The sequence below is a fragment of the Muntiacus reevesi genome, chromosome 15 (assembly GCF_963930625.1).
Source record: "Muntiacus reevesi chromosome 15, mMunRee1.1, whole genome shotgun sequence".
Classification (NCBI taxonomy): Eukaryota; Metazoa; Chordata; class Mammalia; order Artiodactyla; family Cervidae; genus Muntiacus; species Muntiacus reevesi.
The window spans coordinates 33,665,781-33,809,959 of NC_089263.1; positions in this window are offsets into that span (position 1 = coordinate 33,665,781).

The window sequence follows — 144,179 nt, forward strand, 5'->3', positions numbered from 1 at the left end:
GTGAGTGATTCTGGGGGTCAGGCAGGCTGCCCTGTCATATTCTGGAAGGTCCATCCATCAGAACCATGCATATGCCAGGACCAAGGGATGTAGGAAACAGGATTCAGTTTCTTAGGGAGGGGCTTGCAGATATTAGACAAAGCATCCCAGATAAGCAGACCAGTCAGCTGTGCTAACGAGGACCTGGATTCTGGGCAGGACCCCTGCATAGGCAGACTGGGCCACCAGCTGCGTTTAGAGGTAGACACACCTGGCTCAGTGTGCCCAGAGCTCATCACAGGGAGCAAGTCATTTCCTGGCCTTCGGAGGCACCCAGGAAAGTGTGCCACATGCTCACCTCGTTAAGATTCAGTGTCCTTCTCTATTAATTAGGGAACTTAGTGCCTGCCTTGGAGTGTTGTTGTTGGAACAATTGAATGAGATTTATATATATATATATATAATGTGTCTTTTTTAACACCAGGCACATAGTAGGCCCTCAAGAAATGGATAGTAGGTCCTTTATCCATTCCAATGCAATGTCTGGAGCTCCTTTTGCGATCAGGATTAGCTCAGAAAATGGGTAGACAGAGCCTGTAGGTGAATCCATCACTAACAACAAGGCCTGGTGAAGCTGGGGGCAGGCAAGGAAGACAGCTAGCCAGATATCAAGCCTGGACTTAGCATGATCATGATCTTTGGGGGCCAAAAGTGAAAAAGAGTATGCTGAAAGAGCAACCAGAGGAGAGTAATAATAAATGAGACAAATAACGAGCATTTTAGTGCTTATTAAGTGGCAGCTACTGCTCTAAGCACTTTACTCTGCCCAGCAAATCTACAGGCTAAGTACTGTCATAACCCCATTTATTCATGTGAAACTGAGATGTTCCAAGGCTGGGTTATGCAGCTAATAAGCAGCAGAGCATGAACTTGGGCCAGAAAGAAGTCCCTGATGATTTGGGATTTTGGACACTAGAATGGATGACTGGAATAGATATTGAAAGCTTCTAGAATCAGGAAGAAAGCTTGCAGAGTTGGGGAAGTGGAAGCACTAAAGATGGAAGAATGGGCTAATTCTCTGGGTTCCCACAAGGCGGCCTTGGGACGAGGTGAGACTGACTGCATCAGAATCATCCAGCAATCTTTTTTATTAATAGAAATAACCATTGCTCAAGCCTCATCCCTGGAGACTGTAACTCCAGAGGCCTTGGTGGTCTCAGGGATCAGCATTGCAAAGGCTGCAGGGCTGTTCTCAAGGGCCCTTTGGCCAGTGGCTTTTCAAGTTAGCATCCAGGGCCCTGCGTGAGGATACTTTATTATCCTTGTTTGCCAGTTGAGACAAGTAGGCTGTGTAGTTGAGATGTGCTCAGATCAGAATAATGACGTCTTTAGGTCCCATTTACCTTCTAGATTCAGAACCTGAAAATTGTATTCTAGAGCTTCCGGTGACAAATTTGAGGATGCTGTGGATCACACAGACAGCAAGGCAGCCGGCTGACCACTGGATGGCATCCCTCTCCTTCCTTTTCCAGGCAGATAGTTGCTGAGCGTTCACGGCTCATGTTAGGGTCCTCCTGCAGCTTCTTGCCAGTGTCTCTCCCTACATTGATGACACACAGCCCCTGGTGCCCACCAAACCCCTCAACCCACAGGGGTGGGATTGCAGACCTAAGCAGACCGTGGGCGAATAGACAGAATGGGTGCTTTTGAAGGTGAAGGAAGGTCTCTTTCATTTTCTTAAAATAGCCTTCCCTATTTTATCCCAGGGTATGTTTACAGGCCATGCTCTCAGTGACAGAATGAGGATGCTAAACAGAAGGCCAGGAGCCATCAAATAGTCATTTTCAGCACTGATCACCTCTGAGCCTATCATGCAGGTTAACAGGAAAATAAAACTTTGTTTCCATCCACATATTTAGAAGATGTGTTCAATGAATAGGTTGTTTGTTTTTTATTTACTGCCCTCTGGTGGAAACACATTAGAAATTTAATTTACTTAAGATAATCCAAGATGAAAGGGAGTGAAGGTTGACGTGGTATTTCTAAGATGAACAGGAGTCTGGGAAAGTTCATCAAGTTTCTTATCTGAAAAGATACTTTTGAGAAGGGTCAGTTGCTTTGCTGAGACAAACATTAAGCAGAATCTGTCATTTGGCTGAGATTTTCACACCATTCAGCTAATCAGAGGTCACACAAAAAAGCTTGATTTTTTAGAAAAACTGGAAACCGAAACGTATTAGAATCATGTGTTCTTGCTTTCCAGGTTTTTCTTTTATTATGTGACATAAATATGCACTTAGTGAAAATGTAAGGTTTCAAATCATTTTGTATTCCTGACCTTTTGTTTTTTCTCCCCTCTCTTATTTCATTACATTGTTGGCTTTGTTTCAGATTCAAAAATATCATTTCCAGGACGGCTTGGCTTTTCTGGAAGATACTGTGGCCATACTGATCTTTCCTTGAGTTTGTCTTGCTGACAGCCTGTAGTTCTTTCTAGAGTCTTGTTAATGCACTAGGACGAAGGCCAAACTTCATTCCTGGAATTGAACCTCAGGTTCACCATGGAGACACATGGCCAAATCCTGGATTTAGAGGAAATCTCAGCTCTGGGAACTGTATGGGATTTGGTGGGAACGGCGAGAGAGCTGGACAGTTCCCAAACCTGCTCTCTGTGCAGCGTTTTATAGTCTGCAGTTTCTTTGCTTGGTATTTTCAGCTCCAGAATAGTAACAGAGAGAACATCCGGCAACCAAGGGGAAATATTTATTCCCTCATCTTTCCCCTACTTTAAAAATACTACATTTCCTTGTCTTTCCTCTCCCCTCTCTTTCAATACCTGGAAAGTTTACTTATTGCATTAGGCTGCATACGCATGCATGCTATAGAACTGACTTTATTTCCTGCTCCTTAAAAAAAATTAATCTACAACACCTTGGCAATACCCAGCAGAATGAAATCACAATCCATCTCCTAGAGATTACAGAGGGTGAACAGTCATCGGTTGCTTTGTGTATATTTCCCTACTGTATATTGGGAGCTCCTTGAAACTAGAGAAGGTCTCATTTCACCTTTGTGAGAGAAATTGCTCACCTGTATAAAGTTTAGAGATGGTCACTTGTGCATCTCTGCAGTCTTTATGCTTTGTGACTTGATTTGTGACTATGATTTGTGACTTGATTTGTGGCTGTCAGAAAACTGGAGGAAAGACCAGAACACACTTCTTGTTGTGATGTGTGTCATCCACGTGCCCTTTATTTGAGGTCTCAGAAACTAGAATAGCAGTAAGTAGAATGCTTTTGAGGTTCTTGTGCCCTTTAAGGTGTAACAGAGGAGACCTCACGTAAGATGATAGCCAAGAATTACTGACCATTCGCTTTGAGCGGGATTACTGTTCCGATGCAATTCTCATTACAGCTCTGTGAGGTGAGTGTGTTGAAAGTTTCTGGCTTTTTCTTGTTTGATTTTGTGGTGGTTCAAGAAGGCATAAGGAAGCAAACCTATCTTGCACCTAGGAAGACGCCTAGCCTCTCAGCCAGATGCCCATGGGCGTCCTTTATCATACAGAATCTGCTAGGGTTCAGGCTCTGCTCCTCAGATGCAGGACTCAGCATTTTGAAGAAGAAATGCATTGAAACAAGAGCTGATGCTGACTCACATTAACAAGATTTGGGTACACCACATACACTCACACACATAATGGGCCAGGATCATTCATTTCAGCCTTATCCACCTAGCACCTTTAAACTATGCAAGAAACTGGTGTGGCGAGTCTGACATCAGATCCAGTGTGAGTTTGATGTCAGAATTTTAAGAACTCAAAATCTTTGGGTCCTCTCATCTCCCTGGTGGCTCAGATGGTAAAGAATCTGCCTGCAATGCGGAGACCTGGGTTTGATCGCTGGGTTGGGAAGATCCCCTGGTGGAGGGCATGACAACCCAGTCCAGTATTCTTGCCTGGAGAATCCCATGGACAAAAGAGTCTGGCAGGCTACAGTCCATGGGGTCACAAAGAGTCAGACATGACTGAGCAACTTTCACTTCACTTCATCTCCCATGCAGTGGGTCTGGCCATTCTGACTCTCTCAGATGATGCCTGGGTGAGTGCTCCCAATGTCTGTTCCTGTGACTCTCCTTTGAATTTCTGTTATTTCCTGTAAAACTTCTGCTATTTACATGGTTGCTCATCAAACATGGTTTAATGGAATTGCTTGGATTTGTGCTGAACTGAGTTACAATCTCTTTTCAGCCTCACTCTGCCTCCTTGAGGTTCTTCCCAGTTGCCTGAGTTGGAGTTTGAGACACTCCTGGCTCACTGCAGTGTGTTTAGGGAATTTCCAAGTCTGTTCCCCCAGATGGCTGCTCTCTATCCTGGCAGGGGATTATGCGACCTTTAACTTTCAGGGCACAACTGAATTTTAATGGTTTTGGAGACAACTCACGGTATTCCCCATGAACAGACAATGGTGTCACCATGCTATATGTCCTCTTCTGTTTTTATGAAAAGGCAATGGCCCCTTTAAAAAAGAACAGTCTGTATTCAGAGCAGGATAATACTGCTATGTTCTGGAAAACTGGCAGAATCATTAATAAGGAAGCCAGTTGTGTGTAGATTTAAATTAATCAGCAAGCATCCAGCAGCTAGAAACCTAAGGGGAGGGGAGATTCTCTCTCCTTGAAAAGAGAAAATATACTCCCCTCTCATTGGGAAAACACACACACATACACACACACACACATACGCATGCACACATACAGAGTCATGGAGAAGCAGACATATGGCGTGGCCATAATCTTGTCTCTCTTGTGGCTTCTGTCAAGCTGCATGCAAAAAACAGTTTAAATCTCTGAAAGATGAGCTGTACCCCTAGGAGGATGTTTTCAGACTCTAAAGGATGGAGAGACTGAGGTGGATTATGTTCACCATTGTGAAGAGAGCTGCTTGGACTTCAATATCAAGAGGACAGGAAGCCACGTTCAAGGTTCCTTATCAAATTAGCTGAGAGTAGATTTGCAGAGGGCTTCCCAGATGGCGCGAGTGGTAAGGAACCCACCTGCCAATTCAGGAGGCATAAGAGATGCAGGTTTGATCCCTGGGTGGGGAAGATCCCCTGGAGAAGGGACTGGCAACCCACTCCGGTTTTCTTGCCTGGAGAATCCCATGGACAGAGAAGCTTGGTGGGCTATGGTCCATCGGGTCACAAAGAGTTGAATATGACTAAAGCAACTTAGCACACAAACACACAGACTTGCTGGAGGAAGGAAAAGAGAATGAAGCAGCCTGTCAGGAAATTGGGGTTTTCTGTCCCCAACATTCTTGGCCAGTTCCTTTCTAGAAATGCAGAGTGATGATAGCTGGTGACAGCTGAGATTAATTCTCACTCAGTACTTTTGTTTTCTCTCTTTAGTTTAGGCGTATAGAAACCAAGAGCAATGAAAAACTGTGAGTTTGACACTGGAAAAAGTTGTTTAGGACCTTGGATATCTGAGTAAATTGCAAACAAAAGATTCAAGATAAATTAGCTGTTCATTTCAAACTAATCTGTGATTGAGATTTGCCAAGATATCCAGTTTACCTCTTTGCATTGTCATATATTGTTTAATGCTAGGACTCCTTACTGTTAATGCTTATGTATTAATATTAATTACTCATATTTTTATTTTAAAGACATAAGTTAGTTGAAAATCAAGTGGTAGCCTCTTTGACTTATTTTGATATTTATGGAAAAAATTTCCATGTGAATCATGAGCTCGTTCATTGCACAGTGGATAAAAGTTTGAGCAGTGTGCCAGAGGACTGGCCATTCTGACCCCACCTCCACCCTTTACAAGGAAGTTCATTTGGGACAAATCCTTTACCTCTCTGAGCCTCAATTTCACATGTATGAGCCTGGAATAAGAAAAAAAAAAAAAATTACCATGCCTGGGTCACAGACCCATTGTATTAGTCAAATGAAAAGTCAAAGCAATTTAGAAATTGTCAGGAACTTAGAAATTACTGTAAAAATGCAACTTAAAAAAATAGATTCACAGATATGTCACCATCTCTGTGGTCTTGGAGAAGTTGCATCACTTCCAAGGATCTCAGTTCCTTCATTAAGTTTATAACAAGAGAGGACACTCCAGTGGTCCCCACGCCCTTGTCTATGGATCCGTCAGATCCCCAGCCTGTTTGGAATGGGGTTACACAGCAGGAGGTGAAAGGTGGATGAGCCAAGCTTCTTCTGTTGCTCCTTTATCTTTGTCATTAACACTTGAGCCATCATCACCCTTGCCCCCCATCCATGGAAAGCTTCCATGAAACTGGTCCCTGGTACTGAAAAGGCTGGGGATCACTGGGGCACGCCAGCCCTTCAGTAAGCCCTGGCCTGAGGCAGGGGGTGGTGTGAGCTGGGGGGTCTACACTGTCCTCCACTGCAGCCCTGACCCGGGGCATCCTGGCAAAGACATCAGTCCCTCAGTTCACCAGAGGAGCGCTACCCTTTTCTGATTTAATTAATCTTCTGAATAAATGTTTATTGAGAGGACTCTTCAGCTAAATAGGAGCATGATTTGGAAACCACTGGATTAGGTCATTTATGATTTCCCTTTAAAAGTTCACAGCTGTGTTTTGCTGATGGTTTTTGCCATCGCGGTTATTGTTCATATCACAGGTGAGGTACCACCCTTGCTGGCAGCAGCACACTTAAAGGGCAGGCATAGAACTTGAGAGAAAATGGCAGTCCTTGGGAAATTGACTTGCTCTGCAAATCTAAGTGAGCACAGTGGTGGAAAACATAGTAAGCCTTTATTTGGGTCAGGCTCACTGGTTAGTGAAAGGACCTCCCTGGTGGCTCAGACTGTAAAGCATCTGTGCCTACAATGCGGGAGACCCAGGTTAGATCTCTGGGTCAGGAAGATCCCCTGGAGAAGGAAATGGCAACCCACTCCAGTACTCTTGCCTGGAAAATCCCATGGACGGAGGAGCATGGTGGGCTACAGTCCACGGGGTCACAGAGAGTCGGACATGACAACTGGTTAGTGAAGGTGGGCCAGTGCTCGGGTAAGAAAGTATTAGTTAATCTCTGACCAGTGTGCTGCATCACCAGGAGTCTGCAGGGCCATCATCACATTCAAGGAAACAGTGTTTCCATCCGGGCGTTTCCTTCCAGAGGTGGCACCAGCACGCGTTCTCTGAAGCCCAGTCCTCTCCTGGACTCTGCTGGATGCCAGGCTCCCAGCGCTTCATCTCTTAAACTAACAAGACATGTTCTAATCTTTTAAAAAGATACTGACTTTACTTACATTTGCTCATTTTATAAAGTCGAGAAAAGCTAAGTGTGGATAAAAGACTCCACAAATAAATGACAAGTCTGGGTGGTAAGAGTAAGTGGAAATGTGACAAGAGGAATATTTCTATCAGGCCCTAAGTAATGTACATGATCAATCTCATACAAACATTCTTATCTAAAAATCTGAACCGAGATAAGAGGCCTCAGATAAACCTCTGTCATCTATCAATTTATGGATCAGTCAATCAAAACAGATAGTTTGGATTAAAATAGCAGCGAACAGGAGTAGACATCTATCTGCATATATAAGAAGAAGGTAGTATAAGTTTAAACAGAAAAATTGAATACATTATTATCAATCTTAGCCCTATAGTGCCAATTACAGATTAGTTAATATACAGACATGGAATTTACTATTAGGGTACCTCACCAAATTAAATGAGTTGGTACTATTGATTTAATAGAGTCTTCAGAGTCTTAAAAAATCCTCCAAGAAATTTCTAATATTTTCTCTTATAAAAAGAATTTACCCACAAATGATACAACTTGTATTTTTTTTTTTTTTTCTTCAGATTATACTTCTCCATCATATCTACTACTTCTGGTCTTCTAATTCCCCAGTTTCCTTAGGCTGTTGTAAACAAAAATGACATGGTTGATGCTAATATTATTTGGAAATGGCTTAGAGATTGTGTTAATCTGAACCACAATGTACGTAAAAACTATAAACACTTTAAACATACTTGATATTTTCTTTAACATTATTCAAATCACAAAACCTCACTGAAAATCTCTAATGCAGTTTTTATACACAAGGATGTTAAACATTTGGATTGAAAGAGTGGCGAAGCAGTTAGGAGTTGAAATTTTCTTGTTTATTAATATTATATTCTTATCTCTTTCTTCCAGTCCAACACAACCTATAAGGCTGATGGTTGTTATTTTAAATTGCTTCTTAGTGGCTCTTGCTCTAAGACTTGCAGTATCTATTAAAAATCTTAATGAGGAGGATTACAAACCTTCTTGGCAAAGATAAAGAACATAAATGTTTCGATTAAAATGGATAAACTGAAATGGGATTTGAAGCTGGGATAACAGCAGTCAGTGGGAGAGATTTATTTCCTCTTGAGGACAAACTTCTACCATTGCAGTATGGAGTCTGGAAGTCTGGCCCTGAACTCTTAGAAAAAATGGGCCAGTTTAATTGCACAGAGGTGGTTATTGGCATATCTATCCCTTTAAAAAAAATCATGTCTTCTGTGCTCTGAGCACAAGGACATTTCAACATTAAAATTTTGTTGTTTCTTCTGTTGCTGAAGTTTTGAGATTTAATGCGCTCTTTTAATTCTGGCACTGAGAGATCATATAAAGAAAGCTAATTAATGCTCAACCATTTAATTTTCTTGTTGATGTTAAGAAATGATGTTGAGCTACATAACATGAGAAATAGGGTAGGTACAAGGAAAGAGCCCCTAAAAGGAACTAGTTAAGCTGTAATGTGTCTGTGTGAACATGTACACGAATGTAATATACATATGTGAATAATTTAATAAAAGCAATTTTTATATGCTGTTTTATAATCTGACTTTTATCATTGTTTTATGGAATCTTCATGTATCAGTAGAGTATTACATCCACTTTGCCTATTACATAGTAGATACTCAGTGAATGTTTTTACTATGAGAGGCAGGATATGTATTCAGTGGACTGCATGATGTAGGCATTGTTATTCCTTGAAAGCAAGGAGGGGAATGGAGTATATGATATCCAATATTCTAGATGCAGGTTTCTAAAAACTGACATGTATAATAGTGAAGTGAAAGTTGCTCAGTTCTGTCCTACTCTTTACAACCCTATGGACAAAATTCTGGACTGAATTCTCCAGAATACTGGAGTGGGTAGCTCTTCCCTTCTCCAGGGGATCTTCCCAACCCAGGGATTGAACCCATGTCTCCTGCATTGCAGGTAGATTCTTTACCAGCTGAGCCACAAGGGAAGCCCATATATATCAGAAGAGCCTTCAAAATTTTTGAAGCACCTGTCAGCCTTCTTTCATATTGATGACTATCTGGAATGTATTTTCTTCTGCACATCTTGTTGGTTAAGTAATTGCAGGGACAACAGAAGATCCAGGATAGATGTCTAGTGGTATTTGTGACAATTAGTCAGCCAGTCAACTAAACTGCAAAATATTCTGACCTCAGCACTTATTAAGTATTGAAGGAGATACGGAAGTGATAAAAGATGTGATTGGAAATCTCTTGGTTGTTCTGTTCATGGTTCTCATTTTCCAGGGCTTAGTTTAGATCATATGTATTGGCCCCACTGATCCTGTTTCTTCTTCTGGAACTTCAAAATATTTTTTTTTTCTCACAAACCTCTTCTCCCTGACTTCATAGTATGGCTCCTGACTCATCAACTTCATACAACCTCTGCTTCAACCATTCAAATCTACACACAGTCTTCTAAAACACAGTGTTTTCTCTAAGTATATATATATTTTTCTCTTTAATGACTTTCCTAACTCCTTTCTCTTTTTGTTGAATCTCAGTAATTTTTCAAAGGTTGGTTCAAACATTATCTCTTCTGCAAAGCCTTCTCAAGACCTCCCTAGGGAAAATCAATTATTCCCTCAGTGTTTCCATATCACTGATATATGCCTATATTTTTCAAACACTTAAAATCAGTTAAAAAAACAAAACAAAACATAGTATTATGATATTGCTTGTTTGTGTTTGTCTCCCAAAGTAGAATTCATCTTTTTCTGTCTGTAGTTCTGATTGTAGTCTGACAACTATGAAACCCTTAATATAACCAGTCAATGACTGGGCCTCCCTGAGAACCTCTTCTCTTGGTCTGGTTTCAGGCTTTGAGGACAAACTATTCATGGAATCTTCAAAAAACAAATCTGACTCCAGAAAGCATTTGAAGTAATATAAATTTTATTAAAGATTTTGAGGAAGAAAGAGAACTAAGGTTTTACCAAATCACTAGCAACTTGATTAAAAATCTTTAGTTTTTTCCTTCTTATTTCTTTCTGTTAGACTTCTCTTCTGCCTCTTCTAAGGAGAGGGGACATATCAGAGTCTTCATGTGGGTATATAATGGTGTTGGTGTGGGTGGCTGCTGGATGTGGGTTTTATATCAAATGGGCGCAGAATTGAAAAACTTAAAACTATTTATATGTGACCTCTTGATAATTATGGTTAGGTGTGCAAGATCCCCCGTGACCTGGCCCCCCAACTCTCCAGCGCCATCTTTTATAGTTCCCTCCTTTTCCTGTTAAGCTTATAGTTCATAGCACATGAAAGTGAAAGTGAAATTTGCTCAGTCATGTCTGACTCTCTGCGACCCCGTGGACTGTAGCCTGCCAAGCTCCTCTGTCTATGGAATTCTCCAGGCATGAATACTGGAATGGGTTGCCATTCCCTTCTCCAGGGGATCTTCCCAACTCAGGGATCGAACCAGGGTCTTCTGTACTGTAGGCAGATTCTTCACCAGCTGAGCTACCAGGGAAGCCCAGGAGAGGATGCTTCATGACTCTGTTTCCTTGCTCATGTGCTTTCCTTTCTCAGTAGTGCAGTGTCTATGATCTGTATGGTCAAGCCACTCAAGATGGCTGTTCTTTTGCTCTTTGCTCATCCCCTAATGGATAAGAACTTGCTTCACCGACACCCTACATATATGACTGACCTTCCTACATATTTGCCCCAGGTCCCATCTAAGGATTGTTTTAGCTTTATATCATAACATCTCCACTATGTGGGCTTCCCCGGTGATGCTAGTGGTAAAGAACCCATCTGCCAATGCAGGTTAGACGTAAGAGACCCCGGTTCGATCTCAGTGTTGGGAAGACCCCTGGAGGAGGGCATGACAACCCACGCTAGCATTCTTGCCTGGAGAATCCAATGGACAGAGGAGCCTGCTGGGTTGCAGTTCATAGGATCTCACAGAGTTGGACACGACTGAAGCATCAAAGTGCATGTGCACGTGCATAGACACACACACACACACATCTCCACTACATAGCTTATCAAAGGGGCCATGAAGGGCATCCCTTCAGCTGGTTTCCCTGGTAACCAAGGGGCCAACCTGACATCAATTCCCTCTAAAACCTCCCCCCGCCCCTAGGAGCCAAGATTGCCACCATGTCCTGCCCCACTATCCACTGCCTACCACGGGTGTCTCTGTAGGACGTCGCTTCATATATGAGAGCCTGCCCCCCTCCCTGCAACTATTAAACCATGGGTGTCTCTGTCACTGACTCCAGGCTCTTTTTTTCAGCCTTGAAGCTGGGCAAGTACATGCCTCATAGACCTGGGGGATACAGCCCAACACCATTTTTGCCTGAATAATTTCTACTCATCCTTCAAGTTCTCCTAAGAATCCTATCTGAAATTTGCAAGTGCTCCTTCTCTGTGCACTTACATACAACGTACATTAGCGGGAGCAACTGCTCTATAGAAAAAGAAAAGCGTGATTGGAAACTCAGATGATGAACATGTTTTGTGAGAGAGAAAAACATGTGGGTGGGGAGAGGTGCATGCTTTGCATCACAGTCTCACAGTCCTGCTGGTCTGTGAGCTTCTCAAAGGAGACAGTATCTTGTGTATTTTGCCTGGTATATAATAACTCCTCCTAATTGTGTGTTGAAATGAACCACCATCTATCTCAAGTAGAATGAAAACTTTTCAGAGATCAGAGCTGCTATGACTCTAAAAGCTTCCTACTTGCCATACTGGTTAAAGGTTCATTATTCAACAAATGCTGTTTGATTGATTTTACAGTTTCTCCCTCTTTGCTTTTGTTTTTTTTTCCTACTCCAAATCGCAAACTGCATCAACGGAGAGAAATCTCTGAATTGAGTTTTCATAATGCAAAATTAATTTGAATAGTCCAGAAGAAATTTACCTGTAATGGGTCAATTTCGGATGGGCTACTTTTTAATGGCAGTCTTTGGCCTTAGTTGGACCAATTCAAACCTATCGTTTAGATGAAATCCATTTCGTCTTGATCTATTTTTAGATGATTATGTGGGGGATTTGTAGGTGATCAGGATATTCAATTTGATACACTTAAAAAAGTCATAGTCATTGTTTAAACAAATAGAGCTGTTTATTTTGTGTGACTGAGGGAAAATTCTTTAATCACTTTGAAACTCTGTTCTATTATATTCAAAACTGGAGATTATACCTTTATACCTTCCTGAAACATATGACTCACTTAGGTTCCATTTAGTTCTAAATATTTGATTCAACTACCTTGATTATCTATGTTAGGGATAAGTAAAGTGCAGCCAGTAGACTAAATATGGACCACTACTTGGTTTTGAAGATTCAGTTTGATTATAAAACAGACCCTCTCCTTTATGTATTGCCTATGGCTCCTTTCAATGGCAGAGTTCAGTGATTGCCATAGATACTCAGAGACTGTGTGGATCTCTGACCATTTCCAGAAAAAAAGTTGGCAACTTATGATTGCATCCCATTTTTATTAATCTGTACTGATCAAATACATAGATCAAATAGCTGCTATTATAGATTAAATGTCTGTGCCATTTCCCCCTCTCATCCCCCAAATATTAAAATCTAACCCCCAATGTGATGACACTTATACTAGGACCTTTGGAAAATGATTAGATCATGAGGGCTCGGCCCTTATAAAAGGATTAGGCCCCTTATAAAAGACCTCAGGACCTCCGCTGACTCTTCTGCCCTGTGAAGACATGGCAAAAACACAGTTGTCAATGAACCAGCAAGCAAACTTGCATCAGACAACTGCCTGGTCAAAATCTGCCAGCACCTTGATCTTGGCCTTCTCAGCCTTCAGAAGTGTGAGAAATACATATCTTTGTAAATCATCCAGCCTGTGGTATTTTCTTATAATATCCCAAAGAGTTGCCAAATACCCATTTGAGTTTTTAATACCTTTTCTTTCTAGCCCACAACTAAAATTAACTGTAGTAAAGCAAAATAGAATTACTTTTAAAAATGGTTGATCTATAAAATACTTGAGTAGCTCAAAATTTTTGAGGTGGGACTTTTTATTTCTAGCTGGACATGGGTGCACAGATGGTTCTGGGGTGCCATGGCTTGTTTGCTTTTTGTAAAATTTAAGGATCCAGTAATAATGTTCCATTTGCATTAAAAGAGAACTTAAAGGTCTTCTTGTGTTTTCTCTCAAACAAGAGTGATTACTTTACAACATTCCTGACCTCTGTTGACATCTCAGTTACTCTAGTTTTAAGCATTGACTATGCTATAGCTAAGGGGCTTTCCTGGTGGCTCAGTAGCAAAGAATCCACCTGCCAACACAAGAGAGGATGCCTGGGTTGGGAAGATCCCCTAAAGAAGGAAATGGCAACCCACTCCAGTATTCTTGCCTGGGAAATCACCTGGACAGAGGAGCCTGGCAGGCTACAGCACATGGGGTCACAAAGAGACATGACTGAGTGATTGAATAACGATGACAATAACATAGCTAAACCAACACAACTGGTAGATCCTTTCCTATGATTTCTTAGAGATTAGGTACCGAGAATATCAACCTTGCTTCTCCCTCAAATTAAGTATAAATAATATAGAGGAAACAGTAAGAAAAATCAAATTCTAGGAAAATAGGTGATACAGTTCCCATCAATGGTATCGGTCAACTAAAATTACAAATTCATAGTTAAACAACAAATGTCTGCTATGAGGTCTCTCTCTTGGAAGAAACATTAAGAGCGATTTAAGAACTTTTGCTCAGATGCATAATTTGTATATCTTTGATAAAGTATGGTATTTATTTTTCATTCTGTTCTGACAACCTACCCATATGATTATGCATTATGATGGTTCTGTTTTTCAGAGCCCTTTTCACACTTTACAAAATTAATGCAGATTTTTTCCCTCCATTTACTAAAAATTGAACATTTTCAATCAGTGTATCTAACCGAAACAAATAGCCTATATACTTTGCCTGTTTTTTTCTATGTTGGCAGAATTGAGTGTTTTATTTTTTCCTTTTGATTTAAACAAACAACACAGAAAAAGGAAAAGAAAATGGGGGAAAAACCAATTTGTCAACAGAAGTAAGTAGGATGTCAAAAATAAAAGCTTTCTGATATTCATAACCATTATGGCAACACAGGGGCGTTTAATTTAGAAGTCGGGTATTTTGAAATAGAAAGCCTCAGCATTTTGTGGAGGTCACATTTGCCTAGTTATTTTCCATTCTCATTCACCTTTGTGTTTGAGTCAAGGAAGAACTCTGTGCTATCATGCATTCCCTTCTGTGACTCCCCTCCCCGTCCCATTCCCAGTAATTGATTTGCTCTCTTGTTTGGGGCAAATGGGTCTGAGAAAAGAACTATTAAATCCAAGAAAAAAAATTGTTAAAAATGAAATTACTATTTGAAATGTATTGAAAGTACAGTTCGTAATTGGTCTTAATCCCCCAGTTGCTTCCTATTCAGCTCTACCTCAGCAGGTTGGCCCTTGTTTGTTTAGAGGCTAGTGTGATGGATGAGCTGGTGCCAGGCCAATGTGTTTAAGTGAAACCTAGGAGGTCCTGGGTTAGTCGAATGCTATTCGCATAAAGCCTTGGGAATATCTAACGGTTGTGTTACTATTTGTACCATCAATGGACATGGTGGTGGGCTCAAATCACACCCAACTTTAATTTTCAAGAGAGAAAAGGAAATAATTTGAAAGAGCGTTCCCAAACTTTGGATCCAGTTCTGATTCAAGGAGAAAACTTTGAATCTCCTTCTGAAAAACAGCAACAGGAAAACACATGGAGAATTTATAGTAAAGAATACTCTAGGCTCCAGATTCATTACATATGTTCCCATCTGGCCTAAGATGGCAAAAAGAATTACCTTCATTTCACAAGCAAGACAACAGAGATAGAGGGAAAATAAATGATTTCGGCAAATTGGAAGGGGAGGAAATTGAGCTTTAATCTCCTAGCATTCATTCATCTGTCCTCGGATTGCATACTTACAGCATGGGAAGGTTTGGTTTTGTTGTTGTATTCTAGTTATTTTTTGTTTACACAGTCCAGATGTCCTTGATTGAAAACCTACAGTGGGGCAACCCATTCAATCTTTGCCTACTTTTAATTATTAGAAATTCACCTTCAGATTAACCAAACTTTCTGTTTTATCATCCTTCCAGTAGTTCAATAGTTTTACTCCTTGGAGCCATATGTAACAAACTTAATATATATGTGACATCCAAGCCATGAGAATATTGGAAGATGGTAATCATGTTCTCCTTTAGTTAAAATGTCCTATGTTCTTCAATGTTTCCTCCATCAATTTGGGCTGAAGGCTTATCCTTACTGTTTTATCTTTCCAAGTGATATTCTTTTTAACTAAACTCTGTTAAAAAATGCAAAGTCCAAAAAAATGGAACTCTCTAGGAACTGTCTGAACTTGGAAGGGTAGGTTTTAAAATTTCTCTGTTCTAGAGTGTGTGCTTCTGTGAACATCATCTTGAAGACCTCAGTCATCCTTATGTTTTTCTTTTACTCTCATACTGCTACCACACTCATAACACTTCTGACAACAGCTGTATATGCCCCCTCCCCCCATATACCAAACAGTTCTTTGTCTGGGTATCCTTTCAATTTAACTCAGTTCTGACACTGTCTACCTAGAGATAGCATCAGAGCCCACATCAGATCCCACAAGTTAAGTGTTCAGTTCCATGAGACTGCCCCTCATTCACAGGCTGATTACAATTAGTAGGTCCCCAGTTTACCTACAACGTCTGTCTGACATGGCTACAAATCAGAGGGTCCCATGCCTCCTCCATCCTTGGACTTGACTAGTTTGCTAGAACTGCTCACATAATTTACAGAAACATGTATGCTTACCAGTTTATTAAAGGAAATTATCAAGGATACAGATGAACAGCCAGATGACGAGGTACATAGATGAGGTCTGGGAGGGTCCTGAGTGCAGTAACTTCTGTTCTTGTGGAATTGGGGTACATCACTCTCTTGATATATGATTGTATTCATCAGTTTGGAAGCTCCTCAAACTCAGTGCTTTTGGGGTTTTTATGGAGGCTTTGTATGTCAGTCATTAACTCAATTTCTATCTCTTCTCCCCTCTCCAGAGGATGGGGTTGGGACTAAAAATTCTAAGCTTCTTATCATGGCTTGATCTTTCTGGTGACCAGTCACCATCCAGAATATATCCAAGAGGCTACCAGAGTTGCCTGGTCAGAACAAAGTTTGCTATTAATGCTCTTACTTAGGAATTTACAATGATTATAGGAGTTCAGGGCCAGTAATAGGGGGGCAGAGACCAAATGTATATTTCTCATTATAAATCGCAGTATCAACACACCTGGTCATTCTTTTTCTGTTTTTCTCTTTCTCCTTTCTCTCTCTCTCTCTCTCCTTTTTTTTGGAGGGGTCACATTCTACTCAAATTCAGTTTATTGCCAACTAACATCCTTAAGACCTCGTCAGGTGCCATGCTGCTGTGTCTATCACTACCTCATCTTTTCAGGCTTGGTTGCTTTTCCAGTCTGAAATGCACACACATTTATCTCTGTTGAACTTCATCTTATCAAGACCAGTTTCTTGATCCAGCCTAACAAACACTTTGGATGTTGATTATCCAGCTTGAGCTTTATGTTACCTGAAAGTGTGATGAGTTACCATCCAAGGCAATTTTAATAACTAATGCCACAACTAAAGAGAAGAAAGACTTCTTCTTTGTCTGTGTCCATTACTCAGTACAATTTGGATCTGGATAGTTGAAAAATAAAAGGTTCTTATTTCCAATTCAGTACACCAGGCTTTTGTTCAGATCATGGTGGCTGACCTCATTAAACCCCTCACTAACTTCCAGGCATACCATGGCCCTGTTTGCTATGCTTCCTGCATGCTAAGGCGATCTAATCTAATAATCCTTTCATATGAAGAAATTAGATCCAGTGACTGTAACTTGTTGATAATGAACCTAAACTGAGTCTAGAAGCTCTAACTCAAGTGAAACTTTATGGAGAGTGACGTGCAGTAAAGACTGAGTAACATTTCTTAATTATGGATTGATAATTATCTGAAGTTTTGGATTTTTAAGGATTTCACCAGCTGCTGAAATTTTTTATTTTATGTGCTTTGATTCAGGAGAAAATTAAGCACATAGGAAGCTGATATTGCAACTACTTTTAAGTAATTCCTGTGAAATGTTCACAAATTTTCTGGATATTGAAAAGCTGTATCTCCAACAGCTAGATGTATAAACATCTTGATCACAACTTCTGTGTACTGAGAAAACAGATGAAATCTATGAAATATATCTGACCCATGGAAAATTTGTCAAAGAATTTTTAGGAAGGAATAGAGGAAATGCTTTCAGTTAGCCCAGGAAAGATTCTTGTTAGTCTTTACAATTCAAAGGGAGTAGAGGGGATTACCAGCTTTATTTAATTTTTCTCTGCTCATTTCCCCTGGCTCAGCAGATGACTGCTATGTTCTAGTGGATGTGAGACTGTGAAGAACAAAAACCAAAGAGCCACATAATCTCTGAAAGGTTCCTTAGATGTCTCGAAGTCCAAATTTCAAACAAGGTCATAACTCTCTATGATAACCCTGACAGTTGGCCATCTCTTCTTGACCTCATGTATCTCATGTAAGCAGGAGCTCATTATTAATAAAGGGACCATGCTATTTTTAGGAAGTTCTAAGCATTAAAAGGTCTTTTTTTAATGATGAATGGAAATTTGCCTCCTTGTAACTTTCACCCTCTACTCTTGGTTCTTTTGTGTGAAGATAGAGTAAGCATAACGTTTCCTTTACCTGACAGCTCTTTAGAATTCAGCGGTGACAATCTGAGTTTTTTAAGTTGGGTATTTCAGTATGGACCCTTTACCTGGGTCCAGAAAAGGGATGGGGGAGGGCATGCAACGTCTGTAGAGAAAGCATCTTTGTATAACAGTTGGACTTGAGATCATTCAACTTGCAGTCTCCTGTCAGTTCTTCCATTAAATGTGATTTGGAAGTCATCTAAAGCCTCACCTTCACCACCTGTAAAATTCAGGGTACCTCTGCTAATTGCTTCAGAAGACTGTTATTGGGATGTGATAAGAGAATGAATGCCAAATATCTTTCTGAAAGTTATATGCTTTGTAAATATATACACTTAAGACTTCAGAGAAAAAAGCAAAAGAAGCAACACCTATGCCTCTGACCAATGATCTGCATTCTTTGTCTGGGGACACTTTCCTTATGCCTGATACAGTGGGATTGCTTCCTCTAGTCTGGTGCTGATAAAGAATGATAAAGCTGATAAAAAATCTGCCTGCAGTGCAGGAGACCCAGGCCCAGTCTCTGGGTTGGGAAGATCCCCTGGAGAACCAAATGGCTACCCACTCAAATGGCCTGGAGAATCCCTCGGATGGACGAGCCTGGGAAGTGACAGTCCATGAGATCACAGAGTCGGACACGACTGAACGACTAACACTTTGACTTTCTTTTCATTTTCACAGGCTCACTCTGTCCTAACTACATCTCTTTTACATTCTTTCTGTCTACAAGTCTCCCTCACTTTTTTTTGTCCTAGCATCTCAGCCAGGAGACCTGAAGCCCCTCTTTTAATTGTATTAACCTTCCTTTTCATCCCTAACCAGCTGTCACATTTGTAGTAAGGAAAAAAAAAAAAAAAAACTTTTAAAATTTCAAATCATAGCTCCTGTTCTGCTAGATCCATCTGGCTTCATCATAATTTCAGTGTCCACAAATATATTTAATCCCTAATTAAAATGAAGTTAAATACAAGCTTCTTTGTGGGTTGGCCACATATCACCTTATTATTTCTTCTCCTCCTCAAACTGCTTACTCCTGCTCTATAATCCTTGCTCTAAATCCTGCTTTTATATTACAAAAAAACCCCCCAATACTTAGGCCTTCTCCTGCTAAGACCTTATTTCTCATTTTTTAGCCTCTATAACTACTTGACACTAGTTCCATTTCCAATTTAAATCAGTCTTTCTGTAAGAATAATGCTGGACTAGTCTTTTAATCTGCATGCTGTGAATATAACCAAAGGGGTCTAAAAAAAATAAAACCCAAGAGATTTTACAATTGAAGAGAAGTGACTGTACATTGAGGATTCTGAAGCTTTTTGTTTAAAAAATACCAAATCTGGGCACCAGGGTGAAATGTTTGGGATGAACCTAAGTTGTCCAGGTCTTACTTACCATGATCACTTCAAAGGAAGGAAGAAGGCCCAGGCAAAAAAGGAAATTGTGTGTCCTAAAAGATGGTATGTTTTTCCTCCCGTAATATCATTACTAGTGATGGTAATCACATTGCTCTGAAAAGAAAAGAGATTTCCATTTCATTTCATGGTCCTAATGAATAGATCTCCATTTATGCTACTACAAAGTTGTTTCAGAGTATGGGCTTTTTGCATTTAGAGTAGTTAGAATAATGGATGATCTTTTCTGCAATTACTTGGGTATAATTAAATCTGTGGATTTTGCTGACGACTGTAACAGTCGGGCACTCAAGCTTGTTCTTGGAGGTCTATTATATCAATCGAATGGCAGCTCTTCTGCCTAACTCTGCTCTTAAAGATGGGTTTATGAAATTATGGTATATGGTGCCCCTTTTCAGGACATTTCTGGGTACAGCTGTAACAGAAGGGAGGAAAAAAGGGAGGAAAGGGGAAGAATGATTTCACTAGGATGTATTTGAGTTGTATGTATGTCTGAGGAAGGTGTAGAGCTAAAGAGGTTTCATATGTGATGAATCTGCTTAGCTAGGCAGTAGACATCTAAGGGGAAATAGAAAGTCCGGGCTTAATCACTAGACTGACCAAAAGCAACTTGAGGGCAGGGGTTTTGTCCTATTTATTTTTCTGTCACTGATACCTAGCTTGGTGATTGGTATAAGGAAGATCCTTGATGAGCAATTACTGAACTGAGCACTTCATGTCTGGCGAAATTACACTGAAACCAGGCACCTCGGTTCAATGTTCAATTTCTATTTTCATAGCATTGAAGGGTTAGAGGATTTTTTAACCCTCTCTGTTTGGATATTAATATTCCTACATGAACAGAGATCAAGTTATACATACTTCAAGCAGCAAAGATTTCTAATAGTTTGACAGTCATTCGAAATACCTAACCCAAATATGCCAATATACATCAGAGTTACTCTCTTTTTCTCCTTCCCTCAGTGAAAAATCTTTTCCTTCAAATATAACACTATAAAATTCCTTTACTAGAAAAGAACCTACTGTCCAAAAGCCTTCTCATTTCTCTCCTTAACTTCTTGAATAAATAACAACAATCTAAAAGTCGAAGAGGGGATAATTAGAATATAGAAAAGAGAAAGAGGAGAAATCTTGGCTTCCAGAGAACTTTTTCTCCCTTAGAAGGAAAGGAAAAGGAACTCCTGACATAGTCAGCATGTGGTGCGTTTGTCTGTGATTTCTTATTCTGGCTATGTGCTTCTTGTTAAGAATGCTGTCTATCAGTGCCCAGTCTCTGTTCCAGAGGCAACAGAATATCAATTCCTTCCTCACATCCCATCACTATCTTTCCTTTTATCTTCACCAATGCTGATCTGTGCACATCTTACCTAAATAATCTAAAATAGGACAGAGTCTGCTAGGAGTGTACTTCTGCATCTTTGTGACATATCTGTTTTGACCCACTGACTTATCTCCACCTATTATTAATACCCCACCAATTCCAATCACATTACTGAGTTTTTATTAGAGAATGAAGCTCGGTAGTCAAAGGTGACTCTTCTTCAATGTGATTCAGAAAACTAATTTTTCACTTCCTTCCATCTTTTTGCCATGGTGATCTCAAAATTTCAGGCAAATGAAAAACAGTGTTTACTCACTCCAAAGCTGGATTCCCAGGAGAAAACCAACATTTTCTTCTTCTGTCTGGACTTGATATATATGTGTAGATCACAGTTATAGGAAGGAAGGAAAGTAAAAAGTCTGGGTGAGGGTCTTCATTGGCTATAGTAAGGTTTTATATTTGAATAAGGTGGGAATCACATGAAAAGATTTATGTAAAAAGAAAGACTTAAGCTTTGGGTAAAGAAATCTCTTGATATCAATTAACTGGGTTGTCTTGTTTCCTTTTATAAGGCATGAGCTTGAACTATTATTTGGTAAGATCATTCTTGTAGTTCAAAATTTAAAGAAGTAATCTTAAATATCACAGTGGGAATATGAAAAGTTACAGCAATGGAGTGCCACAATATTAACAATGAAACAGCAAAGTTAAGATATCCTAGACTACTTGAAGACAGTGTTATGATTATAAATGTTCCTGGTGGAACAAGTCTGGTCTCTGGGGTGAAAGTGAAGTCACTCAGTTGTGTCTGACTCTTTGCGACCCCATAGACTGTAGCCTCGATTGTAGCCTACAGGTTTCTCCATCCACAAGATTTTCCAGGCAAGAGTACCAGAGTGGGTTGCCATTAAGAGGTTCTCAAACTGTAGTTCTTGGGTCAGCAGCATCAGTGACTCAGGGGAGATTGTTCAGAATGCAAATCTTTGTCCCCACTCCAGACCTACTGAGTCAGAAGCTCTGAGGGTAGAAGTGTTTCTGATGTGAACTCAAGTTTGAGAACCACTGGTCTAGTTAGTGCAAGAATTTTTGCCTCATGTAGAACTGGACTGAAATAACACCTCGATCGCTTGCAGTCTCCAGACTTTGTGGAGATTATAAGTACTTCCTGGAGTCTTAATTTTCTTATCAGTAAGAGATGATAGGATCTCAATGGAGGTTCAAATTAATACTTCAGTATGTTATTGCTGAACATTTGAGGAAGCTGGTATAAAAACCCTAACCTTGACCATTTCTCTCTCCCTTCTCTGTGCTTTAGGAGTTGAATATGGAAGAATTAATTGGAAGCTAGGACAGTGTTTTCAAACTCTTTGATTCCAGGTCCTCTTACAGTATCACAAATTATTGAAAATCTTATGGAACTTTTGTTTATATGGGTTTTATCAATCAGTGTTTACTATATTAGAAATTAAAATGGAAATTGTTAAAATGTTTATTTCATTTACTTAGAAACAACAGTCACCTATTAACATAAGTAACATATTTAAATGAAAATAGCCATATTTCCAAAAGAATAAAACATTAAGGAAAAGAGTGGAATTTTTCAAATCTACTACTGCTCTCTTTAATGTTTGGCATAACAGAAGACAACTAGATTCTCATATCTGCTTCTGCATTCAATTTGTTAAAGTATCACATGTCAGGTAACCTGTGGAAAAATTCCTCTGTATACTTATAAGCTAAATAATTTCTTAGTATTTTCACAAATTACTAAGTAGTTTCTTATAGTTTCTTAGTATTATTATAAAATAATTTCTTAGGAAATAGTTTCTTAGCATTATTATAGAGAATACATTATTGTTATAAAATAATTTTCTTAATAATCTTATCATTTCTTAGTATTATTACAAAAATAGTTGTGACCTCACTGGTCCCCTGAAAGGACCTTGGGGACTGTCAAGTGTTGGTTATCGGATCATACTTTGAGAACCTTCTGGGCTATTTGGTTAGTTGGATGAAAGTGCAGTTAATCCAGAATACTCGTAATATAAATCTTTTTCCCCCCCCCTCATTGTAACAATTTTGGACACTGGTTTATCAGCTAAGAATTAACAAAAGTGGGTTCATTTACATGAAACTGTATCAGGAACTTCAAATAAGTACACAATAACCGAGCACAATTGTAAAATATGAACACACTTTGTTTAGCTTATCATTATTAACTTTGAAAGCTGAATAAAACCACTGCAGTATCAATGGAAACAAAGCAGAAATAAGATAGTGAGAAAGAGGATAGGTGAGTTTCCATGACAAAAAATAGGACTGTGTGTATGTGTATGTGTGTGCACGTACTCACTGCTCATAAATGTTTCAGAATGCCTGAAAAATACAGTGCTACAACATCTACTCATGTGAAGGGATATGCAGAAGTTTAGTATTTCTCTCTTATTAAAATGTTTATTTCAGGTTGAGTTTAAAGAGTACCTGAAGTTTACTAGTAGTAACGTAGATCTATTCTAACAAGTATTTTGGGGCTGCCAATCTTTGTGCAAGAAAATGAATAGACAGCTCCCCTCAATTTTCTGGAAGCTTATTTTTCATCAACAGGAAGGGTATGATGTGAGGGTGACATGATCCAGGCAGTCCACAGATAGATTTAAGGTAGCAATTGTTTATTATTTCACTAACTGCCTCAAACAACTGAGAATTGCATTCATGTCAGGAAAAAATTCTAAATAAATTTATCATAGCATCTTTGCTATTTCATGTGCTGAGTTTCTTCAACTTCATACTTAACATGGGAATATAACATACTTATCAACCACAGTTTTGATGTTAAGACAGATAGAATGCAGTTGCTATATAAGCACAGAAAAAGTTCAAGTACTTTGTACTATATCTATATATGACATTATATGACATCCCAATTCAATTTCAGTGTCACTGTTGAGTCTGGTAAGATTACAGTAGATTAAGGAGGATGACTCGAGCTATAATAATGCACAGTTTAGCCAGACGTGGTGCATAAAATATATACAATGAACATAATGTTTAGTATAGTATAGATTATGTTTAGCATGTTTGGTAGGTATATTATAAGCACATCTGAAATTTTATATCATCTTCAACAGATGGGAAATAAACAGTAGCAGAAGCTATTAATTTTTTTATTATTCATTGGGAAAAAAGGAGTAATAATGTTAGGAAAAAACATATTGAGGCTAAAAACTATATAAAATCTTTTTAAAACCCATTTTAAAATGTTGAGGAAAAAAGAAATAAAAAGTAACTTGAAATGTTCCAACATCTGTTATCAGGACTGGCAGCCCTGAAAAAGCAGTTGCTGTTAGGTAAGAAAAATATTTTCTAGTTAAAATACAGACAGCTGGTTTTTGAGATGCTGGGAGCAAGTATTTGCTGAGTGGATAAAGTGGAAGAAAGCTTAAAAAAAAACTCAAATGGCAAACAAATTAAGACAAAGTTCAAGTTTCAAATACTGGTGTAGATTTGAATACAATTGGGAAAGTTTGGGACTTTAAGGGGAAGAAGGCAGTTCTCATGGAGATGGGAAAATCACACACACACCCTCCATTGTCTTTTGTCAGAAGGGCATTTTGAGGTAGCTTCGGGGGCTGCCTTGAGCCCTGACTGAACCACCGGAGGACAGCTTGCTTAGCAATAAAACCCTTGACAGAAGTATGAGATATGCCCTCAGACAAGAAAACAGCAGTAGCAGGAGACCCACATCCTGCCCCGAGAGCTCAGTAAGCTCATGACCCCTAGGACAGGGCTCTCTGTATGTATAAAAACAATAATTTGTGGACCTAGCTTGACCCATGTACAGACAAGAAAGCTCCTCTGCTCAACCTGGAGGAGAAATTGATGATGGAAGCATCATGCCTACTCAAGAAAGACAAAGAAGTTCTTTTCCCTTTTCCCACTTTTCCTTTGATTATAAAACTATAGCCCAATAAGTTCTCAGGGAGTGACATCTCTGGCCCACCCGCTTGTAAGCCTACAAGTGTCCTATTTTAATAAAGCGCTTCTTATCTATCACTTAGCCTCTCACTAAATTCCGCACTGAAGCATAAAGGACTATGATATCAGAGCTCTTTGAAGCCCCCGAAATGACACCAACCAGTTTTACAGCCAGGCAGCACTGAAACAGAAGCGGTTAGGGGTTCTTCACCTTTAGGAACTGGGGAGAGACGTTATAGGGGAAAGGCAGATGCAAAGTCAGGAAATTACTGACTGGCTATAGTTTAGAGCCTAGTTGGCTATTTTGATTGGTTGTCCTTAGCTTTCAATTTTGTGACTTTGAGACATATACAGGCATAGATTTTGGGTTGCTGATACAGGCTGCCCCACATTGCAACCACCTCAAGTCTGATGGGCTCCTTGGTAATAAACAGTTTTCCTGGATTACAGGCTCCTTCTGGATGGAATCTTGGGTGTTCATCTCTGTAGCCCTAAAAAAAAAGCACTTTCATGGTGATCAAAAAATATCTGTTGCTTGAACAATTAACTGGTGAAAATCTCTGAAGTGCCTTTAACAGTCTTAGAAACCTGTCACTCCATAATTAGATATGAGGCTACAAATGTAAACCTCCATGAAAGAGTGATTGAGGTGGTGGTAGTGGATGGATTAAATTGAAAACAGAGACCCAATGCCCTTCTCCTAAGAATGTGAGACAGAAAGGCAGAGGGATCTATGAGAAAGGAAGACAGCAGAGTCAGGGAGAGTCCACGGTAAAGGGAGGCTAAGGACAAGCAAAGGATGAGAAGGGCCTCTTTATGCTAAAGTTCCTTCTCTGAAGGACGATCTGATAGAGGCCTTTAGAAATAGAGGGAGAACATTTCATTTGTAAATTGTGCTTAAAATTGCTAAGTGCTTTGTTTTGTAAAAGGTGATAGACCTGGCAATGAGTTGATGCCATTTTAGAGAAAGGTGATAAGGACAGATAACTCTAAAGTGATTTTTCATCCAAAGAACAAAGCCCAGGGAGGGTTATGGGAGGACGCTTGTGCCCCCTCTGCAATGCTCCAGTTGTTCGTGCCTGGCCCATCTGCCTTCTGTGGTCAAAGGCAATGTCTACTAGCTGTTTGGGACCACTAAAAAGCAAAGGGCCTGCACTGTAGTTTGGGATTTGAAAAGGCCTGGCCATGTCTCACTTTCAGGGCTGGCTAGTCAAATCCTTGGGTTACCCACAGGCAGTGTCTTCGGTCTCCTCCAGACTCGCCAGCCCACTCTCCTCACCTTTGACCTTCAGCCTCTGTTGGTCACTCTCTGCTTCCCGGGTTAGAAAGCCCCTGAGCAAGCCCAGAAATGACACTGTTAACAACAGAGTCTGCTAAGCCTCTTTTTCTTCAAACTGGGCAATCTTCTCAAAGAAGATACCTGGGAAGGAAACTGTTAGCCGAGAGAAGCGGAGTACTCCATAATGGACTTTCAGGCCTTAATTGATGGTAGGATTTGCCCTCTAATTATGCAACGTGGCTACTGGCTTAGTTTGTCTACGCATAAGGCTGACCTTGCCCATTATCCTTCCATTATCTCTGTGCAGAGTACATATGGGGACTGAAAAGAATAAAAAATACATTCACATGTGGGGAAAATACTGAACAGATCGAGTCCACATAAAATGTAATCCAGTCTTATTTATCCAGCTAATGAAATTCTACTTAACCAGGGTGAAAAGTGGGAACATGCCACCGGCTCAGTCAACACTGGGGTGAAGGAAGGAGTCTGACCTTTGCATATGTGAGAGGCTCCCGGAGCAGTCAGGGGGATAGACAGGCTTCTGCCCGCAGCCCTCCTCTTTCTTGGCCATAATGAAGCTCAGAGGAGCTCATCTCTGTACCACCAATTGAGTTGTGCCTCTCCTACCGCTAATACCCACGAATCTAGAAAAGGTGGCTGGGGAAGCAATTAGAGAAGAGAATTTTTTTTTTTTTCCAGACTCTAACTGCCTTTTGTACAATATCAGGGTTTTGTTGCTTCAGTTGTTGTTTTTCCAGCACGGAGACAAAGGAAATAAAGCAATCCAAGACCTTAACATCAAATTTCTGCCTTCAAATTGCTGGAAGACGAAAGAAAGGATAGATGAAAGAGCCTTCACACACATACCCCAAACACATATGTTTCCAATGATAAATCTTCATACCTGTGCATCTTGGTTGCTTTCATGTCATATTAATGCATGTTAATTTAACTGATGCAGACCATGTTCTATTTGTAAAACACTGAGTAATGATGTGGAAAGAAGAAACACAGTTCACCCCGAGTTCTTGGAGCAAATCTGATGGAGCAGGACCATAGATAAGAATCTTAAACACAAGGATTTAGCAAAACTGCCTAATGATAATAACAATAAAGTTTGTCACATGCCTTTTGAGCTCATCTTATATCTTCTCAGCTTCACTGCTTCCCAGCCACTTTTGCAGGGACCAGTTCTGTACTGGCTTTAATCTGCTTTGTACCAGGACAGTCAGACAGTGCATCACCTTGGCCTGTGACCCCTGCTTCTTGTCCTAGGTCTTATCTGAAGCAGTAGCATAGGACATCTGCAAGACTGGAGGCCCATACTTTCATGACCTGAAAATGTGGGGAAGTTAAGATGAGGGGCAGAGGGTGAAGAGCATCTTTGATCCATCAGGAGCAGCTGATAGGGAAAGGCTCCCCCCTGATCCTTTTGTCATGTAGGAGGCACAGTTCAAAAGATTCTCCCTGGGGTTCTGTGCAGTTCATCCCACCACTTGCAACAGTAACCACTTCCGATATTGGCTTCTATCCTTTCTGTATTCCCACTTCCTGGGCTTACATCCCAAACCAGTGTGCACGTGGGCTTTTGCTTCAAGCTATACTTTCAGGGGGGCTTCCCCCGTGGCAGCAGTGGTAAAGAATCCGCCTGCCAATGCAGGGGATGTAAGAGATGCAGGTTTGATTCCTGGGTCGGGAAGATCCCCTAGAGGAGGGTATGCTGACCCACTCCAGTATTCTTACCTGGAGAATCCCATGGACAGAGGAGCCTGGAGGGCTACAGTCCATAGGGTCACAAAGAGTCAGTCGTGACTGAAGTGATTTAGCACAGTGCAGTGCACATACTTTCAGGGAAACTCAGGCTAAGAAAAAGAATAATATTTAATATTTTTGCACATTTACTATGTATCAAGCATTTCATTGAGCATGGTATATGTCATAGCTGAGTTGATTGTTTCTAGATAGTTCTTAATGTATCAAGAAATATTATTGTCATTTTACAAATAAGTAGGATTTATAGCATATGTATGGAATCTAGAAAAAATGGTAAAGATGATCTTATTTACAAAGCAGAAATGGAGACACAGATGTAGAGAACAAACATATAGATACCCCGGGGAAAGGGAGGGAATGGGATGAAATGGGAAATTGCAATTAACACGTATAGCGTCACTGACTCAGTGGACGTGAATCTGAGCAAACTCTGGGAGACAGTTAAGGATAGGGAAGTCAGGCATGCTGCAGTCCGTGGGGTCGCAAAGAGTCGAACATGACTTAGCGACTGATCGACAATAACAAATATATATAATTGGTAACTGATGAGAACCTACTGCAGAGCACCGGGAACTCTCCTTGGTGCTCTGTGGGGACCTAAATGAGAAGGAAATCCAAAACAAGGGGGATACATGTTTACATACGGTTATTCACTTTGCCATGCAGCAGAAACAGACACAGCAGTGCGGGGTACATTAAAAAATAAACATTCACGTAGTAAAAGCAAAAAGAAACAGGTTTTTAACAGTTCAGTAATTTGCCCAATGTCATATCATACACTTGGTAACAGTGCCAAATTGAAATTTTGTTTAATGTCTAAACTCTTAAACAAAATTTCAGGTGACCACATTTAGTCTCATGGCTTTCAGTACCACTTAGACACCAAAACCCCCCAAATGTGTGTCTTGCCCAGATCTCTAGAGTTAATTTGTATATCAATTGCCTCTTAAACATATCCACTCAGGTATCTAGTAGCCACACACGACTTAACAGGTCCCAAAGGAAGTGCCAAGTCTCCTTCTTTCTCATCTCAGTTCAGTTGCTCAGTTGTGTCTGACTCTTTGTGACCTCATGGGATTGAGGCATGCCAGGCTTTCCCTGTCCATCACCAACTCCCGGAGCTTGCTCAAACTCAAGTCCATCGAGTTAGTGATGCCATCCAACCATCTCATCCTCTGTTGTCCCTTCTTTTCCTGCCTTCAGTCTTTCCCAGCATCAGGGTCTTTTCCAATGAGTCAGCTCTTTGCATCAGATGGCCAAAGTGTTGGAGTTTCAACTTCAGCATCAGTCCTTCTAATGAATACTCAGGACTGATTTCCTTTAGGATTGACTGGTTTGATCTTCTTGCAGTCCAAGTGACTCTCAAGAGTCTTCTCCAACCCCACAGTTCAAAAGCATCAATTCTTGAGCACTCAGCTCTCTTTATGGTTCAGCTTTATTTCTCATCTCAGTTAATGCCAATTCCAACCTTCCAGTTGCTCAGGCCAAAACTTTGGAGGTATCCTGACTTCCCTTTTGCTCACATGTACAATTCATCAGCAAATGATTGGCTTTACATTTCTTTATTTATTTTTAAATTACTTATTTATTTATCTATGCTTGCTTGCTCTTCGTTGCTGTGTGCAGACTTCCCCGAGCTGCAGTGAGCAGGGCTGCTCTCTCGTTGCGGTGCACAGGCTTCTCATTGTGGGGGCTTCTCTTGCTGTGGAGCCCAGGCTCTAGGGCCACCGACTCGGTATTGCAGCGCATGGGCTACAGAGCCTGTAGGCTTCAGTAGTTGCTCCCTGGTATGTGGAACCTTTCTGGACCAGGGATCGAACCTGTGTCTCCTGCATTGGCAGGCAGATTCTTAACCACTGGGCCAACAGGAAGGCCCTGGCATTTAAAGTGTAAGTGTAATCTGTTGGTGACTGTGCACTGGGCTACCACTAGCCAGACCAAGTCTGTGCACCTTTTGCCTCGCTTCTTGTCCCCCCACTCCTCCGTACTTCCACAGCCTACCTCCTGCCTACTTCTACTGTAGCACTTCCCTGCTCCGACACTTTCATTTAACCTTTGAAAAATGCTTCCATCACTCATACAGAATTAAGTGGTTATGAATTCAAGTCTGGTGATGGATATACGTCTCAGGCCTTTGGGACAGTAATTTTTTGGTGAATGTTGAGATACCTGGAGACTTACGGAGTGATATTTTAAATAACATCTGTGACAGAGAAGGGGAAACTGTTGTTTTCCCGAACTGACTCAACCCCTGAGAGGTCAAATCACTGCTTAGGACAATTTTTATATATTCACCTGTAACTTGGATACCTTGGTAGAACAAAAGAGCCCCAGGACAGAAGTTAGGAGAGCTGATATTATAATAGTTCTACCAAATTAGCTATTTTTCCGTAGATAAGTCACTTACCTCTCTGAGTTATTTAATCTCCTTATGTGTAAAATGGAATAAATAATGGCTGCTTCCTTACCTCACAAAGCTGTTGTCTGTTTGAAATGATACAGTTTATAAATGACAAGTCTCTAACTGGTTCTCAGAAATTCTGCTGAAAGATGTAGAGGAATTCCCATATCCCCTGAATTGTGTATAAAATTGGGTCTGTATATATGCATAAGGCCTTTGTTTTTTTTTTTTCAGGAAATAGAGTCAATAGTTTTCAACACCTTCTCAAGATGATCCTAGAGAGATCAAGATTTTCTAGTAGAGGTGCTTTATAATCCATAAAATACTGTTCACATAAAAGTACCATCTACTGGACTCCTTAAATTATCCTGATGACCTTGTTGTATATGGGGGCAGGGTTCTTTACTAAGAAATTGTGATTTTGGCCTTTAAAAGCCAACAGTGAATCAATAAACTTTGCCCATCCATAGCTGGTTAGCGAGGTTGGTAAACATGGCTTCACAGAAAACTGTCCAGTGTATAGAGTTCAAATCTGATATGAATCTGCTTGCCAATGCAGGAGACCCAAGAGACTCGGGTTCTATCCCTGGGTTGGGAAGATCCCCTGAAGTAGGAAATGGCAATCTGCTTCAGTGTTCTTGCCTGGAAAATTCCGTGGACAGAGGAGACTGGTGGGCTACAGTCCATGGGGTTGCAAAGAGTCTGACATAACTGACAGCCCCCCGCCCCCAGCACGCACGCACACACACACACACACAACTCTAATCTAGACCTCACTGTCAGGTTCTAGAGAACATTGAGATCCCTGCCACTAAAGTATCTGAATAGCTCTCTTGCTATAATTCTCCTGATACAGAAGTGACTACATTGTTCATTTCCTTCCAGTTTAGTTCCTCCTTTTGCTTGCTCCTCCCTCCCTCTCTTCCTTCCTTCCCTTCTCTCTTCTTTTCTTCCCCAGACATTTATTGGATGCCCTCTAGAGCTTGAACGGCACCGCACTGGCATCGGTTCCTGGAGGGCTAGAGAAGCCCTGTCCTGTGGGTATGGGTAGGGTACACCTGATTTTTAGAAATAAGTGCAGGACTGGGAGGCTCAGGCTTGTCTGGGAGCCCAGCTGTACTATTCAAATCACTCTGTGACCCCCTGTTGGTCACTTAACCTGCTGTGTTGCTATTTGCTCATCTGTAAAATTGTTCTCCCTCTTGGGCTCCTTGTGAGGATAAAAGAAAATAATAGGTGGCAAAGTGCACTGAATGGTGGAAGTCTAATACTAAATCAAAGTATTATCATTTTAGAAGTTTATCCCTGAGTAGTGCTGACACCAACATACGGAAGTTAAAGCTGCAATTAGGGGCCTGCTTCATCTTTAATCCACCAATAATAAAACATTCTCCAAGCAGTGACCCAATTTCAGGTGCCCTATGATTATTTGCAACTTTTCTTCTTATTCTTGGTATAAGTATAGCGACTTAGAATTCTTGAGGACAATTTGGATATCAACTGGTCTGTAGTCTTGCTTCTTTAAATATGGATTCAGAGAATTTATCATTAAAGATTTTAGGAGCTTTATTAATGGATGTAGTCCTGTGTGATGGTTTTATTTAGTTCAACAAATCTTGACTGAAGCCCTGCTATGGGCCAAACCTTGAGGATACATCGATGGTAAATGTTCATCCTAGACCTGAAGATGATAACAGTCTTGTAAAAGGAGACATATTTTTAAAATTGTGTTCAGAGTGATACAAATATAACAGATCTCCTTCAGCGAACATATACTACATGCTAAGCATGGTGCTAAAGCTTTCCTTAAGTTACCAATATGAAGTCTCCCGACAGCATAATGATATAGGTAATTTTATGCCCATTTTCAGAAGGGGAACTTGAACCTCAGAAATATTATCTAACTTGGCCAGGATCACACAGCTAATAGTTTCAGCCAGGACTCAGTGTTTGGACTGTTTGATTTGTGGATGTTGTAAAGAAAGAGAAGAAACAGCTTCCAGAGAGGACCAGAAAAGCAACTAAAGGATTACACTGAAGACTAAATTGAGTCATGTACGTCTCTAGTGATGGAGGATGGGATATGTTCCCTTTAATACATGCAGTTGGATTACCTTTTGAGTTTGGAAGACTAGCTAAATGTTTATCAAAGAAGCCCTATACTCTCTTGGATCATTTCAAGACACAAACAGGTATGGATAACCCATTTATCATCCAAATCTCAGATTTCTAAAATAAAAAATAAAATGCCTTTTCTCCTAAAAGCTGTACATCTGACCAACAAAGCTAATCAAGTAATAGCTGCATTAGTGGTGTCTATTCTATACTGGACTTGGATAATAAAATTAACAAAGACCAGGTTAAGCCATGGTTTTTATTTGTGTCTTGCATATTCACAATATTCTTTGATAATGATGTTTCCTTATTCTCCTGATAATTACTCATTCCCAGAATTCCACTGTAAGGGCATCTCATTCCTTTAGCCTGAGAACTTTGAACTCAGATCATAAGTATACCCTGAGAATAGTAAGCTTTTAAATTAGAAATTGGGGAACTATGACCCACAGGCAAAATCTGAACTCATTTTTGGTATATCTTGGAAGAGTTAAGGGGCTTCCCAGATGACTCTAGTAAAGAAAATGCTTGCCAGTGCAGGAGACATAAGAGAAGTGGGTTTGATCCCTGGGTCAGGAGGATCCCCTGGAGGAGGGCGTGGCAACCTACTCCAGTATTCTTGTCTGGAGAATCCCATGGAGATGGGGTCGCAAAGAGTCGGACACAATTGAGCAAGTAAGCAGAGCACAGTACACTTATCAGTGGAGAAGGCAGGAACTTAAATCTGCACAACAAACCTTATTTTTTTAACTCTTTGATGTTTATATATAATTTTTATTTTCTTATTTTTAAATGTTTATATGTATTTTATTATTATTTTTACAGTAGGTCTGTCTTGGTTATCTGTTTTAGATATAGCAGCATGTACGTGTCAGTCCCAAACTCCCAATCTATCCCTCTTCTTGACCTTCCCCTCTCAATAGCCATAAGTTCATTCTCTAAGTCTGAGTCTGTTTCTGTTTTGCAGATAAGTTCATTTGTATCATTTTTTTTAGGTTCCACATTTAAGTGATAATCATGTGATATTTGTCTTCCTCTGTCTGACTTACTTTGCTTAGTATGATAATCTCCAAGTCCATACATGTTGTTGCAAATGGCATTATTTCATTCTTTTTAGTGGTTAAATAATATTCCATTGTGTATATGTACCACATCTTCTTTATCCATTTGTATGTCTATGTACATTTACGTTGCTTCTATGTCTTGGCTATTGTAAAGCCAAGGCTACAATGAATATTGCTGTGTATGTATCCTTTTTTCCAGGTATATGCCCAGGAGTGAGATTGCTGGATCATATGGTAGCTCTGTTTTTAATTTCTGAAGGAACCTCCATAATATTCTCCATAGTGGCAGTACCAGTTTACATTCTCACCAATAGTGTAGGAGGGTTCTCTTTTCTCCATGCTCTCTCCAGAATTTATTATTTATAGGTTTTTTGATGATAGCCATTCTGACTGGCATTAAGTGATATCCCAGCATACTTCTGATCTGCATTTTTCTAATAGTTAGTTGATGTTGAGCATCTTTTCATGTGTCTCTTGGCCATCTGTTTATCTTTGGAGAAATGTCTATTTAGGTCTTCTGTCCCTTTATTGATATGATTGGTTTTTGGATGTTGAGCCCATGAGCTGTTTGTAAATATTATAGATGAATCCCTAGTCAGTCACATCATTTGCCAATATCTTCTCCCATTCTGTGGGTTGTCTTTTTCTTTTGATAACAAACCTTATAAACAACAGTATTCACCATACTTTTCCTGGACACCTTCCTGTAACTTGCCTCCACACTCAGAAGCCCAGATGCCCTTTTCCTTTGATTAGCCTAATGTATATAAATTAAAGTTCTACCCACCTCTTTGGGTTACTCATCACTGGGTACTCCTGTGTGTACCTGTGTGATACACCTGTTAATAAACTTCTGTTTGTTTTTCTCTTGGTACTCTGTCTTTTGTCCATATGATTCATTGTAGGGCCCCAGCTGGAGAATTGAAGATGCGTAGAGAAAAAAGGTTTTTTCCCTCCCCTACAGCAGCTTCAGTCAATGTCTGAACATGACAGGTGTCAAATGGGTTATCGAGAGATAAACAGCTTTACTTACAATTTATCATTGGCCTGGACATAGGAGGTGAGCAAGAAAGGAAAGAAGATATTCAGATGAAATAATTTCAAGATAGGGAAACACACTTCTACTTGAACATTGTTTGAGAGTCAGTTGCGTAAGCCAAGGAGGTGATAACTAAGGTTGCCAGCTGATACTGTGCGTGTGCATTGGCTCCGCGGTGTCCCAATCTTTGCGGCCCCATGGACCGTAGCCCGCCAGGTTCCTCTGTCCTTGAATTCTCCAGGCAGGAATACTGGAGTGGGTTGCCGTTTCCTTCTCCAGGGGATCTTCCCGACCCAGGGATCAAACCCACGTCTCTTGTGTCTTATGCATTGGCAGACAGATTCTTCACCACTTGTGCCACCTGGGAGCAAATGAAAATATAGGATACCCAGTTGCATTTGCATTTCAGATACAAACAATAAATCTTTTAGTATGTGTATATTCCTTAAGACAAGCATTTCTCAAATGGGAGTGTTAGATAGATTGCCTGTTAGAGGGTAAAGGAAAAAAAATATATTTTAGTATTGAGTATGCCCCAAGTATTACGTGGGGTATATTGGAAAAAAAAACAAAAAACAAAACTCTTCACCATTTACTTGAAATTAAACTCTTAACTGTGTGTCCTTCATTTTGTCTGGGAGCTCTATTTATGATATTATCTGCTTAAAGAAAATCTGCTGAAGGACAAATCACCTCTTATTTCATCAAAAGACTAGTCTTTTAAGGTTAGATTGGAATTGGGGCTTCCTTTAGTTGAGAGGTGTTTATTTTTAGATGAAGTGTTGTGTTCTGGATCGCGGAGCCAGCAGTCTCGGGATCCCATCTCAGCCTCGAGCTCCCTGACTCCCTGTGTAGATCTCCTTCTACTCCATTACTCAGAATCCTTCCAAAGGAGATTCATTTCTGGTGCTTGTGATTCTGCATTGTTCTTTTGTGTTTCATTGGCCTCCTCTTCTTCTATCCCCTTTCTTACTAAGTAGGTCCTCATCACAAAATGGCTTCTTTATTTTTGTTGTTACACAATCTGAGCAGTTAGCAGACTTCTCAAAATATTAAACTTACCTGCCTAGGTCCATATATCTATACTTTCAAGATTAAAATAGTTAATGTAGAAAATTCAGGAAGCCTAAAACAGTTCTAAGAAGAAAATAAAAATTGCCCATAATTTTCCATGTTTGTGGATAGTTGCTATAAACATTTTGATGGGACCCTTATCTTTCTGTTAAAAAGTGAGGTACAAAATTATGTATTATTTATTAGTTATATACATAATTATAACCTATATATTTATATCTATTAATTACATAAAATATACATTATATATTTTATAATTTAATATTTATTTTAATGTACTTAAGTTTTTAACATATTAAATTGTAAAATACATTATATATTTATATATTCATATCATCTATTACATATATTAAATATTTTGAATATATCATAGCCACATATTTTATAACCTGCTTATATAGACAGACAATATTCATTTGTATTTTTCTTATCAATATTTTCTACAATAGGATACTTATTGGCTGGATAGGATTGTATTACATGGATATGCTATGTTTTATTCCATCACTTTCCTATTAAAATTTATTGAGTCTTTTTTTCCCCTGATAGTAACTGATGCTCTTAGGAACATTGTTATAGATAAAACTTTGCACACTTTACTGATTGTTTCTACATTTAAAGGGTGGACGTCAATTACTGAGTTGTAGAGGAAGCTCATTTTAAAGGTTATTGATTTGCATATACTACCGAAGTATTCTGCAGAAAGATTAGGCCTTATCTGCAGTAAGTAGCTGATAGGCAAGTTGTGAAAGGACATATTTCCTGCACCTATGGTTATCAGTAATTTTAAAATATCCCTAATAAGTGGTGCTAGTGGTAAAGAGCCTGCCTGACAATGCAGGTAAAAGAGATATGGGTTCGATCCCTGTGTCGGGACAATCCCCTGGAGGAGGGAATGGTGACCCACTCCAGTATTCTTGCCTGAAGAATCCCATGAACAGAGGAGCCTGGTGGGCTATGGTCCATGGTGTCGCAAAGAGCAGGACGCAACTGAAGCGGCTTAGCGCTCACACAAGAGAAGTCAAATTATGACAAAAGTTATCTGAGTTTTGTTTCACTGATAAGAAAAGGAGGGTTGAAGATTTTCCACATGCTTATGCATGCATGCGTGTGTGCCTTATTGTGTCCTGCTCGGCAACCCGATGGACTGTAGCCCACCAGGCTCCTTTGTCTGTGGGATTCTCCAGGCAAGATTACTGGGGTGGGTTGCCATTTCCTTCTCCAGGGGATCTTCCCCACCCAGGGATTGAACATGCATCTCCTGTGCCTCCTGAATTGGCAGGCGGATTCTTCACCACTGGGACACCTCGGAAGCCCTTCCACACATTTACAGACCACCATTTGTACTTTCTCTATAGTGACTTGTTTTTCTTTTTGCCTGAATGTGTTATTCTTCCATTGGAATATTCATTTTTTTCTAAGTGAAAATTTTTAAATACATGTTTAGATTCTTAATCTTTTTCTTTATTACATGCCATAAATAAATTTTAATGTATCATTACCTTTTAAGTTTTATTTGTGAATGTCTTTATTATGCAGAAGTTCTTAGTTTATATGTAATTAATTCTGTCAGTTTTTTCTCATAGTGTTTGAAGTTATGCTGAGAAAGACCCTCCCTTATTTGCAAAGTATATATATTTTTCTTCACAGGTATTTTTCTTCATTTCTTAATGAACAAATTAAGCTATTTGCATTTAACTCTTTAACCCAGGCTGACTTTTTTGGTGTGCAACTTTCTTCTTGATGTTTGCAATCTGGACAGTTTAAACACATTGCAAGAAAAAAAAAATCTGTAATGGAAGCACAATTGTTTCACTTGTAGTCCTGTCTCCCATTTCTGCATAGAAATAGTATATATGCAAAGAATGTGTGTTATGACCCCTAGGGAACTCTCAGGAGAGAGCACTTCTTTAATGTCTTAATGCTTCAAAGGACCTGCGAACAAAGAAGGTTTTTCTTTTTCTATTGACCTATTATATTTGCATAATCTTTTCTGATGTCACGTAGAAGAAGAGAGAAGACTTGTTATGGCATCTGAAAGCAGATCTAGGACAGAGGGGTGAAAGTTACACAGAGACAAGCACTCAGCTCAAAGTAGGGAAGACAGTGCTGCCTGGAAGTCACTGTTCTGACCGTCCACCCTAAGGCATCGCCCAGAGTGTCTTTCTTAGGATGCTTTATGATGCGAGTTAATGGGCAGGTACCCCATCACCAGGAGAAAAGTGCCTTTCAGTCAAACAGCTTAAACCTCATTGTTCTAGTTATTATTTATTTTCCCCAAACTAGTAGGCTTTTAAACCAACCATGTTATTAATACTTTTCTCATGATTTTGGGTGATTCATGATTTTGGGTGAATCAGGGGTAGTTGGCTTGGGATCTCTCAGGAGGTTGCAGTTAGTTGCTGTGTGGGTGCGTTAACCCAAGGCTCTGCAGGGTTGGGTGTTCCAGACGGTTCAGTTGCATGGCTGGCAGTGGATGCTGGGTGTTGGCTGAGAGCTCAGTGAGGACTGTTGGCCTGAGTTCTCAAGTGTGGTAGCCTCAGGGTAGTCAGACTTACATGGCACCTCCCTGACAGAGTTCCCCTAGGGCAGGTAGACCAAGGGAGCCAGGTGGAAGCTGAGTAGTCTTGGAAGTTCCATAGAGTCACTTCTGTTATAGTCTGTTAGTTGGAGTAGTCACAAGCCCAGTCACTTTTTAAGAAGAGGTGTATGTACTCCACTGCTCATTGCGAGGGTATGAAAAAATTTGAGGTGATTTTTAAAAACAACAGATCTACTGATGCATGCTTCCTATTACCTGCCTCCTCTTCACCCATGGTTTGTTTCATGGCTTCACTCTGCTTTCTTCCAATGCAGCAACATGGTTGGTGGTAGGAGTTTGCCAGAGGGGGACATCAGATCTCTGCCTGTTTACAGGACATCTCAAGCAAACCATCTGGAGATGTTTTAATTTCACTGTTGTACCGAGTTACTATCTTTAGATTTGCCAAATATCAAACACTTCCCCACACTCTAATTTCACTCTGTGTTCATTTATTTCTAGATAAACTCTAACTTAGGTAGGGAGAGATGGTGCCAATATGTTACACTGTCCCTGGGGCTCCATTTAAAATTTCTATGCCAGGGTTCTAAGGTTGACCTTGGTTGCTGGCCCATAACTCTCTGGCATGACAGGCTGACTCTGCTACCCCTTCATGAATTTCTGGGATTGACCATCTGACCCTGGTTAGTTGAACCTTTGTTCACACTCTGGTTAAGTAGGCTGCATGAATGTTATCTAGGACTTCTCTGGGCGGAATGTCCTTTAAAATTCCACGTTTGTTTGATACAAATCTTTTAGAGGCTAGATAGGTTAAAGAGGCCAAAGCCCCATCCTTCAAAGTGGAGGACACTGAGTTACAAATGAATTTATGTAATTTAGAAGCATCGCCAGAGCCGGGAAGCTAGAGGCAGACAGGTAGCCCCTGCGTTTGCTGTCTGGCTGTTTCTGCAGAGCTGCTGTGTCTGCTTAAATTAGGGCATGTTCATGGTTCCAAAAGGGTGTGAAGGCAGCGTCTATTTGTTGGTTTATGTCCCAATTACATTACAATGGCCTAGGGTTTACTTGCATCAACTGCTCAGGGTGTGGATGGCTTTCTGACTGTTAGCCTTGCTCAGTGCAGCCTGGCAGAGGAAGGAGCAAAGTTGTGTACGAGCAGCTGCAGTGCTGAGCTGTGCTATATCTTTTAAGGGGATGGCAACCAAGACCACAGGATTTGGTCTAATGAGACAGTGAAAACTCAGTGTGGTGAGTTGAATCCCTCTTTTGACCTACTTTAGAAGCCCTCTTGCAGTTCAAGTTTGGAGGAAAAAAAAAAAAAGAATAAATGGACTGGGCAGAAATCTCTAGCTATAAAATACACTGTGGATCCAATTAACCATTTTGAAGGTCCAGTTTTTCCTCAATGAAATATATGTTCACCAAATTTGTGTCCTAAGCTATGTGATCATCATCTAGGGATCAGACTTTGTAAGCAAGGTCTCTTCTGTTTACCTGTTTGCTTGCTAATCGGTTTTTTTTGTTGCTGTTGTTCTCACATAATATCATAGCTAGGCTCCAAGTTACCCATTGTTGTTGTTGAGTCACTAAGTCATATTTGACTCTTTGCGACTCCAGGGACTGCAGCATGCCAGGCTTTCCTGTACTTCACCATCTTCTGAAGTTTGCCCAAACTCATGTCCATTGATTTGGAGATGCCATCCACCCATCTCATTCTCTGTTGCCCCTTTCTCCTCCTGCCTCCAATTTTTCCTAGCAGCAGGGTCTTTTCCAAAGAGTTGACTTTTCTTATCAGGTGGTCAAAGTATTGGAGCTTCAGCTTCAGCTTCAGCATCAATCCTTCCAATGAACATTCAAGGTTGATTGCCTTTAGGATTGACTGATTTGATCTCCTTGCTGTCCAAGGTTACCCATGCTTGGAGATTGTTTTCTGTCCTAAAAAGAAAAGATCCCATTTCTCTGGCATTAGAAACTTTGGCCCAATATCAGGGTCCTTCTCTTGAGGATCTTTCATGTGTTCATGGATCACAGCTCCCCCACTTCCTCCTTAGTTTCAGATCCTGATCTTGCCTTGTCCTCTGAAGCCTGCCCAGGACTCCTGCCTTGGTCTTCTTCATCTCGAGTTTGTAGCCTGTGGCCTCTTATTTCTCAGCGTGACAGCCACAATGTTCAGTCACTGGACATGGTTCAGCTGTCACATGATATTTGTTTAGCATGAAGACATTCAGGAATACCTTCCCACCAAGGTATTGAAGATCAGAGTCAATGTATTTCTCCCTAGAAGCAGGGAATTGAGCAGGATGTGCTTTACAGACTGTTGGGATCTACAGTTCATTAATTCATTCAACACTTATTTACTGAGTGCTTAATGTGCACAAGGTGCTGGAATACAGCAAGAAAATTAGATGTCATAAAAAGTGCTGTGAAGAAAATTTAAGCAAGATAATATGATAGACAGAGTGAGCTCCAGGGGTTGAGAAGCATTATAAATTCGGTGGCCAGTAAAGTCGTCTCTAAGGAAACAGAGACCCAAATGACAAGAAAGCCTAGCCAGGCAAAGATCTGGGGGAAGACCATTCAGGCAGATATAATGTGTAAAAGTCCTAAGGAGGGAAAGATCCTAATGAGGGCACATGGGCAGAGGTGATGTGAAATGACGTACAGAAAGATCTTTAAAGGACAGGATGCGTTCAGACTGAGTCCTGAATAGTTATGAAAAGCTGTTGGAGGAATTTAAAGCAAGAAAATGATGATCTGATTTTCTGTTAGGGTCAAGACTAGAAGTACAGATGCCAACTAAAAGCCTAGAACCAATTTTCTGGTAAGAGATGATGGAGAAATGTATGAGGGTATAGTACCCCTACTAGACAGGGTTGGCCAAAGAGTGGCTAGGACTTGATGGATTTATATGGGGAATGAAAGAGAAACAGCAAGGTCAAGGATGACCTCTCAGTTTTCAGCTTGAGCGTCTGAATAAGGTGGGAAAAATGGATAACTGGAGTCCAGAGGAAAGGTCAGATTTGGGAAATGTCAGTTTAAACATGGTATCTAAATCCATTGGACAAGATGCAAGTAGTTCTTTAAGGTGTTACAAAGACAGGGGTAAAGGAATAATTTCTTAGCTTAAAAAAGAGACTAATGTGCCCAATGTGCCTATTATATTGAAGAGCCAGAAAAGGAATAATGGACTCCATCTCAAGCAGAAAGGATTTACTGGGGCTAAACAGACACACAACTCAAACTGAACACCTGAAGAGAATCTGGAATGAACTTTATATGATTTTTTTTATAACTGCATGTAAACGTATAGCTAAATGCACATACCATATGTATATAACTCATTGAGTTTTCACAAAATGAAAATACCTATGTTACCAGCACCTAGATCAAGAAACAATGTTACCAATACCACAAAAATATACTCAGGCTCTTTACTATCAGAAATATTGACTTCTGAAAGCATAGGTTAATTTTGCTTCCTTCAAAACTTTATGTGAATGGGCTCATACAGTGTATACTATTTTGTATCAGTTTTTACTCAACACCAGGTTTGTGAGATTTATTCCTATTGTGATGTCCCTCCACTCTGTGATGAACAGTATACTGAATGGGTTGAAAGATTTCTCTAAGACTGTTCTTAATTATTGTCTATGACACGTACCCATCTCTTTGAAAGCTTTTCAGACCTATTTTTGATCTCAATTATAATTTCATTAGTAGAAGAATACGTTTATTATCCTTCTCTACATATCTTTTTAAAAATTTAATTAAAGTATAGTTGATTTTTAATGTGGTAATTTCTGCTGTCCAGCAAAGTAATTCAGTTATACATACATTCTTTTCTATGTTTTTTTCCATTATGGTTTATCACAGGGTATTGAATATAGTTTTCTGTGCTATAGTGTAGGACCTTGTTGTTTATCCATTCTATATATGCTAGTTTGCATCTGCTAACCCCAACCTCCTCCTCCATCCCTACCCCACTCACCATCTCCCTTGGCAACCACGAGTCTGCTTTTTGTGAGTCTGTCTCACTTTCACAGATAAGTTAATTTGTGTCATATTTTAGATTCCACATATAAGTGATAGCATATGGAATCTGTGCTTTTCTCTCTGAGTTCACTTAGCATGATAGTCTCTAGGTCTATCTGTGTTGCTACAAATGGCATTATTTCATTCTTTTTTATGGTTGAGTAACATTCAATTGTATGTATGTGCATATGTATGTGTGTGTGTGAATGTATATATACATATCGCATTGTCTATGTGTCTTATTATTTAAGTGGGCACAGTCCTAGTCCTAGAACCACAGAGGTAGCGCCATGGTCCCAGGCTCTGTGGATTGTTGGTCTCTCCTTGGCAGCCTCTGTGTAACCCTTCACCTGCATGATCACCTCTTTCAGCTCCTGGAATGAGCCCTCACCCCAGGCGTGTCCCGGAGCTCCCCCCTTATAGGAGGAGACTTAGCAGATGTCCAGAAGAGGCCACATGACTTGTTGTCCAGTACTTCTTGGACACACATGGTAAGACGGGTGTATGCTGCATAGAGGCTGCTTTCTGAATTTAGATGAGATCTGGGAATTGCCTCCAAGATATGTCTAAACCTCCACTGATTAAAATAAGCAGAGAAAAGAGCAAAGAGAGGCTCTCCAGGCTTTTCAAACTAAGCTCAACTTCTGCTTCTCTGCTTGCTAGCCAATTGGTATTTTGCCACTCATCTGCCTTACTCTAAGGCTACATCTTCAGGGAGAGCAATCTAAGAAATATGTAAATCAAGTCATAAGGGTTGTTTCTCTCTGACTCCCTCTGTTCCAAGAATTTGGGGCAAGCATTCGAATTCTCTTGCTTTCTTTTACTGGATAGTAGATAATTCTTAAGTTTGGCTTTGTGGGGATATCTCATGATAAATGAGACAGTGTTTCTAAGACTGCAAATGAAAAGGAGATCCTAAACTCTCAGGTGTTATTAGTATTGTTGTTGTTAAATTTTACGTTCTTTTTGGAAATTGCCTTTTCCCATTTGCTTCTGTTCTAGTGCACTGGTTTTTCCTGACCTTCACTTTATCTGTTTGCAGAGTGCATAGAGCTGATGCTTCGCATTTAACATAGGACTTTTCTTCTTCAAAGAACTCTTCAAATAAGCTAATTGAAGAGAAGCTACAGAAGAGTACAAAGTTAGCAAAAAAACCCCTCTAAACGTGGACCTAGAAAGATGACGGTAAAAAGCAAGTCGATCAAAAACACATTCATAAGACTAAATTGAAGGTCTGGAGTAAAGTCTGGGGGTACCATCTGGCTAGAGGTCAGCTCGGCTTCCTGGGTAGCTCAGCTGTGTACAGAATCTGCCTGGAATGCAGGAGACCCTGGTTCAATTCCTGGGTTGGAAAGTTCCCTTGGAGAAGGGATAGGCTACCCACTCCAGGGTTCTTGGACCTCCCAGGTACCGCAGTGGTAAAGAATCCACCTGCCAATGTGGGAGACATAGGAGACAGGAGTTCAATCCCTGAGTTGAGAAGATCCCCTGGCGAAGGGCATGGCAACCCACTCCAGTATCCTTGCCTGGAAAATCCCCATGGACAGAGGAGCCTGGCGGGCTATAGTCCACAGGGTCACAAAGAGTCGGACACGACTGAGCGACTAAGCAGCTAAGCAGCGCAGCAAGAGGTCAGGTCCCAGTCCTCCCTGGGCACGCGTACCTGTGCTCTCTGGTGCCATTTATCAGTCGGGGTGTCCAAACTTCAAAAACTTGCCTATGCCAGTGATTCTCAATTGCAAGACCAACCCACTGGCATTTTCTCAACCTCTGGCTACTTGTAGCCACAGTTGTGTAAATGGAAGTTCATTTTAAGGTTAGAAGTAGATGAGCGAAGCCCCTTCAAACTCCACTCCCATGGAAAGCTGGGATTCCATTTGGGTGAGCAGTTGGTCTGGCTTTTGTCATTGTGCTTGGACCTTTTTATTTACTGGCTGGATTCTGTTGGCTCCATACATTGGTATTTTCCCAGCTCACAATGGAAGGAAATAGTATGTTTGAACTGGAGAACCCCAAGGATCTGTATACTGTGGGGCAAGGTACCTTTATGGCTCTACACCAGTATCTAACAGAATCGTTGGCCTGAGGAATACATTTGATAGACATTGGTAGTCAAGTGAATGAATGAGTTAATGAATCACTTTGGAAAACTTGGAAATCCCTTGGAAAACTCTTGGATGGCTAATGTGAGAGGCCACCTGAACATGACCTTCTGCCTGCTCAACCATCTCTTTTCATGGCTGATTCTTAGGAAATATAACCCATTCTGGAGCCAGATTTGTTCCTGGGTGACACAGTGGATATCATGAATAGTATCCATTCAGGTCGTTCATTTCCTTGAAGGTCTATGATATACACATACTATTTTTCTCCATCATGAGCTGAGAAGACGACTTGCTTATGTTCTCAGTCATTTACATCACACCAGCAAATAAAAGGCACCAAACAACATTTCAGAGTCTAGATGTGCTGCCAACCCCAAATATCAGTATTCTATGGGAATCTCATTTCTACCCCAAGCCGTGAGTGCTTCATATGATGAAAGTAACATTTTATTGTTAATGAAACCTAGACTCTTAATATATGGTAGTAGAGGGAAATGGGAAAGATCTTATATTAAATTAATTTTTATTGAAATATAGTAGCTTTACAGTGTTGGGCTACTTTCTACTGTTACAGCAAAATGGAAGGAAATAAAGAAGCTGTACATGTACATATATCCTCTCCCTTTTGGAGTTTCTTCCTGTTCAGGTCACCCCTGATAGCACAGGGAAAGACCTTTGAGGCTCTGTTTTTATCTCCTGAATTTCACCTGACTCTTGGGAATCTCAAGTCCCTATGCTTGCCATCTTCATGTAGCCCTTCCATATTTTTCCACCTCTGTACCATTTTGGCCAAAGATAGATACTGATTTGCTATTATTCCATAGCAGAGTTGAGACAAGACCAACAGAGAGAAGGTAGTTTATTTTGTTTGTTTGTTTTTTGAACAATGGGCTTCTCAGGTGGCAGAGTGGTAAAGAACCCACCTGCCAATTCAGGAGACACAGGAGACACGGGTTCAATCCTTGGGTCAGGGAGATTCCCTGGAGTAGGAAATGGCAACTCACTCCAGTATTCATGCCTGAGAAAACCCATGGGTGGAGGAGCCTGGTGGGCTACAGTCCATGGGGTTGCAAAGAGTTGGACAGAACGGAGCACACACATACACACAATAAGGCGAGTGGCTATGAGTGTCTCTGGCTTGGACAGACTTAGGTTCAAGTCCCTGTCAGCGAGTTGTCAACAGTCTGACTCTGAGCAGGTCACTTCCCCTTTGGGTCTCACTTTCTTCATATATGAAGTAGGGATGCATGTAATGCCCATTTCCTGGGACTAATGTGAGCATCACATGAGAGAATTCTGGGAAAATGTAGCATAGTCTCTGGCACATAGGATAATGTTCAGTAACTGTTAGATATTATTTTTATAACAAAAATGCTACTACATTCAGGAGATGGCAAAAGAGATCAACAAAGAAAGGAACAGAAATCCACATAGTTGGGTTTCCAAGGGAGGGATGGCTTCTTTCCTGGGCTTCCAGGATTTGACCCACTCTGACTACTCTTACGCCTCGGCGGTAGGTCTCCATCTTGGGACATAGCATCTTGGAGCCTGAGCCTAGACCCGAGGGTGTGGAACCAGTGTACGACTGGATTTTCTCCTCACTCTGCCTAAGACTCTCCTTCCCAGTTTCATTTCCCTGACTGAGAAACTGCCTCTTGCCAGAGCTGACTTGCCCTCTGAGGAAAGGGCCCTGCTGATGTGGGGGAGGAAAGGGTGACCTCAGCAGGGAAATAATGAAATAGAGTCAAACAAGCCCAACACACATCCAAGAGAGAGGCGCCAATAGCAGCAACGGGAATGTTCCATTATGTCTAAAACTTTTTCTCATTATTCTGTAACTTTCCCTATTACCTTCAAATGCGTTCTCCCACACACAGTTAAGAGTTATTTTGTGTTTCATTCTTTTCCTTATATTCCATCTGGGCAGCATTTTCCCTGGCAGAATAGCTCTTCATCCTCAAGCAGCAATATGAAACCCGGAGACAGGCATTGGTGACTAACAGCAAGGGGGATCTCCATTGCCTGCTGGATGGAGGAGGGTGACAGGATGCTACTGAGCGGTCCTGATGGGGAGGCTTTGATGCTCAGGTGCCCTAAAGAAGAGATAAGTTACTTCCCCCTGGTAGAATAGATCCTGTAAAGATCTCAAGAAATCCTCATGCCACTGTCCCATTCCAGGAAAGTTCAGGAAGATCAAAAGACTGATTTTTTTCTTGGAAATGTGTTGTGTGTTTATGTCAGGGAGGCCAATGGAGATAAGGAATTGAAAAAAATACATCCAAGACCTGTTGAGGGTTGCTCCGTACAGTCGGAGCCCACAGAACAGGAGAGTCTTTAGGGAGGCAGGTTTCATAAAGATTAAGACAGAGACAGACTTGCAGTGGTTTCACATACAAGCTGTCCCTCTTAGTAGCCTTGAGATGTCTGGAACTTTCCTTAACCTAGCTAAATTATAGTCTTTAAAAGGATGTTAGTAATGGCAGCTGGGCTTCCCTTGTGGCTCAGCTGGTAAAGAATCCACCTGCAATGCGGGAGACCTGAGTTCCTGGGTTGGGAAGATCCCCTGGAGAAGGGAACAGTTACCTGCTCCAGTATTCTGGCCTGGAGAATTTCATGGACAGAGAAGGCTTGTGGGCTACAGTCCATGGGGTCGCAGAGAGTCAGACACAACTGAGCAACTTTCACTTCACTTCACAATGACATCTACCTTACAGATACCTATTTTTAGCATAACAATATCTATTTTACAGTAAATACAATTAGGTAGTATTTAATGGTCTGTACCTCATAGGTTGATATAGATTAAATTAAATAGTATATATAAGGCACTTAGCACCTTACACTGCTCATTAATATTAGTAATTCCTCTTCATTTTCTGGGACCCAGAGGAGATCCTTGCAGGGAGCAAGAGTATTTTAAAGCTCAGGCAGATGTTGAGAGGATTAGGGAACAGTTTTAACTTGAAAGTAATAGCCCTAGCTGGGCTTTCCCAGTGGCTCAGTGGTAAAGAATTCCGCTCATAGTGCAGGAACCATAGGGGATGCAAATTTGATCTCAGGATTGGGAAGATCCCCTGGAGAAGGAAATGGCAACCCACTCCATTATTCTCGCCTGGGGAATCCCATGGACAGAGGAGACTGGTGGGCTATGGTCCATGGGGTCGCAAAGTGTCAGACACGACTGAGCGACTAAACAACAGACAATAGCACTAGCTAGTGGCAGATACTGTCCTCTAAATCCATCTCAGTGCTGGTGACAAGGGCATATGACTCTTTTCCTTTCCAGCGTGTCCCCTCTATAGTCATCATAGCCAAGTAACTTCATCTCAAAAGTGTATTTTAGGGACAAATCTATCACAGGTGGTATAACAGTTAATTTTGTGTCCATTTGACTGGGCTAAGAGATGACCAGATAGTTGGTAAAATGTCATTTCTGGGGGCTTCTGTGAGGGTGTTTCTAGTGGAGACTAGCATTTGGATTTACAGACTGAGTGAAGTGTATGGCCCTCCCCAGCGTAGGGAACCAGTGCATGACAGACTTTGATCCATCGAGGGTCTGAATAGAACAAAAATGCAAAAGTAAATCTTTCTGCTTGAGCCGGAAAGTCATCTTCTCCTACTCTCAGACCTTGGTGCTCCTGATTCTTGGGTCTTCCTTTAGATTTGGACCAAGACATATCATTGACCTTCCCCGACCTTCTTTGGAGTCAGATTGGGTCTTATATTGGTTCCTCTGGCTCTCAGGCCTTTCAGTTTGAACTGAAACTTCATTCTTGGCTTTCCTTGGCCTTCAATTTGCAGATGGTAGATAGTGGACCTTTGAGCCTCCATAATCACATGAGCAAGCCCCTTATAATAAATCTCTTTCTATATGTCTCTATATATCCTATCAGTTCTGTTTTTCCAGAGAAGCCTGGCTAATACAAATGGAATAAACAAACTCAAGCAGATCTAGCTGGTTCTGCCTAGGAATAATTTCTTTCATTTGCCCTGTTAATGGTCCTTATGGGATCAGCATGGCTTAAACCTGCCTATGAAATCAGGTAGACCGAAAAGAGCTGCTTCTCTAAGGTCAGAGCTCATTGCCTGTGTTTGTGACTCGGCCTGCCTGCCTGGATGGTGGAGCTTTCTATCCCTCCTGATTGGTCTGCTCTTTGTGTTGACTTGTGTCCTTAGATACTTCTCATCTTTGGCTTTATTTGTCTCTTGGCCTCCCTGCCTTCCCACAGAGCCCAATCCTCTGGTTGTTGTATCAGCCAGAATTCAGTTTGGGAAGCAGAAATCACACCAGATATTTTTAACCATGGTTATTTATCACAAGGAATGAGATGCTTCCCAAATCATCGAGAGGCCTGGGGGTAGGGGTTCTAGCCTCCGTCTCCAGGGATGACTCCCAGAACACTTGGACTGCCTCTGAGGCCTCTGCTGAACTATTGATTCCAAAATACTTTGGGGAGACTGCAATTCAGGGATGAAGCAGCTTCCATTTCTGCCACCTCCGCCATTGGTGCATAACTCACAATGAACTGGTGATGGAGTCTCCCCTACAAGTGCCTCCTCACCTCTCGGAAGCTGAAGAATGGATGCCATAGCAGCATTGCAGAAGAACTTGACACTTCCATGGCCTTCTTGCCCTAAGGATTTGCTTCTGTTTTTTAAAATCTCATCCAAATGCATCTAATATGTGGACTCTAATTCCTGTCCAACACCCTGCTTGCATGGGAGACTGGAAAATGTAGTTTTTATCTTCTTGCCTCTATAGTATAAAAAAACACACTGAAGGAAATCCAGACGGCAATTAGCTAACACCCGGATTGGAAGACAGAAGATTCAGGCAGACCAGGGATTTGAGATGAGGTTGCTCATCAGTTGAGGATGTAGAGTAGAATGGTTACCAGGGATACAGAGGTGAGAGAGAGTCAGTCAACAGAGAGGGAAAAACAGCTTTGGGAAACCGAGTGGCAGAAAATTGTGAGCTTAAGTCAAAAGCACAGTGAAAAGCTGTCACAATTCAAACAAGGGAGGTAGTAGAAGATTGGTAGGCAGCAACAGAAATGAAAATTGAACACAGACAGCCCCTTGTGGAGTTGTCGGTTTCTAGTGCTTGCCTTGTCCAGAGCTTCAACTTACAAGGCAGCCTAAATCTGTGAATGGACTCATTGGGTGGAACAGGTCAGGCAAGGAGGCAAAGAGCAAGCAACCATCAATACCAAGCCCCAAATCCCACCTGACCCTCAGACCTCTCTGCCCCTCCTTCCTCCTACCCCCAACTGTCCAGACTAAGTTGGTACCCACAGACATCTCCATCCCTCATACTTTCCGCAGTGCTTTTTCAGGATTCTAACTCATTTTTAATATCCTATACTGAGGTCTGCATAATTATATAAGCACAGTGTAACTATGTTTTGAGTGTATTGGGAGAAGATACTAAAAGCAGGATTATATGTGAGCCTGACTCCATGATAACACTCCCCTATTAATATTAACTACTTCCTTATTAATGAAAACAAAATGCTAAGCCCCTTTAAGAAGCATAATTATGTAAACATTTCCAAAGCATTGGAAATAATTTATGCCAACTGCAAAATAACAATAAGTATTGCAATGAAAGCAGGGGAGAAGAAAAAGAATTCAAATATACACATAGAGGCACATATAAACACATGTGTAAGTATATATGTGCACACACATACATACATGCACATATGAGAAGTCATGATAAACTAAGACAAGAATAACCAAAAAACCAAAAATCCCATAACATGAATTTTAGGACTTAAAAGGTAAAAAGTAGCAAGTGGTCCTCACAAGCTAAAAATTACTTCCTTGGCATAATAGGATCTTTTGTGAAAGGAGTTTTTCAGCAAACACATTTTGACAATTGACACCCCATGAGTACCATTTGTGAAAAACATTTTTTTTTTCAACTGTAATTTGATGAAGCAGGAAGTGGAAATCGATAGGACGTTGCCGTTCTTTGCCGATGCCCTGTCTTTCTCTCTTTGCTCCTGTTCTGTAGTAGATAAGAGATAGGAGGAGCCCAGAACACATATAGATTTTTTTTTTTTCCAAAACACAACAAAGGAAGCCACAGAACACTTTTAACTCCAGAACTGTTTTCAGCACCATGTTGTAGATTTGCTGGGTAGCAGAGCAGGCCGATTTCAAGCCCACAGGTGTGTGGGGAGTTTATATGATCCCTCAGAACTTTAGGGAGAACCTTCCTCACTGTAGCACTCATCTCTGCCTCTCAGCACTGTTGGTTTCCATGACAACCAGGCCAGTGTCTAGTTCAGTTTTGCAAATACTTCCCAAAGCCCATTAGGCCTAAAATCTTCTGTATAGCCTCTCAAATCTGCCTTATTTCATCCAACTTTCCTACGGCATCCACTTCCTTTAATCTTCCTCAACTTGTGAGGTGAGAAATGCAAGATTCTATAACAGCAAATTTACTTAATAGCCACACAGAGACAGATATTAGCACAAACCAAGGAAATGGAGGCAAAGTGGAGCCCAGGTCACCTTCATGTTGGCTGCCTGATCCTTGCTCAGCTTCTCATCTTGTTTTAGACTCGGGGATAATGGTCACGTGCATATTTGCTTGGCTCTTCTGAGCAGATTTGCTCCAAATGGATAAAAGAAAAGTGATGATGTAACATAGTAGCAGAAACACAGTTCTAGGAGTAAAGATCTCTGTGCTGACCTTGAGCTTCTGTCTCAGTGACCTAAAAGGACAATGGGTTAGAGGGTCTGGAGGAACTTTCTGGTTTTATCATTCTATGACCTAGTATGAGCAGGTCTAGTCTCCCCTCCTTCAAATAAATTGGTGTTTCCCTAATCAAATATTCTTCCTGTAGGCTGGTGATTAAACAGACCAATCCTAATCTTGACTCAAGAATAAGAGAAAACAATCTGTTACTGTTTAGAGTATCAGAAATTCCCATTTTGCTCCACATTTCACAGAACAGAAATGGAACTTTTAGGAACATCTCTAAAAATACAATATTTCTGTTTCATTAAAGTCAGTATTCAGATACATGCTGGCATTCACCTGACAGATTTATCACTGATTTAAATGTTTCAAAATCATGCTACATTAACTAAACTCTTCATGAAAAACCTCTACCAGAAAACATTCTGTAAAGCAAAGCTATGTTAAAGAGTAATTGGTCCAATGAAAAGATGTGTTTATTTCTTCTGCAATTCTGCTCATTGCCAGACAAGTCAAACATTCTACTTATCTTCAGCCACCCACCAAACTCAACACAAAGGCTTATCTAGCAAATGAACCCATTGAGGGTCATTTACATAAGACCCTCATTTATAAATGACACTGGTCATTTCTATATGAAGCAGTGCCAGTTTGTCAGAGCATTTTATGAGAGCATTTTCTTACTATCATGTCAGATACTTAATTTCTTTTTATAAAAACTCCACATGAGAGAGAGTTTCACAGTAGGCCTGATAGAGATTATACTTGAGGGGTCTGCAGGAAGGAGTGCTATGGTGAGAGAAGTTATAGCCTTGAGGATGCTGGGTCCTTGGTGGGGTAGGAGGAGATCTTACTGAGTGCTTTTTGCATGAACTATAATTATGGAAGTTTTGCTCTTTGTTTCCCTTGAAGTTAAAGTACCTTGATTTTTTTTTTTTAATTTTATGATTTCTGACTTTCTAGTTTTAGTGTATTGTATCAGAGGAGATATTATGAAACCAGGCAAATCATTCATGTTTTTAAAAATCTTCTAACTATGGGTGCTTGCAGGATTGTCTTGGGAAGTCCTGGACCAGTCCCTTTTTCTAAATCGAAGCAAATCACAGCTGTTGATAGAGTTAATTTGATTGGATTAAAATTTTAGTCCCATGCCACCTTGAATGTGCCGTGTTCAGATGGTTCTGTAAAGTGTTACATTTCATCATGGAAATGTTAGGTCACTGAAAGGAAATAAAGGTCAGTAGATATAGAAAAAGTCTGGCCTTTGGAATCTTGGTGATAAATGGACATCTTTTCATTTTCTTAAGGTTACCTGTATTGCCTGAGAAGGAGAAGGTATTTTCGTATGGGAGATCAAGGATTTGGCTGAATGCTTTGCTTTTTCACTGAGCTGGGTCCTAACAATAGCCATTTGATTACAGTTACCTTAGTTTCTGTCAGCTTCACATCAAAACACAGTCACATGCTCACACACACACACACACACACACACACACACACACACACCCTAAAAATACAAAGCCTGCAGAGCATTGTTCCAAAGTAAAATGAGATCTTTAAAAATAAGCTGAAGGCTCAGTAATTAATCAGTTTTCAAACAACTGTGTTAATCCAGGAAAGAAGCCTTTTCATCCCGAATGTCCCCGAAGGACTTGGGATGTTCAACATTCTGTCGCCATCTTGCAGACCTTTGCCTTGGAAGGTGCTTTCACAGCATTACTCAACAAATTTGGAGAAAGTTCAGAAAGAGGCTTATACATCAAAGTGCAGGAAAGCCAACTTAAGCTTCAAAATAAATACCCGAATCTCTTATCTTTTCATATTAGTTATTTGTTCTAATCCTTGCAAAGCAACTTCTAATAGGGCAGGGAGGGGCTGGGAAATGAGGAAGGAGGGAAATCATCAGGTTGGCATATCTAATTGAAAACAAACAAAAATGAGAATTCCAACATTCTTAAAATGTGAATTGGAGTGTAAGGGTAGGAAGAGGGAGAAGGGATGGTGTCCAAAATCTTTATAGTCATAATAAAAACATATCCCCCAGTGAGAATACTTTTTTTCCAAGATTTACTGTAATTTAACTGGTGGGTTCTGATTACCATCTGGGAGAAATAGAAACTAATTCCTTGTCATTACACCTTCATGTTCATGAGCTAGAGAAACAAATGTTAATAATATCTACCACATAGTTTGGTTTTTCTTTTTTGGTTAAAATTGGTAACTATATGTAAAATGTTCAGGATAATACCTGGTATGTTGTAAGTCTTGTGTTGTTGTTGTTCAGCTGCTGAGTTGCACATCAGGCACTGGAAGAGTCTTGTGTAAGAGTTTGCTATTATGATGGCTATATCCAGTAATAATGAGAAGTAACATTTAACAATCCCTTAATACAGGGTTTCTTAGCTGCGGCACTGCTGACGTTTTCAGATGGATAATTCCTTCTTGTGGGGGCCGTCATATGCAGGGCAGCATATTTAGCAGCATTCCTGGCTTCTGCCCATTGGATGTCAGTAATCCCCCCTACCCCCTTGCAGTTGTAACAACCAGAGACGTCTCCAAACCTCCAGACGTCCCTAGAGGAGCAAAGTCAGACTCATTTTGGAAACATTGCCTTCATTTATCTCTGGCAGTAAACCCACTGCCTTACTTATGTTATGCATTTAATAGGTACTATTTTCATTCCCATTTGATAGCTGCAGTAACAGAGGTGTTTAAAGGTTAGGTGATTGGCCAGAGTCACGTAACTAAAAATGCTAACGCCAGGATTTGAACTTTACAGTCTGACATTAGCCACTATATTATAATGTGTGTGAAGCTTTTAGCAGAACAAACTACAATAATTATTTATGATTATTTTCAAGGTAGCTTCTTCTTGTCATTTGGGATGTTGGTGACATGGTTGATTTCTAGAAACAAAGAATACTTTTCATGTCCTGCCTCTTGTTACATGAGATTCAACTAAAATACTGGTAAAATAGTAATATGGATATGTTAGGGTTCCTTAAGTTTTCTTTTTATTTCAGCTGTCAAAATAATGTCCTTTCATCACAACTAAACAAATACTGGTACCAATTGAGCATCTAAAGATATGAGACCCTGTGCTGCAAATTATCTCTTAAAGACTGAGAAAGACTGGTTCTCCTGGGAGAATTTTTCTTCCCCCCATTTTTGTCTGTAACGAGGGAGCCTGCATGCTATGTTAGTGGACCCGTACCTCCTGGGAGCACTGTCCCAGGCCAGGAAATTAAAATCTTGGGATATCAGAGAGACTGTGTTCTCCCTCTTCTGGAGATGCAAGTGCGAGATAGAAACTTCGGGAGTTAGTGGTGGTAAGGCCATCTGCGGTGACAGAGACCCTGATACTCAGAGAGGAGCAAAGATGAGAGACAGAGTCTTGAAAGTCTTGAAATCCTTGTCTTCTGTTGTTTCTGAGACTGAGCTACCCTTCGGAGCCTCGTGTAGCTGGATTGTTCAGTCCATCCTCAGATATCTGGGCCAATGAGCTTCTTTGGGCTGCTAGCCCAAAGTAGCCTGTTCTTTGCAACCAAGAGATTCTTAATTAATATTGCACCTATGGTCAAGACATTTACAAGGCTTAACGGCATTTGGTGGCACAGATCATGGAGGTCTCTGCATGTCTACTACATTCAGGATCTTTTGTGGAGATTAGATAACTCTTGATGTGTTATGAGAGCTGGATAGTGAGCTAACGGATACCTCTGGGTAGGAGGTATCCTGGGGCAGGAGGCCTGGGGGAGCTACTGCAGAAATTCAGGGAAAAGGAATGGGACTCTCAGAGTACAGATAAAGTAAAAAAGAATGGAGATAAATCAGAGAAGATGGATAAAAATCTCAAAGTACAAAAAAAAAAAGAAAAAAAAATCTCAAAGTACATAGTATGATATAGGAATCAAAGAGTTGATGTTCATAGCTGTGTTCCTTTGAGAACTTGGGGTAACTTATGTAACTAAGGAGATTTTATTATCCCTGGGTAGACAGAGAATCGCAATAGAGATGAGCAATGTATTTATTCACTCAACAAATGTTTACTAAGAGCTTACCACATAGATAGTAGATGCTTTCCCAAGTGCTTGAAAGGATCAGAGGACCACAAAGACAAAAATCTATGTCTCCTGGACCTTCCAGGAGAGTTGGACAATATATACAGACTTGAAAGTGTCAGGGAATGAAGTCAGAGAAAATTTGCAGTTTAGAATCAGAGAGGGCCCTCTGAAAAGATAACGTGTTTGTCTCAGAGATACATTTTAAACCAAAACTTACACAGACATCAGGAGACCTCTGTCCCCAGCATAGAATTTACAGTTTTCTCACAGTTTTGTCCCTCTCTAAACATAGCAAAACCCACCCAGTTTTGTGTTTAAAAGAGAGAGATGCATGATGGGTATGTGTGGGATGGATACCTCACTACTGCAATCTTTGCTCTTTGCCTCGGAAGTTCTCTATCTTCTTCCTGCAGTTCCTGCCAGCTGTCATAACAACAGAAGATCTCTCTCTCTACCATGTCTCCTGGAACATGGGATGGCTCTCAGGTTTAGAGTCAGTAGGTATAAATAACCATAGTTGCATAGGTCCCACATAACTAGCAGGAGAAAGGGGAAAGGCATAAGACAATGCTGTAACCCAGATTGTCACCCAGTATCTTGATTTAATACAAATAAAATGCAGGCAGGAGCTCAGATATTGCTACAGAACGGCACTGCCCCCAGCAGGACTGTCTGCCATAATGGAAATGTTTCTGTCTGTGCAGTACATACTGAAGCCACCATTCATGAGCCACTGAGAACTTAAAATATGACCAGAGTGTCAAAGACATTATACCTTAATTTAAGGTATTATACATTATACCTTAAATAGCCCTGAGTGGCTAATGACTACTGGATTGACCAGCAGCCTGAGCTCTTGATTTTTACATGAAGAACCCAGGATATCCTCAGAATCCTAACTGAATCCACTGTAATATCATTAGCTATTCATTTCAAACTGAAAACTTATAGAACCTGAATTATACTTTTAGGCATCTCGAAGCATCCTTCAGGAGACATAGGCTCCACAGTTATCCTTCTGGATTGAGTGTCCAGAGTGGATACTCAAATCTTTTGGACTGAGTGTCCAAAAGAACAATTGAGCACCCCCCCCCCTCATTTATGCAGCTGCTAGAAAAGGGGAATGCTTAGTATAGTTTTACTAACAGCAAAACTGTGCCCTTTCCAGAGCCCATTCCAAGGAGCAAATACATTCTTGGTTCCACTTCCGGTGAGGCCCCTTCTGGGAGTTCCCATCTGGAGAGTCACCAAGTGTGAGGGATATACGTGGTAGCTGAAAAGCAGGGTCTGTTTTTCTCTCCTCCTGTTAAGCTGCCAAAAGCATCTCCCTAGCTTACAATAGATTTCCCTACCTCCTTTCCTCTCTCCTCTTCCCCCAGGAGAGATAATTGGACTGTGTGATTTCCATTAAATGTAATGTACCACATGCAGATGAACACAATAGCAAAATGCATTAAGATAGAATCTCTTGGAAAAAAACGGTCTGGGTGTTTTTCCATTTGTTAAAATTAGCTACCAAATTATTTTTATGTTTGCACAATTAAATGCAAAGCTCTCATTTACTCTTTTTAAAGCTTATTTGCATTCCATACTCTCAAGAATGAAGATCTTGTTTTTATAAGAAAAATATCACAATTATTTTTTGTTGTTGTTCTGCCATATATGTGTATATGTAATATGTGTGTGTGTATATATATTTGAAAAAATATATATACATATTCACATACTCACTCACAGACCACATAGTGGTGCTCTAAACCTGCCAGAATCACACAGAAGAGCTTTGCTGTTGTTAGGTGAAAATGCAGTGAGCCTGACTGCAGTTAGAATTCTCTCTGAAATGGACTACTGATAAGTTTCCTTTAAAAATATGTCTTACAGCATTCATCATTTGGCAAGATAGATCCTTTGTACATACTCTGAAGTGATGAGCTGAACAAACAGCACTAAAGGAGAAAAGGCCATTTGAGAAAGCCCTGTCTCATCCATAAACCTGAAATAACCATTTCTTTTTCCTTCCATAATTATCATATTATTAGGTTTTAATTAAGTTGATGCCACAGCTCAGTGGCTAGGTTAGGAATCACATGCTCTGGATAAAAGGCAAAATGAGTTCAACAGTATCTATTTCAGGCACCTATTTAATCAGTCTCCTTGTCCCATCCCCAAACCCTCTTGGCTGACAGTTGTATTTGGTCAGCTTTGAAACAGTTCAGAAGGTCAAGGTCAGAGTATTCTTGCACCAACATATGCTGTCAGGAACTAAACAATTGACTTTATCCTTTGAAGATGCTTCGGTTTTACCAATTAGATGGAGGAAACATGAACAACGGATTCTGCAACCTAGCACACATGTAATAAAAGTGCAGTATGATGAAAAACACTTTAGGCAGACCGAATTGTGCTGAATTGAATTGTGTGTTCAAAGCCAATCGTCTTTTCTTCCGTGACTGGCCTTAGTTATGACACTACGTCCCTGTGGGGCACTAAAATTCACATGTAATTTAATTTTGCTTAGAATTGTGGGAATGAATGATTGGGGATGACCAGAGTAAACGCTCTTTTCTTTCTTCTGGTGATTCAGGAAATGTGTGGAAATTGTACTTCAGTAGTCTTTTAGAAAAGGTTTTGTCTTTCATTTGGGTTATTTACAAATGAGCTGGTTCACCTATCAGTTGTCTATCATCATGTTGATGCTGTGTAACAGATAACAAAACCCAGTGGCTTAAAACTTCTTTATCTCATGAATATGCAGGTCTGCTGGGTGGGTCTTCTGGTTTCAGGTAGGTTTAACTGATCTCTCTCAGGCTTCCGCCTGTGACTGTAGTTTGATGCAAATCTGCTGGGGGCAAACTGGTCTAGGATAAGACAGCTGAGTTTTCTTCCATGTGGTCCCGCATCGTCCAGTAGACTGGTTCAGACTTGTTTCTCTTGGCAGGAGCTGGGTTCCTAGAGAGGGAGAGAGCTGAAGCATCTCGGGTCCCTTGAGGCCAAGCTCAGAGCTTGCACCCTGTCACTTCTGCCACATTCCATTCTCCAGAGCAAGTCACACGCCAGCCCAGATTCAAGGGATAAGAAAATAGACTTCACCTCTTAATGAAAGGAGAATCAAGGCCAGTCAATCAGGAGAATATTCTGCGATGAATCTACCACAATCTAGGTGCTTTTATGAAGGTAATAGAGAGAACTGAACTCTAAAAACATTTCGGTACCAAGCCTGTGAGAAGTCTAACTTAGTTTGCAATTTAGACCCTGCCCACTGCCATCAGTGGGTGGCATCACTGCCATCATTAAGTGGCATCACTTAAGAAAAAAAATGAATAAAGAAAAAAAATAAACTTGACATGTTCATGGACATTGACCAATATTGCACTAGAGAAATGTTTCTCCGTATCAATTGTAATCATACCATCGACAGGCTAGCTCAGAACTCCAGTGAAACCAGTCCAGTGTTGTCCATTGAAGATAAGAATCTACATGATCAATTAAAGCTGCGTAGTCATAATACTGGCTATTTTTTGTGACTTGGACAAAACAGAAACAGAAAACCGTTAAGCAAAAATATTTGCAGTGAGGTTCTTCCTGGAGAAATTGTTAGAAAATCCTCTTGCATCAAGCTTTATGTAACCCAGAGATTCACATCATAACCCTCATTAGCCTGCATGGCAGGTGTTATTCCTGTTTGCCAGTGGATAGTGTTCATTATTATATTCATTTCCCTTCTGTTCTGAACATAAAACTATTCAAATTCCAACACAGGGAAAAAAAAACCAAAAGAGCCAGCCATAATTTCTCTAGCAAATCTTTGTTCTTGTTATTAGATCACATTTTTTCATGTACAAGCTGCTCGAAGTTGGTGGGTATATGTGTGAACTTCTGCTTTTTTGCGGTAATTGTCAGCCAGTCAGTCAGTTCAGTCATTCAGTCATGTCTGACTCTCTGTGACCCCATGGACTGCAGCACGCCAGGCCTCCCTGTCCATCACCAACTCCCGGAGTTTACTCAAATTCATGTCCATTGAGTTGGTAATCCCATCCAACCATCTCATCCTCTGTCGTCCCCTTCTCCTCCTGCCTTCAGTCTTTCCCAGCATCAGGGTCTTTTCAAATGAGTCAATTTTTTTGCATCAGGTGGCCTAAGTATTGGAGTTTCAGCTCCAACATCCGTCCTTCCAATGAATGTTCAGGACTGATTTCCTTTAGGATGGACTGGTTGGATCTCCTTGCAGTCCAAGGGACTCTCAAGAGTCTTCTCCAACACCACAGTTCAAAAGCATCAATTCTTCTGCGCTCAGCTTTCTTTATAGTCCAACTCTCACATCCATACATGACTACTGGAAAAACCATAGCTTTGACTAGACAGACCTTTGTTGGCAAAGTAGTGAAAAGGCTGTAATTGTGGGATGTCTAAAATGAAGACAAACTCTGGGATGATCCCTTTGGTCACTGGTTTTCAAAACTGGTAGTACATTAGGATCATTGAAGAATCTTTTTTAAATACTCAGATCTTTTCCTTACCCAAGATGAGTTTAATCTGAATCTCTGGTGAGGACTGCCCAGGCATAGTATTTTTAAAAACTTCCCTGGTGATTCTACTGTTTAGCTATGGTTGAGAACCACTTTAAGTGAATGATCAAAGGATTCTCTATTGTTGATTCAAGATTCAAGCCTATTCATGTACCTGTTGCTTTTTTTCTCTTTTATTTCAGTCTGTAAGTGCACAATGTTGCTTGAACATCTAGATTAAAAGTTAAAAAGCAAATCAATTATCTTTATGTATATACAGTTGATTATTTTACTTTTTATCTGAATGCTTTGGTCTTTGGAGACAGATGCCCGAGAATATCTAGTGTCTCTGGAAACTTATGAATTCTTCTTGGGAAGAATTTAGGAAGATTTGCTCTCTGACAACCTCCTTTCATGCATAAGTAAAATCCTAAGTTATGATTTTTATGCTACATAGACCTAGTCTATTAGACCTGAGGGTAGGAAAAATTCTCCCTAATTACTAATCAACAATCCCGAGGAAAGATGAAAGAAACATCCAACATCAAAATCTTCTTTCTCAGTAGCCTAAGACCAAAGAGGGCTTCCCTTGAGGTTCAGCCAGTAAAGAATCTGCCTGCAATGCAGGAGACCTGGGTTCAATCCTGATCCAGGAAGATTCCCTAGAAAAGTCATTGGCTACCCACTCTAGTATGCTTGCCCAGAGAATTCCATGGACACAGTAGTCTGGTGGGTTATAATCCATGGGTTCACAAAGAGTCAGACATGACTAAGAGACTAATACTAAGACTGAAGATGAAGACTAGAAAGGTGGAGGAAAAGTTTGCCCCTCTTTGTTTTATTATTAAAAGTTTATTTTAAAGTAGTTTCCTTTCTGTCTCAATCTACATGAAAAGAAAGAAGGAAAAATGGGTCAGTAGAGGTTTCATTGTCATTGTACAAAGTTATGAGAGAGAAAACTGGGGATAGACTAATATCCGCTACTCAGGTGTGGTGGTGGATGAACCAGTGTCTTCTTGCAGCCTCGTTGTCTAAGAGGTTTGTTCAGCAGACACTTAAGTCTCATAGGTGGTCTCTATCCCAGGATTGCAGCCCCTTTCCAACCTCTGGTCATTTCTGACTTGTTCAATATCAATGGAAATAGAAATTAATGGGACAATTATTGTGTCCCCTAGACTGGACTGGGCTAGGTACTTATTCATACAGTATCTTATTTAATTATTACAGCAGTCCTATAAAATGGCTACTATTATTATACACTCTTTGGAGATATTTGTTGTTGTTAAGTCACAAATTTGTATCCAACTCTGTGACCCCAAGGGCTGTAGCACAGCGGGGTTCACTGTCCCTCAGTATCTCCTGGTCAGTTAGTTCAGTCACTTACTCATGTCTGATGCTTTGCAAAACCATGGACTGTAGCACACCAGGCTTCCCTGTCCATCACCAACTCCTGGAGTTTACTTAAACTCATGTTCAATGAGTTGGTGATGCCATCCAACCATCTCATCCTCTGTCATCCCCTTCTCCTCCCGCCTTCACTCTTTCCCAGCATCAGGGTCTTTCCCAATCAGTCAGTTCTTCACATCAGGTGGCCAAATATTGGAGTTTCAGCTTCAGCATGAGTGCTTCCAATGAATATTCAGGACTGATTTCCTTTAGGATGGACTGGTTGGATCTCCTTGCAGTCCAAGGGACTCTCAAGATTCTCCTCCAACACCACAGTTCAAAAACATCAATTCTTTGGTGCTCAGCTTTCCTTATAGTCCCAACTGTTACATCCATACATGACTACTGGAAAAACCATGACTTTGGCTAGATGAACCTTTGTTGGTGAAGTAATGCCTCTGCTATTTAATATGCAGTCTAGGTTGGTTATAGCTTTTCTTCCAAGGAGCAAGCATCTTTTAATTTCATGGCTGCAGTCACTATCTGCAGTGATTTTGGAGCCCCCCAAAATAAAGTCTGTCACTGTTTCCATTGTTTCCCCATCTGTTTGCCATGAAGTGATGGGACCAGATACCATGATCTTGGTTTTCTGAATGTTGATTTTTAAGCCAACTTTTTCACTCTCCTCTTTCACTTTCATCAAGAGACTTTCTAGTAGTTCTTCACTTTCTGTCATAAGTGTGGTGTCATCTGCATATCTGAGGTTATTGATATTTCTCCAGGCAATCTTGATTCCAGCTTGTGCTTCATCCAGCACAGCATTTCTCATGATGTACTCTGCATATAAGTTAAATAAGCAGGGAGACAGTATACAGCCTTGACGTACTCCTTTCCCTATTTGGAGCCAGTCTGTTGTTCCATGTACAGTTCTAACTGTTGCTTCCCACCTACATACAGATTTTTCAGGAGACAGGTCAGGTGGTCTGGTATTCCCATCTCTTTAAGAATTTTCCACAGTTTATTGTGATCCACACAGTCAAAGGCTTTGGCATACTTAATAAAGCAGAAGTAGATATTTTTCTGGAACTCTCTTGCTTTTTCAGTGATCCAACAGATGTTGGCAATTTGATCTCTGGTTCCTCTGCCTTTTCTGAATCTAGCTTGAACATCTGGAAGTTCACAGTTCACGTACTGTTGAAGCCTGACTTGGAGGATTTTGAGCATTACTCTGCTAGCATGTGAGATGAGTGCAATTGTGTGGTAGTTTGAACATTCTTTGGGATTGCCTTTCTTTGGGACTGGAATGAAAACTGACCTTTTCCAGTCCTGTGGCCACTGCTGAGTTTTCCAAATTTGCTGGCATATTGAGTGCAGCACTTTCACAGCATTATTGTTTAGGATTTGAAGTAACTCAACTGGAATTCCATTACCTCCACTAGCTTTGTTTGTAGTGATGCTTCCTAAGGCCCACTTGACTTTGCATTCCAGGATGTCTGGCTCTAGGTGAGTGATCACACCATTGTGATTTTCTGGGTCATGAAGATCTCTTTTGTGTAGTTCTTCTGTGTATTCTTGCCACCTCTTCTTAATATCTTCTGCTTCTGTTAAGTCCATACCATTTCTGTCTTTTATTGTGCCCATCTTTGCATGAAATGTTCCCTTGGTATCTCTAATTTTCTTGACAAGATCTCTAGTCTTTCCCATTCTATTGTTTTCCTCTATTTTTTTGAATTGATCACTGAGGAAGCCTTTCTTATCTCTCCTTGCTATTCTTTAGAACTCTGCATTCAGATGGATATATCTTTCCTTTTCTCCTTTGCCTTTCACTTCTCTTCTTTTCACAGCTACACATGGACACATGAACACCACCAGATGGTCAATACCTAAATCAGATTGATTATATTCTTTGCAGCCAAAGATGGATATGCTCTAAACAGTCATCAAAAACAAGACTGGGACTGTGGCTCAGATCATGAACTCCTTATCACTAAATTCTTAAATTGAAGAAAGTAGGGAAAACCACTAGACCATTCAGATATGACCTAAATCAAATCCCTTATGATTATACAGTGGAAGCAAGAAATAGATTCAAGGGATTAGATCTGATAGACAGAGTGCCTGAGGAACTATAGACAAAGGTTCATGACATTATACAGGAGGCAGTGATCAAGACCATCCCCAAGAAAAAGAAATGCAAAAAGGCAAAATGGTTGTTTGAGGAGGCCTTACAAATAGTATCTCCTAGAGCTTGTTCAAACTCATGTCCGTTGAGTCAGTGATGCCATCCAACCATCTGATCCTATGTTGCCCTCTTCTCCTCTTGCCCTCAATCTTTCCCAGCATCAGGGTCTTTTCCAATGAGTTGGCTCTTCACATCAAATGGCCAAAGTATTGGAGCTTCACTTTCAGCATCAATCCTTCCAATGAATATTCAGGATTTATTTCCTTTAGGATTGACTGCTCTGATCACCTTTCAGTCCAAGGCACTCTCAAGAGTCTTCTTCAACACCACAGTTTGAAAGCATCAATTCTTTGGCACTTAGCCTTCTTTATGGTCCAGGTCTTATATATCTGTAATGACTACTGGAAAAACTATAACTTTGACTTTACAAACCTTTGTTTGCAAAGTGATGTTTCTGCTGTTTAATATGCTAGCTAGGTTTGTCATAGCTTCTCTTCCAAGGAGCAAGTGTCTTTTAATTTCATGGCTGCAGTCACTGTCCACAGTGATGTTGGAGTCTAAAAAAATAAAATCTGTCACTGCTTATACTTTCTCCCTTTCTATTTGCCATGAAGTGATGGGACCAGATGCCATGATCTTAGTTTTTTGAATGTTGAGTTTTAAGCCAGCTTTTTCACTCTCCTCTTTACCCTCATCAAAAGGTTCTTTAGTTCCTCTTCACTTTCTGCCATTAAAGAGGTATCATCTGCATATGTGAGGTTGCTGATATTTCTCCTGGAAATCTTGATTCCAGCTTGTGATTCATCCAGTCAGGCATTTCACATGATGTACTCTGCATAAAAGTTAAATAGAGTGATATTATACTGCCTTGAGGTACTTCTTTCCCAATTTTGAACCAGTCAGTTGTTCGATGTAAGGTTATATTACTTCTTGACCTGCCTACAGGTTTCTCAGGAGACAGGTAAGATGGTCTGGTATTCCTATCTCTTTAAGAATTTTTGGAGATATAGAAATGTACAATTAAGATCAGATAACTCTCCCAAGGTTATTTAGCAAGTCATCTAGCTTGTGACTATATTGGATAACTGAATCTATATTATTTAAAATTGTTATACAATGTATCAGGTATACAAACAGAAAGCCAATTTTGTTTAAAATCCAAGAAAACTTGGGTTGATGTGACTTCTTTAATGTGTATTTTGGCAGCGAGTGTGATATAGATTCTCAGTGCGTGAACATGCATGCACATATGTAATGCAATTACATCACAGTAATTGGTATACTGCTTACTTCCCTATGACCAAAAAAGTTAAGTGAAACTATATTTTTTATACACTGTCAGCCTCTTCAGTATCTTTGTTCTCTCTGGCAACAAACTGTAGTTTTCTTCAGATGAGTTATGTTCCTTTTGCATTTTTACCTTCCAGAGCTTAGATGACTGACAAAAGTTGCTTATGTATATGCTCTGTGCTGTATGCTCAGTCATGTCTGACTCTTTGTGACCCCATGGACTGTAGCCCACCAGGATCTTCTGTCCATGGAATTTTCCAGGCAGGAATACTGGAGTGGGATGCCATATCCTACAGCGGATCTTCCTGACCCAGGGATCAACACTGCATCTCTTGCATTGGCAGGTGAATTCTTTACTGCTGTGCCTCCTGGGAAGCGTCCATACTACACTTGATCTTTGTCAAAAGAAGTGATATGTATATATGTATATGTATATGCTATAAAACTTCAAAGTCTGTTTCCAGACATATGAACATTGAAGGAACTTGGTGATTAGTTTGGTTTGCCATCTTTTTAAGCAAAACTGGTCTCCTGTGAGGTGATCTTGCTCTGTTTTCCTCATAGGTTAAATTCAGTGAGGAGTTTCTTTTAGTGAATTATACATTTTCTCAATTCTAAGGAAGTCTCTTGTTTCTGGATCTCCCCTGTGGTTTCACTTAGGCCAGCCTGGATGGCCCACCATGCCAACTTGAATTTTCTGGAACAGAATTCGCTCAATGAGCTGTCATCTCTCTGAAATTTTGGATGTGTTTTCAAAATAGCAAATGTGTATTTTTGGAGCCAATTTTTCAAAGGTCAAAACATTGCATTTTCAAAATCTGGACTAGATTTTTGTTTCTGTACACTTGTTCTGGCACATTTAGTTATCTGTATGGGTAGGCAAAGAGCGTAGCCATTTCTCATTAAATTGTGTATATATAAGTATGTTTCTGTGTATATACACATATATATGTATATATATGCCAAGGTATGTCTAGAATATAGTACATACATGTTTTAGAAGGGAAAATACCAACCAGAATGTACAATAGCCAGTCTTTATTTACAGTTGGAATGTAACTAGCCTCTGCTAGTGAGAAATCGTTGGCCCACATAGCTTGGTGGAGTAGGAACTAGGGTTATTATCTATGAACTGCTATTGGATCGACTGTGTATCCTGCCAAGTTTGGTTTTCTTCAACAATCAAAATGTAGTTGCTCTATTGTACTGTAAGCTACTTTAACTTGCCTACAGTAAGATCTATTAAAAAAAATGATTACATCAACATGCATCATTTGGTACAGCAGAAATGAAGCTACTGTATTAGAACATTTTCTTACAATCAATGTTTCTCAATTTGCCTCGACATTTACTTTCAATAAGTAACTAGCTTTACCTTGGCATTTATCTAGCAAGAGCGAACTATTATCTTATGACAGTGTTCCAGCCCAGTGACATTCTCACTCATATGGGTATTTTGAAAAATATATGCACTAATGAGAAGCACATTAGGAAGAGACAAAAAAATAAATGAAATAGCTAGGTAAATGATAAGTATTATTAAGATTCACATTCAGTAAGATAAAAGCAAAGTTAAAACAGGAAATATATTTTGAAATTTACACTGATAACTTTGCCCAAATGGCCCCTAACGTCTCTTCTTTAGGTTAGATATTTTCTTGTAGTTCTCCTTCCTTCTATATTTCTCTTTTCTCCCAACAACAAGAGCTGTGGAAGTTTTGATGAAAATCCTTAAACATTTTATGATGCTATTTTGAGAATTGATGCTTCATCTTATGATAGGTACGTCATGCTAGAGTATATACACATATAAGTATTCTTGGGGAAAGGACCAAAAGTTAGCTTGTTTCAAAGAAATCTGTAATGGCTTCCAGGGTCAGTCAACTGAAAAGAATACTCTAGCCTCTGCTCATGGCCGGAGACACCTAGAGGGTGTTAAAAGTAGGGTTGCTGTTGCTTATTTTGCCTTTAAAAAAATTCTATTTTCTTATATCTTGTTGTTTGAGAGTGAGGTTTCCTTTACCATAAGCACAGTACCTACACAGTAGGTATGTGGCGTTCAGTTCAGTTCAGTTGCTCAGTCATGTCCAACTCTTTGCGACTCCATGAACTGCAGCACGTCAGGCCTCCCTGTCCATAACCAACTCCCAGAGTCCAGCCAAACTCATGTCCATCGAGTCGGTGATGCCATTCAACCATCTCATCCTCTGTTGTCCCCTTCTCCTCCTGGCCCCAATCCCTCCCAGCATCAGGGTCTTTTCCAATGAGTCAGCTCTTCACATCAGGTGGTCAAAATATTGGAATTTCAGCTTCAACATCAGTTCTACCAATGAATACTCAGGACTGATCTCCTTTAGGATGGACTGGTTGTATCTCCTTGCTGTCCAAGGGACTCTCAAGAGTCTTCTCCAACACCACAGTTCAAAAGCATCAATTCCTCGGTGCTAAGCTTTCTTTATAGTCCAACTTTCACATCCATACATGACCACTGGAAAACCAAAGCCTTGACTAGATGAACCTTTGTTGGCAAAGTAATGTCTCTGCTTTTTAACATGCTGTCCAGGTTGGTCATAACTTTCCTTCCAAGGAGTAAGTGTCTTTTTATTTCATGGCTACAATCACCATCTGCAGTGATTTTGGAGCCCAGAAAAATAAATTCTGCCACTGTTTCCACTGTTGCTCCATCTATTTGCCATGAAGTGATGGGACCGGATGCCATGATCTTGGTTTTCTGAATGCTGAGCTTTAAGCCAACTTTTTCACTCTCCTCTTTCACTTTCATCAAGAGGCCCTTTAGTTCTTCTTCACTTTCTGCCATAAGGGTGGTGTCATCTGCATATCTGAAGTTATTGATATTTCTTTCGGCAATCTTGATTCCAGCTTGTGCTTCCTCCAGCTTGTGTCCCTTAATAAGCTACTGAACTTAAGAGGAATGGTCCATGTTCTGCTACTGCTAATTATCTATGGGATTTTTGGATAAGTCACAGCAACTCTTTGAGTTTGATTTTCCTCATCTGTAAAATGGAGAACCTAAGTCTGCTTGATATCTTAAGTCTTTCAAGTATTATGACTCTATTAAAAAATCATCAAAATACCAAAATTATAGTGAGGCAACACTATTGATGTTCTGGTAAACTAAATTGTTATTTGTGCGATCTTCCTTGCACCCTGTTATCTTTCAGAATAGAAAGTGTGTTTACTCATTCAATCCTACTGTTGGAATCAGATCAAGTATTATTGCTATCTCAAGGTTTCACTTTTTATTTTCCATGTAAATGAAATATCTATATAAGGCATTGTTTTGCTCCAAGGGTCATATCCCATATTTTGGTGGTCAGGTTGCTGTATTCTATATCTTGTGAATTTGATAGCTAGGTGTGTGTCCTCCTGAGCAGTAGTAACACATTTTTGTTGTTAAGTGGCACTCCATATTTGAGGAATAGAATCAAGTCCAGGTTTTTTGAGACCTTCTCATTTTTCATGTAGATGCTTGATCATTGCTGTTGGATGGGATAATCTGCCAAGTTGAAATAACAGTGCAGGTAATATTGATGGAGCTATGATATGATTAATATCACCCAAAGTATCATCATATAGTAAAGAGAAAGAAGCATACTGAGTTAAGTCAAACTCTTCATATGTATTCCTTTTAGAATACACTTTGAATGGGTGTTTTTTTTTTTTTTTAATTAGAGGGGAATCTTAGCTGATGATTTGACCGTGGCTCATTAACAAACTTTGGAGGAAATATTACTTAAGTCAGTGAAAATAATATATATAGAAGTCTTGTCTTTCTTAAGTGCAGGTATTCTGTTAGAGAAGCATTTCTCAAAGGTTCTCCTGTTTTAGAATTTAAAAAATAATTCTCAGGTAATAAAGATAACTAAAAGCAGGGTAAATGGAATCAATTGATTCTCATTTTATTAAGACAAAATAATGCATCATTTCTGTACTTCTGTCTTTAGAACATATAATTCCATTGTATTTGTGTTACCAAACACATGTATTGAATTGAATACCTTTATGATTTCACAACTTATGGAAAGTGGAAGTAAAATGGTTAGTCACTCTGTTGTGTTAGACTCTTACAACCCCATAGACTGCAGCCCACTAGGTTCCTCTGTTGATGGGATTCCTCTGTTGATGGATTGCCATTCCTTTGTCCAGGTGATTTTTCCAACCCAGGGATCAAACCTGGGTCTCTTGCATTACAGGCAGATTCTTTACTGTCTGAGCCATCAGGGAAGCCCCATTATCTCAAGATAAAAATGACTATGTTAATTAGAGAGACCACAGTAGTGTTTAATTATAAAAGGAAACTGAATTTACCCTGATTTCAAATCTCCTATTTGCTTTATAATCACCAACAGAACAATTCTGTAAAATCATTCTTGGCTAATGACTTTGGGGGAAATGTAAGGTGAATCACCTAATAGCCTCATTAACTTAAATCACTGGCTACAGCTATCCTATTTTCAGATCCTAAGGCTTTCACTACCCTACACACTAATCTTAAAAGCAGTCATGGTTTCCTGTGAGTCCCCTAATATAATTTTAAATATGATTCAGTTCATCTCTTTTAGATAACTTGCTAACCATAGTCAAATCAAGAATTATCTCTTTTGGATTGAGCAGGGTTGTTAAGATCAAAGGAAAAAAACTAGTCACAACTCATCGTATTGACCCACTAACTGATCCATGAAATGTGTTATCATCCAGGATCTAAGGCTTTTGAGAGAAGAGCACAGGCAGCCTGCTGGTAATCGATTTGGTTCTATTGGATCACAGAAAAACCAAAGGAATTCCAGAAAAAACATCTACTTCTGCTTCGTTGACTATTCTAAAGCCTTTGACTGTGTGGATCACAACAAACTGTGGAAAATTCTTATAGAGATGGGAATACCAGACCACCTTATCTGCCTTCTAAGAAACCTGTATACAGGTCAAGAAGCAACAGTTAATAACTGGATTTGGATCAATGATCTGGTTCCAAGTTGGGAAAGGAGTACATCAAGGCTGTATATTATCACCCTGTTTATTTAATTTATATAAGAGTATATCATGTAAAATGCCAGGCTGGATACATCAGAAGCTGGAGTCAAGATTGCTGGGAGAAATATCAATAACCTCAGATATGCAGATGACACCACCCTTACAGCAGAAGGTGAAGAGGACCTAAAGAGCATCTTGATGAATGTGAAAGAGGAAAGTGAAAAAGTTAGCTTAAAACTCAACATTCAAAAATTGAAGATCATGGCATCCGGTCCCATCACTCCATGGCAAATAGATGGGAAAAATAGAAACAGTGACATAGGCTTCAAAATAACTTTGGATGGCCACTGCAGGCATGAAATTAAAAGATGCTTGCTCCTTGGAAGGAAAATTATGGCAAGCCTAGACAGCGTATTAAAGAGCAGAAACATCACTTTGCTGACAGGGGTCTGTACAGTCAAAGCTATGCTTTTTTCCAGTAGTCATTATGGATGTCAGAATTGTACCATAAAGAAAGCTGAGTGCCAAATGATGCTTTCAAATTTTTGTGCTGGAGAAGACTCTTGAGAGTCCCTTGGGCTGCAAGGAGATCATACCAGTCAATCCCAAAGGAAATCAGTCCTGATTATTCATTGGAAGGACTGATGCTGAAACTGAAACTCCAATACTTTGGCCACATGATGCAAAGACACAACTCATTAGAAAAGACCCTGATACTGGGAAAGATTGAGGGCAGAAGGAGAAAGGGGAAACAGGATGAGATGGTTGGATGGCATTACTGACTCAATGGACATGAGTTTGAGCAAATTCTGGGAGATGGTAAAGGACAGGGAAGCCCAGCGTGCTGTAGTCCATGGAGTCAGAGTCGGACACGACTGAGGAACTGAGCAGCAACAAAATGATAAGTGTGTGTGTGGGTAATAATTCAAAGTAAAAATATAAATCTGCGAGTGATAAAATATGAAACAACAGTTCTAAGGAAGGAACAATGCTTTTAATTTGAATGGGTCAGAAAAATTTCCGGGATTAATAGCATATGATAAGCAGAAGTGGGGAAATAACATGAGCAATGGCAAAAGTGGTGTGGATTGAAAGTGGAGAGCAGATTATAGTTCTGGTTTGAAAATCATCTAGGTCAGGTGTCAGCAAACATTGTTCATAAAGGACCAGAGAGTAAATATATTGGATTTTGTGGGGTATATGATCTCTGTTATCACCACTCAGCTCTACCTGTGTGGCATGAAGTCAGCTGTAGACAATACATAGAGGTAAGAGTATGCACATTGTTAGTAGACATAGACAGTAGTGTGGGAGGGTGAGTTTGGCAATACATAAATAAATGAATTTGGTTGTATTCTAATAAAACTTTATTTACAAAAGTGGTGGTGGCCTGGATTTGGCCTGTGAGGTGGGCTTTATCTTGTTGACCTTTGCCTAGTTTAGAGGCTTAAAGTATGTGGCAGTGGGAGATAAAATAATATGGGCCATATTGCTTAAATCCCCTATTGAGGAATTTGTGCTTAAGTAAGTGGCAAATGGGGAACCATTGCTAGTTTTTGAGTAAGTATAATAAGCTAACATGTATTTATGCTAATTATATACGAGGTACTGTGATATGTACTTTCTTAGGATGGAATATGGGACAAAGTTGACTGGCTAATGGAATTTTCCTTGAGTTGGCATCTTTCTAAGGACCTCTTCTATCACAGAACATGAGCAAACGCCTTATAGACTGGCATTAAAGACTATTTCTAAATCTTTTCAGAGAAGCTTGTAGTTAATTACACAAAACAAGTCAATTAAATAGCATTTGTGTTATTTCTATTATGTGCCAGGAAATGGGCTGAATATTGTGTATGCAAAGATGAATAAGGCATTAGGCCATGCTTCCATGGCACTCACAGTCTCGTAGAGCATAAAGATATGTAAATAAATTATTAAAGTGCTAGCTGACATACAGAAGGATGTACAATCTAAAATTGTACTAATTATAAGGGAGTGATTCTATTTAAGGAGGTCAAGAGAAGCATCACAGAAGAAGTGATATTTAAGATAGGTGTTGAACAATCTTTAAGCCTATGTCTCCAGAGGAAAAAATGAGATGATTCCAGGAGAGTAGAATAAATATCAATACAAAAATACCAAGATGTTAAAGCAGACTAAACACGGCTACTAGTTCACTATATGTCTTAATTTAATGTAAATAATTTTAACCAAGCATGAAGTTGTTAAGTAGGTAACAGAATGCAAGAAAATAAAAAGAACAATAACTTATTACAGAGGGATCTATCACAGCAACCAAGGTTAGGGGGAAAATGGGAAGAAATTGGAATCATGAGAACCTAGAAGTCTGGAGAAGAGGCTATGTGGGGCTGTGACTCAGACACCTGAGGGAGGGCAGCTAATTGCCCAGTACTGGAGTCTCTGAGGGGCCCACTACGACGCTGGTTCTGCAAATGATAGAAAAATTGCAAACAGCATTCAGCCACTTACATGGGAAGAAACTGCTGCTTCTGGGCCAAAGAGGTGTTACCAGGATAATATACACAGTAACAAGAAGTAAACAGGAAGCATACAGCAAACAGGAAGGAACACTTCCTTTTTTCCTTCTCTAGCAGCCTCCATCTATCAAAAATAGGGAGACGCTAGGAATGCAGAAATGTTATTCATGAAGTCCCAGCCTCAGCATCACAAAGCCAAATATAGAGGAGGGTGGGTTTGGAGCTGAGATAAAAGTGTAGTAACTGGCACCTTCAGGATATCTAGCACATAAGGTATGTGTTTGAAAATTAGGCAGAATGTATAGTTTCATGGCAAGAGAAGGGTCTGGACTTTGTTCTGTGAGTGGCGGAAGTCACCCAGTGATGGATGGAAAAAGTAATGTACAGCATCATTCTTGGTTTTATAGCACGGCATATTCTCAGTTCCAGTGGAAGCTTGTCTAATATTCTGCTTTCAGAATGGTTGGGTAATGGTAACAACTGTTCTGTATGTTCTTGAAGAGTTACCACTACAAAGTGGTGCCAAAGCTTAGCATAACAATGATCCTATGTTTTGGATCTATTAGTAATCATTGTATTAAATTTGTTTTTACTAAGGGAGATTCACTACTGACTCAGTGGAGTGAGTATGTGTGTTTGTGTATGTACAGTTTTTTTCCAACTTAGACTTTGTCCTTCTGTGTGTAAACTGAAGCTACTTTTAGCTTATCTGTTTTAGAAAATGAGCTGAGCATTCTCTGTGCAGAGTGCTAAATGCTCAGGCTTGGCCGTGAATTCTCTAGACCAGGCAGACAAATTGTAAGAACAAAGGAAAGGAGAGGCGAGAAAGTCATGGGCAGGAGAGCTGGGCAGAACAGAGTGGTCTGTGAGTGTCCAGTAGGATCAGCACCTTTGTTTGTCTTCCCCAGAAATATTATGTTGCTGCACCAAGAAACACTAAGAAATATTGAAAAATATTCAGAATTGAGCAGAGTTGTTATGGTGGGTCAAGAAAGGCTGAAAAAGACTTAGAAGAGTTAAGGAGGAGTGGGGAATTTCAAGGGGAACTGTTCTACATAATTCAGTGGATAGGGATAAATCCCATTCTCACTCATTAACTTGACTTTTTAATATCTTAAGGTCTTCATATAATTTTAATAGGGGCATTTAAAATGTGATGGGCTAGAAGAAGATTGAAACTAATAAGTAAATTTAGAATTGTTAACATAGACTTATTGATGAGCTTCCTTAGTCTCAACTGTTTGCTCTATTCTTTTCTGTGACAAATCTTTTAAAATAATTATTAGTGCTTCCAAATAGTTTTAAAAGAACTAAAAACTGTGAAGCAAAATTATTTCTTCAGTATAGAATTTTTCTATGCCTAGCGTGTCATCATTTAATGGATTTTATATTAATAAATTATTGCAATAGAATCTAATAACAGTGGGTTCTTTTGTGACAAGAACAAATTTTCTTTGAAAGTGAGAACATATATTATGATCAGAGACAGTGGGCCTGAATTGAAGATCATCACTCTATTAAAATAAAAAATAATGAAAATGATACTAGAAAGGAAAAACATGTCAGATGGAAGCATGCTATAAAGTATAGATTATAAAAAATGTTTTATATTAACTCTTCATGCTACTAGGGTTTTGATATGTCAACATTTACCCCTAAAAAGTGCATTATATCTTGTTAGGTGACCTGTATTGGAATTACAAGTAATTTCACTTGTTTTGATTTGAAGTCTTTGATAATAAGCCATAGGTTTCTTATAAACCAATAAATATCCCCAAACTACAAACCCTAATTAAAATACACAAGTAGCAATGCATTCCAGAATTCTTACCTGGAAGATTCCACAGATAGAGGACTGGCAGTTTACAGTCCACAGGATTGCAAAGAGTCAGACATGACTGAGCACAACCATAATATTAAGCTAAAGTATGAGAGACAGTAACCTCAGGAATATAGTAAACTAATAAGAAGCAGTGTAGCTGGAACTTAGGAGGCATTTGTACATAGTGTTGGTATCCTCTTTGAGAGACAGACCCCAAACCAGGTGAAGCAGAAGCTTCCAGAAAACTCTAGGGAGCATTGGGTGAGGACTAGAACATCTGTGATGTGGTGGGTCTGCATCTTCATGGGGCCTTCACAGCTGTTTCAGTGCAAGCATTTCCGTTCCTGATGCTCTGTCCTTGGTGCTCAGGTCTGAAGGTGTGTGTCCCTCTCCCAAGTTCATATGTTGAAATCATAATGCTGAATGTTCATAATGTTGATGGTATTAGGAGGTAGGGTTCAAAACCCTACCTAGGTGCCTAGGTCATGAGGGTGGGACCCTCATGAATAGGATTAGTGGCGTTATAAAAGGGGACCTCTCAGAGATCCCTCACTCCTTCTACCATGTGAGGAAACAATGAGATGTCTGCAGTCTAGAAAAGGGTCATCTTCAGACCCTGCTGGCATCCTGATCTAGGGATTCCAGCCTCCAAAAATAAATTTTTTTTGTTTATAAGCTTCCCAGTCAGTGTCTTATTTTGTAGTAGGATTTACTGCTGTAGAGAAGCAGAGGTTGATAGTCACCCAGTATTACTCACCTTCCATGAAAAACAGGACTGGTTAATTGATGAGCTCAGTGCAAAATGAAAATGAGGCCCCTTGTTCAAAAATGATAAAGATTGAAGATGAAGACCACAAAACATTAAATTGGGAATGGGGTCCTTCAAAGGCCTATGAAGCCAGCCTTTTTGGGGATGGAGTTAAGATTTGTTCTTTTATTTCATTAACGCAACCATTTTTCTAGCATATATTTAGCATCTCCTGTGTTGTGGCTTTGTGATCAGTGCTAGGGATACAGTAGAAAACAAGTGCTCTAATCAGTTCACTTGCTCAGTTGTGTCCAACTCTTTGTGACCCCATAGACTGCAGCACACCAGGCTTCCCTGTCCATCACCAACTCCTGGAGCTTACTCAAACTCATGTCCATCGCATTGGTGATGCCATATGACCATCTCATCCTCTGTTGTCCCCTTCTCCTTCCGCCTACTATCTTTCCCAGCATCAGGGTCTTTTCCAATTGTTGGTTCTTGGCATCAGGTGGCCAAAGAATTGGAATTTCAGCTTCAGCATCAGTACTTCCAAAGAATATTCAGGACTGATTTCCTTTAGGATTGACTGGTTGGATCGCCTTGCAGTCAAAGGGCCTCTCAAGAGTCTTCTCCAACACCACAGTTCAAAAGCATCAATTCTTTGGTGTTCAGCTTTCTTTATAGTCCCAACTGTCACACCCATACATGACTACTGGAAAAACCATATCTTTGACTAGATGGACATTTGTTGGCAAAGTAATACCTCTGCTTTTTAATATGCTGTCTAGGTTGGTCATAACTTTTCTTCCAAGGAGCAAGTATCTTTTAATTTCATGGCCACAGTCACTATCTGCAGTGATTTTGGAGCCCAGAGAAGTAAAGTCTGTCACTGGTTCCATTGTTTTCCCATCTATTTGCCATGAAGTGATGGGATCAGATGCCATTATCTTAGTTTTCTGAATGTTGGTTTTTAAGCCAACTTTTCCACTCTCCTCTTTCACTTTCATCAAGAGGCTCTTTAGTTCTTCTTCACTTTGTGCCAAAAGGGTGGTGCCATCTGCTATCTGAGATTACTGATATTTCTCCCATCAATCTTGATTCCAGCTTGTGCTTCATCCAGTCTGGCATTTCACATGATGTACTGTGCATATAAGTTAAATAAGCAGTAAGACAATATACAGCTTTGATATACTTTCCCTATTTGAAATCAGTCTGTTGTTCCATGTCCAGTTCCAACTGTTACTTCTTGATCTGTGTACAGATTTCTCAGGAGGCAGGTCAGGTGATCTGGTATTCCCATCTCTTTAAGAATTTTCCACAGTTTATTGTGATCCACACAGTCACAGGCTTTGGCATAGTCAATAAAGCAGAAGTAGATGTTTTTCTGGAACTCTCTTGCTTTTTCAGTGATCCAATGGATGTTGGCAATTTGATCTCTGGTTCCTCTGCCTTTTCTAAATCCAGCTTGAACATCTGGAAGTTCATAGTTGACGTACTGTTGAAGCCTGACTTGGAGGATTTTGAGCATTACTCTTCTAGCGTGTGAGATGAGTGCAATTGTGTGGTAGTTTGAGCATTCTTTGGGATTGCCTTTCTTTGGGACTGGAATGAAAACTGACCTTTTCCAGTCCTGTAGCCACTGCTGAGTTTTCCAAATTTGCTGGCTTATTTAGTGCAACACTTTCACAGCATCATCATTTAGGATATGAAATAGCTCAACTGGAATTCCATTACCTCCACTAGCTTTGTTTGTAGTGATGCTTCCTAAGGCCCACTTGACTTCTCATTCCAGGATGTCTGGCTCTAGGTGAGTGATCACACCATTGTGTTTATCTGGGTCATGAAGATCTCTTTTGTGTAGTTCTTCTGTGTATTCTTGCCACCTCTTCTTAATATCTTCTGCTTCTGTGCTCTAACGAAATGCATGTTTTATGTGTGTGGTTGTGGATATCAGGCAGATTTGGTGATGGTGTTCTGGTCTTTCTCTAAACATTGCCAAATCCTCTTTCAGCATTCTTGAGACTACCAGAGTCAACACAGGGTCAAAAACTTGTGGCATCATTTTATATCTGCGTAACACTGTCTGCTACAGGATTTATTCCTCTGTGTTCATCGTAGAAATCTGTCATCCTAGCAAAAGAAAAATCTCAAACCCTTTCTAGTCTCTTGAACCCTCTACCTTTACGTGCTTATACATTTGATATATGACCACAGGTTCCTCTTTTTCATCCAGAATCCCTTCTGCAGCATAGAATGAGAAATAGAACACATTCATTTGAGTCCTCAGGTCCATAGAAATATTAACACAACTGATGAATTAACAGTGATTTCTGAGTACCTGTTCTGTGTCTGGCATAAAGGACAAGATCAGAACCTCAGAAGCGGCAACCTGTACTTGTGTTGTAAGGATAATATTCACATACTGAGTCTTCAGTCCAGTGGGGTAGTTGGTATTACTAACAATGAGAAAAATAACTTCTCAAGATAAGACAACTATTAAGTGTCAAGATGGCATATACTTGTGTTAGAGGAACATCTTTTTGAATGGGTTTAGCTGAGAAAATCTTCATGCATGAGGTGCCTCCCTGGCACTGAGGGATGGCTCCTTCCCTTGCCCCCTTATCTGAGAACTATCTGTGTCCCTCCTTCTCCCAGGGTGTGAGACCATGTTTGTAGTGGGACACTCCATGTGCCCTCCATGACCTTAAATGTTTGAGTTAAATGTTAAACCTGGATTCATTAGATGCTCTCTTGGGAGCCTAAAATCAGGATTCAACTTCATTATTCTTTGTTCTCTGGTAGGTAATGCAAATAAAGCCTAGGAGTTTCTTGCTGACTTTTATTTACTTGGAAGCAGAAAAAGTCAGTCTGAGGTAGGAACAGAGAAATAGTGGAGAGAGCCTTGTAAAGACAGAGAGGAAAAGGGAAGGAGAGAAAGCAAGAGATGGACATAGAAGCACATGCAGAGAAAGGCATAGGAAAGACAGAGACACGCAGACTCACATGCACACCGAGGAACAGAGAGATTGAGACAAAGAGACAAAGAAAGAGATGCAGGGAAAGAAGAAGGAGAGAGAGAAAGATTAAAAACCTAAGAAGTGGAAGTGGCCTTTTCACTGGTACAGACCCTATGTGACTACTGTCAGCTATCTGGATGGTGTGTGTGAGTTTAGTCATTCAGTCATGTCCAACTCTTTGCAACCCTTAGGACTGTAGCCTGCCAGACTCCTCTGTCCATGGGGTTTTCCAGGCAAGAATGCTGGAATGGGTTGCCATTTTCTCCTCCAGGGGATCTTCCCGATCCAGGGATCAAACCTGCGTCTCCTGCTTTGCAGGTGGATTCTTTACCCCCTGAGCCACTGGGGAAGCCCTATCTGGATGATGACCAGGACAAGATTCCAGTGTGGAACCAAGGAGTTGTTCATTTCTCTATCCTTTTAACCCAAACTCATCACTCCTACTTCCCAATCTTCTGCATTCACTTTGCACTAATGATATAGCAGTGCATTCTTTTTCTTCTTTCCATATTTTTTCTGTTCCTAGATAAACCTGCACAGCTGGTATTTATTTGGGTTTCCTTTTATAGCTTGAAAAATATTTAGGCATGTTTACCACAAGTGGGAATCTGGAAGCAGCTTATGTATACATGCATATTGGCACATTTCTGTTTTGAAACGAGTTGATAATAAACACATTAATTTTTAAAACATCAGCTGATTAATAGACTCAGGCAGTTTACAGTAACTCCTTTCTTTCCACCACGCTCTTCCTGCTCCCAGCTCCCAGTCTTTGAAAACCAATGCGGTTTTTGAAAGTAACATTTAGGAGGATGTGATTAAGAAATCAAATGCTGAATATCTCTGAAAACTCTTTAGTTTCTATGGAAATAACTAAGTAAAATTTAATTCCCTTATCAGGCACTAAAAGCTTAAAGTGATTCCTATTAAATTGACAAATGCAGTAGTGGGTACCTCTTATCAGAGGAGAGCATCAGCTTGCTTGCCGTTTCATTGTCGGAATCACTCTGTTATGCTTTATGAATGCATTCTGTGGAATCCAGGGATAGTATCTCTCTATCAGTCTTCATGGCTTGGAGTACAGGAAGCATTTGCATGGCTCCTGACCTAGTGGAATATTGCCAGTACAGCTTCCTTTAAGACTGAAAGATGGATTGGCGTAGTTCTCAGAACAGTAGTGTGTGAATCCAGACTGTAATTTTGCAACATCATGTGTCGTTTGTGGGGACCTTATATTTACTCCTTGCTTGGTAAATATTTTACTTGTCATGGCATTGTTGGACATGCTCTGCTCTGGCCTGTGGGCCTGATTTATACTAAATATATTGTCCGTACTTTTCAGAGGGTCCAGTGAAAGGATGGAGGTTTTCTGGGACAGCAGGCAGTTACCAGCTGTACAGGGATCCCAATATCATTGTGACTGGGAGGAAACCCTCAAAGTCAGGGTGTCACATCTTGAAACAGACTAAAGTTACTATCTAGGGGTAATACCTCCAAAGTCAGGTGACATATCTCTAAGTAGGCAGTCAAATGATAAATTCCAGTAGCTCCAAGGAGACTTGGAAGACAGAGACATAGTTAGACAGTTGACTCCTAAACAATACAGGCTTGAGCTACAACTCTGCATGGATAAGTGAATTTTTTTTTCAATAAATCCTCAAGTACTTCAGGTTCTAAAGTACAATCTGCAGTTGATTGAATCCAAGGAGGCAGAGAGCTGACTATGGTACTTGACCATCTCGGATTTTACTATCCTTGGAAGGCACTTAAACCAGTCCCCCAAGGATGCTGACAAATGACCATATATGGCTTTGATCTAAAGATTCAAAAGTCTCAGAAGAGCTCTTCACACCTAATCCCACACAGCCCTTCCAGATCCATTACTGTCTGTTATGCTCTGAATTTCTGTGAATTTCAAGAGTTGATAATGTGCTTTGGATAACCTTGAACACGTGATGTATTTGGGATCTATTACACTTCCAGCTAGAGTTATGTTTTTAGAATTTCTTTCCCTCTTTTTAATTATTAGAACCATTGCATTTTAGAATAAAAATCAGATTGCTAATTCATATCTCTCTTCTCAATAGATATAACATACTTGTTTAAACTGTTCAGAATCTACCTGTTTCTGGAGATTTTTTTTCTTGTTTTTGACATCATAGTCTCTCTTCTCTAACCAAATGGCGTGGCCACAACTCAAAAGTAACATGAAGTATAAATGAAACTGTGTTTACAAGTTATACATGATGAAGAAAGGGAGAGGTACACTGATTAGAGAAAGCCTGGTCACACCACTTTTCCAAGTGTCTGTAGGTATTACAGTGAGCAATTTTTAATTGAAGGAGATTTAATACTTCCTTTGTGGCCACATCACCACCACTTCCTGTCTCCATATCTTTATCCATGCTCTTACCTCTGTCTAGAATTCCCGTCCCCATTTGATTGCCCTGTTAACTTATGTTCATTCTACCAAACCTGTTATCCGTTGTTATTTCCCCTGTGAAGCTTTACCTAGATGCTCCAGAAAGTGGTTGCCACTCTCTTCTGAGATCAGCAGCCACTTACACACAGTGCAATACAAATTATCTTAGGCACCACAGTGTTGTTATTGTTCAGTTGCTAAGTTGCATCTGACTCTTTGTGACCCCACGGACAGCAGCATGCCAGGCTTCCCTGTCTCCCGGAGTTTGCTCAAACCCATGTCCATTGAGTCGATGATGCCATCCAATCATCTCATTCTCTGTCGCCCCCTTCTCCTCCTGTCCTCAATCTTTCCCAGCATCAGGGCCTTTTCCAATGAGCTGGCTCTTCGCATCAGGTGGCCAAAGTACTGGAGCTCCAGCTTCAGCATCAATCCTTCCATGAATATTCAGGGTTAATTTCCTTTAGAATTGACTGGTTTGATCTTGCTGTCCAAGGGACTGTCAAGAGTCTTCTCCAGCACCAAAATTCGAAAGCACCAATTTTTCGGCACTCAGCCTTCTGTATGCACCATAGTGATCATTTTACTCCTTGAAGTCAGCAAATGTTCTTTGATCATCTTTGCTACATTAGCACCTATAACAGCGGGCCCCATAGTAGATGCTTAATATATATTTAATGAATAAATACAAAGAGAATTCACTAAATAAACCATGATGTGGACAGTAATAGAAATTATGATCCCAGATATGTTTGTGTATACATACATGCATACATACATACATACATACACACACACATATATATATAAAATATATGAGAACCCACTCCATAAAATATATGGCAACCCACTCCAGTATTCTTGCCTGGAAAATCACATGGACAGAGGAGCCAGGCAGGCTGCAGTCCATGGGGTCACAAAGAGTCGGACACTACTGAGTGACTGATCATGCATACCTATATATGAATGGAAAAATATCCTAGAAAGATACAACTACACTAAAATATTGCAGTATTCATTTCTTGGTAGTGGTGGTACAGATAAAGTTTTATATTTCCTTATTTCTACACTGAACATGCATTTAATAATCTAGGAAACAATTATGAAGAGAAACTCAAGACATTTAAAAGCTCCCTCTGACTTCCTTGACAGAAGTTCCGTCTCTTACTTGGTTGTCATTTTTAATCCCATGTAGCATGTTGTTTTTCTTGATTGGACTAGTATTTAGGTGTGAAGATTGCCATTACTGGCCCAGAAGCCAGATGTACAAATAAACATCCACTCTAAGTTCTCTCCGGTTTACAAATGGTTCTGAATGTAAACATAAATTAAGGCAGAACATCTGCATATCCTTCCTACAAGCCCAGTTTCAACTGGGAGATAAAACAAGTGAAGGCAGGAGGGGGAGGTTAGCAGGTCATGGCAACATTTAGGTATTTTAATGCTTCTCTGGTATTTTAGTTTTCAGCTTTCCAACCTAAAAATCCTGAGCAACTGTCTCCATCTTTCTATTTTGTGCTCTTGTTTGGACTGTTGTTTTATAAAAACTGCTTCCTCGCCATTTCAGAGAAGGATTAATATCTCCAAATCTCGTTATGGTGCAGTTGTCCCCTGGTGGTTACTTTGTTTGCACGTTGTAATTATGGATAGCACTAACTGTTCACAAAACTACCATTTTTCCTCTTTATTTTTGCACATATTTCAAATACACATTATAACTTCTCCATCTTCTGTATAGCAACTCCATTTCATGCTGGCACTGCCTTGCACAGGTTTGGTGCAATTTGTAAAGAATTCACATTATTTTGGAGCAGAGCTAAGTGTTAGGTTCAGTGTAAATCCCTTCAAAGCACTTCTTGCCATAATAGCAAGAAGTGCTATTTTTTTTTTTTTTTTTCCAGGGAATGCCGTAATTCTGGGTTGCATTTGTTGCCTCCTTTGGCAACCACATGTCCCATCATTGCAAATTGATGGCAGTAAAATTGACCTTTATTATGGCCTTTTTATTTGCTTAACTCCATAGGATTTACAGCATTATATTTTGCTACCACATTGACTGTTAATGGGAACAATAAAAAAATGAATTCTACATATCCTTTTTATTTTCTAATGGCCTTGGCATTATTTACCAACTAAACATTCAGATTTTAAGATTTCTCTCTTGGACAGTACAGGAAGGGTTTTGTAAAATTAAAGCTTCTTCCTTGTGTGAGATGCATATTTCGCTATATACTGTCAAAATAATTAAATGCTTGTTGTAAATTTGGGCACTTAAAATGACAAAACCATTGCATGCAGAATAATGGAAGAAACAAAAAATTGTGAAGGAAAAAACCCCAAACACCTACAAGGTAATTCAAACTGCTTCATCTGTAAATAATGAAAATTTAATGAGGCTTATATTCCAAAATCTCTTTTTTCTAAATGCATAATGCATTTATTGTCATATTAATTGTCTTTCTCACAGCATCCTTAGGATACTGTTCATAGAGAAAAGGTTACATTCTTGGCCAGAAAGTGACAGCCTGGAGGATCCCAGCCTGGAGACGTTTGGAACTCCTTTCAAAGGGAGAGGATTCCATGGATATGAAAGCCTGATCTCTGAGTCTTCATGTGTGAAATTTTTTGAAATTGCTAGTTGCTCAGTAGTATCTTACTCCTTGCGACCCCATGAACTGTAGCCTGCCAGGCTCCTTTGTCCATGGAATTCTCCAGGCACGAATACCGGAGTGGGTCGCCATGCCTTCTCCAGAGGATCTTCCCGAGTCAGGGATCGAATCTGGGTCTCCTGCATTACAGGCAGATTCTTTACCATCTGAGCCTCTAGGCTTCGTGTGTGGTTAGGAGAGAAAAGGAAGATAATTGTTCTGAGAGGCATGCGAGTGATTTAAGACCTGGGTAGGTTTTGCTACCTCTGAAGCTGGTTGGAGATGGCTAGAGAGTCCTCAGTGTGAGAGCTGCTGACCGCAGACACGGAGGGGAATGTGCAGATTTGGTCCACATGCTCTGTCTCTGCTAATAAATCTGAGTTTCTGTCAATTTGCTGCCATTTTAACCAGTATCTATTTCTCCAGTTTCCAAAGAGCCAAATGTTTTAAAAACTATCTACTCACTTTCTCTCTGCATTGGCATTTCATTTATTGAATGTTCAGGTTTTAAAATAGGATCTGAAATATTACTAAGATTTGTCCTTGTTCATGTTTTTTAATTGGTCTTTAGATATTTCCTGTTACGGGCTCTAGATTTTAATTTTTTAGTCTGGAAAAAGTAATGCATTTGCAGAATTTAAAAGAAAAACTGGCTGGATCTCTTCAAAAAGTTAATGTTATAAAAAAAAATTATTAAAGTCTCCACACTTGAAAGAAAACAAATGTAAAAATCTAAGGACATTAATACTAAAAATTATCAAAACAGTGTAACAAGAGAAATAATATGCATGATTCTCACCTCTATCCCTTCTATCTCATTTTCCAATCCCATATGCCCCAGAGATGACAAATATGAACAAATAGTTTGTATTTGTTCCTGTGTGTACCATAGTGAATGTAATTAGCTCTAGACTGAAAAATACCTGGTCAGCTTCCAAAGATGTGCAATTACAACCAATATTGCAGAAAATAGGTCTGTGTATACATTATTTGCCATGTGTGCTGTTGTATCTGTAGGATGAATTGCCAGGATTCGAATTTCTGGGTCAGATGCTAAATGTATTCATCATTTTGTTAAATATGCCCCCCAAATGCCCTCATAGGCACTCCCACCAGCAGTGCAGGAGAATGCCTTTTCCCCTACAGTCTTGTCAATGAAGTACCTTGTCAAAATGTTGATTTTGCAAAGTTGACAGGTAAAAATGATATGCCAGAGTATTTCAAATTTATGTCCTCTTACTATGAATGAGGTTGGACATCTTTTTGTACATGTAAGATTTCATTTATATTGCCTTTTTGTTTGTCTGTTTTTGTTAACTGTCTATTCATTGTCTCTCCCCATATTTCTACTGGGTTGATTGTCTGTTTCTTACTCATTTCTAGGGTCTCTTTAATATTGGGGACATTATCCTTTTTAATAGAGTATGAGTTGTTTGCATTTTCCCACATTTGCCGTTTGTCTTTGCTTGCAAAGTGCTTTTTGTTTGTTTTGCCAAGTGGAAGTTTTTAATTTCTGTGTTCAAAAGTATCAATCTTTTCTTTTATAATTTTTGGATTTTTTTGTTGCACAGTCACTAAGTTGTGTCCCGTTCTTTGTGACATCATGGACTGCAGCATGCCAGGCTTCTCTGTCCATCACCAACTCCCAGAGCTTCCTCAAACTCATGCCCATTGAGTGGGTGACGCCATCCAACCTTCTCATCCTCTGTCGTCCCCTCTCCTCCCACCTTCAGTCTTTTCCAGCGAGTCAGTTCTTTGCATCAGGTGGCCAAAGTATTGGGGTTTCAGTTTCAGCATCAGTCCTTCCAAAGAATATTCAGGACTGATTTCCTTTAGGATGGACTGGTTGGATCTCCTTGCAGTCCAAGGGACTTTCAAGAGTCTTCTCCAACACCACAGTTCAAAAGCATCAATTCTTTGGTGCTCAGCTTTCTTTATAGTCCAACTCTCACATCCATACATGACCACTGGAAAAACCACAGCTTTGACTGGATGGACCTTTGTTGGCAAAGTAATGTCTCTGCTTTTTAATATGGTGCAATGAGTTTGGAGTCCAAGAAAATAAAGTCTCTCACTGCTTCCATTGTCTCCATATGAACTATATTCCTTTCTTAATATTCATTGTTTTACTGGACCAGGAGAAGGATTCTGTAGTACTGGAACATCCAGGCACTTTGAGGCTTTACACCTCAGGGACTCGACTTGTCTTGCTCCAGAGATAAGAAAAAGACTCTCCTTAAATTGTGCAAAGCACTCCTCCATCCCTCTCCCTACCTTTCGGGTGCTTTACAGGATAGAGCATCAGAGCACAGAGTCTAGAATCAGGATTCCTGGGTTGAGTACTGGGTTTGTCCCTTATTAGCTGATGATCTTGGGCAAACTTGTGCCTGAGCTTTCTTATCAGTAAAATGGGGATAAAAAGCGAACTTGAACCTTAGGATTGTTGTGGTTAAATGAGCTAATATGCAGAGGTGCTTGGAGGAGTGCCCGGCACACAGTTAAGTGTTTGGTCTTGCTCTGCCGTTGGTCAGCAAATGCAGATGAGCCCAGAGGCTTCCTTCTGCCCTGTGTTTGCTCTCCCTGGCCACAGCGCCTCTGCCCGGTTCAGGGGAGCCCAGGGCCACCCTGCTTCTTCACACTGTCACAGGATACAGCCCTTGCCCCCCAAAGGGAGCATCTACTTTCAGAAGGCATTTTGGAAAAGTCTCTCAGAAATCTGCCCTCAGTGGGTTTCCCTGGATATGTTCTGGATCAACTCTCTCTGTTTCTGTATCTGAGAGATACTGAGGTGGCACCTTGGTTCTGCTCACAGCAGCCCCTCTCCAGGGAGACATTCTCCTTCAGAGACACGTCCTTTTCTGGAATTTTCTGACCTCTCCTATCCCTGGTGGTGGTGGTGGTGGTTTAGTCGCTAATTGTGACCCCATGGACTCTAACCTGCCAGGCTCCTCTGTCCATGGGATTCTCTAGGCAAGAATACTGGAGTGGGTTGCCATTTCCTTCTCCAGAGTATCTTCCTAAACCAGGAATCAAACCCATGTCTCCTGTGGCTCTTGACTATCCCTAGACCTTTTCTAAACTCCTTATTTTTCTCTAGAGCACACTCATAACTTCTGGCATAGGCTTGCTGGTCAGATGAAACTTGAACAATACCAGCTCACAACCTGGAGTTTGCGGATATTATCTGAACCCCACCTTCACTGAAAAATTTGTGGTTTTATCCATTATCTTTGTTTCTCTGGATGGTTTCTGAGGAGAAGTAGTGGGAGATTGTGAACTAAACTTCCATGAGTTTCCTACTGGAACTGGGTCCGTTGGTTGGTCCCACCCCCTTAGGAATTTTCTTTCAAGAACCTGGATTGGCGTTTTGATTTTTGGCATTGCCCACAGCATCCTACATAGTGTAAAACAAAGGGGTGATTGAGGGAAGAGTTTCGGTGAAAATTCCTGACTGAGAGCACAGCCTCCCCCAAGTTCAGATCTTGTGCAGCACAGGATTCTGAGGGGCTGCCGGGGGGTCTGAGCTCCCCCTGCTCTGCAGAGTATCCTCTCTGCCCTCCATACTGTGGGACATCCTTTCCCCATGTGGCTTTACAAAGTCGCTGAACCACCACAGAGCGGGAGCTCATAGAGGTGACAAGAAATTTCTGTCTCTGTGATTTATTCCAGTTTGGGGAAGGAAGGGCTCCCAGGGCGTTGGCTTAGGTGGGAATTCACTGGGTTTCACAGCAGTATTTGCATTTTTTGTCTTTTGTCTCCATCTAAGATTTTTGACCATTTACATTGCGCTAGGCCTGGGCCACAAGGGCAAGTGCTTTGCATCACTAAGACAATGTTCCTGTCACAGTCGCCCTCTGAGAGGTGGCTATGATTTTACCCATTTTACAGATAAGGAAACTGATATGCAGAAAATGTATATACCTTTCCAAAGACATATGGCCAATCCAGCAAAACTGGGCACTGATCTTGGGCAGTTTTGAGGTCTGTGGTCAACGAAAGTTTTATCCTTCGGTATCATTTTGACACTTAAGGGGACCTCAGGCTACATGAAGAGTCTTGAAATTGTACTTTACATTAGGCAAGTAGACAGGAGGCAAGTAGGATTCTAGAAATCTCAAGAAAGCTCCATTTGGGTTAATAGTGCCCAGTCACTTCAGTCGTGTCCAACTGTTTGTGACCCTGTGGACTGCAGCCCACCAGGCTCCTCTGTCCATGGGATTTCCCAGGCAAGAATACTGGAGTAGGTTGCCGTTTCCTTCTCCAGGGGATCTTCCTGATCTTCCAGGGATCAAACCCATGTCTCTTACATCTCCTGCCTTGGCAGTTGGGTTCTTTACCACTAACGCCACTTGGGAAGCCCATTAGGTTAAGAGTAGCAGAGGCAAAAGTCAGTTTGGTATGTAGTCAGGAAAACTGGGTTGGCTGTGGACCCAGCCTCAGTGATAATCATCAGTAGGTTGTTAGGGCTTAACTACAGGCTTGGTACTTTTCTAAGCATTCAGGCGTTTACTAACTTCACCCTGACAATACCTGTATGTTGTGTATGGGATGGGCTGTGTTGTTTTGGCCCCATCAGATGAAAAATCTGAGGTCAGAGAGAGCAAGTATCTTGCCCAAGGGCACATGGTGGTAGCTGGCAGAGCTCAGAAAATGTCCACGCTGACAGGGCTCTGGATCACACGTGAGCCTTGCTCTGTGAGAGCTGGGGAATGTGCATGCACCCCTGGATGTGGTAGTCTTCCTCCACCCATGGTGGACTGTTACTGGTCAGTAGATCTGATTCATAGCCTTGACTAGAACAAAACCGCTCTCCTTGTCTCAAAAGAAAATATTATAAACACTTAGAAAATCACAACCTAGAAATGTGTGTATTTTTTTATAGAACATGAAGTAATTCTCAGGGTAATAGTAAGACTATGATTTCAGCTGGAATTGTTTAGGAACTGCTTTCATTAAAGAGCATCTTCACCTTTCAAAAAGAGTTAGATGTGCAAACGATAGAGACATAGCCACTTATGACACAATGTATTATATACAAATATTTTTATCATCCTCCTATGTCCATAACCTTTACCTCTGAAGCATCTTCTCAGGCTTTCAACCAGTAATGATTTTCTGTTTCCACAGCAATCGTTTCAAAAAACAATATTCTTCCAGTAGGTGAGGTCAAGGAATATTAGTTTGTTTTCACTTCAGTCTTTCATTCTTTGTTGGTTTAGTTTTTAGTGATTTGTCCACAATAACAACATGCATGACTTGGAGAATATCTGAAGAAGAAAATAACCTTAGGATGGCTAATTACTAAAACAACTTGTTTCTTTCCACACTGCAGAAAGAACTGTCACCCAGCACAAAGATAAAGGATGGCAAAGATTAAAAAAAAAAAGTATGAAGGCTGCACACATCTGTTTCTTTGTTTGCTTTAAGAATAGAAGCCTCTCATTTTTTCTGTTGATTTCACAAGGTAAGGCACGGAAGGAGTAGACTCAGAGAGGCTTCTTAAAGTAATTCAGAATTCGACACATTTTCTCCCCGTCCGCTATTGTCCTGTTCTCTATTCAGCCTGCAACAATTAGAAAGAGCCTTTTGTGTGATAAGCACTCAAGTTGGCCTTTGTAGATCTACTAGAGAAATAATGGACTCTATCCTAGAAGGTTTACAGTCCAAAGCTGTAAAAAGTTATATTATACTCAACTAATTGAAGTATAAAAAATCCAGAACATCTCCTAAAATTTTTAAATAGAAACAATCATCTTGACATGAAATTTAATTGGCTGATTTAAACTCAACAGGTATGCATATATATATATATATATCTGTATGTATGTACAGTTATGTATTACTGAATTTCTGATGGCATTACATAGCCTATGGATATAGGGCAAATCAGTTCTGGGAAAAACACATTTGCATCACTGTGTTCAATTTTTTAAGCTACATTAACATACAGTTGCAGTATTGTCATTATCTTCAGATAGAGTGTAAGTGAGGGGGTATTTAATTGACAGCAGTTCAGATAAACTGGGGGTGAAGTTAAATATTGAATGTTTTATGTATTTCATTTTCATCTCAATGTTTTCTGTAAATTATCCCTTCTTATTGACAACTCTGTTTTGATGTTTAGGTAGGGATTGGTAAGCTCTTCTAATTTGTTTTCAGTATGTAGCACATTTTAAAAAAATTACTGGAAGATTCCATTTGGCTATTGACAAGCAGAGGTGTCTATGTAGTCACATCTCTGAGTTCCAACCACGTGATTTATGCATAGACACAGAGTCGTCTCCTTCCTTTTCAGTACCTTGCTTAGCTCCGTGCCAATCCAGAGTGCCCATCCAAAGACAACTAACTAAAATAGTTGAGGCAAATCTAATCAACAAACCAACCCTAGGCTTATTCAAGTAGTGGGGCATTAGGTACCACAGAGGAAATATGCATCTTTTTTTTTTTTTAAGTAAATATATACCTACACAAAGGAAAGTAGTTGGAGAAACAGTCCTCTTTGCAGATGAACAGGAACCAGTAATTCAGAATAAAGCTACAAAGTGCCAGCTATGGTATAGATAAGGTGTGTGTGGGGACCTGCTCAGAGGAGGGCCAGGGCATTGGGACGAGGGGATTAGAAGGCCAGGGAGAGCTGCTCAGAGAAAGAGGGACTCATTGTGGGTCTTAAAGCAAGAGTGGGATTTAAATGAGAATTATTCTCATTTCATTTAGGCAAAAGATTAATTTATGATTTATATTGTAGACTCTTCCATCTCAGTACCATTTCCAGTTCTTTAAAAGTTCATTTTCATTCTCTGTCCAGCCACACCAGCCTCCAAACAATATTGAATCAAAAGAAAGTTTCAATCTTTGTGCTCTTGCATTATTGAACACTCTGAATATTCCCCAGGCCTGCTCTTTCTGCAAACACTTTCCTACCATATGCAACTGTCTGAGAAAATCTACTTGTATGCAGTAGATTGCTGTTATTCATTATTCATTACAACATTATTTAGTTGAACAACCTACTAAAGAAAACTTGGTTCTGTAGGGGGAAATGTACAAACTCAGAGAACTAAATTATTTTACTATAAATGCTTTAAAAAGAGCAAGCTTTATGGTCCTCATTATTTGGTCTGTGCTGAGGAAAACAAGTTTTCTCCAATGGAAAATAAGCCATAAAGGACAGAAGCTGTGTGATCCAGTATATTCAATAAAAGTTGCAGATATAACTTCTGCCAGCAACACATTAAATGAATAAAGATTATTAAAGTGTTTACAGTCCTTAATCAAATAATAAACATTTATTAAGTAGCCATTGTGTGCCTAGGACCTTTCGTTTCAGGAAACACATTTTACCAGCCTGGTAGTCAGCGTGCAATGACTCTGACATTCCTTAGCATGTTGGGGAGAATGGACTTCTTTGTGATGACCAACCCTGCAGACTTGCTGTGACTTGTTTTTCCTAACTTCAGGAGGAAGTCTTGAGCTTTTCTCGTTACTCTCTGGTTTAAAAAAAAAAAGTGTTCAATTCAATCTATTACTCCAACTGTAAGCCATCATCCAAAATAGGATCTCTCCCTTCCCTCAGCTCTCTTTACACCTTCTCTTACCCCAATCTTCTCTTCCACTCCCTATGGTCCTTGTTAGTTGGGCCTTTGGGTGCTCCACTGTTCTCTAAGATGACCCAGTCTGTCGCATGGGAGATTGACCATCCATTGCCTTGACAGCTCAAAATGAGCAGGTCATCCCAAAGCAGCCTCTTTTCTTTGATCTGACATCAGAGCACCTTGAATGTGTCAATACCAGTTCCCATATTCCACAAAACCTGTATGACCCATATAAAGAATTCTTGAGTAGTGCTCTTGAAATATGCTTCACTTGCCTTAAGAGTATCCCCTTAACCTTGCCGCTATACGGGACAGGGCCTTGTGAAATACAATTCTTGCCACAGACATCTCTTCTACCAGCCTTTAAGCTTCCCTTAAAAACCTTTTATCTCCTATTATGTAGTCCAAATGTAAGTAATGAAATAATGGTTAGAATTACTTAAACATCTTGGCATATATTATATAGGTGAGCTAACACCTCAATTTAGAATCTGGGAGTCTTGGGGATATACTTCATTTTTCTTGGTCTTGGTTCAGAAGAACACAGTTTCCATTTTTTCCTCTTAGATGAATGGATACCATCTAAATAGCTAACTCTTTATGGTTCTTTGTTAATAAGATGGGGCATAACCATGAAAGTATTTTGCACCAAAGCTCACTCTCGATCTTATAACACATACTTAAATGCTGTCTGACTTAAATATGTGTGGCAGCTTTCCATTAGAACAAACAAACATATAGGCCATATTGACTGTGAAAGTATCTATCTGTCAGCAATTTATTAACCAGCAGATATTTTTGAAAAAATACACAAATTCAATGTGTCATGTTAAAAGGGATATATTAACAATTATTAACAAAGTAACACTTTTGAAACAAATTGATGCTGTGAAAAGACACTCTGAATATAAATTTTTTCATTTATGTTTTCATTCTTTTTATTCATGTTATATAATATTTTGTCAAAAGCAATATATGTGCCATATATAACAATTTTCATATTTGTTCACTTAAATATTTTAGAAATGGAATTTTCTAACTAGTTCTGAAAATCTTCCAAAAAAATAGATTTTTTTGTATGTGTCTGAATACCTTTGTTAAGAACGTACAAATGCTGTATCTTCCCATTAGTTTTGCAGAAGAATTTAGTGACAACAGGAAAAATGAAAATTTACAAACTGAATTTCACCAATATGAAACTGACAGTGGGGACTGAAAAGTGACTGTCATGATTCGGTAAGCAGGGCCAAAATTCTTGGCTCCACAGTGTGTTTATGAGATTATAAGAGTCGTTGTAACTAAGTATCCAATTAGGATGAATTTCAAGTCAGACCTTTGAATCACTGTCTCCCAAAATGTTAGATGAATATTTTCAAATTAATATAATATTGAATCATATACTTTCACCAAAATAGTATTAATAATCATAATTTGTAAGTGGCTGCAAATTTTTTTGAGCTGATAATGAAATAACTTATTTGAAGTTAAAATACCTATATATCATTATTTTGAAAGATTTTTAAATATTTTTACATTGATTTATTATTAGTACATTCATGGATAAAATAAATATGCTAATAAACAAAGGTATATACAAGCATTGGGGTATGTCCCCTATGCTCACTGATGTGATAGGTAATAAATCAACATTTGGAGACCCTGGTCTTCATTAGCTGTAGATACTGCTCTGAAATGTAGGCACATTCTCTCCATGACACTCTTGATTTCCCACTCATTGTGGTTCTTCACTGCTTCCAAGATAGATTCCAACTCTTCAGCAGAGCACATGAGGTCTTTCATGGTCTGACTTTTGCTTATTTTCTCCACTGTTGTTCCTGGCTATGTTCTTCTTGTCCCCTTCCTTCCAGATACACTAAGCTATTTATAGTTTCCTACATGGACAATACTCTCAAATATCTAGTCTCCATGGTTTTGCAAATGTTACCACCTCAGCCTAGAACCCACATCCGTATCTTATCACTCCTTCCTCCCTCACACCCCAGTCTCTTTCTGTATCTTATTAATGTTGACACATTCCTCAAGATGTGTCTCACATAACACGGGCGCTGTGTCCCTACCTCTGGAAGCTTGGCTGCTCATATCATTATTTTACAATAAGAAGAATAAAAAAATTTGAGTATTTTCTATGAGTCAGTTACTTGCTATAGGTTGGTTCATAAGTCTAATACCTCTAAGAAAAACATATTATTATTGACTCCATTTCACAGATGAGAAAACTGAGGTCCAGAGGGGATAAATAACTTATTCAAGGAAATACTGATATTAAATGGTTTAAATAGGGATTAAATTGGGGAGTTTAATTCTAGAATCATGCCTTTATAAATGAAGTGTCATTGTTGTTTAGTCACTAAGTCATGTTCAACTTTTTTGCAACCCCGTGGACTGTAGCATGCCAGGCTCCTCTGTCCATGGGGTTTTCCAGGCAAGGATATTGGAATGTGTTGCTATTTCCTTCTCCAGGGGATCTTCCCGACCCAGGGATGGAACTCGTGTCTCCTGCATTGGCAGGTGAATTCTTTACCACAGAGTCATCAGGGAAGCCCAAATCTACGGGTTCAGTTCAGTTCAGTCACTCAGTTGTGTCTGACTCTTTGTGACTCCATGAACTGCAGTACGCCAGGCCTCCCTGTCCATCACCAACTCCTGGAGTCCACCCAAAGCCATGTCCATTGAGTTGGTGATGCCATCCAACCATCTCATCCTCTGTCATCCCCTTCTCCTCCTGCCTTCTATCTTTCCCGGCATCAAGGTCTTTTCAAATGAGTCAGCTGTTCGCATCAGGTGGCCAAATATTGGAGTTTCAACTTCAGCATCAGTTCTTCCAATGAATATTCAGGACTGATTTCCTTTAAGATGGACTGGTTGGATCTCCTTGCAGTGCAAGGGACTCTCAAGAGTCTTCTCCAACGCCACAGTTCAAAAGCATCAATTCTTCAGCGCTCAGCTTTCTTTATAGTCCAACTCTCACATCCATACATGACTACTGGAAAAACCATAGCCTTGACTAGATGGACCTTTGTTGACAAAGTAATATCTCTGCTTTTCAGTATGTTCCTAGGAAGATATTGTCTAAGCCTTGACCCTTTGTAGCTGTGACTATAACCTTATTTGGAAATAGAGTCTTTGCAAATATAATTAAAGATCTGACAGCATCATGAATTATGGTTACCATCCTGATTATGGTGGGCCCTAAACCTAGACAAAAACGAAGACATTGAGAGATGAAAGGAAGAAGACTATATGAAAAGAGAAGTAGAGATTGGATTTATGCCGACATAGGCCAAGGAATGCCAGGAGTCACCAGAAGCTAGAAAAAGCAAGGAAAGATTTCCCCCTGGAGTCTTTGGAGGGTGCATGGCCCTGCCAACACTTTGACTTCAGACATCTGGCCTCCATAATTCTGAAAGAATAAATTTCTGTTGTTTGAAGTCACCAAGCTTGTGGTAATTTGCTAAGGTAACCCTAGGAAACCAATAAACCAATCTATTTTGCTATTTAAAGCTATTCAACAAATAGTTTCTAATGAATAAATTAATGCATTTTTCAGTGTCTATGTGTTCGAGGCACTGTGGTAAACACTGGGAATAGGAAGATTATTAAAACCTACTTTCTTGTCCTCAAAGATCTTGCTATCTCATATCTTCAAAGTCTTTCTCTGAACATTGCTTCTCTCCTGCTCAGGTTCTGCATTACTTTTTGCCTTGTCCAGTACAAGGGCCTGCTAACATCTTTCTCTTCCTTTTCTTCTCTTCAAGTGTGTGTGTTAGTCACTCAGTTGTGTCTGATTCTTTGCGACCTCATAGGCTATAGTCTGCCAGACTCCTCTGTCCATGGAATTCTCCAGGCAAAAATGCTGGAGAGGGTAAGCCATTCCTTCCTCCAGGGATCGAACCTTGGTCTCCTGCATTGCAGGCAGATTCTTTATCATCTGAGCCACAAGGGAGCCCTTCAAATCACCTTCGCTATTTCTGCCAGAGTTCTTTTTCTAAAAATATTTAAACTCTGCAGAAAAAACATTCTTCTAAAACATTTAAGCTCTGTATTTTCTGTCCACCCTGGAGAAAATAAAGTCTCAACTTGTTGGCATATTATTCAAAGCCTCCTTCATCTGGATATTTTCGTGACCTCTCTTCAAGCCCTCTTTGGAGTAACCACATAAATCCAGTGCCTACCTGGCCCAGACTACCCTCGCCTTGGACCTGGATCACAATTTGCCTCCGACAGACAAACTGAGGACATTAATTCAGAGCCTGTCACTCCGTTGCTTGGAACTTTCCAATGGTTTGTCATCTCACTAGAGCAAAGCCCCAGGCCTTTTTATGACCTGTAAGCTGCTTTTCCCATATGATCCCGTAGTCCCTCTGCTCCAGTGCTCTGGCCTCCTGAGAATTCATGAAAGTATTAGAGACAGTCCTACCTTAGGGCTTTTCCACTTGCTGTCTCATTGCCTGTATTGATTTTCCCAAGAAGCCCCCGGTACCTTCCTCATGTCCTTAAGGGTCTTTACTCAAGTTTCACCGTCTCAGACAGGTTCCCCTGGCTTCCCCAACCCCAGGGAAGTTTATGTTCTTCTTCTCTGCTTATTTTTTTCCTTAGTGTTTACCACTACCTATTACACTATGTGTTTTCCTTAATAATTGCATTTTTTGTCTGTCTCTCCTATAAAAATGTCAGCTCCATAAGGGAAGGATTTGTCTCTGTCTTATTCTTGGCTGTCTCCCCCCAAACAGGGCCTGGTACATGTCAGGAGGCAATGCTTGTTTATTGAACAATTTAGGTACATGATGTTTTGAATAGATCAAAGTTCATTGCACCTCAGAGAATACCTCAGCATGGCTTTGTCAACAAGGGCAGAATGGGTCAAAAGAGGAGAGTGCCCAGACCTAGAAACAGATATTCCCCCAGGATTGGTCTAGTTTTGCTGGGATGGACTTTCTGTAGATGCTGAGGAGGCTGAGAGTGATGGACAGGATTCTTCACCCAGATATCAGCCAAGAAACAATTGGGGAAGTCCTGGCCAGTTCTGATGAGTGCAGAAGCGTAGCAGCGGTGTTCAGAGATGAGAGAGACTTACAGGCAGTTGGCATCAGGGGAACCTGTCACCAGGGGACAGCATTCACTTCATTAAGCTGGGGTTTGGGCAGCTCCTTGGACTGGAAGTGGAGGAGAGAGAAAAAGAAGCAGAACACTAATTCTGAAGAGTCTCCGGAGCTCTGATCTGGCTGGACAACTGGTTGACAACAAACCTAAGGATTAGGAATGCATCAGACGTTCTGTCCTAAAGTTTGGGTTACTTTGAGCGGGGAATAGGTTCAGGGTGAGGGTCTGTTATCCTCCTTAAGGGATCATCGACTCAATGGACATGAATTTGAACAAACTCTGGGAGATAGTGAAGGACAGGGAAGCCTGGTATGCTGCAGTCCATGGGGTCACAAAGAGTCAGACATGACTTAGTGACTGAACAACAAGGGGAGCAAGGCCAGAACTAATAGGAAAGAATGATGGGTTCCAGTGTGGGAGGCTCAATTCTTCTAAACACCTTTGATCTAAAATGCCAGAGGTCACTGGACTAAGATGAGAAGTGGACCTAGAGAGGAAGATTGCCAGCCGGAGAGCAGACACGTGCCTGGCCCTTGCTTTTCTCTGCTTCTTTATCAGCAGTGGTTTCTTAATCATTGTGTTTCTAGCTAACTAAAGTGTGTGTGGCCAAGGAAGGGTGAATCAGACCCACAGCTATATTTTGGTTTGTCGAGAAAGTTTTAAAATTGACTTTGAAACCTTTTCAGTGGAGCATTGATGGTACTGTTTGCCGCCGGCTTTAGCTCTCTAGTGTTCCTCAGATTTTTGTTGCCTGGCTGGCCCTGAAGGCATTTCTTTCTGCTACCTCTAATTGTTTTCCTTACCCTCCAAAGGCCAGCCCAGGCCACTTCTGATTTTTTCCCTTCAAAATTAATTGCTTCCATTATATATTATTGTGACTTCATTTTGCACCTTGTGTTTTTCTTTGCATTATGAATACCTGTTTACATATACATCTTCTGTTTAAGATTGAAAACTGGAGGCCAGGAACCAGGTCTGAGTCATTGTGTGCTGCTTCAGTGTCTAATAGAGCATCTTGAACTTAGAAATGTTCAATAAATATTTCAATTGGATTTATTACTCAGAGTAAACTTCACACATCCCAGAAAACAAGACTTCTTTAGGAAGTCACCGATTTATCCAGTTTTGCATCACATTTGTTATTTATGTCATCATTAAAGTTAATCACAGAGAAAAAGATCAATTTGCAAATGCTCAATCCACTCTGACTGCTTCATGATTCAAATAACTGAATCACGCTGGTTAAGGTCAAATGATTAAGCTAATTGGATTGAATGACCACTTCTCAAGTGAGCAATCCCTTCCTCTCCAGCAATCTTTGACTAGCTGATACGATCAGTTGTGTATACATACAAATAATTACAGCATCACATGACTTCACAATGAAACTGTATTTTGGGATTTGGGAGACATGTTTCTAGATTCCTTTGTTATTTTCTATTTTTTAAGGGGGTTGGTGCATGGGGTAGGGATGAAAAAGAAGGCTCTATTGGCAGAGAAACTACAAGCTGAATATCTGCTAACCTGATACTGGAATGAGTACAGCAAGGTTTTGGGGGAGAGGGGGAAGAAATCTGCTCTGATAATAAGGCAAGCCTGTAAATTGGAAGGAACGCCCAAGGGGCAGCTTTGATCTGCTTTCTGCTCTTGAACTGGGTGGGGTTGACGTGGGTGGGTTGCGCTCCTGAGCCCCATACCTGCTGCTGCCCCGCTGTCTAAATCTACTCTTTTTAAACCCATATTGTTCTGTGTGACAACTAAATGAGCCACTGTATTAACAGCAAGAGTTACATGGAGGCAGAGACTAACTTATTAGTTAATGGGATGGGAACAATGGTAGGTGTCAGACAGTTACCACCTTCTAGATCCTTCAGGTTTAATTGAACCATTAGTGATTGCCTCATTGGCTGCTTTAAAAGGGGGGAAAATCCACCATTGTAAATGTGAAGTCAGTGTCACCTTCTGAAGTGTCAGTATGTAATATTTTATATGACAAACTTTCAATTATTCATCCAAAGAATGGCTATATTTCAAGCACTTTTGTTTTGGGGATGGATCATACGTTTTCCTGATGAAAGCTTTCCTGTTAAGTTTGACTTAGACTGGTAACAAACTCAGATTCCCTGAGCTCCCTGCCACTGATAATGGTCGAAGGCAATCTGAACATCACATGCTAGGTGACAGGGGAACCAGCCTGACTTAATACAGCGATCCCATATTAAAAGGATAGGCAATTGATTGTGTGTGTGTTTCCTATTCAAGTATGCCGTGGTTGGCTATTATTATTTTTTTTTCCTCCTAATTTGTTTGTTACTCTTGTATTTCTATACAACGTTCAGTGTGAGAGCCTTCTTTATTCCGTGGGGAAAAACTGTAGCTGCTCATTTAACCTCTAAAAAGAGAAATTTTACTTTTCAGGCTAAAGCTGAAAAGGGCAATGTTATTCCATTTCACTATTTCCTTTGGATTGATTGGCTCCATTTTCTGCCCTCAGAGATCTGCCTGAAATCCAGGCAACTGTAATTATTACAAGGCTTTGGGGAGAAATCAGCAGTGGCAGTGGCAATAATCATAGAGAAAATAAAAAGTACATTTTGCTTTTTATGCAGATTTTTGATTTGTTGTGTGTGAATAAAGGTTTGAAGTAAGAGTCAGGATGGAAATAAATTTCAAAGGTGACAGCAGCTGCTGGGTCTTTTTTGTGTTCTGGGGGTTAATTCCATGTCTTGTGTACCAAGATGTGCCTAAAATTAAGAAAATACTACAAAAATGTACTATAAGTTTTATTTTTTTATGTGAACCGTTTTGAAATGTTTATTGATCTCCAACCAGGGATCAAATCCACACTCCCTGCAATGGAAGGTGAAGTCTTAACCATTGGACCACCAGGGAAGTCCTCAAATATGTGCCTTTGAGGGCAGAGGGGAATCTTCAGACTTAGAAGCTGTACTAGATCTTAAAGATTTTCTGATCCAACTACAAACGAGCTTAAAACGACACTCAAAATAGCTTCCCAGAGTTCCACAGATTAGTGAGAGTGTCAGGCTGTACTGGATGTCTTGACACCAAGTCCAGTTCTATTTCCCCCAGATCATGTTTTGATATCCTGCTGTGCTTCGCCTCAAGGGGAAATACAGAAGGTCCCAAAGTGGGCCGCCTTTGAATAAGCAGCAGCTATTACAAGGCTTAAATGACCCATGCAATGCGGATTCCAGGAAACAAAGGGTGAGCTCAGAAGACCAACTGTGCACACAATCCCTGTCCTTTCTTCACCCCCGTCACTGTCACTGTATCCCACCTTTCTATAGGGAGGAGTTTTTCCTTTCTCTATGCAGTAGGGAATAGGTCCCCATTCTCACGAAGCTTCTCTTTAGGGAACTCTGTCCTGGGGATGGAGATGGGAATACCAGGGGTCTCGCCTTTCCCCAGGGGGAATGGAGACACTGCTGGCCTTTCAAATCTCAGGGGGTCCTACATCTGCCCTTTCCATGGCCATATTTTCTGCTTTGCGATCTTCTGTGCCTAAGGTATTAACATTAAAAAAAAAATTCACTTCTAAGAGTTTTCGAGATAGAACCTGGAAGGTGTGCAAAACTTCTCCTTCTGGACTGCTTATTCTGCCAACTTCCCTTAACTCTTCTGGCTGCTGTAGCCATTTGACTCTTCTGCTGGGCAGGTAGTAGTAATTTGGGGGGTCCCTAATTAGATTCCAGCCGCTCAATTCCCTGGTTCATTTACCCTGAACCACCTTCAAATTGAATTGGTTTTTTTTTTTTCTTCCTCACTGCCAACCCAAGCAGGAGTGGATCCTGGGGAATTACAGAGAAATAACAGCCTTCTTCTCCCCTTCCCGAGCCTCTGACTCACGCGCCTGCCCTTTTGTGCCGCTCTTCCATTATGCCTTCCCAACCACATGCTCTGCGCCTTCTGCTTAAGCTGTCTGAGCTCGTTTCCTCCATGAACCATCGTGATGTACAACACGTACAGTCCCAGGGCCAGATGAATGGTTTTCCATTAGAAGTACACTGTGCCATCTGGGGCACCTGGGAAGATAATGCCACAAAGACGCCCCCATCTTTCAAACACTCGGAAGGAAAGATTTCTACCGCTCTGCCCAGCTCGCTTTGACTACTGCAATATAACCTGCTGCTGCTTGGTTCTGAAACCTGCGTTTTCTCTCCCTCTTTCCCTGCAGCATCTCGGGGCACTGTGTGACTTGGATGGGTGGGTGGGGGGCTTGGTCTTAAAATGCGATTCTGGGCACACCTAAAGGAAGCACAGTGACCGTGTGAATTGTCAACACAGATAAAAAGGTTCTTCCATTAAAGCAATCAAGTGAAATACTCGCTTTTAAAAGGGGGCTTAAAGAACAAGAGGACTGTTTGGTTTTAAAAGAGCCAGGCCTTTTCCCTGGGCCACAAAATTAGCATTTGTTGATTTTAGCATGTTTGTTATTTCTTCTGTGACTGAAAGTGATTGGTGGGGAGAAATCTCGGTTTCATCACAAGTCTCCTTAACTGATTTCTTATGTGTGTGTGTGCGTGCGTGTGCATGCGTGCCTGTGTGCACCTTTCTTTCTTTGAAAGCTTGTTAAGACAATGCAGTTGCCTTAAAAAAAAAATCCTGATTAGTATTCTGCATAAGGTACAGTCTTCATTGCAGTAGATATATAAAATCTATCTTCACTTTCACCACCTGTCACCTGAGAATTTTAGAATGATCTAGCTTTGAGATTGCAGGAAGCAGCCTTTTTGATTCTCATCTTTGCTCACTCCCCCCGCACCACCGCCCTCTGCCCCCCCCACCCCGCCTTTTGTCATTGGCACTGCATCTATAGTGAACTCCAGTCCATTTTTATTCCTTTGTCAAATGCTTTTATTCACGGGAAACTGAAGGCACATGTTTACTAGGGGATAGAAATAGAAACACAATAAAAAACCAGTTTGATAGATGATCTAGCCTATTCTTCACACTTCCCTGTTGTTTTATTGATTTACAGAACACAAAGACTAATCCGAATTTACATTGCTTGTATTTCCCCTGATCTCAGAGGACTTGTTCCCCTTTGCTCAGATAAACCAAGCCAATTTTGTCTTTGTATCCAGTAGCCTCTGTGACAGTCGAATAGCCTGTCAACTAATCAATGTATGCGGCAAAAACTAATTTTTACTTTAAACAAACATCCGAACATTGTGTTGACACAATTAAATGATTTCTGCGTTCTCCCATATATCTGACACACACCCCAGGGAGCAGGTAAGAGCTATGGCTGAAATCACGCACACGTGCTCCTGCATCAAATTAAATATTTTCCCCTTAATCCTACCACCAGCAGCTGTTAGGTACCGCGGCTTATTGCATATGGTCTACATAATGAGACCGATCCAGGCGGTTCCGGCTTCTCCACTGAATGCTGAGTAGCTGTCTTCCCCCCAAGGACAGGAAGAGTTACTGCTATTGAAAGAAGTTCTCATGCCGGATGAAGTGTCTGGGCATACACGTTTGGAGATGAGGGAAGAAAGCATTTAAAGCCGGAGCTTCTCCCTTGATTAAAATGAAAGGGATTGGCCCTCTGCAAAGACTTGAATGAAACTGGCAAAGTCCCCAGAGTTATGGCAGGATGAAGAGGGAGACAGGGTAGGTACGGCAAGCAAGGAAATCTTTGCTCTCTTCGAAAGCTGTCAGAAAATTAGGTCAACATGATTTTGTATTTTAATGAAATAACTTAAGGGTAAGCCTGAGACTTGGAGGCCGCTAAGACTTTTATGCTAGAGCGGCTTGTCATGCTTGACGTAATGTCTGGCTCTGTATGAGAGAGGCATCGAGCTAATGTTCTCCATGGCTAATCGGCCTTTCGCTGCTCCTGTCCTTTTAAGTTCTCAGTAGCTGGAGCATCAATATGGATGTGCCTGTCTCTCACAGTCTAAACACGGGGCAGGCTGCACATCATGATTTCAATTGTCAAAACAGATGAAAGGATTTCTGATACTCCAATTAAACGAACTTGGAAAAATCATTTTAAAATATGCTCCATAAAATAACCTGAATGTTAAAACACCAGAACCTTCCAACCGTTTCCTCCGGCTGTGTCATTAGCATCCCTCCTGCCCCCCACCTTCCATCACACACACATACACACAGCCCTTATCTGATTTGATTACTTTTAGAATGAATTTGGTTTTGAACATGAAAGCTGAGGAAGCTAAATTGGAATAATGGCTTGGCATTTTATGTCATTCGGTTGAAATTGCAGGTGTGGGAGTCAGGCCTGCTCCTCCGACTCGTGCTTGGCTATTTCCCCTTTAATTTACCGAATTTGAAATGGATTGCCGCTTCCAAATTACACTACACTTAAGGGACTTGCAAAGAATGCTTGTGATTTAGGATTCTACAGTATTGCCTTGATGAAAAATTATGCAGGCACACTCACTGCCCTACAAGAAGACTACTTCTTGTAAAACAAGAGTATTTGACAAACACCAGGAAGCTGAAGATGATAAAACACATTCTAAGCTCCTTTTCTTATTAATCAAGAGGGGGACTGTGTTAATGGCAGCCTGAGGGATTGAATGGAAAAGAATCAGTGCAAGAGGGTATATAACAGAGGCTCAAGGTGGTCAAAAAGAGTAATAATCATGGTATGGATGACTGTATTAAAATTCTCTCATTTGAAGCTACAGAGGTTAGGAGATAGTTTTTAAAAACCAGGATTGCAATTGCTCTCAAGTACCCAAAGTAATTTTCATTACAAACAACACTGGTATTTCCAAGTGGAAGGGGCATCTTTGATGAATGAGCAATACACATCTTTATCAGTATTATGTTCTTAAAGGAGATACATACTTTAATTCCAAAGTTTTGCTTTGTACTCTAGCTTTAGTTCATCTTCTTTAATATTAACTTGTTTCTGTAAAGTTGATACTCCAGAAATATTTCATACTTTACATAGTCCAGAGACAAATGTAAGGTTGAATATTTCAGGTTTCAAATTACTAATTCAAGCCTGAGTATCCTCTTTAAGCAACTGTGTTCTTGCCTCTGCCACTCGTCATGTGCCTGAAACATTCCCAAGAGATAGGGAAATAAGGTGTGTTGTTTAACATCCAAGTATAGTCCAGAATATGGTCAATCTTACTGATATGCAAAGTACTGGTAAAAAGAGGGCATATTCTGCTCTTTGTGGGTAGAGTATTTCATAAAGGTCATTAGGTTAAGTTCAATAATGTTTCTCAAGCCTACTGTATCCTTCCTGGTTATTGACCTACTTGCAGTACCAGTGACTGTAAGAGATTTTAAGTTTCTGAGAATAATTGTGGACTTTAATCTTTAGTTCTATCAGTTTCTGATTTATATATTCTTCGCTGTCTGTTGGTAGGTACATATGCATTTAGGTTTGCTATGCTTCCTTAGTGAATGGACCCTTTTGTCAACATGTAATGTACTGCTTTATTCCTGGTGATTTTCTTAATTTTGAAATCTATATTTTCTCCATGTGGCTTTTTTAGATTAGTGTTTGCATGGAATTTTTTTCTATAGTTTCAATATATCATTGTAATTAAAGTGAATTTTTATAGACAGCTTATACATAGTTTGATTTTATCTTTTAAATGCAATCTGACAATCTCTGCCTTTTAATTGGTGCCTTTAGATCATTTATATTCAAATTGATGTATGTAGCTGATGTATTTGTATTTGTCTGTTCTTTCATCATTTTGTCTGTTTGTTCCCTCTGAATTTTTTTCTCTTCTTTCTTTTTCTTATCCCCTTTTAGGTTACTTAAATATTTTTAGTATCTCATTTAATTCCTCCATTAACATTTTGACTATCTTTTCCTATTATTTTATCTGTTTCTCTAGGGATTATAATGCACATACTTAATTTTCTAGTCTACTTATAACTCATATTTTACCACTTCAAGTAAAATGTAGACAGTGCCTAACAACCATATATGTCCCATTCGCCTTTTATGTTGTAGTTTTCGTACATATTATATCTGCATACATTAAACCTTCAGGTTTCAAATTACTAATTCAAGCCAGAGTATCCTCTTTAAGCAACTGTGTTCATGCCTCTGCCACTCGTCATGTGCCTGAAACATTCCCAAGAGATAGGGAAATAAGGTGTGTTGTTTAACATCCAAATAGGTTACACTTTTTTCTTTCAAGAATCACATATATTATAAAGAACATAATAGAAGAAAATAGTCTATTATATTTACCCAAATATTAACATTTCTGTTGCTCTTCCTTCACTCCTAAAGCTCTGAGATTTCCCTCTGATACCACTTCTCTTCGGCCTGATAAACTCCCTCTAGCATTTCTTTTACGGCAGGTCTGATGGTGGCAAAATCTATTAGTTTTCCTTCATGTGATAATTTTTCCTTCATTCCTGAAGGATCATTTTGCTGAATATGGAATTCTAGATTGATAGGCTTTTTTGATCTGGTTGTTTGCCTACTGTCTTCATCACTTAAAACACAGTATTTCTACTGTTTTCTAGTCCCCATGATTTCTGATGAGAAATCTACATCTATTTCTGTCATTTCCTTGTATGTAATATGTTGTTTTCTCTGGCTGCGTTCAGGACTTTTTCTTGATATTTGGTTTTGCCTCAGTTTGATTATGATGTCTCTGAGCATGATTTTCTTTGTGTTTATCCTGTTTGGAGTTTATTTTTGTATTTATCCTGTTTAGGGTTCATCTTTGTGTTTATCCTGTTTCAGGTTCATTGAATTTCTTGAATCTGTAGGTTTGTGTCAGCAGTTAACTGTTCTGTGATTCATTAGGAAAATTACCTTTACAGCTATTGTAGATTTTCTAACTGGGAGGAAAACTGATAGTGTATTTCTGATACTAAATTTAAAAAATTGGCCCAGATGAAAGACATACTAAAGATGAGAAAGTACAGTTTTTACTTTTTAAAAGATAAAGTACACAACCAAAGAATTTGTCTTCAGTCTTATGTGAATTTTAAAAACATGTTATTATGAAGATGTTAGGTACAGAATTAAAACAGATCATCAGGAGTCAGCATGAATTCATTTCAGAAAAATCATATCAGATAAATGTAATTTCTTTTTTAGATAGACTTATTAGACTGTAAATTGGGAAATTGATTACAAGTAACATATTTTTCAGCACCAGGGCAGTAGGTCAGATTTTCCATGCTATTTCTTTGGGCAAAAGGGAAAAGTTTAGAGAGAGCATATTACTGTTATTGAATGCACCATAACTGGTTTGACAACTACCAAAGTGTCCTAAATAGTCAATTGATTTCATCCCTGGAAAGCTATTTCTTATGCATCTGTCATGACTTCTATTTTAAACCGATGATTGGATGAAATTTTAAAGCTGGAAGTTATAATAAATATTTTGGATGACTGAATCAAGATCTAAAATAGTAACATTTACCACTTAATACCAAGATCTATAATAATTTGGCAAAAACACACCAGGCAGTGTTCTAGAGCTGGGAACTGAAGCTAATGTGTAACTCCTCAAATTACCCAAACTCTTAGCAGGATTCAGTAGAATACAGTAGTAATCATTTACTCTTTCTTGGTACCGTCTTCCATCCCAGGATATCATTCTCTCATGATTCCTCTCCTAGCCCACTGATCTCTCTTTTTTGGTCTTCACTGCTGTTTCTTCTCAATTTTGGAGGGCCTAAGGAGACACTCATTTTATTTTCATTCTCTAGGAAACTTCCCAGGTTCCACGACAAACACATCTATAGTTTTGAGCATCCAGTGTCAAATTTTCAGTCTAGACCTTTCTCCGAACTCCTGGTATGTGTGTGTTTTGTTTTTGTTTTTTTTACTGCCTTCTTGACATTACCATTCATTGTCTTAATAGGCATTTCAACTTAACATATCTAAAACAGAACCCTGGATGCCAACCTTCTGCTTATTATCAAATTTCTCCTCCTGCAGCCTTCCTAATTCACTAAATGATACCTCTGTTCTTTTAACTGTCCTTCAAAAGATAATTCCTAAATAATAGGCATTTCATCCCCTATTAACAGAGGAAAGTGAGACTCAAGTGAAAGGTCTTTATAAAAGATTACATAGGCATTAATAAGTAGTGTCAGGGTCAAACATGAACTCATCTGATGCTCATTCATCCCCAGATGTTTCCTGTTTTAATAAGATTACATTGAAGTTTTGTGCTCATGTCAACAAAATGATTTTTTTAAACCTGTGAATATAATTTTTAATATAATTAAAAGATGCTTACTCCTTGGAAGAAAAGCTATGACAAACCTAGACAGCATATTAAAAAGCAGAGACATTACTTTGGTGACAAAGGTCTGTATAGTCAAAGCTATGGTTTTTCCAATAGTCATGTATGGATGTGAGAGTTAAACCAAAAAGAAGGCTGAGCTGTGAAGAATCGATACTTTCAAATTGTGGTGTTGGAGAAGACTCTTGAGAGTCCCTTGGACATCAAGGAGATCAAACCAGTCAATCCTAAAGGAAATCTGTCCTGAATATTCATTGGAAGGACTGATGCTAAAGCTGAAACTCCAATACTTCGACCACCTAATGTGAAGAGCTGACTCATTTAGAAAAGATCCTGATGCTAGGAAAGATTTAAGGCAGGAGGAGAAAGGGATGACAGAGGATGAGATGGTTGGAATGCAGGATGACAGAGTTTGAGCAAACTCTGGGAGATAGTGAAGGACAGGGAAGCCTGGTGTGTTGCAGTCCATGGTGTCACAAGGAGTCAGAACTGAGAGACTGAACAAAATGAATATAATTCAGGAAAACACTGGCCTGTAGTAGCAGCCTCTGATAAAGGACTTGACTAAGTAACCATGTCTTTCCATAGGAGGTAGCTGCCGGCACAGGATACTTTAATTTTGGGCTTCATTATTTGAAGAGTAGTCTTTAGGTTGATGGGGTTGCCAGTTCACTATACTCTGTACTTGTGAGAACAGATCTGCAATATTCTGTTTTATTCTGGGGACAGCATAACTAGAAATAGGTGACAAATAAAAGTCATTCAGTGAAAAGGCATCAGGATGATAAATAAGTTCAAAGTCATGACTAAAGAGGAATTCTTCAAGGCCTGGAGATAATATGGCCTGACAGATGCTCTTTTTAGCTCTGCATTTCAGTTCTATTTGATAAACACAGAATGAAATCCTACTATGTGTCAACTGAACACTGTCACAAGCACTGGAAATACAAAGATTAAAAATCACAGTCCTTGCTTTCATTATCAAAGATTAGGTATAGAAGTTACAGAGAGATAGAAAGATTTGTCCTTTACATTGAGCCAAAACCTAATGGAATTATTCAAGGATGAAATGAGGTAGCCTTTTGCCATCACTAAAGATATTCAAGCACATGCTGGAAGTCTACTCAGTGTAGGAAGAAGGCTGTGGAATTAAATTAACCATCGTATGAGTGATCGAACTGCAAGACCTTTAAGCACTTCCAACCCTGAGATGCTATGATTCTTTCATCTGTGCTATCCCTGTCCTTTAATACCATAAATAATTGAGACATAACTGCAAAAAATTGCATTTACATGGCAAATGTAAATCATCCACTTGCTTGGGCAAGACTTGTTCATTCTCTTTTAAGCTCACGTCATTTTGTGTGTCTTTCTTCTGTCCTAGACAAAATTATAGGAATCATAAGCTAAAACAGGTACACCTATCAAAGTTAGAAATGAAAGGGGTTCAAATTTATGAACATCTATATATGTTTATTTTTGTATTCTAATTGCATCTTATAGGACCCACTTTAAAAATATATAGATAAAGGATAAGCCTAAGCTTCTTGGAAAATATCATTTTAAGTTTATATGACAATAAACTAGGATCCAGTGTAATTTTAGCATTTAATTTTATGCCACTGAATGATCACTGTGCTCTGATCATAGCCATCTCTAGTACTGTTGTCACCATTTGAGCAGCAGGTGAGTCCATTTCTTTTTATGAATTTTATAAGTTAAGACATTCTGTATGTTGATTTGATCAGGTAAGAGCAAACTGACAGAAGAGTTTTGAAAAGAGTGGCAGAATTTGATCAGTTTCCATGGTTTTGTAAGAACAAAGGAAAATGCTCAGATTTGAAGTTTTGGAAAAAAAAAATAAAGGCAAGAAGAGAAGGGCAAGCAAACGTATTAATTCAAGATACATCTTCAACTGTTTTGAATATGAGCATTCTAATAAGCCACATATATAGTTTCAGATCCTGGTATGCGTTATTTCACAAGGCATTTTACAATGGCTGCATTACTTTTTAAATGGTCTCTTGGCTGAGAGAGGTGACAGAGCTTCAAAGTAAATTCAGGCCAAGGTACTTGCACAGTGATTCAAAATTGACCAGCAGCCAAGTACAAATATATATGCATTATTGAGCAACTTCTATATACTACTACTTGAGATTTCATATAACTCCAAGAACAGTTCTTAGAAGTTGGTGTTGCTGTACAGTTTTAGACATGAAAACATGTAATCTTAGCATGCCACGCCTATGTTGTTTGATTTCAACTCTGCTGCTTTTTCTGCAGAATCCATGATGGCAAATCATGGCATAGATTGAGAGTCAATTTAATTTACTGCTAATATAATTATTGGGGTATTTTACATCTTCTGATACATAGGCAAACAAAAGTAGCCATGTTGCTGCAAAGATAGAAAACAAACAAACAAAAAAGTGACCAACCAGTCAACTGCCTGCCCCTGAAGGAAATTTAGAGGGTCCAGTCCTTAGTCTTCTCTCCAGGGTGTTCTGGATTTCAGCCCACAGGCCAACACCATTGCTGGGTTTGGGGTGGGAAAGGTTGGTTATTAGGTTGTGATCTAGGCTGAACTGGGCAGGAACACATCAGAAACTGAAAGCTCCTTAGGAGAATCTAAAATTGGATTTGGATTCAGGCCAAAAGTGACAGCCAGGGATAGCTACGCCCTGCTTAGTACCAAATGAAAATGCAGGTCCTTTGTTAAGATGGCTCGGATGGTAAAGAACCTGCCTACAATGCAGGAGGCAAGTGTTCAATCCGTAGGTGGGGAAGAGCCCCTGGAAGAGGAAATGACAACCCTCTCCTGTATTCGTGCCTGCCAAGTCCCATGGACAGAGGGTCCTGGAGGGCTACAGCCCATGGGGTCTCAAAGAGTAGGGCATGGCTCAGTGACTAACACTTTTACTTTGTTAAAAAATTAGGAAAGAAGCGTCATTAAAAGAACTAAGTCCAAAGATTTTTCCTTTCTTCTGTGGTCAGTCTCTTGTCCTAGTATTTTGATTAGCTATTTAGTATTGTTCTAAGTTTAAAAAAATAAAATGGTTAATGGTAAAATTCATACTAATAATGTATCCTTATATTGTACAATGGCAATTTAAATGCAAATATAAGGGAATTTAACTCTTATGCAGAATCACTGAAACTACACAGTTCATATAGGCCGTATATTTTGTTCTTACCAGAAGAGTAGAAACTAACTCAACTGTTCTTATTTCACTTCTCTCTTTACTCACATTTGACCCATACTCTCTAGCTTGCCCCTCCTAATGAATAGAGGAGGACAGGAAAAGGAACTATTTGATAAAGGAATGTTTATCTTTTCTTTTTCTTCTAAGTCATCAGTTTCAGTGTAAATTGTTGGCTGAAATAGGGAAGTAACATGAGTAAGGATTTGATAGGTCTCCTTGGTCATTTGTGTTTCTTATTAAATACCACTGTCTTCTTTCTGTGTTCAAAGCAAGTTTTGATCCTAACAGAAGGTATGGTGTCTTGGGGGATGTTGGCATCCCTGCTTACTTAGTTACAGATATAACACAATTACCTTGTACTTGCTTTGAGACCCATTGAACTTCCATGCATTCTGGGTCTACTGGAATTTTGCACTCATGGAACATCATGCATGCTACACGTTAGTGGGGACAGCAAGGAAGAGTAGTGCAAGTGCATATGGTGTGGATCTCCTGTGTCCACAAACATGCTCCATTATCCCATCGAACTTCACTCACACAAGTTCAAAGATGAAATTACTACGAATTTCAAGATGGCAATGATAGAGCATTAACCCAAGGACAGGACCCTTCTAAGCACTAGACTCCATGTGACTTCTCTGACTGCACAGTTAGGAAGCTGGCCTTCATAGCTGACAAGTTTAGAAGAAAACCTGAGGGTTTTAGTACCTGGCAAGATGGAATTCTTGTTGTTGTTCAGTTGCGTCCAGTTCTTTGTGACCTTATGGACTGCAGCACACCAGGCTTCCCTGTCCTTCACTAACTCCTGGAGTTTGCTCAAACTCATGTCCATTGAGTCGATGATACCATCCAACCATCTTGTTCTAGGTCACCCACTTCTCCTCCTGCCCCCTGCCCCCAGTCTTTCCCAGCTGCAGGGTTTTTTCCAATGAGTCAGCTCTTTGCATCAGGTAGCCAACGTATTGGACCTTCAGCATCAGTCCTTCCAATAAATATTCAGGGTTGATTTCCTTTAGGATTGACTGGTTTGATCTCCTTGCTGTCCAAGGAACTCCCAAGTATATTCTCCAAAACCACAGTTTGAAAGTATCAATCCTTTGGTGCTCAGCCTTCTTTATGGTCCAACTCTCACATCTGTACATGACTACTGGAAAAACTATAGTTTTGACTATGCAGACCTTTGTTGGCAAAGATGGAGCAGTGCCTCTAAAGTTTACCTCTACCCGTGACCACAACTCTAGACTGGTTAAAACACCAACACCAACTACCTAAGGACAGAAGTGTAAACAATAGCAGGTGGATGGAGGAGGAAAGTCTAACATGAAGACCAATTACTAAGGCAGCTCTGAGTTGCCCTCCGCACCAACTCCTTTATTTTGCAGTTTTGACCCAAGAGCAGGCCAAATCAGGGAACTGAGCAGTGGGTTTGGCCAGCAAAATCTCTGAGAGAAACCAGTCATTCTGGCTAGAGGATAGAAACAAGGGGTTCTTGTGCTGCCAGCCTTAGAGAGTGGGTGAAATCTGTTTTTTCCTCTCTTTTTTTCTTGTCTGTCCTGAGCCTGCTCCAAGGCGAGCTCCAACCATAGATCTGCATTGCTGCGGTGGCTGTGGCATCCCCATTGGTACCTAAAACCTGAAGGAAAGCTCATCCTTCTGAATTGGATTAAGCAGGAGAATGTCCTTGTTTGTAGGAAATATATACCAAAGTGTTCGAGGGTGATAGGTCATCATGTTGGCAGTGACTCAGTCTGTATTTATTTCTACATTTATCTATGTACATGGAAAATCTGAGTTCACATGGATGTATCCAGTTGCAATCCAATACTACATGGCTTATTCTGGTGTTCTCTTTTTATTTGTTACTTCCTTCTTCATTGGTGAGAAGCCTAGTTCCCATTGACCTTGATACATTGACTCCTTTGATTAATCCCTCTGTAATGCCCTGCTCACCCTGTCCAGTTTATGATGTCTTCACCTGGAAGTCCTGCTCACCCACTCATGCTCCAACACCCCATGACAGTTGCTCTCTTGAACCTTCCGTTTCTCTTTCTCAAGGGCTACAACACCCAGCTCTAGGAAATTATGGGACCCCCGTGACGAACAGCATGGCTGGTCCCACCTAATGGCTTTTGGATTAAATTTTCCAGGAAAGGAGAGAACAGTTTTCAAACGTTCTCTAGCTTTTTCCCTGTCTTCAGGATGTAGATATCTATGAAAGTGAAAGTCGCTCAGTTGTGTCCAACTCTTTGCAACCCCATGGACTTTCCATGGAATTCTCTAGGCTAGAATACTGGAGTGGGTAACCTTTCCCTTCCCCAGGGGATCTTCCCGACCCAGGAATCAAACTGGGGTCTCCTGCATTGCAGGCGGATTCTTTACCAGCTGAGCTATATACAAGTACGTAAGGTCTCTGGTTGCTTTATACAGACCCACTGGATTTACCAAAATACTCAAAGAACCTAGGAAAGTGCCCCAAATGTAACAGACACTCAAAAATAGTTGTTGATTCAATTAGTATTGCCATGACCTGACTTTCATGTTAGCCTCTGCTTCATGTTTAGATTTTTAAGCTGTATGATCTGTACTGGATAGCAAACATATAGCTTGGTATGTGCCCCATATTCTCTTAAGAGCTTTCCCTGAGTTAATTTATTTAATCCACACAACAGCCTATGAGATATGGACCATTACTATTCCTATTTTACCAATGAATTTGCAAGGCAAAGAGAGGCTACATAAATTTCCCAGTATCACCTAGCTAGTCAATGGTGGGGTTAGGATTTGAACCCAGGCTGGAGTTAGAATCCATGTTCTTAATACTACCTGAATAACTAGGGCTTTATTTCTCGCTTTCATCCCAGGTTGCTCCACTACTCTTTCTATTCACACAGTATCTTTTGAATATTTATGTAAATCACATGGTTGTTGGACTGCAGTGCTGACACTGGATATGAATTTCACATGGCTCCTGGGTTATGATCATCTTGTCTCACTTAGTATCTGGTGACACAATCCTCTGGTTTAGTTTAAACTCAGGAACCACAAGTAAAACCACAATTGAAAGCACTGGATTTTCTGGGATGGCAAATGCTTCTCAGTATACTAGTACTTGCCCTGTCAACCCTGTAGTAGCCCCAGGATGATACCCCTTTTAAGACAGTATTTAATAGGACTTGGGCTTCCCTCATAGCTCAGCTGGTAAGAATCTACCCGCAATGCAGGAGACCAGGGTTCGATCCCTGGGTTGGGAAGATCCCTTGGAGAAGGGAAAAACTATCCACTCCAGTATTCTGACTTACTAATACTTTCTTCTAATGGGCTTATTTATAACTAATAGGGTATACATGTCAACTACTGCTTTTGTCATGAGTATCAGATCATCACATCTTTGTGACACCTATTTATTATTTTATATTTGTATCTCAATTTTGTCTTATGTGTCATTCATTAGGCCTTCAGTATTGGTTGCAACTCCCTTTCCAGTATTTTTTCAACTAAAGTAACTGGATATTTTTAACCCTATTGTTCTTTGGTGGAGGTATCATTTATAATTCCTTCCACAGTAATGGCTAAACACTTAATTCTGGGAGTGTTCCTCTATATTTTAAAGTTGTTTTGATGAACTCAACTGGGAATTCCTATTCTAATGATATATAACCAGCTTAGCCCCCAAACCTATTATTTCTATTGTCTATATTCTTCTTTTAGTCAAAATCCCAGGCACCATTTGCAATTAGGAATGAATGGAACTCCTGTTTCTCTAAGACTTTCATTTTCATGCCCAGGACTTCCAAGTTCCTAGTAACTCATCCTACATCTTCTTGGGAAGCGTTAGTTGATTTCTGTGTAGTATTTGGTACCAAACATACAGTGGGATGTGTTTTACAGAATATTTTGTTATATGCCAGATGCATATATAGACCCTTAGCAAACCACCCTGTTCCTCAAAATGCGATTTTCTTTAACTACCCTAAGTCATTTCTGTCTAGAGCTAGGAGTAGTTTTGTCTAGTTACCCTTGAGAATTCGTATTGTTATGAACATCTTCCCTAACACGTGAACACATGCTTGGGGAGACATTACTTTCTGCCCTGGGGCCTGGTCTAGATACAGCACGTGGGAGTTCTCATCAAGCTTGAACACATTGCCTAGAGGAGGGTTGCTGAGAGGCAGCATCTTAGAGAGATGAAATAAAAAGCAAAGGAGACCAACAGACAGAATTTGTCAGCAGGAAAGGGATAGACAGGACGGGGGTGAAAAACCAGATCACAGCTGAGATGAGCAGAGGGTGGGAGGAGTTGTCTGAGGCCCCCCACCGTGGTGGTTATCAGGAGCCCACAGGCTCTCCAGATAAACACAGGATGGTTGCTGCTCAAGCTGTGGACCCAGTGTGGGCGCTGATCATGTGGCTTCTAGGGTGCCGAGCTCTTTCCTTTTTTCTTTCTGTGGCCATGTCACTCTACTCTCCAGGCTCTGACTGATTTCTCTCCGTTTCCTCACTGTGGTGTCATGGTACATGGGCACTTGAAGTAAACTTTAATATTTTCTTCTGCCTCAAAAAGCGCTCCTGTTGCTTAATCCCGACCAGCTCCTTTGAGAACACAGTGGTCCTCTGTCTGCACAGGATGCAGCTCATGGAGGTCTGTCTGCCCTGTGCCTCCCTTGCTCGCTTTATCCACAGCCTTCCTCTCGAAGCACACCTCCTGACCCAGTTCACACTCACTCCCATCTTCTGATGTTATTACTTTCCATTTCTGACCTTTTTCCCTCCCTCGGGCCTCAGTACTGTCTTTCCAGCTCCAAACTTTGCTGCTTTTCTTGACTGTAGTTTTTCGCCAGTATCACTGCCTCCAGCAGTAAACAGCCATTCGGGTCAGCCCCACCCCAGAGACCATCCGTTGGCACAGCTCCTGTGGTCTCTTGTCCAGGGAACCTGCTTGAACTTTCCATGTGGAATCCAGCCACCACTCTCTCCCTGAGAAATCTGTCATCTCACAGCGGTAGGGAAGAGGGACTCAGCTACAGCATTTACCACTCTCATGGCGGCTGTTTGCCTCTGGCAAAAAAAGAGACGAATTTAGCACACCTTCTGCAGGCCACTAAAATGGGCTTCTTTGGTTTCTGCACCTTTGTGTTACCAAGTGGAATTACTGTTCTTTATGATTTTCTTTGCTGGTTCCTTTAATGGACTTACAGAAAACTAGCTGTATAGTACAATGCTCTTGCACCCTTGCTCCATTATAGAGTTAGCTTTAAAAATTTTCTTCTTCATAATGTCTCTCATTCCTTTTCCTATTATACAGGGACAATTTAAGGTGGAAAATGTCAGCAAATTTCCACAGTTATCTTTAGCCTGCTGGTGCATTTCAGCAGGACCTACATCGTCTTTTATCAACAATGCAAAAAAAAAAAAAAACCTCAAAAAACAAAAAACAAATGATCTTGGAACTGCATAGATAATCCACAGTATTTATTTTCCATTTAGTGTTTCCTTTTTTTTTTTTTTTCAACTCATTTTCCATCTAAATGGTGAGCAAGAAACAAAGAGGAAGTACTTAGCTTTTGCTTCACTTCCCATCTCATTTATACCAGTAGATAGTGAGAGAGATAAGCAGGATGTGTGAATTTATTCAAGGCTTCTCCTTTGTATTAGAGACAAACCTAAGAACCAGGTTCACAGAGTTGAGAGAACAACAGAGTTGTGGGGAATGGGGACCCACATACAATAAAACACAACATAAATATTGCGAGGAGCATTTTAAGGGCATATGTGGAATATTTAAAGCTACTCGAGGGAGAAGAGGGCTTAGGGAAAGCTCCTAAGAGCCTGAGAGGTGATGATGCTCGTGCTGAGTCACTTAAGGATTAGGAGGGTTGGCCAGATAGAGAAGGATGTTGGTTTCAGGCAGGGGGACCAGCACTAAAAGGGTGGGAGGCAAGAAAAACTGAGAACTATGCTGGATTAAGGGAATTGGATATGTCTGGAGTCTGGGGGATGTGGAAGTGCTGAAAAGGAGTGCGGATGGGAAGAAGAAAGTGTAGGGCTGGGTCACGGGAAGCCTTATATGTCTTCCTATGCAATCCGAACTATAGGAAGTGACCTGGAAAGCCACTGATGAAATTGAAGCAGTAGAAGGGCATTGTGACATTTATGCTTTCAAAGAGAATTTTGGCCCCAGTGTAGCTGATGATTTAGAATGGGACAAGACTAGAGGCAAGAATATGATCATTAAATTCATACAGGGAAAAGTACTAAGGGTCTGAATTAAGGCAGAAGCAATGAAAATTAAAAGGAAAGAACTGAGGAAGGTTAGGGGGTTATTGCTGAAAGAATATGGTCCTATTCTGCTTATGTAAGGGTGACAGAGATGAAGAAATGTAGAATAATTACCAGGTTTATTTTTTCTGTTTAAGTAACTGGATGGACTTTGTAATAATAGAGGGATTGTATTGTGGGGAAAAAAAAAAGCTGACATTTATTGAGCACTTCCTAAGAGCTAAGCAGTTTATGTATATTGCCTCACTTTATCTTTAAAATAACACTTTGGAGTAGGTACTATTAAGCTTGCTTTACAAATGGGAAAACGGCACAGAAAAGGCAAGTTTCTTTTCCAGGATCACACAAATAGGTGGCCATATTGGGATTTGAATACAGGTGTGAATGCCTCAATTTGGGGTTGGTGCACTGTCATATTTTGTGCACAGGAGATGGATTCCATTCAGGGAAGGGGTGATGAGTCCTGTTTGGGATATGCAGATAGATTTCCAGTAGGCAGTTGTGATGTGGGTCTGAAGGTCGAGTGAGTGATTTGAGCTGGAGATTGTTATTGAGGGAAGGAGGCAGACAACCAGGAGTTCACTGAATTATCCAAACCACGACCCGCCATGCTCCTTAGATTCCTGTCTTTGTTACTCCACGAAAGAAGAGACACAATCATCTTGAGCGAGGTCAGACCAGGCTGCCACAGTCGGCCCTTTCCCCTCAACCCAGCTCATCACTGTGCCTCTGTGACAGGAGTGGGTTAAATTTGCTCTACTTTCTCTTTTCCTTATGATGATTCTTATCATGAGAACATTAATCTTGTGCTATTTTCTGTTTTCATTACAATCTTTGTCACACAAGTGGAGCCTCAGAATGTTAATGCCTCATATCTTCTGTGAAGGATAGTAGAATTCTCCATTGCTTTGACCTTTCCAATGTTCTGTATTTCGATTGGGTCTGGAAGTTGATGATTAATGATAATTACAATAATTACACCAAGGGACTCGAAATATAAATTACCAAATGTTCAAAGGAAGCCACTTGAAACCTTTAATAGAATCTTGAACAATCTCTGTCCAAATGTTCCCACTTCCTCTGTCAGACATCCCTCGGTGAGTAGGTTGGGAGAGATTCAGCCTAGGTTACAGCCAGAAGAATAAAAGAGCTGTGATTTGTGAGTCATGTTTTAGTTATATGAAGGGGGGAAAAAAGAAATCAATTTTTAAATCAATAGAATGGTCCTTCGCCCAAACAGCTTTGCTTAACAAAGAGTGAGCATTCCATAAAACAAGACTTCGCTTTCGATTCAGATCATTAACTACGATTCCCATTAGGCGGGAGGTGCCATGAGGAAAGGGGATATTTACTTGTCTCCTCTGCTTTGCTTTCCGGCGGCCTTTAATTTTAGGGAGGTGTAGCTTTCCAGTATGGAGGGGTCAGGACTCCATGCAGCCTTTGCACGTTTGTCCACAGGTGACACCCAAACTTAACACCAGTGTTAGCACAATCATATTCTGTGTGAGCCTTTGCAGTGGGCAAGATGCAGATTTCCTGAGGCTTTCATTTTTTAAAACAAGTAGTAAGAACACCGGGATGAGGGTTTCATTCTGAGACCTCTGTCTATTTTCTTCCTGCTGCAGTAAATTCTACCTTATTTTGTGGTACCAGTATGACCTATGGAGTATCTCAATCTTTATCCAGAGGGTTGGAGGGGTTGCCATCATGCTAGGCTTCCAAAGGGAAGAAATTTATGGTGACAAGACATCTGTGGGTAGGTTGCTATGGAGTGCGTTCTTATTTGATGATAGGATGGGAAGAACTGCCTCTTCCTGCAGCCTTGACTCGCTTACTTGAATACAGGTATCGTGACTGCTTTTGACTGTGTCAGTGTTTGTGGTACAGCGTGTATGTATTCCGTCATGTCTGACTCCTTGTGACCCCATGAATTGGGGCCCACCAGGCTTCTCCATCTGTTGGATTTCCCAGGCAAGAATAGTGGAGTGGGTTGCCATTCCCTTCTCCAGGATGTCTTCCTAATCCAGGGATTGAACTCAACATCTCTTGCATCTCCTGCATTGGCAGAAGGATTCTTTATCCGTGTGCCACCTGGGAAATCCAAGGTGTTACATTATACACTAGTTCTAATTGGCCTTAGCCAGATCTTTAGCATTTAGAAGTCTGTGTGTTAAGAATGATGTAGGAGAGTAGAGGGATATCTCGGGGAGAGTGATGGGCAGTCCTTACAGTGTTGTTCTCCAGACATATATTGGACACCGAAAGTTTTCATGGATGTCAGAATTTACTGAAACTGTGTGCTAACATGAGAGCATTTGCAACAGGCCAGGTGCAGATATCCTGAGTTCTGTTGAGTTTTTGAATAAGAATAGTAAAAGTTATGTAGCCCCAGCTGGACCTTCTGGCCAGTAGACAGCAACCCTCCCTCTTTTTTTTGTTCTGGGATCTCCAGGGTCCTGAGAGCACCATGGGTATTGCCAGAAGCAACCCATGATGGTCACTTGGAAGATTCTCGGGTCCAGATAGGCAGACCCCTATTCAACTAACAGCTATGGTACCTTGGGGTGTTTCCTTTTTCCAAAAGATCCTATCAGATCCCCAAGGTTTTTAATGAATCAGACTGGCACACAGAGGCAGTTTAAGGTAATAGCTGACCTATAAGAGGAAGTCATAAAAATCATGGTGCTGGACTTGTATGTGCATCTGTGTGTGCACTGTATGCATATTTCTGCTTATCTTAAAATTTCCCCTTTGGGAGGTGCCATGCTTCTTTTTGGCTTACATTATACCCCAGGAGATATAGGTAGGAAACAGGAGTTTTGATCCAGGATGTGAACTGGAGTGTGTTATCTTTGTTACCACTTCTGTTCTGAGCTTGGCGTTGGTTGCAGAAACAGAGTCTCAGAAGAATAACGGGAACTCCATCTTGATGCTGATCAGTTAATAAATCAGTCCGGAAGCATTTTGTATGTTCCTCTCTTCAAGTGAGGTACGCTTTCTTGAGCTTTTTGTGCTGTAGAGATACTCAGAGCTTGTAAACATGAACTCAAGAAAATTCAAACTGTGACAAGTTGGTCTTGTAACCTGGGCAGTGACTACTATATTAAACTGCATCCTGATTGTTTGGAAAGCACAATGCTTTTGATCAGCGATTGAGTCCATGTTTGTGGGGTCAAGTATCATTATACTTGTATTTTCTTCCAAATGAATTTGTACCTTTATTTTAGTCTGCTGGTTGTTTTTTCTGGTTTGTTATTATAGCCTATTATTGCAGCCTTAAAAATAACTCCCATTTCCCCTCCCAGAATTTAAAAGAAACATTCCTTAAAAAAAAAAAAAACCTAATGAAAAAGTTAATATACTAGTTTCCCAATTTGTGTGAATGTGGAGTGTGTGTGTGTGTGTGTTGAGAGAGTTAGTTAATATATATTTGTACCTGAATTCAAGAGTGACTGAAGACATATTCTCTTGTCTTAGCAAAGGAGAAAGAGGATTCAGATGCACAAGGTAAAAAGGATCAGTACCAGAAGGACTAGATGGCAATACTGAGCAGTATGCAAGTATGAACCAGTGCAAGTGCTACAAGCCAATTATTGTTTGGAGGCCGCCTAATGAGTTTGGAAAACTACCCAACTTCTAAAGTTCTATAACTGCCTCACTTAGCTTTGATTTTTATAAATAGTCACATTCGTTCCAACCCCTGTCTCTGCTCCCGTTAGTAATATCAGTCAATTTATATATGTGTAGTGGGAAGTACATTAATTTAGATTCCCTGAACATCTGCCGGTCTCTAGATGGACTTGCACTGAAATTAAAATCATTGAGTCATTCACCCCACAAATATTTACTGAGCATCCTGGGGCCAGTGCGGACTGTCAGAGGCTCCCTCAGCAACCAGAGGCTCTCTGCGAGAGGAAACACTCAAGAGAATTGGGAAAAGGAACAAAAAGCCATTTGAAGCAGGCCCCAGAGAATTCACTCATCTCTTCCTTTGTGACTATTACCATTCCTAAGACTCTGATCCACTAGGGCATCTACATTCCTAGCTTGAATTTGAGCCTGGCTTTTCTGGGTTTGTCTTTCCTTTTCTTGTCCACCTCTTGTTTCTGGATTCATTCCTCCTCCAGCTACTGAATGTTTTTGTTTAGACCCATTTGATTTCCTGACTCCGTACTCTAGGCAGGCTAGCTTCAAGCCCTACCTTCTATGTCTTCATTTTAATATGTGGACCTTGACCCGGAATTGGAAGGAAATAAGACAAAGTCCCCTGTTATCAAGTAGCTCTAGACCAGGAACTTTTAATCATTCAACAGAATGGACTCACATTCTAAGTGAGAGAGAAACAGCCTGGCCTGGATGTCCTTGGCTTGTTCCGAGGTCATGTCAATTTCAGTGTTCTTGAAAGATTCAGTGGCTTCTTCCACTATGCCCCGTGACAATCCGTGCTGATGGTGTTTGGGTGGGACCTCGGTCCCTTGCTGGGCATAGACTAAGCTAAATGGGGCAAGAGGATGAACTAGTTTCCAATTCTGGCTCTCTGCAACTCTGCTTTCACTCTTTCCTGTCCATATCCTGCAGGGTGTGATAATCACTTGCTGATCGATTTCAACATCTTTTGGTGCTGAGTGAAAGCGCTTGTAATCCATTAAAGTCACGAGGATTTTATTGGTGTTCTGTTGCAGCAGACTCTGAATGATACCCTACCATGAAATAGTTAATTCAGCTGTCGAAATAGCCTCTCTTAGACTGAGATGAACTGACTCATTGTGTTTCCTGGTTTTTTTCTTTCACATGTGCTGTTACATCAATCACCTTCAAGTCCCTCTTTTAAATGATTACCACATGTCAGTGCCAGTGTCATACTCGTATATATGATATCCACATTTACCTGTATTGTAATGTTTCAGATTTACAGAAGTTATGCCATGTGTGCATTTTGTGTGACAATTGTGGTCTGTGGACCCATAACAAATATGAAATAATCACCATCACCAGTGAATCCTTCAGACCTAAGTTTGTAAATGAAACATTGACCTTCCAGATGCATATATTTTATTCATTTCCAGAGCTCCTGATAACTTACTTCTTCCGTGGCATTCTTTAGTAAGTGCATTCACTTTGTGATTCCTCTGAAGGCTAAAAACTCAAAATATTGAGTAAACTGAGAAGTCAGAGCCCCTCATTCTCTCGATCATTAATCACTGGCTGGGTGTGTGTGTCAGAACTCTGTGCTGCTCTGATTTCGCTCCTCTGCCCTTTGGGCAGAAACCTCGTCTTATTTGTGTCTTCTGGAGCACCCAGTACACTGCCGGAGCTCCATAAATAATTAATCTCGCCAATAATAATGGGAAGCAGAGGCTTCCAAGAGCCTTCCTCTTCCCCGTTCTGTGAAACTGGTGTTATGGTATTTTGACTATCAAAACAATGATTAAGCAGCTTTGGCACATTTTATGTTTGGGCTAAATGCGATTTTGCTAATGCACCATCTCATTGCTCCCTCCCCCAACACTCGTATTTTAATGATTTCTAATTAATATTGTAATATTTCTTGAATAATTCATGTTTTTAAACAAGAAAGGCTGGCATAAATTTATGTCAATCTGTTTGTGTATTGCAGCGCTGTGCATAACAAACAAACACAGTCTGCTTCCCTTGGAGACTGGCGGGGAGAGGCAGCAGAAGGGCAGCATCTGAATAGGGGGCTGGGATTCGAGTTCATCCCCAGAAGGGAGAGGTGCCCCCAAGTGCCTTCTGAGGCCCCCAGACAGACCCCTTGGTCTTTGCCATCACCCCCTCATCAGGCCATCTTTTCTCCTGGCAGGTACCTGAGGCCCATTACCCAGAATCCTCCTCTCCTCCCCCACTGTTCCCTGATCCCATGTCCCCTCTGCTCTAGCCCCACCTCACACGTGTCTTCTCACTGCCTCTCTGGACACTGCTCAGGGTAGCACAGACGGTAATCTGATAGGCTAGTCAGGGCTAAGTGGCTAACAGTTGGGAGTCGGCTTATTCATTTAGCTGACAAGTATTTAATGGGCACCTGCTGCCTGCTTGGATCTGTACAAAGCCTGAGGGCACCATACAAGTTAGTTATTGGGTCATCTTGGCCAAGTAGCCCAATGGGTCCTTTACTGGGGCTCCTGAACAATCCACTCGGGATGCTCTGGAAGGCTAAAGGGGAATTTGTTTTTTTTTTTTTTTTTTAACGCTTTAAAACCCACTTCTGTACAGCTGCTGAAAGAAAAGGTTTTAGCATAAAAGCTGGGTGCCTTACTGCCCCTGCCAACCCTCCTCTGAACTCCACGGGGCGGTGATTTCTTCTCCTCAGTCCTTGTTCAGGACGAAGTTTCACATTCTATTAAATTTCAGCATAAAATTGCTCAGAGATCTGGAAGCAGGAACTCACTTATATACAGTACTTTCTCCTCTCAGGTTTGGGGAAGTCTGCTGCTTTAGAGAGTCGTTTCCATTGGATATCTGCTGTCAAGTGATGTCTATCTCCCCCTTTCTTCCTTGGGGCTGGAGAAAAGTGTTTAATATCTATCATTACTGCCTGCAGTATAGCACTACGATTGCTGTGTTGACCCTGTGGCTGGGGCCATTAATGCGTGTCATTGTTAATTAGCAGCCAGTGGAACACCCAAGCCAGTGACATGGTTCACTGAGATGGATGCAGTTGTTTTGATTGCATTGCTATTGTTAGGCAAACCATCATTTGTACTAATGATTTCCAAGTTGATAGCAAAAAGGTAGGTGGGAAGTGACTTAATTTGATCCCCCCCCCCCCCCACACACGATCTGTAAGAGCGATTCTAGCGGTGAGAACACTGGGAGGCAATAGCGCCTCAATTCAGTGAGGCCTTTAAAAAGACAGATTGCCATTAACTGATCATATCAAGGTAGGGAGTGTTGGTGGTGGTGTATCCAGTATCATCTTCCACCAATGGAGAGAATGTTATCTGCCCTCCGATGGCCTGCAGGTGGTGTCTATGGACACAACCAGCCTGCAGACAGAGGAGGCGCCCACTGCTGTTCCTCCTAATGACACTGGAAAGGGGAATTGAAAATAAATGCAAAGTAGAAAGAATATGCTGCTGGCAGGAAGAGAAGAAAGTTGGTTTGTCTCTGCCTGAAGGGCATAGGAAGTCAGGATGGAACCAAGAAGATGATTAAATCTTCTGGAGGGAAGTTGAGTGTCTTGACAATGTTGAAAATTTTCAGAATGCACACTGTCTTTCTTGTCTGCTCCATGTCCCCTTGACAATTGGGTAGAATATTGCTGCACTCAACCCATAGGCTAGGATTAAGAATGGATGTCTGCCTAAAACTAGATTGAAACTAGAAATTTACGTCTCTAAGCTCAGTTGTCCATCAACATGAATGGATAGTTTTTATATGTGTCCTTATCCATGTACTTCATGTCCTCAGCCTTTACATTCAGGGATTCTTCCAAACTTGTGTCTTCAAACTCTGTTCCCCTTCTCTCTCACTTCTGGCATTTAGCAGTCTGGGAAGAACATGCTCGGATCAACTTTACTGTTAGGAAACATCTAAATTTGCACCCACTATCCACCTGTTCAAGACCATTACTACCTCTGTGGTTTGGGTATCCTTTGGGCTCTGCTCCTTTTGCCATTTTTTCTCTCTCCTGGATCTCAGCCTTCTAGTTTCATTGGTCTCTCTCAAGTTTCTCTTATTATAAAAGGAAAACCTTAATTTTACCTTCCATGTTCTTTGAGCTAGAAGCCTGTATTTCCCCTTCCCTTCATAGGCAAGTTCTTTGAGATACCGCTCTAGAATGAGTATCTCCACTTCTTACTTCACATCCTTTCCTCAGTTAGCAATAGACTCAGCCTCTGTGCCTGTCACTCCACTAACCTGCCAGCAAAGACCGCAAACAGCCTTCTTGTAACCAGAGTAGGTGATGGATGTTCAGTTCTCATCTGAACTGGCTTCTCAGTGGAATGTAACCGAGATCAGGTTCTTCCTTCATTTGGGTTGGTTTCCATGACACTGCTCTCTCGTATCTTATGTCTCTGGTGATACCTTCTCAGTCTTGTTTGTGAGATATTCATTCTATAGCCATCACTTAGAGTTTGGAGTCCTCAGGGGCTCCTCCTGCCGCTCTCTTGTATTTTTCATCCTCGTGGTCTTTCCGAGAAATCTTATCCAAGATTTTTGTTACCACATAAAATACTGGCATAGCATCCTCTGGCCTCCTCCCTACCCTCTTTAAAAATCTCTGACTCTCTTCTTAAGCACAAGACTTTTTCATCAAGACTTCACATATTCTCCTCTGACTCAGTATATTCAAAACCAATCATTCTTTTCTCCGAGCCTAAAATCTAGTCTCCCTTCTATATTTCCTGTCCAAGGACTGACAACCATCTGCCAAACTGTTCCAGCTGGAAACCTGGCCCTATCTTCTCTCTTACACTCCCTCATCATCCGCAGGATATATTAATAACTAAGTCCTCTGGACTCTGTAGTTCATCATCACCTTCACTGCCCCTGCTCTAATTTGCATCCTCCTCATTGTAAAATGATTTTTCTAACTTGAACGTCATTTTCCTGCTCAGAATTCTTGAATTCTTTCTGGTTTTTCCCAAGTTAATAGATGTTGGGTCCTTTTGACCTCTCCAGCCGCACTCCCCACCATTCTTCCTCCCATTTGGCACGCCGCACCAAGCTAGTGGCTAAGATTCTGGATGATGTCAGAGTCTTTCATTTCTCCACATGGCTGGATCTACTGTCTGAATGTTCCTTTTCCTGGTCAGCTCCTATCTTTCCATAAGAAAGATTTCCAGCTAAAATGCTACCTCCTCTATCAAGCTTTCCATGACCCCACAGGGAAGATGGAAGGTTCTTTCTGTGTTTTATTCTCCTCAAACTCCGGGGTTATGTTTTTCTTTTGTTTTATGCATCTTTATACCTACTGGACTTAAAGCATCTTGAAGGAATGAATCTTTCTTTTTATATTTGTAACACCTGCTCACTGCCTAACACAGTATAAATCCTAAGTACATGTTTGTTGGAGTTACATAACTATTCCACCCCTCCCTCAAAGTCATGCTGTGTTTTCATCAGACCTGAATTCACATTTTATTAAGATAAGAACAAAATCACCTACGACTCCAAGATATAGAACGCTGGGTTGTGGTTCTGTCCTTGTAACTTAAAAGGTATGTTACCTGGGAGAAAATATTTGATCTTTCTGGTCCTCAGATAGGGGGGAGAGAGCATAAGATCAAGGTTTTCCTCCCAAGGAGACCAGGGTTTCTTGAAGGGAAGGAGGAGGTTGAGGATGAGGGACTCTGGGCCCTTCTTCCTTCTTTGTTTCAAAGAGCAGCTTCACTTTCATCAATTTTATATATTATGATCCCATGTAGAATTTTCTTTAAACCAAAGATTCCACTGCTAAAATACAATTTGGAAATCACTTCACAGGGTTATCTCTAATTCTCCTCTAGCTGAAAAAAAAAAAATATATATATATCTGTGGTTCTGTGAGCTGCATAGTAATATTGGCCTGACAAAGCACATCACCCAGCAGCACAATGGAAATGCATTACCTAATCTTTGTATAAACATTCTATTTTATAGGTTTCTACATAAAAGAGGGAGGAAAAGGGGTAGGGGTGTAAAGATAGAGCGGGGAGCGAAGAGGAGGAAAGGGGGAGTTGCGAGGAGGTCAGTGGAAGGAAGGGCAAAGAGAAAAGGTGAATTAAGTGCAGGCAGAGGAGTCCATCACTCTTGCACTCCACGAGCATCTGCCGTGGAGACAGCGTGCATCTCAGATCACAGATGAGCCACGAGAAGTGCACCTGCTCCTCCCGGAAGCCTTCCAGAGCCTGAGCATCTCACAGTGCTGAGTGTTAGTCTCAGATTCAAAGGTGCACATTCTTTATGCTGCACAGACCCCAAACAAAGGCCAACAACTTCCTTTAATGTTCAAAGAAAAGGTGGTTCTCTTCCAGAACTGGAAGACAGACTGTGTTGGACTTTGAAAGACTGCTGGTCTCTAAAATGATGCCGTGTGAACTGTGTTTTACGTGCAGTTTAAGGGGTGTTCAATTTCCTGCATAGAACCAAACAAAATGTAACTCCACGGTATAACAGGTCTGATGGGAGTTGTGTGGTTTTCTGTGTTATCATGAATCACCATGAATCTTTTCTATTTGGAAGCTGCTTTACATGTAAACTAGAACAATGTTTATTCACTTAGTGTAATAGTGATTGGGATAAACAATGCAGAATGTGGAGGAGGTGCATAAGAGGGGACCAAAGCAGAAGCTGCAGACAGTTGAGTGTCTGCACTGATTTACATCATTACATTGAAATGCAAGAAGGAATGTTGACTCTAAAGAAAATCAAGTATATTAAAATGAAGCTCTTTACATTTTTAGAGTCATAGACAAAACAAGCCTGAAATCTACATTCTGCTTAAATGTCCTTGATAGAAAAGATAGAAATTCTGCCTGATCACAGATTTGAGGGGAAAAGAAATACGTCTAGATACTGAAAGACTGAAAAGGAAGCACTAAAGGATTTTATAATACAGAAATATTTGTACTCAAGAAATACATCCCATTGAAAATGTCATATTAAGTTGAATTGCCATTAGACTTTTAAAAATAATATGAAGGTTGGCTATAATTTCAGTATGGGAAATAGCCTGTTCTTAGCAAACCTGTTTTAAAGGCAAACTCTATTGCACACCTTTCTGAGGTTTCTATCAGTCTTTAAAAGACTTACGTGCTGTCAGTTCCAGTCAAGGTGTGGACTTATTAACACTGACCTTGGAAAGAGCCAGAATAGTTAAACAAGAGCAGATTTGAAATTGACTATTTTGCTCTGTAAAAGCTGTCAACTAAGCAAGTGATTGGCTATCACGTTCCATTAGTGCAGTTTATTACCTAAAGTCTTCAGAATGTTAACATACCCCAAGCCATAAGGTCAATCAAGGGAAGACTTTTCAGAAGCAGAAAACCAATGTAAGTTTTGTGGTACATAAATCCAGCTTCTCTTGGAAGCAGTACAGTACACCGGATAATCATTTATTTATTTTTTTTAATTGGCAAAAGCCACATTTCAGAACTTTGATTTGCACAAAGCTAATGTGACCCAAAAGGTCTATGTTGGGAAGCATAGGAGAACTCATGTAGGTGGGAGGGGGGTGATCCACATTGTACTTAACCCTCAACAAGTCCATCACACTTGGTTTCTTACGATGAAGAAGGCAAGTTGGTTTCTCATGAGTATACAGACCCTGTCCTAAGTATTGTGTGTGTGATTGCTCCTGGGACCTGAGGTCAGGACATGTCATCTTTCCTGTTTCCTGCCTTCAAGGCATTGTACGTGCCATCATTCAGTCCATTTCAAATATCATTTCTCTTCTGTTGGCTCAAACCTTGCCTTTGCTTCCTTCAATATCCTAATAATGACCCAGGTTGCTGGAATACTTCCCAAATTATGCTTTAGATTATGTTGCTTCTCCTTTGTAGTCCACTGTACACTTCCCTGCTTTCTCAGCACATGAATTTCTTTGTAAAATAATCACTATCAGATTGTCTGTCTCTGAAGGGTGAACATGGGTTGTTTTACTCCTTATTATATATATATACATATATGTTTGCTATTATGTTTGTGCTGCAAATTCCATTGTGTGAGAAACTTTTCTAGGACAGGCATCTTTTGTTTCCTTTAGCTGGGTGGAATGTATAATGGATAGAGCATGACATGGGGGTTCTAGCCACCCTAGATAACTCAGATCACAAATCTCTATGTTCTCAAATTAGTTCCAGTCTAGAAGAGGTCTCTTTGCCTCTCAAAGTACTTGGTATTTTCTTTCAAAGCATTTATCACTGGTGTGACTTTATATTTACTTGCATATTATTGAGCAATGTCTGTCTGTCTTATTATACTCATACTACCATGAAAGCAAAGACCACAATTGTTTTATCATTTTAATCCACTCTATATTACAGACCCACGCACATAGTAAGTGTAAAATAAAGTTAAAATTGAAAATGTAAAATAAAGATTTCCTTTACCATTTCATACTTTTCTATGAACTCATGGGGCAGTATGCAATCAAGACTATTTGGTAAAATATTTCTGAACAAACATCAGTGCCTACTGAGTTATTCAGAAGTTTCAAGGTTGAAGATTACCACAGAGAAGCAAATTTACAGAGTTTATTTTAAATTTTCAGATGGTTCTCAATATATGAAGCCCTCAGGGAAGTGGGACAGGCCCAAGAAGTGAGGTGCAGCAGGAAGAGAAAGTCATCAGGAATAGGAGGGGTGGAGAATGGGATGTGACATGCAGTGCATCACTCTTGCTTGAGAGAGCAATCTCAGATCACATGTCCAACAGTTTTTAATTGTGAGTGTGAAGTTTTAAAAGGGATGTTAAACTAGAACATGATATGGAGACAGTAAAATCTGCAAATGTCATTGAGGAATGTTTGGAAAAAAATATTTTCAAAGAATTAGGGCTGGTGAACAGGTCTAATTGCCTCCAACTATTGAAAGAGTTAATATAAAAAAAGGATTAGTCTTTTCTATGGTCCCTAAAGCAGAATAAGAAACAATCCATGATAGTTAAACTGAGTAGTTAGAACTGTCTGAGGATTGAAGTGAAGCCTCATAACACAGTGAACTTGTTTGGTTGGTGTTTACCCAGGGGTAACGTCTGGGGTAACGTCTACCGTTGCACTGGGAGCCAGATGGGAGACTGGGTTCTGAAGCCCTGTGGCACCTGGGTAGAGTTCTGCTTTTGGCACTCGACACCTTGGATGGCAGTCACTGTACCTGCCAACATTTAATTGATACTCATCTGTAAAGTGAGGGAAAAAGTACCACCTATGCCACAAGGTGCGGTGAAGATGCGATATGATCATTTACAGAAATTGGAAAAGCACTTGATGAATTTAAAAACTATCCTAAAGGAGCATGAGACATTATTAAATGAAGATAAATCAGCATTTTCCCCTAGATTTCAAATTTTCATTGTTATATACATAAAAGTCAGGTATTCCATTATTTTCTTCCGTAAGCCTTTGATTCCGTCTGTTCCATCCACAACCACCTAAACCACCACACACACCCAGACACTTGGGGGAAATTTTTTTTTTTTAATATTGCATTCATTCTGTACTCCAAATGGACAAAATATCAACCTGTGCTAGAAACAGTGTTACTTGTTTTCCAAATTATTTCCTAGTGCCCACTCTGGGCATCATGGTAGATGTGGGATTACATGGCGGTTTTCTGATTATATTTTGTTCAGTGGAATGTGAACAGTAATAATGTGTGCCATTTCCAGAGCTGTTTATACACTTGGCTCATTACCCATGCTTTGTATCACTCTGTTTTAGAAATCTTGGAGGCCGGGTGTTAAGATGACAGCACGGCAATATAGAAAGGGACTAGATCCCTGAGTCTCTTTTTGGAGGGCCATCCCCACAGAGAGCCACCTGAGACACATCAGACTATGACTTGAATAAGAATTAAAACTTTGTATTACACCTCTGAGATTTCAATTTTGTTTATTCATTTATTTACCACAGAATAACCTACTTTATCTTGACTAATACAGAACTTAGTACCAAAAAAAAGAACTCAAAGTGACTAAAACAAAAACCTAAAACATAAGATACTGGTTTTAATGTTCAAAGGGCTTAAGATAAGTGTTTATCATTCTTATAATCTATTCCATGCCTAGCCCCCATCCTGGGTTACATAATCATTTTTAGCTCCTCAGTTATTGAAGTTAAAGGGAGACTACAATTAATGATAAATAGCATTTACTGAACCCATAGTTCAGGTTATGGACTGTATGGTACATGCATGACTTTAATTAATCCTTACAACTTGCAATGGAGATGCCATTATTTTCCCTTGTTACAGATAAAGAAATCGAAAACTAGAGGAAGTGCAGCCTCCATGTTATTCAATCAACAATGGGGTATCTGGAAAGTTGAGTTTTCTTCATTCTAAATTGTCTAGGAATAGGCAAGAAGAATATGTTAAGAGGAAGCATCTCTTAACCCAGGCTACAACTAAATCTAATAAATTGGAAAGGGGCAGAACTCACCAGAATGTTATTATCTCAGTTAAGTCATAGGTACAGTACTTGGACATGCTTCAAATTGGAGAAGAAAAAAATCACGAACACACACACACACATACAATTAAAACATAATAGAAGCCTCTAAATGATGCATCAGAACATAAATAGTTAAAGTATGGGCCTCAAAGTGGAACACATAAGATTTGGGGATAATGGGCTTAGCTACAGTTCTGGTCTTTGGGATAGAACTGTGCTGTCCAATATAGTAACCACGGCTACATATGTCTCCAGAGAACTTGAAATGTGTCCAGTTCTAGCTGTGAGGTGCTATAAGGGTAAAATACACACCAGATGTTGAAGACTTAGTACAAAAATATAAACTATATCATTAATATTTTATATTGATTAAATATTAATATTTTGGTTGGTTGTTGTTAGTCCCAATAAGTTTGGATGTAGTGGGTTAAATTTCAAGTATTATTAATTTTACCTGCTTATTTTTATCTGTTTAATGTGGCTAATAGAAAATTTAAAGTTACATATATGGCTCACTCTTATGGTTCACATTTTATTTCTGTTGGACAGTGGGCTAAAATGTTAGGAACTGGGCAAGCCAAAGTAAATGGCAAAGAATGTTTCTGTTCTAGAAATAGTTCAGATTTTAATTAAGGTGATACTTTGGATCAGTTATAGAGAGATTTTTCTGAAGTCTTTATTTGGTCTCTTGGTATATTCTTCTTGAGCGCCTTTCCTGGTCTCTAGTCATAGAAACTTTGTCAGATCTTCTTATAAATAATGCACTTGCTTAAAAAGGAGAGCTCCATCAACACCCAAAGTAGCTATGGCCAGACCAGTGCTTCTTAAATTTAAAGTGCAAGGAAATCATGAGAGTGGGAGGAGGTCTTATTAAATCAACGTTGAGACTCAGATATTAGGTCTGGGAAGAGGCCTGAGATGATGTCAAGTGTTCAGGTCTGAGGTCCAGGCATGAAGCAGCAAGAGGCAAGGACACATTAGACCTACCAGACTCAAAATTTGGGAGCAAAAAGAGAGGTGAAGTGATTGTCATAAAGTCAGAGAGATCCCACTATCCTCAATTAACTTACTCCTCTCAGATTGAGCTGTATCTAGAGAAGGTGAAATGAACAGGCCACAGCACAACTAATCTGCTCAATTCTACTGTTGCAAAGATTGATGGAGACCATTGTATGATCAATTTGGTCATGACACCAGGTATCAGTCATGAGCATGACTGAAATGAATGGAATCACTTTACTCCAATCTGCTTTGCTTTTATTGTGTAAATTTAGCTGATCTTGATGGCTTGGGGACAGGGAAATCAGTGATACACCTAAGTCTACTAACCTCGTTGAGATAATTTTTGAACAAAAAATCAGCATATTCATGCATATTAGTTATTATAAGAGAATTTGCCAGGTTTACTCATGTTCTTTTCTCAGAGGATGTACTTCCTTTCTGTTGAAGTTAGAAAATATCACAGTATTTGTAAAAATGAAATTTTGGTATAATGGAATTAGTTTTCTAATTTGTGAAATCAACTCAAAAAATAATTTCTCAAGGAGAGTCAAGGAAAATGTTTGGAGCAGTTATATAATATTCATATAAGTTTATAATCTCCCAAAATGGCTACTTGGAAAAAGAGTCCTATGTGATTTTGTAATTTTTAAAATATTTTAAAATCTCATTAGTTAAGTCTTTATACTGCTTTACAACATCAAGTATGGATACAGAGGCATAGTCAATCATGTCATATCTAAAAAATAAATTTTGCATGACACTTTGGAGTTTTTGAAGTTCTCTGGATAGAAACTTTAAATCCTGTGACCTTGAGTCTCATTTTCTGTCACTCATAACATCAAATTACTTTTCTGTTGATTCTCTTTCTTGTTATTCCTGCAGTGGCCTCCTTATTTGAATTCAGATCTGGTTCAAAACATTGGCTGCTACTTTGACCTACACTGACATTTCAAAGGCTGAAGAATAATTAGTGAAATAAAAACCTCATAATTACTTTCTAACACACACCCACACAAAGCCTTTTGTTGAGCTGGCAGAATGGATTGGGATTTTTGTTGTGTTTTGTTCTAAATGATTGAGCATGGAACTAAAGTGAAGTGACAGACATTTCTTGAATGCACAAAATGATCTGAAAGCTTAAGATACTGTGTTTCACCTAACAGTATTGAAATCTTACTCAAGAATCAACTTCATTTAATATCCAATTTTAAACTTGAACTTTAACAAAAAAAGCTTTCTTTGGAAATAACTTTAGGATGGCATATGATATCATGGTCATAACAACAGTCTGGTTAATTTTGTTTGTTGTCTTTTGTCTAGGTTGGAGATGACAAAAGAGTGAATTATTCTGATTCAGATAGTAAGATATGGCTCCAGCTACTAGGAAAATACTTCCTATGGTGTAAACATAATGACTGTGTGTCCTGCACCTACTCTTCCCTTTTAATCTGATCTGTTGGTTGGGTTTAGGCTTGTGCACATGGATCTATCCATATTTGTTGTAAGAATGAGATCTTGCTTATACCTCACTTCCTCAGCCAAAAGAAGAGAAAATCAGATATTTATTGCCTACTATGGATTGGGTCCCACATGAAAAGATTCATCATTGGATCTTTGTGGTCCACATGCTATTTCTATAGGAAAAAAAAAAAAACAATTCTGAATGCCAGGGAATTATTACAAAACCTCCTAGTACAACTATTCATCTCTTGGTCAAGCAGTCTGTTCTGTTATTCTTTGTAGTATAGGTTATGTGTTATTTTGTTTTGGATTATTTTTTATTGCTATTGCTTATACTATTCTCAGAATCCTTGATTGGAGGATCCCAGGGACAAAGGAACCTGGAGGGCTGCAGTCCATGGGGTCATAAAGAGTGGGACATGGCTGAAGCAACTTAGCACACTTCTGTGAGCAAAACACAGTCTAAAGTGGTATTTCTCAAAGACTTTTCTTTTAGGGCCCTTTATACTGTTACAATGACCCAAAATACTTTTTGTATGTGTGTTATATTTCTACTGATTTAGAAATTAAAATTGAGTAATTTAAAACAACACACATACATGGTAACAAAATCATATATTTTTATAAAAATATTTTTGAGAACAAAAGAAATAGAATGTCATTGTTTTACATGTTTGAAATTTTTTTAATACTTGATAGAAGACATCTGGAAGATATAATAGGTCTAGCCTCAGGAAAATTCTACTGCATGGGATAATAAGACAGGAAAAGACAAATCATGTCTTAGTTTTATTCTGAAAATAGTTTTGACCTTGTGGACTCTCTGTAAGTGTCTTGAGGACTCCAGGTGTCCTCAGATCACACTTTGATAACTCCTGATCTGAAGAGGAAACTGAGTGTGTGGCTGAAAAACTATATTAAAAGCTCAGGAAGATTTTGAGTGGTGCCTCAGAAAAAACATCCTGTAAGAATCTTAAGGCTGTGCTTCATGATCCTCTCATTAAACAATAGGGTTGTTAGGAACATTAAATATGTTGGCCTACAGGAATTTTCTAAGAATCTCAAGGTAGAGAAGGACTGATTGTGTGGATTTTGTCTAGTAGACTGAAGTCAATAGCTTTATAGAAAGCACATAGGTTTTTTTTTTTTTTTAAGAGAATTATACCATGATAAACAATGAGACATGGGTTTGATCCCTGGGTTGGGAAGATCCCCTGGAGGTGGGCCTGGCAACCCCCTCCAGTATTTTTGCCTGGAAAATCCCACGCACAGAGGAATAGCAGCCTATAGTTCACCCAGTCACAGAGAGTCAGACATGACTGAAGCAACTTAGCAAGCACACAAACATTGTCACCTTGAAGTTAACAGGAGAGCCAATACAAAATGAAGAGGGACCTTTGAACCTCTGAACCTATAGGTGGGAAGCAGACTGAGAAAAATATTCATTTACAAATACTGACCACTTCTCAGGAAAAAAAAAAGTATACTCAGAGGGTAAAAAAACAGCCCAGAGGGCAGAACTGTATCAATCCCAGGCCCACCCCTAATGCAGAAACTGCCAAGACCTGCCTGGCTAGATTTCAAAACTCTTAAGAACCAGTGACTTCTATGTATTTCCTGTTTTCTGCTTTTTGAATGGTTCTCCAGCAGTCATCTTGTGTCTCTCCATTGTAAGGGGTGTGTGTGTGCATGCATATGTGCAGATATCTTGTGTCTTTAGTTCATAGATGTTGAGATTGAGGAAGACTCTATTCAAGGAGTAAAGGAACCATAGTCAAGGAGCCTCATTTTTATCTAGACCTTATTTATATAATGAGAACTAGAAAGCCTTGTTGTAATGGAATAAGACTTTTGTAGACGTTGGGAGTGGGTATGTTTTGCATATGGGAGTGACATGAATTGTTGGAGAGCATGAGGCAGACTGTGATAGGCAGCCTCCAAGTTTGTTCTCATAAACCTTGCCTCTAGGTTTTCATTCTTTTGTGTGGTCTCCTCTCACATTTGATTAGAACTAGCTCTATTAATATATGACCAATAGAATATGCTGGGAGAGTTCAGTATGTTTTCTGAGGCTAGGATATAACAGAAATTGAAGTTTCATCCTTGGTAATCTTAGATCTCTCACTTTGGGTGAAGCCAGCTATTCTGTGGATTGGCTCTGAGCAATCTGCTAGTCCTGTGAGCAAAGTAGATCTCAAATGGCAATTATGCAGCTCAAAATTTCAGTTGATTGCAGTTCAAGCCAACATCTGATTGGACGTCTTTAGATATTCTAACCCAAAACTTTCAGTTTAGCTACTCCCAAATTTCTTAAAGCCAATGAATAATTTGGACATTAAAAAAATAATTTTGAACTTTAAAAAAAAATCACGCCATAACTTAAAGTAGCAATAGGTAATTTGCACATAGGTCAAACCCAAACACTTTTTATGTAATGTGAAACATGAGGCAGGAATATTGACAACAGTGGTTATGATTCCCGCAGCACAGCACAGAACTTTGAAGGGAATGCTTGTATCTTTCTCTGCAAACAATCAAGGCTCTGCCTCTAATTGTACAAATATCCAGGGTTAGGAATCTTACCAAGCCTTTTGAATTTGGGGGGACTTAATTTATTAATCTTGAAAATAAAAAAACAGTAATTACATGATTTCAAAAGATCCTTCAGAATTTGAAAATACTAGGTTTTGTAAATCTACTTCAACACATCATATTTTTAGAATATCTCTGGCATTTTACCCCTTGTGGGATTTGGTATAATTTCTTTTAAGTGTTAGAAATTTCATTAAAGTTAACATTCTCTACAAGGTCATACTCAAACTATCATCTGTTAATGTGTCATCTTTCTTCTCCAAGTGTCAAAAATATTCTTAATGATGCAAAAAGTCTCATTGTCCATTTGTGGTGTGTAAGAAGCCTATACTTCATTCACTTTATGAAATCCATGCTAACCCTTCTTGGTCGTATCTTATCACGGCACTCCTATATTAGTCCATTTTTCTCAGTTCCCTCAGGTTTACTGCCATCTTGATTTCTCAGTCAGTGGTAGGGTCCATTTGAGATTCTTCAAGCTGACTGGGTATAAATGCTTCCACGAACATCTATTTCTCTGTACAGGCCCCATAGATAATTCAGCTTCAGAATTCATATTTTTGCTATACAAAATACAGACTCTCACAAATATTTCCTTTATGCTTAAGGATAAAATTCCATGGTCTCAGTCTTCAAAATGGCATACCTCAAATAAAATGAATGATGTGTTTGCTCAGAACCATCCTCAACCAAATTTAATTTTAGTCTTATAAGTCACCAGGACAGTCGGGCTCTCCTTGCGTGGGCCCCACAGTGCTTCCAGCCAGGGACCAGCTAGAGCGGTGTGTGGGGCCACAGCAGGAGAGCTGGCCCCTATTAATTTCAACATGGGCTACCATATCTTATGTCAACTTTTCATCTCTCATCAATTGAAACCTTATACTTAAATCCAATATAGGTACAGACATCTTTCCATCAATTAAGAACTGAAAATATAGTATATCACCAAATATTTTAATTTAAAAAAATACAGCTTGACATTTCTGTTGTGTATTTCATCAATAGACCTGGAATTGTTATCTGTTTGAAAATATATTGCAAACCAACTAAATGTTGTAGAGTAACAAATAACAGTATTTTTGATAAATTTAGTAAGAACTTTTGGTTGGAAGACTATACGGTTAATTTCAGCATTGTTATATTAATATTTATAATTAATATATAACATTATAAATTACTAATTTGAAATAAACCAGCTGGTTTATCCCAAATTATTCATGACATTTATTATATTTGTTAAACTTTTACTCAATGATTGGTAAATTGTGAAGGTAATTTGAGCATTTAAAAATTTTCTGCCTTTATATAGCAAGGAAAGGTAATGAAGAGAAACTACTGTCCTTTCATATTAGGATCTCTTTAATTCAGCAATAAATATTCACCAAAGTGCATGCTATCTTGAGATAAGGTCATTTTGACCATCTATTCCATTAAAAATATGTTTATTTTACTTACAGGTGTCATCCATTAGAACAGGCAGTTGATGTTTCAGCTAGTGGTCTTTGTCAAGGAAGTAGAACTTACTTTTAATGGAATGGAAATTTCTAAATGACCCAGTCTCAAGAAGCATGCACACTGGTGAATTTTTATTTATTATAAACTAGTCAGCTGAAAATGCAATTTGTGCTGTAGAAGATGATTTGGTTATTTATGAATAGCATTATATCAGTTGTGTTCATCTAATTGGAAAAAAAATCTTTGAGGCACTTAGAAAATCATGCAGGCATTCAACAGTTTAAGTTTCTCTCTTATTTTTTTTTTTCCCTTCGTGATGCTCTTTTTATGCTAGTGTCTTTCCCCCCTGCCTCATTCTGTCTTTGACCTCTTTTTATGCCTCTATTTTCCCACTTTCTCTTCCTTTATTAAATTTAAATCATTATTTTTTCTTTCTGGAAAAATCCAACAGGTTATAGTACACACACATTTCCCTTGTATCTCTGTCTCTCCCTGTCTTTTTTCTCCTCCTTCCCCCAGTGTCTCCTTCCCTCTTCTCTTTCTATCATGTCGGACAAGCAACTTATCCAGTGGCTCCAGGGAGACAGAGTGACCACTCCTTTTAAAGAGTGAGCTGACTCTCAGTGCAAAGAAATAGAGAGGCAATATCTCTGCAAAAGAATAAGGAAAAGCTCTATTATTCTACAACCCTTAGAGCACTGAGTAATATTTTAATCTCAACATTTCACATTCCATTGATTTTGCTGACAATGTGATAATGTAATGTCCAGAGTTGAATTTTTCCATGCGACTTAAAATGAAACTAATGGCTGACTTTACCAACTTCCTCACACAATAGCAATTTGGTAGCAATCTTATCTCATGCATCGACTAACTAATGAATTGGCAGTCAATGGCTACTTTGAGTTCTGTAAAAACACTACAATGAACTTTTTCTGCACTACAGTAACATAAAGTCATGGTACAAACAATTCCAAAATCTCAGTGGCATAACACAATCAGAACCTATTTCTTTAGTAACACAACACATCACTCTTTCTTTCTCACTGTAGCTTGGCTGGGGGCCGTTGGCCATTGTAATTACTCAGGGGCTCAGGCTAGGGGAAGCTCTTTGTCAGCATGCTGCTGCTGCTAAGTCGCTTCAGTCGTGTCCGACTCTGTGCGACCCCATAGACGGCAGCCCCCCAGGCTCCACCGTCAACACGCACTTCCATTATTTCTGTGGTGAGTTGATACACAGTGTGCTCACTCTCACATCTTTCTTATTTTTGTTCCTTTTTCATGAGCCAAAGGGGATCACATGCCCTCAGCAAACTTCATGTGGGGTTGGGAAATACAGTCTTTCTAGGAGCCTCAAAAGAGGTAAGAACAGAAGCATGTATGCATTGGCTCCATTCACTACACAGGATTTGAATAAACTCATGGAGTCACTGGGATCCCCATTGAAAGGATCCACTCTTATGTGGCTGCAATTTGCATTAAGGGTGCTGGATCATATGCTGTTAGGTAGCAGCAGTGGCTGGAGGAGAACATCTCGGAATGGTTCAAAGTGAAACACTGATATCTATGAAGTCATCACAAGTGGGGACCCATCTTTGCTTTGCTTTTAATGCTGTAATCTTTATGTTTTGGATTAAATTCATATAGTTCCTTATTTAAGTGCCAGGTCCTTTTGTTATTTATTTTGTTTTTGTCAATCCCATGAGAAGAACAGCAAGTTCATATGGGATGAGAGAAATAAATAAGATAGAAACTTGATCTGCTAACAGCTTTATAACTACCAGATGCAAAGGTATTGCATGTTTCCTGTTGAAATTACTTCCAACACTTTATATTTTAAACTATCATAGAAAATTGATTTTTTTCTATTATCTATTTGGATTGGATAGTGCTGGCAGAAAGAGAGTGTGTTTATGTATATTTATATTGTAGCAATCCAATCATGAGATACAAAGCTTTATCTCTAGGTTTTCAACACAGAAGATTATATTGCTTTAAATTTTCACACCTACTTTCTGATATTTATACTTACTGGTTTTGTTTCATCTCATTACATCAGCCCAAATTTCCAAAACTAAGTTAAATAAAGATCAGCTACTGAGCATATTTACCTTGTTCTTGCTTTTAATTAAAATGCTACTAGCACTTCTCCAAAATGAGTGCTGTTGGGTTTTTTCCTGTTTTCCCTCATTTTTGAATTCTTTAAAATATCATAAATTATACTAAATTTTATCAAGTGTTTTGGTAAGACATTTGATTTGTTTTGTTTGGACCATAAATTTGATATATACTATTGATTTTTTATTCCTTATCAAGTATTTTTATTTTCCTTCCATTTCTTACAAAAATCTTATTTTTGCTTTCACCTATGATTAGACTATTGAATATTTTGAATCAGAATTTTATGTGCTCGTGTTTAATCTGGGATATTTCCTTATAAGTTATTTTTGTGATATTTTGGTAAGATTGTAGTATGGGGGAACTAGCCTTGGTAATTTGTGAGGAACAATATATTATGTAAAGCCAGTGAATTACTACCATTTCTATCACATACAGAAATATAAGGTAGATAAAGAAGTTTAGAGATTGTTCTCTAAAACCAATAGATTCTAAAGCCTGCCAATGTCTTTTCTAATTGAATGTAATATAATCATAACACTAAGGGAAAATACATCTTCACCTTTAGAATTAATCCAAAGCCATGCTTGTAACTGAGTGTGGAGATGCCTTTCAAAGCATACATCTCACTGACAACATTTCTCTTGAAAGGAAAATAAGCCACAGTTTTACTTTGCTTCTGATTTTTGTAGAACTAGAGTATACTAATTCTGATGAGTATGTCTAATTAACAGTCTGATTTTGACAATATTCATGGCCAGAGTTTACTCAGTCACCATGCATTCAGGGAGCTTTAGATGCCAGCAGGGTGCTAGGTTGTGGGTAGAAAACCGAGGTGCCAGTGGAAGAAAGTTGTTCCTCACTCCAGTCATGAAATTCCCTAATTATAGGGCCAGATGCTCCTGAGAAGGGCTCACCTGGTAGCTCAGTGGTAAAGAATCCGCCCGCCAATGAAGGAGACATGAGAGGTGCTGGTTCGATCCTTGGGTCGGGAAGATCCTCTAGAGGAGGGCATGGCAGCCCACTCCGATTTTCTTGGCTGGAGAATCTCATGGACAGAGGAGCTTGGCAGACTAGAGTCCATGGGGTCACAAAGAGTTGGATACAATTGAAGTGACTTAGCACATACTTCTGAGAAAGAATAGGGGTAGTGTCAGTATTTTTAAAACAGCTCTAGTGTAATTAGAAAAAAGACTGGTTCCAAAAGAGACCACTATATTGGGTGGTCTTCTATATCCATAGAAGTCAATTTCAGCTGACTCCCTATTTCAAATGATTCGCAAGTCAGTGGGACCTCTGAATTGAAAGGGCAGAGATTCTTCAGCTTCACTGTACAGTAGAAACAGCTGAGGGCCTTATAAAGTTTCAGATGCCCAGATCTCACCACAAATCAATTAATTTAGAATCTATTAGTGTGACCCAAGCATCAGTAGTCATTAAAGCTTCTCAGTTGATTTAAGTGTGTAGACAAGCTTAAGAACCACTTCTCTAATTTCTTTATCAGCTTTCCTGCATCTTTTGGGGAGTAAAAAGAAGAAGGAGTTGCTTTTACAAAAAGCATCCTTGTCTTGTCCTCTTCTAAAATCTCATCAATCTCTACATCGGTGCCTGAGCTCCTCAAAGAATCAGTTTTAATAGTTAAAAGAGCAGATTTGCTAGCTAGAGACCACACTGCAAACACCCTTGTAATTAACTGAGGTTCTCATGGGAGCTAACGTTTCTGGAAAATATTGAGAAATAATGACAAATTCTCCTCTTAGGTTTGTATTAAATATTTTGTATATTTTCACATGGATGATATTGTGTGATGATGACAATGTTTTCTGAGGTAGTCACAAGGATTATTAGCATCATTTGCACAAGTGATAAGAAATCAAGACTATCAATTGAAACAACTTATCTAAAGATCACTCAACCTTAGAGATAGGCACTGAGGTTTTCTCTCCTCTATCAAGGATCCTCAACCTCCAGATCTAACGCCTGATGATCTGAGGTGGAGCTGATATAATAATAATATAAATAAAGTTCACAATAAATGTAACATGCTTGAATCATTCTAAAAGCATCCCCCCAACCCTGGTCCATGGAAAAATTGTCTTCCACAAAACCAGTCCCTGGTGGCAGAAAGGTTGGGGATCAGTGCTGTAGATCACTACTATACCCTGTGTATGAGTGTGGAACTTCTGGATTTCTGTTCTATAATAGGATGTTAATTTACTACATATGGTAAGGTCTGTAAAGTTCCTGGTACGCAGGCAGACTTGTGGAGTTTAGGTAAAATTTCTCTTGATAATCACATAGGGAAATTATGTGCCTTCATTTAATCCTTCTCTTCTGTTAACTGAGGATCAGTTGATACACAGTAGTCATTTCAAAGGGCTTCCCAGGTAGCCCTAGTGGTAAAGAATCTGCCTGCCAATGCAGGAGACATAAGAGATATGGGTTTGATCCCTGGGTTGGGAAGATCCCCTGGAGGAGGGCATGGCAACCCACTCCAGTATTCTTGCCTGGAGAATCCCATGGACAGATGAGCCTGGCGGGCTACAATCCATGGGGTTGCAAAGAGTCAGACATGACTGAAATGACTTAGCATGCACACATGCAGTCGTTTCAAAAGGCAGTCAATTTAATGTGGCATGTGGGGGTCAAAATAAAGTTGCCAATAGTGATTATTATTTAAGGAGCCACTCTGTGCAAGTGATTGTGGTAAGACCTTTCTTTGTACTAAGCTAATTTATTCCTAACAATGATTTAAGAAAATATCATTACCCAGTTTTACAGTTGAGGAAATTGATGCCCAGAGACATAGTGCGTCCTTCACTAAAATAATCAGATATTGGTTAAAAAGAGATTCAGACCCTGGTCTGTTTGATGCTGAAGCTTGTGCTCCAGCCACTAAGCAAATAGCTTCAGAGTTCTGCTAGCTGTTGGATAAGCCGGCAAACTCACTGGGGAAGAGTACCTGCGTGTCTTTATTTCCTGGCAGGAGGAGAAGCGGGTAACAGAGGATGAGATGTTTGGATGGCATCACTGACTCAATGGACATGAGTTTGAGCAAACTCTGGGAGCTAGTCAAAGACAGGGAAGCCTAGTGTGCTGCAATCCACGGGTGGCAAAGAGTCAGATACAACTTAGCAACTGAACAACAAGGAGAAAGGAAACAGCCAAGATCTTTGCACTGTTCCAACTTCATGATTTGGGGGTCATGCCTTTTGATATAATTATGTGTTCTCACATAGAATGTGATACAGTAAACACTCAGCAAGGCACTAGTTCCTCAACTTTTGATGTGTATCAGAATCATCTGGAAAGATAATAAAGCATACAAAGCCCAGGCTTGCTGAAATAGGATGGAGTCCAGGTCTTTGTATTTTCATCAAATTCTTCAGGTGACTCTGCTACTCACTAGAGTTTAAGAACCACTATGATAAGTATTACTCAGCATGTCACTTAAGCAAGTCTTATTAGTTCCAGAAAGCTATGCAAGATTACAAGTAAAATAAATGGTGGTAAATAAAGAGCTACATATAGATGTGCATATTAAAACATTGCACTAGGCTTTCTTAAATTGTGCTCCATGGGACACAAGTTTTGGGAGGAGTTAATATATGTTTTGTGGCTAAAATGCATGGCTGATACATTTGAGAGATGCTACACTCCAGACCTGTTTTCTGAATATTGGTATTTCTCAATAGCATATAAAAAGCTTCAGGAAATCCTAAAATAATAAAAATTAACTAAATAAACTTACTTTCTTAACTTATGTAAACTTAATAGTAACCAAAGTTATTTTAACTTATCTTTACTGAAGGTCTATTAACATCCCCAGGATGCCAGTTTGAGAAGAATCAGTGTAATAATTTAAAGACAAATGAAATACTATTTAAGAATACCCCCGCTTTTTAAAAGATATGTGGTCATTCTCATTATACATTGACATAAAAATGTAATAGAGTAATGAAATATTAGCAAATAGAAAGTTCATGATAAAGGCACATATTAAAAGAATAAAAATAAATATTTTACTGAGATGTGTAGTTGTGATGCAGTGACAGAATGCATAAGAGAGAAGAGGATAGTGAGATATGTACCTTCCAAGATTTTAATGAGATTCATGAAGAGTTCTATGTAATAAGATGTATATGTTAAAAATCTGTAATGAAGTGAATATGTGAGATGGTTTAATGAGCTGTCTCAGGAAGTGTCCTGTAAGATGGGCATCCTTCAGGCTGAAATGAGATGGGTGAAAGGAAGAGTGTAATGAGCTGGTCACATAAAGGAGAGGCCGTATAATTAGATGTATAAAAGAAGGAAGGGAGAGTATATAAATTTTCCAAATATGTAAGATATAATGGGGACTAGGTTTTAATGGAATAAGATGCAGAAATGAAATGACAATGAGATACAAAAATGGAATGGTGTAATGAGATATGTAAGGGCTGTGTAATGAGATGTGCATGTTTAAGGGGTGTAATGAGATGCAAGATGGGAAAGGTGTAATGAGAGGAGCACGTTAAATAATCTAATGAGGGGCATGAAGGAAATGATGTCATGTCACATGAAAATTGAAGAAAGTAATGAGATGTGCATTTTAAGGACTGCAATAAAATGGATAAAAGGAACTAAGGAGAATGAAGAGATGGAGAAGTCAAATCCTATTATTATAATGTTAAAAAAGTACAAAAAGTAATGTGAGGAAGTGGTCACACCCACCATTTCTAAGACCATACTCTTCCATATATTTATTTTAAGCTGACAAGTATTTTGGCCAACCACATACTAAGCACTTTCTGTGGGAATGTAAATGTATATGTGATTCCTGTCCTCAAGGGCCCATGGAGACATACAGGTGTATACCAATAAAGCAGTATGTCATAATTATTAATTTCAAATATTATGAAAGTTAATCAAAATTATTTTGGATCAGAATAGTGTACATATCTTCAGAATCAAATGTCCTCTTGTGGTCCCTTCAAGTTTATAACTCTACTATTATTCATTTCTCCGTTCCTTGATCCCTGGGTTTTCTCTCTACACTATTAATACCTATTCTTACCTAAATAGATCTTAACACATTCTTGTCTCACTCATATATCCCATCCTCAAAGTAGACTATTCTATTCTAATCTCTCTTCAGCTTAAAAGCAAAATGAAACTTTTACAATGCTCTATACTTATGGGCTATTATCACTATACATCAGAGTCTGGTGAGTCATGGATAGTAATTATCTTCCTGTTTGCTCCCCCTTGTCAGTGCTACATCTAATTCAACTTTCTTTTACCCACTGAGACTTTTGCACAGTAGGTGCTTATTCAGTAAATCTTGAGTGAATGCATGATTAGGCAGACCCTATTGATGAAGATCTAAAAAATAAATAGATTCTTAAGATTGGTCCATTACATTACATCAAAGTTATAATCAACCCACGTGGAGAGAAGCCTCTCTCACAAAATCAGAATTATTCAGTATGAAAGAAATACTTTCATATGAGTTTGCTGAGAGGATCTGGTTTTACCATAAAGACACTGACCCCTGTATGAGCATGCCTTGCCTTATTTTTCACCAGACAGCTGTTTGCTTCATTTACAAGCACTTCAGTGTTTTCAGGAACTCAAGTGCTGTTTTAATCAATCTTGGAAGGAAATTCATTACTGAACTCATCAACCTAAGGAACCATTGTTTCAGATGTCATTCTTGAGTGTTCTTCATTACAAGATGGCCTTCACATGATAACAAGGCCAGACAGAACTATATGGATCTAACTTTTTATTTTAATATGTCCTGTATCCAACTCACCTGGAAGGCTGGCCTTGAATCCTGTTCAATTACTTACAAATTGCATGCAGCTGTGAGGTGCATGTTGCAGTAATCCCAATCATTTATATAGGATTTCCACCCCCACAGACCATGTGTGTGATGAAATAACATTCATAAGTGACCAAAGCCCCAGAGACAGCTACAGATCACAACACATGAAGCATGTATTTGTTGTCAGTTGGATGAAAAAAATCCATCTTCACTCCATCAGTACATGGACGGACCTGTTTTATCTTGCTGATTGTCTCAGCAGAAACATGCTGGCTAGCTTTGGGATTCATGACTTCAGAACTCCTCTAAAAATCTAGGTTTTGTTTTTCCAATTGTTCTCAGCTTTTCCTCTCTACCCTCATTCTCCTTGACCTTTCTGTTAAAACTGATGACATTTGTCAAATGCTTCTCCAACCAACCTTTTCCTTTGCAGGCCATTTCTCTCTTGCTCTGGACAGATTGATCCCCTGTCCCTACCATAGCATGGTTTATTTCCTTCCATCACACTGAAGAGCAGCTGCAGCATTGTAAGTTCTGTGAACTATACTTTGACTCCCATGCTCATTTTGCTCTCCCTGTCCGACCTTGATCCACTGCATTATCCCAGGCATCCCTAGAGATGTACATTCTGACTACTTTGGTACATAGTAAATATGTAAATAGTGTTATCTCCACTATGAGTATAGATGATATTCCATCCTTCACTTGCAAACAATCAATG